This window comes from Thamnophis elegans, chromosome 4, assembly GCF_009769535.1.
Source record: "Thamnophis elegans isolate rThaEle1 chromosome 4, rThaEle1.pri, whole genome shotgun sequence".
Classification (NCBI taxonomy): domain Eukaryota; kingdom Metazoa; phylum Chordata; class Lepidosauria; order Squamata; family Colubridae; genus Thamnophis; species Thamnophis elegans.
Window position 1 is genome coordinate 43,359,750 of NC_045544.1, and position 144,179 is coordinate 43,503,928.

General features: G+C 40.6%; 3 protein-coding genes, 3 non-coding genes and 1 pseudogene across 6 annotated transcripts; 4 read left to right on the forward strand and 3 right to left on the reverse strand.

Annotated features, from left to right (window-relative positions):
* Positions 1-15,436: 15,436 nt before the first annotated feature.
* LOC116507305 (pantetheinase-like) lies at positions 15,437-36,037 on the reverse strand. Its single transcript, XM_032215344.1, is given in 13 exon segments — positions 15,437-15,459; positions 16,912-16,987; positions 18,336-18,453; positions 19,954-20,123; positions 21,901-22,271; positions 23,286-23,577; positions 25,025-25,053; positions 25,056-25,198; positions 26,941-26,958; positions 34,135-34,265; positions 34,353-34,576; positions 35,091-35,142; positions 35,987-36,037. Coding segments are annotated over 13 exon segments (1,698 nt in total).
* Positions 36,038-42,888: 6,851 nt separating this feature from the next.
* LOC116507306 lies at positions 42,889-60,424 on the reverse strand (annotated as a pseudogene).
* Positions 60,425-64,969: 4,545 nt separating this feature from the next.
* LOC116508257 (MFS-type transporter SLC18B1-like) lies at positions 64,970-103,002 on the reverse strand. The gene is made up of 14 exons (XM_032216802.1): positions 102,231-103,002; positions 100,338-100,477; positions 95,978-96,073; positions 93,178-93,251; positions 92,569-92,716; positions 86,366-86,522; positions 84,437-84,573; positions 83,183-83,284; positions 82,059-82,150; positions 78,492-78,587; positions 77,153-77,227; positions 67,715-67,808; positions 67,579-67,628; positions 64,970-65,085 (listed from the first exon to the last, which is right to left on the reverse strand). The coding sequence occupies exons 1-14, from the start codon at positions 102,274-102,276 to the stop codon at positions 65,025-65,027; spliced, it is 1,368 nt and encodes a 455-aa protein (XP_032072693.1). The 5' UTR covers positions 102,277-103,002; the 3' UTR covers positions 64,970-65,024.
* A 3,793-nt stretch (positions 103,003-106,795) lies between these two features.
* On the forward strand, positions 106,796-113,618 carry LOC116508336 (40S ribosomal protein S12). Its single transcript, XM_032216908.1, has 6 exons — positions 106,796-106,857; positions 107,048-107,092; positions 109,195-109,311; positions 111,409-111,511; positions 111,771-111,872; positions 113,527-113,618. The coding sequence occupies exons 2-6, from the start codon at positions 107,079-107,081 to the stop codon at positions 113,587-113,589; spliced, it is 399 nt and encodes a 132-aa protein (XP_032072799.1). The 5' UTR covers positions 106,796-106,857; positions 107,048-107,078; the 3' UTR covers positions 113,590-113,618.
* Positions 110,860-110,931, forward strand: LOC116508553. The gene has a single exon (XR_004255369.1). It is a non-coding gene; the product is annotated as a small nucleolar RNA SNORD101 (small nucleolar RNA).
* LOC116508572 lies at positions 111,611-111,700 on the forward strand. Its single transcript, XR_004255386.1, has one exon. It is a non-coding gene; the product is annotated as a small nucleolar RNA SNORD100 (small nucleolar RNA).
* LOC116508568 lies at positions 113,220-113,346 on the forward strand. The gene has a single exon (XR_004255383.1). It is a non-coding gene; the product is annotated as a small nucleolar RNA SNORA33 (small nucleolar RNA).
* Positions 113,619-144,179: the final 30,561 nt, after the last annotated feature.

Consider the following 144,179-nt stretch of genomic DNA (forward strand, 5'->3'; position numbering starts at 1 on the left):
AGTGCCCCACCATCCTGGAGTCATGAGCCCGTTGAAGAACCACTAGATGAAGAGAGGCAGGGACGTAAAGCTTCGCCCCAATCCATGGCAAATCATCCCTCATGGTGCATTCACTTTGATGCTGCTGGAACCAATCATCATGAGGAAGGGCCTTCTTGAGTTCGGAAAGAAAATCTTGAGGCACGTCTACCTTAGAACGTGCTTGTTGTCTAGTAACCACAGGAGCAGCGAGGCTTGACGTGGGAACAACGAGCTGGACAACGCTGAGCTTAGAGCAGTTGTACTGAAGGAGTCTGGACAAAGCATCAGCCATGAAGTTCTTCCCCCCCCCCCCCCGGGATGTACTTCAGGGTGAAATTAAAACGATTGAAATGTTGAGCCCAGCGCATCTGCTTAGGGGAAAGTCTCCTGGGAGTTCTCAAAGCCTCCAAATTCTTATGGTCAGTCCACACCTCGAACAGGTGCTTAGCGCTCTCTAGGAAATGGCGCCATGTGACCAAAGCCCAACGAACAGCGAATGCTTCTTTTCCCCAGATCGCCCAACACCTTTCTGTGTCAGTGAGTTTGCGAGAGGTGTATGCACAAAGTTGTAATTTACCTTGATTGTTGGTTTGAAGTAATACGGCCCCTATCGCCACGTCGCTGGCATCAGCTTGAACCACGAACGGCTTGTCCATGTCCGGGTGCTTCAGAACCGGCTCCTTGGCAAAAAGTCATTTCAACTTTTCAAAAGCAGCTTGACACTCCATGGTCCAATCCAATGGCTTGCTAGGCTTGGGTTTCGGCCCAGCTTTGGACTTTAACAAGTTAGTGATGGGAAGTGCTATTTTGGCAAAAGAAGGGATGAATTGACGATAGAAATTGGCAAAACCCAAACATTTCTGCAACTGCCTGCGTGTACGAGGTGCCTTCCACTCAGTGACCGCTTTGACTTTAGCGGGGTCCATCTCCACACCTGCGTGGGAGATACGATAGCCAAGGTAGTCTATCTTCTCCTAGTGAAATTCACATTTGGACAATTTGGCATAAAGCTCCGCGGCTCAGAGTTTCTTTAGTACTGTGCAGACCAACTTGACGTGTTTGTCACGTGTTTGCGTGTAAATAAGGATATCATCCAAATATACGATAACGCCCTTATAGAGGTGGTCATGCAAAACCTCATTAATTAACTGCATGAAGACCGCAGGTGCCCCCTGCAGGCCAAAGGGCATTACAAGGAACTGGAAACAACCCAGGGGGCAGTTGAAAGCCGTTTTCCACTCGCCTCCCTCCTTAATCCGGACCCTATAGTATGCCTCCCATAAGTCCAGTTTAGTAAAAATGCAGCCCTTCCCCAGCTGGGCCAGCATATCCTTCATCAGAGGCAATGGGTAGAGATTTTGGGCTGAGATAGAATTAAGATTTTTGAAATGAACACACAGACGGAGAGAGCCATCTTTCTTTTCTCTGAATAGCACAGGGGCAGCCACCTTGGGTCTGGCTGGTTCAATGAAGCCCCTCTCCAAGTGTCAATAAACTTCCTCATCTCTTCCATCTCCCTGGGTGACATAGAATATATCTGGGGTTTTGGAAGCGCCACTCCAGGCAAAATCTCAATGGTTCAATCAGTGGGTCTGTGGGGTGGAAGCTTATCAGAAGATTTTTCACTAAAAACTCCTCTTAGGTCCCAATATTCTTTTGGAATCTTCTCCTCCCCTTCAATTCTCTCTTGGCCCCTGGCGGCCAAAGTGGGGTTGGAGCCAGTAGGCTGTGAGGCTTCGACCTCCCCATCTGGGGCTGCACTGATGCGAATGCGCAGCCACTCCTCCCTCCAGTTAATGCGAGGGTTCCATTTACGAAGCCAGGGGAGTCCCAAAATAAGGGGTCTGTCCATCCCAGGTGCCACAATAAAAGAGATTAACTCTAGATGGGTTCCCATCTTCATTTCTAGAGGTTCAGTGTAAAAATGGGTGCCCCCCCCCACCTGCAATGGAACCATCAATCTGGCAAAAAACAATAGGGGTTTTTAAGGTCCTCAACTTCAAGCCCAGTTTTTCAATCATTGCTAGACTAATCATACATCTGGAGCAGCCGGAGTCCAGGAGAGCTGAAAGCTGCTCCGTCTCACCAGCAGGTGGCACTGTTAACTCAATTGGGATTAACATGGGGCCTTTATTTGAACTCACCCAACGATGCGAGGTGTCGTCATTGGATTCATCAGAAGAACTGGTGGTCATGTCCCCTTCCTCCTCCTCCAGCTGGAAACACTAGGGAACATTCTCAGCAGCGCACAGAGCCTCTCTCTTCTTCCCCGGGGCTTTGCCTGCCTTTCCCTCCCTCTTGGTAGGAGGTGGAGTGGTCTGGGCCAGTTTAACGCGGCAATTCACGGCACGATGGCCTCCTTTCCCACAACAGAAGCAAGTGAAAGGCTTGGTCTTGCCGGCAAAGCTTCCCCTCCCTTCACTTCTGATGCGAACCGGGACATTTTGGGCAGGGGGGGGATCTCTCCGCTTCTCTCTCTTTTGTGTGTTGAAGTCTAGCCAAATCTAACTCAACGTCTGCTGCATTTTTGTACCAAGCAGCAACTCGTCGGGGAAGGCGTCTGTTAACACATTGCTGGTAAATGTCCCTCATTCAATCCCAAGGCAAACTGATCCAAGAGGTCCTCTTCTGATCATCCCCTCATATAAGCTGATAGCTGTTGAAAATCCTGAACATATTCAGCCACTGGTCTATTTCCCTGCTTTAGGGCCATAAATTTCACCTTCCCGCGTTTCTCAATCAGCGGGTCATCAAACCTCCTCTTAAGTGCAGCCATAAAGTCATTAAAATTCCTCAGGAGAGGGGAATTGCATTGGTGTTTTTCTTCCAATGAAAGTAAAACCATCCTCACTTTCATCTCATCTGTTTCTAAATCCAGACCATAAATTTCCATATAATTCCAAATTTGAATGACGAATAACCCCAACCTCTTGGGATCACCGTTATATTTTACTGTTAAGGGAGGGACTTTTGCCATTCGGCGTCTTCTGGAGGGGGGGCTACTCTGGCAGCAGCCCTGGCTGGCGGGGGGAGGCTGGTTCTGGGTTTCCTTGCTCCCAACCTCCCACGGCCTCTTCACCCTCCCTAAATTTATGCAGGGAGTACCTTTGTTCAAATTCTTCCGTTTGCTCCCTTTCCATCGCTCTCCCACGGGTCTTTCGCTCGGACATAGCCTCCTCAAGGAGCCGTTTTGCCTCGGATAATCTGTAATCCTCGACCCCAGCTTCCTCCCATTCAGCTGGTTTCTTTTCAGTCTCCTTCTGGTGACTCCTGCATCCAATTCTTCAGATTCCTCTTTTTGCCCAACACCCAAAGTCCATCGGGGGCGAACCGTAGGCTCTTCTACTCTTAGGCCAGCCAGCCTTTCAGGTAAAGATGGTTCTGCAGTTGCCCCTTCAGTCTCCTCTTCATCACTCGCATGCGACGACATTTTTCTTTGTTCCTTCTTGTGAGTACACCCCCCACGGTAGGTTGAAACTCCTGGTGGGGTGTATTGTGAGACTTCGCTTATTGTCAGCACTTCTTCATTGGATAATCAGGAAAGAAAACCACAAGACTCCATTGATAGAAATCAAGTGTACTTTTACTAATTATAAATGAACAGAAGCGTAGCAAAGCGAAGTCTGGTTATTTAGTCGCGAAAGCGAATGATATATTGTATATCCCATTCCCCACCGCTTGGCATCCCATGCACAGTCCAATCATAATTCTCCCAAGTGTCAGGTGCGAGATAACTTTGAAAGGCATCACCAAGATGGAATGTCAGTGCCGTTGGCCTTGGCGGGAAACCTCCTCTGCATGCGCAGTAAGACGGGCAGTTGAAATTCCAGAATCTTCCTCCAACACAACAATCAGTCCCCTCCCAAATACCATGCCCTCCCCGTTTCAATGGCAGCCGAAGCAGCAGCAAAGCAGAGGCTGACATCACTATTCCATATTTTCTGAGTTTCTATTCACCTTTTCTCCCAGAAATTATTTTATTAGTGAGAATGACAAATGTGTAAACATATATATGTACCACTGTGTTCCCCCCCCCAAAAAAAACCTATCCCGAAAATAAGACAACTTGATTTTTTCATATGTGCACCCAATATAAGCCCTACCCCGAAAATAAGCCCTAGTTAAGACCCCGCCCACTCTGTTGCATGAGATGGGGTGAGGCACCTAGGTAAAAATCAAGCTAGAGTGGGTAGGAAGCCCTTTGATGGCAAAATGGAGCCCGGGGGTGCTGTGCACGTCAATCCAGAGTTTGTTTCTCGGCTGCAGAGGCCTTTTGGGGGCAAAAAGATAAATCAATAGGACAGTGTCTTATTTTTGGGGAAACACGGTATTTGTAGACTAAAAGGTAGCAGGGGATAAAAAAGGCACAATGGCAGTTATGGCACTGTGATCCTATGTTGCAGGCACATAGAAAGGCTTTGGCCACATTACAACAACCACCAAGTTATTTCTTAGACCTCCTCTTGGACACAGCTGAGAAAAAGGAGTAACTGTGCTTTCAGGGTTTGAAGGCCATCTGTCATATCGCTCGGGATCTGACTCAATTGCAACTGCAGGCTGCTCCAAGCAGTCATCCCCCCCACCCCAGCTATTCCTCCTGAGATTTATGCACTTTGCTGAAATGCACAACTCATGAACAATCATCAAGATACTGAAGTCAACAGCAAGGTTTGACCAAAGTTGTGCATACTTAGCAAACAGAGTATTAAGTATTAAGAGTATTAAGTTGTTGTAGGAAAAAAGGGTCCCTTACCTATTGTTCTACTTTCAATCAAGTTATTTATGACCCTAATTTATGACAATTAATCAGTGGAACAGCTTGCCTCCAGAAGTTGTGAATGCCCCAACACTGGAAGTTTTTAAGAAGATGTTGGAGAGACATTTGTCTGGAACAATATAGGGTTTCCTGCCTAGGCAGGGGGTTGGACTAGAAGACCTCCAAGGTCCCTTCCAACTCTGCTATTGTATTGTATTGGTTTGTTGACTCACCATGATCTCATCACTTCCTTGCACTGGCATTGTAATTGTTCCCCTTGATTTTGGACTGCTTTACTTGGAAATTCGCCTTGCTCACCTAAGTCTTATCTAGAATTACAGCAATTGCTGTTTACCTACCACTTTACTATTGGGATTTGTAGAAGAAGCCTTTCTCTTAACACTCCATGTGTTTTAGGAATTATGTCTACCTTACGAAGGAGGGCTAAAAAAAGGCCAGGACACAAAACAATCACTTCAGAAATTGGAATGTGACCACCACACTCATTCCTTTCTTAGCACAGGTAGTTCTCAAATTATATGACCGCAGTTGGGATTGGATTTGTGGGTCATAAATTGTTATGGTTGTAAATTGAGACATTGATATGACCAGAATCAATTTTATGGCATGGTTGCCAAGCACCCAAAATGTGGTCATGTGACCAGAGGGAGCTGACACCACATTTACAATGTTTATGAACTATAAAGCACCCGTGCGGGGCTCATTGTAAATTTTGAACTGTTAAGTATAATCTTTATTGTCATTGTACTTAAATACAACGAAATTGGTTGTTAACAATTGTTAACAAACTGCTCGTTCGTTATTGTCACAACATGGCTTCTACAGGTAGTCCTCAATGTACGACCACAATTGAGCCCATAATTTCTGTTGCTCAGAGAGACATTTGTTAAGTGAGTTTTGCTCCATTTTATGACCTTTCTTGCCACAGTTGTTAAGTGAATCATTGCAGTTGATAATTTAGTAACCCGGTTGTTAAGCGAATCTGGCTTCCCCATTGATTTTGCTCGTCAGAAGGTTGCAAAAGATGATCACATGCCCTTGGGGACACCCAACGGTCATAAGTATGAACCAATTGCCAAGCATCTGAATTTTGATCACATGATCATAAGGATGCTACAAAGTCTGAAAGTATGTATGAAAAATGGTTATAAGTCACTTTTTACAGTGCCACTGCAACTTTGAACAGTCACTAAATGAACTGTTTGAAGTTGAGGTCTACCTGTATACATATAATCTGAGTACGTACTTGTTTCAATTTAACGAGCTGCTATTTAAATTATCCATTTTATAGGGGCATCATCACCCAACTCTGGAGCTTGTTCTTCTTCAAGGAATGTCTCATAGGAGATAGGCTGATACATTGCAAATCTCATCTACAGTTGCATGGCTATGATGGAAGAAATTAGACCTTCTATTCCATATTTTAGAGATGAGAGTGGATGTGTAGGAAGACTAGAGATACTAGTTGTAAGGAAGAGTAGGAATCTGTGAGTTGAGAAGCCCAAAGAGGACGGGCTTTTTCAGTGAACCTTGCTTTTCCGCAGATGGGGAAATCTAGAGAATGTTAGCTTGAGAGCAGCACCAGTTTAGACTTCATTGCTCGCTGATGTCTCTGCTAAAACATATCTTGTTGCTATATTGCTACTTTCCCCTTTTTAAGATTAGCAAGACTTTTCAGCCTCCTTCTAAATATTTACATTAATCCTGAACTTTCCATAGTTTATTTGGTGGTTTGCTGTACTGCCAAAATTCAGAAATGTTTAATTCTAGATATTTTTAAAAGAATTATTTTCTCAGGATTTGGTAAACTAAAGGAGGAATTAATCCCTGTTGTTCTCTATCTAACTTTAGTCTGTGAATGTGTAACCTTTTTTCTCCCTTTTAGCTGGGTGATACAAGAGCTTCAATAGAAGCTTGCACTACTTTGACTGGGTTATAAGTGGTGCACATGGTAGCAAAGAAGGAAACTAGTTTAAACGTTTTTTTAAAAAAAATCTTCTTCATCTATGGTTGGCAATAAATCATAAGGCAAAAGGATAAGGAAAAAAAGTTTCATCCAACTACCCACTTAATAAATTGGCAGGCCACAAGATTAAAGGGGCTTTATAATATCTTTGTCTACAAGTGGCACAGAAGGTGGCAAGGAAGCCAGCCAAATTTAGACAAATCTGTGTGGCCATAACAAACCACAATAACATACTTTCAGCAAGAGCAAATCAGAAAGCTCTTGCCTTCACAAGCAAGTGACGTTGGTGAGTTTACACACCATAGTAAGCCATGCTCAGGCTGCTCAGGCTGGAGACCCTATATCAGCGATTGCGAACTTTTTTGGCTCGCGTACCATAAACTGGGGGGGGGGCGCAGGGGGGGTCGTGCATGGGCATGCCATACCCATAATGCAATGCGCAACACACACCCCCAGCACGCATGCACATATGACAGCCTCCCCCCATTTTTGCATGCTTTTTCACCCTCCCCAGGCTCCAGAGGCTTTATAGGAGCTTGGTGAGGGCGAAAACAGCCGACCACCCCCCCTGCCCAGAGGCCCCCGAGAGGCTTCAGGGAAGCTCCTGAAGCCCCTGGAGTGCAAAAAAATGGCCCTATGGGCAAACCGGAAGTTCAGGAACAGACTTTCTGGTTGGCTTGTGGGGCCGGTTTAAGCCCCCCGGAGCCTTCAGAACCTTCAGGAGCTTCCCTGAAGACTCCAGAGGACTAAAAATGGCCCTACGAGCAAACTGGAAGTCCATTCTTGAACTTCCGGTTTGTCCATAGGGCGGGTTTTTGTACTCAGGAGGCTTCAGGGAAACTCCTGAAGCCTCAGAAGGCTTCAGGGGCGGTGGGGAAGCTGTTTTCGCCCTCCCAGGTTCCTATAAAGCCTCTGGAGCCTGGGGAGGGTGAAAAATGGCTTTAAAAAAGGCTGAACTCAGCTGGCCAGCACAGACATGCGTGCTGGCCAGCTGACAGGGCAACGCCTCGCGTGCCCTGACAAATCGCTCCGCATGCCACCCGGCCCTATATAAATTCAGACAAATGGTTGTCCAATCTCTTCTCAAAAACCTCCAGTGCTGTAACACACATAAATGCAAGTCATTCCACTGATTAATTGTTCTAACTGTCAGGAATATTCTTTATCCATTGCTTCTTGTCTTGCCTTCAATGCTTTGGAGAATAGTTTGACTCCCTTTTTTGTGGCAACCCCTGAGATATTGGAACACTGCTATCATGTCTCCCCTAGTCCTTCTTTTCATTAAACTAGATATACCCACTTCCTGCAACTGTTCTTCATATGTTTTGGCCTCCAGTCCTCTAATCAACTTTGTTGCTCTTCTCTTAACTTTTGGTCCATTGGGGCGAGTCCTTCCTAAATTTGTTTTTCTCACCATTAAGTGGGCTCCTGTCATTCTTGTCTGATTGTTTCCTAGACAGCATCTCTTCTCCCCCCTTCTCCCAAGGTAGTTCATACTTTCCATTACATCTGAAGAGCCTTGTGTGCCAATTGTGTCCAATAAATATAAGGGACATAACTCTTAGATAGTTTTAGAAACAAAATGTTATCTGGTGTCATTTGTCCATTTTACATTTATTTATTTTGTAGAATCTGCCTGCTTTCTAAGCTTCATAGTTTCCTTTGGGTCTCTATATAACAATAGGACAATAGTGTAGAACTTCCAGCTAGCTAGCTAGAAGTATCATCTTCCCACTTTTTGGGTTTAAAGGATGCTCCCTCCTTCCCCCATTACATCCACTGTAGTTCCTTTTTTCTGACCCTGCCTTCCTTCCTTTCACAAGATTTCTTCCAAAGATAAAATAATTCATGTCTTCTCTGCTGCACTGACAGGAAAGGAAAAACACACTTCCGAAGCATAGACACCAGTGATGTACATGCCCATCCATAATGCAATGCACGTGACACCCCTGTGTGCCCCTCCCCCCTGCGTATGCACCAGGGGTGGGTTCCTGCCAGTTCTAACTTCTTCTATAGAAGAGGTTCCACAAATCCACACTGCCATTTAGAACCGGTTCCAGCTTCCTCCTCCCTGCCCATCCGCACATCATCAAGATGAAGAGTAAGAGGAGGAATTCTGGAAGTTGAAGTCCACAAGTCTTAAAACTCCCTTGGGGTTTTTTTTTCTAAAGGGTCTTGTAACTTGACAGCTTTAAGACTTGCATGCTTCAAATGCCAGAGTTTCTGAGCCAACATTTTGGTTGCTAAGCAAGAGCATTGTTAACTGAGTTTCACCACATTTTACAAGTTGGCCACTCCCAACCAGTCACATGGCTGGCAAGCCACTCCCAACCAGTCACATGGCTGGCAAGCCACTCCCACGAAGCAGGCCATACCTACAGAAGAGGTTCTAAAAATATTTGAAACCCACCACTGGTATGCACGCACGTCCCCCCTACTCCCTTTACACATTTGCGCGTGACACCCCCCCCCCCGGCACCCCATTTTGGGCCTAGCAGGCCTTGCTGAAGCCTCCTGGAACCAAAATCAGTGAGTTGGGAGGGGTGCATGCCCACAGAGAGGGCTTTGCGTGCCACCTGTGGCACGCATGTCATAGGTTTACCATCACGGATATACACTATTATACATCATATTTATTTTTAAGGCCTCCAGTAATCAGAACCAAACACATTGATGGTCAACATGACTAGAAAACATTTGGTAACAGGAACTGAGAGTCAGGCAAAATCTTTTCTTGCTACCAGAAAGGCAAATCTTAACTTGTGTTTAATTAAACGTTATAGGTACATTATGAACAAAAGGAGCCACATGTCATCCACCTTGTGCAAGCATTGCAAAGGGAAGAAAATATATTCCTTTTGTGTTTCCTTTCAAAATGGCTGGTGTGTACAGAGAGTGATCCCGAAGGGCTCAGTGTGGCTTACGCTATTGAGTAAACAGGCCAGACCTACAGGATGGATCAGTTAATATGAAATATTAGATGCTTGTTTAACGTGCACGGTGTTTGCACATTACACAAATTATGAAAAGATATTGATAAACACTGTTAATTACTCTCTCTACAGAAATGACAATCTTCCCCTTTTTTAAAAAAAAAAGAATCCTTCAGCTTCTAGGATATGACTGAGGTTTTAAAATAGATCCTGCAAGCTGGATTTTTTTAAATCTTTTCATTTCTAATGTTCACATCAAATTGTATCTGATGGTTAGTCATTTTTGCCCCCAGCAGAATGATATAATCATTTCCTAGCTTTTATTCTCAAATAGCTGTTAAATAAAACCCTCACAATAACAGACACGGTGCATCAGTACTTGTAAGTCACTGTTTTCAGTGCCATCATTAATTCAAACAGTCACTAAACAAATAGTTGTAAGTTGTGCACAATCTGTATGCCTACTTTTCTTATTGGGGTTTTAATAGATTTTGCAATTTTGGAGGCTGCGATGAATTTTAAAAAATTAACTGATTCCCCATGGTGATTTATATACTGTTTTATCATTTGTTTTTATTTTTTAACAAAATGCTCTAATTTCCTGGTACACAGACAAGTTCTTGCTAATCAGGTTTGAAGTACAACAAAGATTGTCAGAATTCCATGTGGAATCAATAGTTTATAAATATTCTAATCAATAAATATATGAACATTGTCTTGAACTATGGGGGATGGACTGTTGAAATGTAACAAAGCAATTGCCTCTCTTATTTATACAGAATAACAGCACTGCAATCTTTAAATGCCGACGCACTGCATATCCATCAAAGTATGCTCATTTATATTAACTTTGGCACAGGAAAGAGATGGGGCTTGTAAAGCTTGTGTGCATTATTGGAAAGCAAAAGGGTGGGGAAGAAAAATAACAATATAAATTTTATAAACATTTCTAATCCTGTAGTTTGAGTTTCATGCAGGGGTGGGTGCCTGCCAGTTCTAACCTCTTCTATAGAAGAGGTTCCACAAAACTACCATGCTGTTTAGAAGTGGTTCTAGCTCCCTCCCCCCGCCCATCCGCACCATACTTGCCCCACCCACCGCTCACTGGTTGGCTGACTCACCAATTGCCTCGCCCGCCTCTAAGAGTCCTATCTAAATCTTAAAGTCTTAAAGCTGTCAAATTTGAACAACCCTGGTTTTTTTTTTCTAAAGAGTTAGGGGTGCAAGGGTCTTGTAACTTGACAGCTTTAAGACTTGCGTGCTTCAATGCCAGAGTTCCTGAGCCAACATGACTGGAGGAGGAATTCTGGTCTTTAAGACTTGCGTGTTTCAAGTGCCAGAGTTTCTGAGCCAACATTTTAGTTGCTAAGCAAGAGCGTTGTTAAGTGAGTTTCACCACATTTTACAAGTTGGCCACTCCCACCCGGTCACATGGCTGGCAAGCCACTGCCACAAAGCAGGCCACACCTACAGAAGAGGTTCTTAAAAAATGAAACCCACCACTGGTTTCATGGTTAGGAAAATCAGTTCCTTCTTTCTCCTTTATGGAAAGAAAGACCAATCCCACAAGAGATGAATAAAATGCAACATTATTTTAAAAAAATAAATGAATGAACCAACAAAAATGCTTAAATAATCACAAATAATTGGAAATGATCTACATATAAATCAGTTAACATTGGAGGGAAATAAAAGGAAAGAGCTGTGTGACAAATATCCCCATAAAAGATAATATGTTGATCTACCCCTCAGTTTAGAGGAGCTGTGCCATTCTACAAAAATGCACAATTTACTGAGCATTTACAAAAAACAAAAACACCAAAGACAAAAACAGTGGACTTAACCACGCAGAACAAGAGAGGTTAAATTGAATGCATAATTCGAAAAGAAATCTACAGTATTAGTGATTGCTTAGGATGGCTGGTTCTGAAGCTAAAGTTCTCCGCTCACACTTTCTTAGAATTTTGTTCCATCTTTCTGTAGGTTTTCTTAATAACTGGAGAACATGACTTCTTTTCTTTCTTTAGCCCCAGTATCCAACTTCTCAGGAATTCAACTAATTTTGAATTCTGAAGAAGGCAAACATTTTATTTACATTATGGGGAGGAGTTGAGATTATTTCCCCATGTCTGTGTGACAACAAAACTGATAAGTGAAAATGCATATTTGGATTCAGGCATTGGATGGCGGCTGGCTGACTGTCACTAAATCTGAGTGTTGGGATTCGCCTATCAATCACAAATACAGTGATTACAGGTTATCTTTAACACTATGGCAAGCAACAATAAGACTTTCTTAGTTTGGGGCTAGTAAGGATATGCGAATTCTAGTGTTATGATTTGTAAACATTATAACTGACTTCAATTTGAGAACTGATAAGAGTTTAGCAAGTTAAAGGGGTGGAATTGGAGAAATAAAAATCTTACCTTATCAAATATGACCTTCCAGAGCTTCAGTTAGTTTCAAGTAAGGAGTTTCATCTTAATAAAATGTAATTTTAAAACAATTGAATGTCCCTTGTATATATGAAAATATTGTACATAAAATAGAGCTCTCTCTTAAGGAATGGAAGCTTTTGAAATATTATCATTTTCATGGCAAATAAACAATAATGTACTTTTTTTTTAAAAAAAAAAGCCAGGGATTGAAAATTTATGTACAATAGTGGATTGCAACAATGTATTTAGCATATTCCCCACCTCCCACAAATATTTTGTGTGCTATCCAACATGACAAATTATATATCTTTATATAAATTATATATCTATACTCATATAAATATTATGTCATTTTAACTTAGCAATAAAAGTTAGAGTAACAATTTCTGATTTAACATTTTAATAAATATTAAAATAATTTATATTCCATCTTTACTCTCACAAATAAAATATTAAAGGCATCAGATTAGAAACCAACAAGAGTGTGAGATCCAGTTCTGCATTAGGCATGAAGACAGTTAGGTGATTTTGACTTAGTCTCTATCACTCTTTGTCTATCAGTCAAGACAAATTCAAACACACATACACACACAAGAATATTATAAATGTTATTATTAAACAGATTGAAAATAGAATATTTATAAATCTTCTCTTAAATTTAAACTCATTTTATTCTGAGCAGACTATAAACCACTTCCTCATGCCAAGAGTTTAATTACACTTTTCAGAGTTTTATAATTGTAGCCTTATTCAAACTTCTTTGGTTACCTTAGACATGTTTTTAATAGGTTTAAAATAAAAAATAATAGCCTATTCAGCTCTGTCACTGTGCTGCCAATAAGCAAACTTTTTTGTTTAACATTTTTGTCCCATCCAAATCCCCAGATAGGAAATAAATCTTACCTCCAGAAATAATTCTCATTAACTAAGACAAGATCTTTCTTGAATGCCAATCCATTCAAAACAGCCCAAAATATCACTTATCAGCCATTCAACCTCAATTAACTGAAGCCGAGTCCAACCAAGTCTGAATTTCATTTGCAGCCTGCAAAGTCTTCACTAACATGATGACGTCAGTATTAAGTATTCAGACAAGATAAGCTGATGATAAATCTTTCCAGGGCAAGCTTGCTTGCAGCGTAGAGAACGTTAATGGGTTTTAAAAATAAAAATAAAAATAAATCAAATGTGTAGCAAAGACCATGAAAATAAATATGCCAAGGATAGGCAGTTATTACCACTAAATTTGCATATCTTATACCTGAAAGCACATTTCTCATGCTGTGTATGAAGTTTAAATATCGAAATCTAATTTAATATTGAAAGTTACTTATTTAATAACTTTCAGACAGTTGATTGTTCCTGATTAAAATGAATCACAATGAAAATGTGCAGAATGATTTATTTAAGTTTGCCACTGGACTGCAAAATTATAGAAGCACTTCAGGCATATTGATGATAATATTACACACTAACATAACTCTTAAATCACTATTGTATATCCACAGAATTTAATCTTTGTCCTTCCATTTATCATTAGGACTTAAAATTCTTAATAGTTACTGTATATTTTGCACTGTAAGACACACTCCTCCCCCAAAAAAGTGGGTGGAAATGTCCCGCATACCCGCCGCCTCCCACTCTTTGGCTGTTTTTGGCCTCCATGTGTCCCGTTTTCAGCTTCCACATGCCCCGATAGGGGGCAGCGCAGCCAATCCCTGCCTGAAATGGGCCAAAAATGGGACTCATGGAGGCCAAAAACAGGGCATGCAGAAGCCAAAAATGGGATATGTGGTGGTGGCAATAGGTGGTGGTGGCAACGGGCGGCAGCTATCCCCACAGCCTGGAATAGCTGATTGGTGGTATCCCTGAAGGCTGATCCAACCACCAATCAGCTGCTCATGCTAAATCAGGCTGCTGAAGCTGACCAGGCTGTTTGCTGTTTGCTGCAAGGATGCTAGCCAGATGAATACCGATGGATGCTGGGAGAAAGAGGCAGATTTTTTTTTTCTTGTTTTCTTCCCCAAAAGCTTGGAGCGTCTTATGGTCTGGAGCATCTTATGAACGGAATAATACAGTAATTAGTATTTCATTGGTAAATCCGGCAATGGTTTTGCTCAACACCTGCACCGATGTTTCCAAAAATAGCCATTTTAAAAACAGCTTGTGGACAGGGATTTACATATAACCAGTTTGTCTCTTTTCATACAGTGCTGTAGAATTGAGTAGTTGTATGATTCAATTCTACAAACACAAGAATGTACCCAGCAATTTCAATCTACCAATAGTATAGTATCAATCAGTAGAACGGATTCCTTTGAATCTGGAGATGAGTGTGGAAGAAAACTATTGTTGTAGAAAGGCAAGTCCCATTGCAATGAGATACCCACTTGTGTAGCAAGCTGTTTAATACAATCATTAATGTGCTACTCAGAAATAAGCTCTCTTACATTTAACAATAGGTGACAAATGCAAGAATACATTGAATCGCAATATCAAAAGCAATCAGTTGCCATTATATTTTATTCTGAATGTGAACACCTTTCCAGGTTAATACAGAGTTAATTACCTTTTGCAATACTAATATTTTTTTTGAATTTGCTTTGATTTGTCAGCTTATCAGTTAAAGGCTATTATGCATGCTTTTGAAAGCATTGCTTTTCTAAGGAACAGAGCCCTGCGGACAGGTGCTTCTTGTTTATCCTGGCAACACCTGAAGGTTGCTATACAGGCATACTGGCAAAAAGAAAAGGATTTCTTTTGGCCAGGAGAGGACTATAGCAAATTATTTTCATGTTTTAAGGCCAGGAACGCTTTCCACCAAGTTTCTTTAAGGAAGCATGCTAAACTGCGATAATATTCATTCTTAACATTGACACTGTAAATTGATTTGTTAGCCTTTTAAGGTTTTGAACAGTGTTCAAGAAATCAGGTTTCCTGCCTCTTCTTCTTGCATAACGTGTGTGTGTGTGTGTGTGTGTGTGTGTGTGTGTGTGTGTGTGTGTGTGTGTTTTCAATCCATTTTAAAACAATGTTGACTGTAACAAAATAGCATTCTTCTGTCAAATTACAAAGGGAATATTTCTTTGGTCCTAGGGAAGGGTGGTTTATAGCAATGCCCAGCAATGACAGCTGGTTAAGGATCACTCAAGGGCAATATTTGAAATACAGGCAGACATGGACAGCAACTTCAATCAGATCAATATCAGACTGGGTTTCAAAGTTCAGCTCCCTCAATCACATCAATGATCTGTCTTAGCATATAAAATGGACACACCATTGATTTCCAAATCTAAGACTGTTACTTATCACCAACACGGCACACTGTAACACAAAAGAAAAGCAACATGTCTAAATTTCCCCATCTGATGGAATTTTTATCTTAGTCAAGAATGACTCCCATTTTCCAACAGGAAGCGTCAATTTACATCGTCTAGATTCTCAAGGGATGCATAGCCTGAGTCTAAAGAACTAAGTCTAAGGCTATAATAACATTTTTGCTTCTTTGCCATATCCTGCCATTTGTTATTACCAAAAAATTCAAATGCTAGAATATTTTCTCCCATTTCATTAGATTCTATGAATTATTTTGCCCATAAGTAAAGTATTTGTTTGCAGAATGCTAACTTATCACTCTCCATTTTTGTTGATCCTTCATTTTCTAAGAATCCCCTTCTCTCTCTTTCCCCCTGCCTCCCTATCTCTCTCACACTTTCTTTCTCTCGCTCTCTCTTGCTCAATCTGAAGTTTACATGATGTCTTAGTTAACATTTATATTCTCTAGGCATATATTCTCTAGGCATACTTTTTCATTCATATTTAGTTTCCTTTTCTGCATAGCCATATTAATTATCATACAACCAAAAGTATTACTCATGTCAACTTAGAAATTCCTAATATCTGAGAACCCAATTGATTGTCTAAATTGAAATTACACATTTTTGACTCTTACAGACATAAAATTTCTCTATTCTCTAGGACATCTTATTTTTAAAATAGCCTGAAATAAAGAGCACCTGACAAGGGGTGGGGTGAAGGCTACAGTCAACTATGTGAGTTTTGACTAGCATGCATGCATTATACTTTTTAATTAAAAGTTGGCATAATTCATATTACAATCTCAGACAGGCTCAATAATTCAACCCAGTTGACTTCCTAGTTGAAAATTAGTGACAAACAGTCTTTATAGAAGTTTGAGTTTTTCCTCATTCTTGATTATAAAAAAACGGAAGTCTGGTTTTCTGGTTCCTTATGAGTAGAGGACTGATTCTTGCTAAATTATCCCCAGAACAAATGGGGAACAGGTTGGGTCATTTCTAGGTGTCTATCTGAAATGAGGAGTTAAGAGATAAGATGGAGTTGGCACAACCTGAATCTGTTGTATTTTAAAGTGGCATCAAATACCTGCTCTAATACATAGTAGGCAGCTCTACCGGAAGATGATTCATATATCAAACTGTTTTTCTTCCAAGAACCTTGTAAAAAGAGCCTAATCAGTAACTATTACCTTGTTGCATCTTTTTTAGGACAACATTCAAGAGATTGTATTCCTTAGGATTTGTCAGCCAACTTTAAACATAGCATCAATATATCCATTGTCAAGACATACGGTAGTTCTTCAGTTGAGTTATCCATTACTGGATGATAAATGACAATGGAAACAGTAAAGGTATAAAGCAACTGATTTATTGAATAATGAATTCAGCCTTATTGGTGCATTGCATTGGTGCTAGGGTTGCATTGTTAATGGGTGTAGATGGAGAATCCTTCTCATACCATCTTCCAAAAGTGTCACAGTTAAAACGGCCTGAGGGAGATCGTTCTGACTGACCAGTTGTCCATCTTTCAAAACCTAGGAATGAATGAAAGAATTTGAGTAATACAATAAGCTAGGTATACATCTCTCCTATCTCCCAAGTTAAGAAATTTTCAAAGTAGTAGATTAAGAGGAGATGTAGTTCTTATAACATAGTATAGAGAAGATCCCAGGGTGACTACCCACATATTTCAATAAGGGTGGGAAAAACTCCCAACTGTGAGAGCCACTGCTAATAAGTGTATATTAGGGTGTCAAACTCAAGGCTCATGGGTCAGATCTGGCCCGTGTGGTGCTTAGATCTGGCCCACAGAGCTGCCCTGGAAACAGCTAAGGACCAGCCCACAGTGCCTCTGCCAGTGAAATTGGAGCTTGGGAGGGCCAGGCACAGCCCTCCCAGGCTCTGTTTTCAACCAGGATGGCCTCCTGCAGCCCTCTGCCAGTGAAAATGGAACTCGGGGTGGGGTGGGGAAGCTTCTGGAACTTCCAGGAGGCTGGTTTCCCCACCCCCACCCCAAGCCTCCGCACAGACCCTGCACTTACTTCGCATCCAAAACGGGCAATGTGGAGACTCTTGATAGGGTTGGGCAGGGTGGGGCCAATCAGGGCTAGGATTTGGAGATTTTCCAAACAGGCCATAATGTTTGCTACAGGTTCTCCCAAACCCAGCTGAACCTGTAGCAGCCCACCCCTGAGTGTAACCCATGTAACAATGTGGTGTGGCCTCCACCCAAACTCATAGATCAAGCAAGGCACTTAAGTAAAAAACAACACAATGAGAAACCTCATTTTTCTCACAATTCAATTTTGGCTTCCAAAAAGTGACCAAAACATCTTCTCCTTCTGAGCCTTATTAAGGGATTTGTTTCTGTGCTTCTCCTATTCAAGCCCAATTTGGTTCCTAACAATATTTGTGTAGTTAAGATGGGAAATACCGGGGTACAATTCATATTTTAAGATTCTTAAAGTGAATATAAAAAAATTAAATCAGGAACTTTTGGGTTTAATGGACAAAATAACTTGAAAAAGATCTGGAAATTTGCTCTTTGACAGCAGCCAGAATGATTTACGCACACACATGGAAAGATACATTAATTCTCACAATGGCAACGAATGGCAGGAAAACTGATGGCACTAGCAGAGGTGGCTAAATTAACTGCTCTAATCAAAGAAAAGTATGCATTCCACTTTCTTTCTACTTGAAAAATGCTTCTGGATGTTGTTTTGAGATGAGAAAAAAAAATGAAAATCTTAAACTTTGGTTTTGTTTGTTGTTATAGAAACATTAAGTATGTAAAGGTAATGGTGCCAAAGGTGCTTTTTCCAAGAGGCAACTGGTTTTTCTTTGAAGATGTTTTGCTTTTCATCCAAGAAGCTTCTTCACTCTGTCTGGATGGTGGGTCAGAGCTGAATAAGCTTTTGGACAAGCTTTCAAAGATGTCTTCAAAGAAAAACCTGAAAGTCCAGTTGCCTGACTATTGTGGTTATGCACAACAGAAGCACTGAAACACACAAATTTTACAGATATAAAGTATAAGATACAAGGATTTAATAAAAGAACAGGGTAAGCGAAAACCAAACAAGAACTAAAAGACCAGGGCATAAATATAGATTGGCTCACATATATACAAATTCAGTCCAGATATAACAGTGATATTAAAATGTATTGAATTTCAGAAGGAGCAACAGGAACTAGACAAGATATTGCAAAGTACGGATAAAAAATTGATTAGGAAAATATATAAATTCTTGCTGAGGTATAAAATGGAAGATGAAGTCATAAAAAAAACAATGTTAAGGTGGGCAAAATGTTTGGTTATAGTATAGATCAGGAAAAATGGGAAAATTTTGGGAAACAAACTTGAAACTAACTATGTTTGCGGCATACAAGGAAAACCAGTACAAGATATTTTACAGATGGCACCTCTCCCCAGAGTGGCTTGCAAAGATGTTCCCAAGATTATCGCCGATCTGCTGGAAGTGCAAAAAATCACATGGGACATATTATCATCTATGGCGGACATGCGAGATGGCAAAAAAATACTGGACCAAAATTAAAAAGTGACTTGAAGAAATACAGGAAATTAAATAAATTGGAAACCGGAACTATTTCTATTGGGTATAATTACAAAAAAGTACAGTAGAGAAATACAATACCTAATCCTTCATATCATAACCGCAGCCAGATAATGGAAAAACAATGTAATACCAAAGGAAGATGAGGTGATAAGAAAAATCTTAGTGTGTGCGGAGATGGACAAGCTGATGAAAGAAATTCAAGAAAAGGAGGAATCGGAATATTATTTAACATGGAATAAATGGTATAAAGGGTTAGAAGACAGAAACAAGAAGTAGGGAAACATAAAATAGTGTTGTAGAAATGTTAGGATATAGTATAAGAAAAGATAAGAGAGAGTTAACATAGGTGAAGCTATAGTAGTTAACAATAGCAAGTATATAAGGTGCAATATCTGTAAAGTGATATTCTGATACAAACAGTTAAATATAAATAAGTATGGAATAGTATACATAAACCATTAAAGAACAAGGGGACCAGGAATGTAAGATATGAATGTATAGGGGGGAAACATCAATTGTAAAGACATACGGATATGGAACTGCTGTAGGATGGAACCTTTTGTTCCTTTGTTGTTTTAATCTATGTTGTGTTCTGTCTATGTGTTTATGTGTTTAAAATAAAAAAAATAAAAAAGGAAAGAAAGTCCAGTTGCCTCTTGAAAAAGCACCTTTGGGACAACCATGGACCTGGATGGATGAGAATCTCCATAGAAATAAATGTAAGAGGTTGAGGCTGTCATATTATTATGTTATTCTGCTATGCTAAACAGTGTCAGAAGTCAATGCTTGTCTTCTTCTTTTTCCCTTATCCCCTACTTTTTCCTTTCCTCCTTTCCCTCCTCCAGTGTCCCAGTACTTTCATTTTCACGTCTTTGTTAGACTTTGACAATTTAATAAAATTAGAATTATTTTTTTAACCTTACCTGAAACATCCAGGGGCCAAAGAAATCCCACTGAGTAAAACCTCCGGGAAGACGTAATTAGTGCCAAATGTGCCACTGAGAGAATAGAAGTCAAAATAGGATTCAGCAGTCTTGGTTGCCTGACCACAGCTCTGAAGGTCCGTACTTCCGCACTTCAGCAATGTGCAGATCTGGAAGGAGGAGAAGACCAAACAATACTTGAAGAAGTACTCACTATAAAGGAGCCAGGTTGCTACCACCAGAAAACAAACTGCAAACCATTGTTTTAATTTCCTCCATAGCAAGGAACTTTTGTGGAACACACTCAAGTGCATATTGGTGGCTAGGGGAGAAGCCCTACTGGTTGTTGACTCAGAACTAGCAGATAAAGACACAATTTCAGCTTGGCATAAGAGGAGTTCCTGGTGTCACGGTGACCAAGGACTTGCAGCTATATAAATCACCATTTTTAAAGGACTTATGACCACAATTGGGCCCAAACTTTCTGTTTCTAAGTGAGACATTTCTTAAGTGAGTTTTGTCCCCGTGTTATAAACCTTTTGTTCTGACCCAGGCTTCCTTAGAAAGCAAGAAGCAAAGTCTTAGTCCCAATAAAACCTCTTTTATTGACATGACTGTGAATTCCTTTCATTCAGTCAGGCTTATCAAACAGTCTTTCAGAAGAATGTTTATCCACATGCACCTTATCTCGTTTGGAGCTCTGCCAGATAACTAGTTTCCAAATGCAGGGGAAGGCAAAACTTGGCACAGTCTCTTATAACCACAAATAGAACTTTCCAGACCGAATGAATGAACTGTTTCCTGCAAAAGCCCATTCCCTATTCGTTCCTCTTTTGTTTCCTATTCACCCTTGCTCGCATCTTGCCATTGATATCGCCATTGCCTTGGAGATGGGATCCCAGATACCGAAAAATAGTAACTACGGTATATAATCCTAAAATGCTATAACCCTAAAACAGCACAAGCAGCAGTAGCAGAGAAGTTAACAATGGTCTAAATAGCAAATGTGTTTCAGATCAGTGTGTTTATTAATTAAAGTAGACAGGGAAATAAATATATCTCTGCCAGTTGCCAAAAAGACAATGTCTCTCACAGCTGTCTGGAGTTCAATAGCATAAAAGGAAGGGGAGGTAAAGTGAGATGAAAGAATAGTCAAAGCTAATTGAGAAAAGCTATCCCAAAGAGAGCTACAATTGGAAAGGCCCATTCCTATATGGTTGCATATTTATTTCATTACAAAATCCCAAATTTGTGGTGGACCTCACAGTCTATCTGTCAGCCCCGTTTTGCTGCAGTGGCTCAGGGCTTCCGGAACTTGACACTACCATCTCAAGCACAACTTCTGATTCCTTACATTTGGTAGGATCCAGGGAGCTATCAGGTGTAATTTACAGGTGGGCCAGCAATCTGTGCAAAACAAATGCTTAGGTCTGCTCTAATAGGATTGGGTGGTTTCTTTGCCCTCTATCCAAATATTCACAGCTTATTGACTCCTTATCAATACTGACCATTATACAAACATATCCTTGCAATGTATTCTTGCATGATTAAGTACCAGTCAGTCACCAAAAGTATCAATGAATATATGGCTCATTAATTAGAATCCAGATAAAGGATGAAACTAAATACTGGTCCTATTCTTATGGCAGTCAGTGTCAGCATCCTACAGGACATGGTAATAAAGTTTCCAGAACTCTGTGTGATGCAACATTTCCCTCCATCCTCCCAGGAGTAAGAAATGTAGGACTTACTTCCTGCTAATAGAGACTCGTTCATCATGTGCATGATGCAGCCACCAAAGTGATTGATATTTAAACTAGACAATTATTCCAAATGAGATAATGAGAATAAAGTGCTGAAGTTATCTAGATAACAACCTGCAAATTTAGAAGGCATCTCATCTTTCATCTTCCGTCTAGTGTTGCCCTCCCATAAATAAAAGAATACCTGTAAGTAATATTGTCCTTCAACCTCATGAAGACCATCGAATGCCCCTAGCACGTAAAGTTCATCTTCTTGTTGTTCCATCATCCTGTAGCTTAAGTGGCAGCAGAGATTGTTCTGGCACACTGTAAGATTGTCAGCTTCTTTTCCAAGGGTACATAAGGTGAAGTTATCATGGAAAATTAATCCAGAGAAAGTAAAGGGCTTAGGAAACCCTTCAACAGTTGTGGCATAAGAGCTCCAATTAACAGTAGGAAGAGGGGTGGGAAAATGAGACGGATGGGAATAGATTTCTGCAACCAAAAGGTGCCCATTCATTGATTCTGCATCATAATGATAAGCTTCCGATCCGGATGGTGTGTAGATACCACTGCCTAAAAATGATGAGAATAAAAGTCATATTTCTTATCATGTCTTTGCAAGACATATAGCATACATTATTTCTTCTACCCTGCCCCCCCAACATACATATTTAAGAAAACACCACCACTCCAAAATCACACATATTTAACTCTAAAAAAAGACCAGAAAATGTATTCATATACACAAGCATTCACCCCATCGGCCTTCTGTTTCCTTTTTTCTACTCTGATGAGCAAGAAGAGAATAGGAAGAATATAACTTATGCTCAAAGAACCAGTAGAGGTCCAGGCTCTTACAAAAAATGATATTTATGATAGCAATGCAAAGAAACAAAGCAAAACTTGGCTATTATGGCAGAATCCTATCTGGGTCCGTCACTGGGATCAGTGGTTTGTCTTCCAAGCTTTGGACTCATACTGAAGCCCAACCTTAGAGAACTTCTCTCTAGTAGAGTGCGTGCTTTGGGTTGTTCTGTGTGTGGTATTTAACAATGTCTGTTGTATGTGGCTTTTTAGATGTTGATTGGGGTGTTGATGACTGGCTATTAAGTTGTTGGCTGTTTGTTTCCACTGCCAAGCCCTCACCTCCTAAAAACTTGTACCATATAAATAACAGAAATAGAACAGCCCAAAGTACACACTGCTAGAGAGAAGTTCCCTGAGGATGGGCTCCAGTATGAATCCAAAAGCTTGGAAGACAAAGCCGTTGGTCCTATTGACCGACCCGATTGGATCCTGCAACATTTATCCTTGGGTCACGTATATTGCCTTCATTACTGTTTACACGTCTAATCAGAGATTATTTGTAGAAGCACAATAAATAAAGACTGTACTCTGTATGCTACACTGATGGCAATGCCTTCCCTACTCTCTGGATTTCTGTCTGCAGGGACCACACCAGCATATCTTAATTTGGCAAGTGTGCATTAAAGGATTTTTCAAAGGATTTCTCAACCAGCTAGATGTTCTCAACTGCCTGGTGAATAGATCCAAATACCAATCAAACCTTTTATCTCAGTACATTACCTGTCATATTAAGGCTAGGATTATGAGTATTAGCTGCTAGAACATTGGCACGCATGCCCATGGCCCAAGCTGAATGGAATTCGATAGCAGTTAAGTGTGGGAGAACATTCATCCAGGCTGTCGGGAAAATGATGGTGTCCACCGAGAGCTGGGTTACGAGGGTTACAGCAGGATCGTGGAAGAGAATATCAAAGCACGTGAAGAGGCCAAATTTTCCAAAGGCAGTATCGAAGGTTGCAAGTTCAGGCTCTTTAGGGAAATCAAATTGTTGCTCCACCGTAAACAGGTTAAACTGTTATAAAGATAACACATTTAAGGAAACAGGTGAGGTGTTTTCAGTGAACGTATGAACAACGTAACGCTGACTTAAAGTCATCTTGCAAGTCATTTTAACTGAAGGGTGAAAGTGTAATGCTTTTTAAAATAAGAGGGGGGAAAATCCCAAAATTTCTTTAAATTCCGATTGACTGGTTTCCCAGAACCTCTGTGCCTATTATAATGTAGTATCAGCACCCATTGCAAGGAGAAGATCTCTTTATGTAACTGAGACACATTTGTAGTGGCCTCCTGCATTTCACACAAATGGCTCCAGTCATGCTGGAAAACCAATCTCTGCTATTATCTATTTTAAATATTTCATTTAGGGTTCATTTCTTTGGTTCACATTGGAATAATCTTGCTTATATATGTTATATCATTTGCTACAACAGATCTAGAGAAACTCTAAACAAATGGGGCTCTCTGGTGGTTTCTGTTCTTTGTGATTGTGGTGACATGCAGACAACAACCCATATGTATAGCTGCCCTTTGTGTCCCAATCAGTGTACACTTAAGGATCTCATGGCAACTCAATTAATATTGCTAGTTTCTGGTAATATCTGTTTAATTTTAAATTTGTGCATATTTTAATCTTGTATTTTACATTTTAAATGTTATGTTGTATAGCATGTCTTATTTTAACTGTGATGCTTCTGACATGAATAAACCAACAAATATCATTGGAGGAAAATGTAATTATTACATATGTACATTGATACTGAATTGTATTCTAAAACTATGGATGTTGATATTATGAAGAACTCTGGCTGTATTAAGACTGGGATTCAGCTAAATAATTAGTGTAGAAAGGTGGGGGGGAAATGCTTCAAATGTCAAAGAACAGATGTCAAAGATGTGTGTTTCTTAGTAGATTTTGGAGTATCTTTATATTTTAAAAATGAGAAGACAGAGCAATATTATTTCCATATTTAATAACAAAAGTTAAGGTAATGGATACTTTTTCCTTTTAAAGTTTATTTTTAACTTTATTGCATTTTTACTTTGTATTATTTTTAATTACATTACATTTCTGTAATAAAAAGGAAACAAAAAAGAGGAAAGAAAGAATTGAAAGAATGAAGCAAAGAAATAAAGAGAGAGAGAGAGAGAGAGAGAGAGAGAGAGAGAAAGAAAGAAAGAAAGAAAAGAAAGAAAGAAAGAAAGAAAGAATCATCTGCCAAATTAGAACTTGGATGCCCAAAATTCTTTTCTACCCTATATATCTGTTATGCTAAATCACATTTGCTACAGGTATTTGTTATCTCTCTGAAATCTCAAAGTTGGAATATGCTCTACTCGACATATTCAGCCTCTGATGTTCAAAATAGAATTAACTTATAAAGTGATGTGCGTATGTTTTATGTAGGGTTCATGGAGAAATAACCAGTTCTTAAAAATAAAGTGTGAAATTGTAACCTTACCTTGTGGTATCGTGCCACCAGCTTCCCTCTGAATCAAAGACAACATTTGTGTTGTATTGATAGCGGCCATCACAGGGGCACTTTGGGTCTATATGATTGCAAGTCTTCTTATCACCCATATTGGCAACCACATAGATCGAATTGTCCCTGGCCAGACAGCTCAGTCTTTTTGGACTGTGCAGGTCCAAATCTAATGTGAAGACCACAGAACTAAAGAATTAATACAATTAAATCTGTTAATTTATCTCCATGATGAAGGGTATAATACAGAAAGAAACACCAAAACAGGCAATAAAGCAGAAGCGAAGTTGTGTCTTTTAAAATACAAAAGAGAAAAAGAAGGAAGAAAGAAAGTGCCATGAAGGTTGGAGTAGGTGAGCTTTAGATGCTGTGAAATCTTTTCCCTTCCACTATATTTCTATTTGAAATTGATTCAGGAATATGTTTTTTTCCACTGAAGAGGAAAAGATACGGTAAGTAATTAGGTGCCCTCAGTGGAACACCAGTTCACTGGGGAAAAGCTGAAATGAATGTTTTTTGCACTGGTTCCCCACTGAGAGATACTTTGAATTAATGATGATATAATTTAGTAGGCTGTTTATTAAATGTACAACATGTAAATTATAAAGTTATTTGTTTGATATTGTGTGAATCCAGTAACTGTAATTTGTAAATCATAGTCTAAGCTTAGTATGCAGCCTTGGCCATCAAATTATAGTTTATTTAATAAAATTCAGTTAAGCAAATTAATAATTATACCAATGTAACCGATTTCTTTCTTCCCCACTCCAAATTGCCTCCATTCCCTGACAAAGCTATTTTCAACAATGAGACTTTAAACACACACAAGGGCAGAGAGTAAACAAAACTAGTTAACTTACTTTACTTTACCATTGAATAGTCTGGATTTCCTAATTTCCTGACACTTAACTGTACCCTCACAGGGTAAATAATGTTACACAAGGAATAGAAAAAAAGTGAGAAATTGTAACTGAACCATTAAAGGCAGGAGATGAAAGAAAAGGGCACACTGTTTATTATGCTTCTGCATAATCTTTTTACAACCTACCAACCATGGATGTGTCGACCACAGGGGTGGTTTCAGCCTGTACGGACCGGTACAGGCATATCGGTTGGTGAATTTAGTGTGCCTTAGCTTACCCGTTCTTCCGGAGGCCCCGACAAGCGTGCGCTGCCCTCTTCTCTTTGATAGCTACCTCGTTTCCAATGAAGGTGGTGGGAAACCATGCAGAGGGAGGAAATCGCATGGATTCCCCATCCCCTTCATTGGAACGAGCCTCCGCTCCCCCACCCGGCAGAGACACAAGAAGGAAGGAAGGAAGGAAGGAAGGAAGGAAGGAAGGAAGGAAGGAAGGAAAGGAAGGAAGGAAGGAAGGAAGGAAGAACTTATGATTACAATTGAGCCCAAAAATTTGGGTTGCTAAGCAAGAGCGTTAAGTGATTTCATCACCACATTTTCCAACTAGCCACGCCCACTCAGTCACATAACCGCTGAGCCACTCCCACAAAACAGGCCACACCTACAGAATAGGTTTCTAAAAAAATTTGAAACCCACCACTGGTCACCACATCACATGCCTTTATATCAATTGATATATATCAATATCAATTCTAGCCAACCTTGACATTTTATCTTCCCCTTCTCTCAACCTAATTACCCTATTTTCAGAGTATAAGACGCACCAGAGTATAAGATGCACCAAGGTTTGAAGATGCAAATAAAAAAAAAATGCATTCTGCAAACCTCCCCAAACCAGCCCATTTTTCACGTTTTTCATTTAAAAAAATGGGCATGGATAGCCTTTAGGAAGCTTATAGAGTGCTCCTGGGGGCTGGCAGGGTAAAACTGAGGCAAAAAATGGGCTGTTTTTTGCTCATTTCTGCCCTACCCAGACCCAGGAGCTCTCTGAAAGCTTTCTACAGCTCTGCAACGGCCATTTTGTGAAGGGGCGGGGTTGGGGAGGCAAAAAATGCTGTATTCGGTGTATATACCCAGATTTTAGCTTCTTTTTGATATACTCTGAAAAATACGGTACTCTTCTTTTGTACTTTCAATGTATCACTGGCATTTCTACATAGTGGTCACTTGTTTGTATTCAGTCCAAATCTATTCAGAGTCCAATACCTTCTTTACAAATGTAGTACACTTCTACCAAAATGTACATGACATAAAATTTCTGCAGTTTTCCCCACTTTCAATAAGCAAGTAAATTAATTGTATTAACTTCTCATCTACTTGCAGTAATCAGGTTTAATAAAAACAACATAGGCCAGAGAAATGCATATTGCAGAACATTTTTTTATACCTGGTCAACAGCATCAGGAGTGTTTTTGTACAATGACCACTCATTTCTTCTATTCCCCCCCTCCCCAGCAGCAAATTTCATTTACAAATATATTTTACCTTGAATGTTTGAATGTTTGAATGTTTATAATTTATAGGCTGCCCAATCCCGGAGGACTCCGGGCAGCTTACAACAATACCAATTAAAATAGAAGTTAAAAAAACACAGAAAAACATAGTAAAAAAGATCACAAGATACACCCAGTCTAATCGGGCTGGAACTCAAACACGAGTTCAACAGCCCGTGGCTTGCCGGAAATAGCCAGATCTAAGAGCCTTACAGAAGGCCATGAGAGTGGGTAGGGTCCGGATCTCTGGGGGGCAGTTTATTCCAGAGGGTCAGAGCGGCAACAGAGAAGGCCCTCCCCCGGTAGTTGCCAGCCGACATTGTCTGGCTGACGGTACCCGAAGCAGGCCTTCTCTTATGCGATCTAATCGGTCATTGGGAAGTATAGTGGCAGAAGATGGTCCCGCAGGTATCCGGTCCTAGGCCATGTAGGGCTTTAAAAGGTGATAACCAGCACCTTGAATTGTGTCCAGAGACCATGGGAAGCCAGTGCAGCTCGCGGAGGATAGGTGGTGATACACCCAATATCGCTCACTCGGCTGCATTCTGGACTAATTGTAGTCTCTGAACACTTTTCAGGGGCAGCCCCATGTAGAGCGCGTCACAGTAGTCAAGCCTCGAGGTAACAAGGCCGTGAGTGACCATGTGAGTGCCTTCCCGATCCAGGTAGGGTCGCAACTGGTGCACCAGGCAAACCTGGGCAAAGGCCCCCCTGTCACAGCCGACAGATGATGCTGCTAATTGTCAGCTGTGGGTCCAGGAGGACTCCCAAGTTTCGGGCCCTCGCTGAGGGGAGTAGAGTCCCCCCCCCCAGGCATAAGGATGGACTGATCGAACTGTCCTTGGGAGGCAACATCCATAGCCACTTGGACTTGTCAGGATTGAGTGCAAGTTTGTTCACCCCATCCAGACCCTAACAGCTTCCAGGCACTGGCACATCACTTCTACCGCTACACTGAGTTGGCACGGGGTGGACAGATACAACTGGGTATCATCCGCATATTGGTGGTATTTGAGTCCCATGCCGGTGAATTATCTCACCCAGTGACTTCATGTAGATGTAAATAGGAGGGGGGACAAGACCGGACCCCCCCCCCCGGGAAAGAATATTAATAGGTCGTTGAAAGTACAAAGTGCCATCTCTCTCCTCCCTCTCTCTCTTTCTTTCTCTCTCTTCAGTAGACCGGAAAAAAGAATACTTGTGTTAACAGAGCACGGTTAGCATTAGGCCAATTGCTTAAATCTAGACTTCCATACCTTTCTTTGATTCTGTCCTCCAGACTTCCTTTTCTGCCAAATTATGTCAGGTGCCAAATGTTGCCTTTTTTTGTGCCAAAATGTGTTTTTGACCAAGGCATTAAAATTCAGCAGGGGTAGGGAAAAAAACGACAATACCTAGTTAATAAATTAGGGACAAAATACTGACAAAAATGCCTGGCTTCTTTAAGGTCTCTGAAAGAGATGAGGATGGGGTAATAAACTAGATGTAGTTGGTCCTGCCAATGTGCTGCTTGCGCTCTTCTTTGGATGAGTTTTGAATGAAAAAAATTATCTGGGAATCATGCTGAGTTTCATGGAAGCAGTTAACTGTCTTAGCTACACTTGAAAAGTTAAGCATTCCTGTATGTGTAGATTGCAGTATGACTCCTCTAGGAATATAAAGAAAAGGGAACAGTGACAATCTTCTTTTCACAACACACACACACACAACACACACACACACACTCCCCATTTCCTGTTCTTTCACTCCTGAGCAACTTAGCAAGCACAGTTAACGATTATACGAACACACTTAAAAATGGGAATGGATTACTGTACCAATTTCATTGTATACATAATGTACAATCAGGGGTGGGTTTCTGTTGGTTCTAACAGGTTCGGTAGAAGAGCTTCCAGAAATCTACCATCCAATTAGAAGAGGTTCATCATGGAGCACCTGCCCTGCCCCCTCGTTCGCATTGCCCCGCCCATTCCATCGCTGCTCACAGGCGGTAGCTTGTGCGGCACGGCTAGCCTCCTAGAACCTCCCTGAACTTGCCTAGGAGGCGTGGCCACCAGCAAAGCATGGGGACATTCCAGGGCATCCCTGCCCCCACTGGTTCCCCGCCTCCCTTCCTGGCAAAGTTTTCCAACGTGTGGTTTTTTTCCCATCCCTTGTGTCCAGCTCCCGCTCTGGTATGGAGGAGAAGAGGCCTTTGGGAAGTGAAGAGGAGGAGGGGGGAGAAGGAGGAGACCGCGCAGGGGCCATGCTGCACAACCGGCAACCCGGCAGAGGCAGGAAGGTTCTCAAAATTTCACGCTCTTCTCTGTCCACTCCTTGTGACTGCAATAGATTTCAGAAGTGGCTTTTGTAGCTAATGGGGTTTGGGCTTCCAGCCCAACAGCCCCGCCGCTTCTGGACATCTATTGCAGTCAGAGGAGCACATGAAGTCCAGTGGAGGCAGGAAGGTTCTCGGCGCTCCCCAGTCGCTTTCATGGCTTCCCAGAGCACCGTGCTCTTCCCCGCGCTCTGGGAAGCCGCGAAAGCGACTGGGGAGCGATTCTGGCTACCTCCGGCCTCCACAACCTGGCAGCTGCGGGATGTCATCAAGACAAAAATTAAGAATTAAAAAGAATAATATTATTATTTGATGATGTTGCCGCAGCTGCCGGGCACAGAAGGACAGAGGGTAACCAGGACCACAACGAGGGCAGCCAGGTGGGCGAGCCAGCGAGTGAGCGATGGAAGTTCAGGCTGCCTGATCCTCGTTCGCTTGCCCACCGGGCTGCCTCGGCGTGGCTCTGGCTACCTCCGTCCTTCTGCGCCCGGCAACTGCGGCAACATCATCAAGACGAAGTCCAGCAGAGACAGAAAGGTTCTTGGCACTCCTGGAGAAGAGCATGAAGCTTTTATGCTTAATTTTATGTTGGGTTATTAGCATTATATAAACTTGTTTGAGATGGGTGGTCATAGAAATTGAAAAATAAATAAATAAACATTAGGTTTATATTCCTTTCTCTGATTGGACTCTTTTGGAGTTTCATGTTTACAATGTCTGCCTTCTTCACAAATGTACTCTAGGTTTCAGGCCAGGTCTGATTTAAAGCAGGGGTGTCTAACTTGGAAACTTTAAGATATATGGACTTCAACTCTCGGGAATGCTGGCTGGGAAATTCTAGGAGTTGAAGTTCATTAGTTTTAAAATGCCAAGGTTGGCACCCCTGGTTTAAAGTGAAAAGGGGGGGGGGTCAGAGCACTGCAGTCCTTTCAAAGACACTTCCCTGTATTATCTGTGCACAATTTGAAGAAAATCTCTTTCCCAAGGAGATTTATAGCCTCCTGAGAAGCTGCTTGAAGTTCACACAGGAGGGGGTAAGCATTTCTCTTGAGAAAGAGCTTTTCCTCACAATGCGGTGGGACAATAATAAATAGAACAGAATTTCCAGTATCTGCCTTGTTCCCCCCCCCCTCCACATTTTAATGGCCAGCTGTTTTTCAACCTTCTCTCTTGTTGTGAAAGGGAAGAAGTCCCCTTGTTTTTAATTTTGGACTGAGACTAAAACTGTATGGATCCTGATTGGAATATAAGTAGAGTCCTTGACTTACAACCATTTGTTTAATGACTGTTTGCTTGCACTGAAAAAAAAGATGGTATATCATTTTTCACAGTTATGACCATTGCAAAATCCTTGTAGTTACCTGATAAAATTCAGACACTTGGCAAGTGGCATGTATTTATGATGGTCATGTTTTCCTGGGGTCATGCAATCACATTTTGCAAGCAAAGTCAATGGGAAAGTCAGATTCACTTAGCAACTTTGGCTAGAAAGGTTGTAAAATGGGGCTAAACCAGGGGTCCTCAAACTATGCCCCACGGGCCAGATGCACCTGCCGAAGCCATTAATCTGCCCCGTCCACATTGCCCCACCTACCCCCCGCCAGCACCCACCCGCCTCTGGAGGTTGAGGAGGCCAAAAACAGGATGCATGGGCCTGTTTTTGGATGGCAGAGTGGAACTGGAGGCCAAAAATGAAACACACAGAGGCCACCGCCGCTTCCTAGCCTGCCAGCCAGGCCACCTTACCTGCTGCCTGGTCACCTGCCTGCTCCTTGCATCCATCGCACAGGAGAGCTGCTGATTCTGCCTGCTGGTAAGTGATCTGGTTTATGTTTTTAATGTGTTTTTTTAATTTTATTTATTGTGTCTAGAATATTTTTTAATTGTTTTATTTGCATGTACTTTGGAGATTTGTGTATTTATGTAATGAATTCACTACAGAACTAAACACAAAATCTCACAAAGCTGCCTTGCACCAACCTGGCCTGCCCATAGAAAGCAGCCACTTTGAGACATATAAAATTTATAACATTTTTTTGCTTTTCTATGGGCAGGCCAGGTTGGTGCACTGCAGCTTGCCAGATTTTCTGTGTTTCTGTGTGATACCTGGTTGTTTAGGTAATTGTGGTTCCTGGTTCTGTAGCTTCCTGGCACTGTCCTTTATAATTTCCCACAATGCCTTGATGGTTTTTATTCCAGTGGCTTTGTCTTTCCTGTCCTTAGGGTTAGGGAAAAAAACTGGTTTCATCTGCAGTCTTTTGGGGGGAAATTGTTATTTTTTGGTGTTTTCCTGGCACTGTCATAGTTTGTGTGTGTGAGTGTGTAATGTCCCGCAGTTATCTACACATTAATAATGATCAAGTACTAATAATATTTCCTTATACATTTTAGTGACCTTTCCTTATATAATTGGTGTTTTCTTTCATGCTTTTAGATTTCTAATTTCTGTTAGTTAGCAATTGCTAAAACAAATCCCACGTGAAAAAGTAAGCCTTCTTGATTTTAATTGTCAATTTATTCATTCCTGCACATTCTAATATTTATTCATTTTCATATCTTTATTTTTCCACTGTTGTGCAAACACAATTCCAGCAGCTGTTAACATGTGTAAAATTAAACATGTATTGTATTCCCTTTGAAATGCCCAACCAAATATTACTGGTTTTAAATCTATATCTTGCTTTACCATTGCTTCTAACCATGACACCTTTAACTCTTGAACTTGGTCTGTCCTAAGTATTGAACATAATTCATATATTCCTGTTTTTTGAACTGAGAAATAAATTTTAGAAAAAGAAATCTGTATTGCTCTGTGAATCTACCTATGACATTCATTCTTGATCTACTTCTTAGATGAAAAACTATATCTTTCCTGTTTGTTGGGAGGCATCTTTCCTGAAAAGACTGTACATTGTTGGGTGAAACAGAGGTCCCTTCTGTTACCTGTAATGTAGTCCTCAGCTTACAACCACAATTGAGTTCAATATTGTTTTATTTATTCTGCAGTTAGTATTATTTAACAGGATGAAAAGGCAACAGAGTATGACCGCTAGGACAGTCATCTTTCCTATGTAAGTAGCTGTTTTATTGCTTTCTGTGTTTGTTTCATCCTTAATATAGTAGTGAAAGCAATTAAAGTCTTCCTTTCTGTATCTCTTTGTGCAGGCCATTCATTGGAGCAAGGTGGTCAGTGGGTGACTTCAACACACAAAAGGACAGTAATCTTCCTTTTCTATTATTTTGTGTGCTTGTTTCATCCTAATGCAGTGCATGCAATGAAAGAGTTCATTTCTGTGTCTCTTCTTTGTGCAAGCTATTCATTGGAGTCAGTGATATTGAAGACTGGCAAGGACAGTCATCTTTCTTCTGTAATTAGCTCTTTTATTGTTTTGTGTACTTATTTTAATCTTATTTAAGTAGTAAGTACACAAAAAATAAATTTTCTTTTTAATATATTTTTGTAGATCATCCATTGGGGTAAAATTCAGTGACATCGTCTTGGCCACTCCCACCCAGTCAAATGACTGCCAAGCCACTCCTATCTGGTTACATGACTGCCAAGCCACTCCCACCTGATCACATGGCCAGCAAGCCATTATCACAAAGTAGGCCACACCTACAGAAGAGGTTCCAAAAAATTTTGAAACCCACCACTGTGTACAATGACAATAAAGGCTATACTATACTATGATGGATGTACTTGGGCATAGCTTGGCATATTGGGTGCTGGCTTAAGTTCAAATTCACATTCTATTGCAAACATTTTGGGAGATCTTGAAGCAGATACTATTTTTCATCCTATTCCTTGAGTGGTTATAAAAACAGAAGCAGAGATTACGGGCACTGCCTGAACACAATGGTGGAAGTTTGCTATAAATATGTACTCAGGTCCTAATTATTGTATTGCTGAGAATTATTTCATCTTAGATTAAATCCATCTCAGTCTATGTAGCTGGTAGAAATTGGCATATTCTCCATTTTTTTGTAATTTGTAATTATTTTATATATGTTTTAAAAATAATATTCTTTTTAATTCTTAATTTTATTGATCAAATTGTATTCTAGAACCCCTCTCTGAGACAAGGGGTGCTAAAAAGTATGATAACAAGCAAACAAGTAAGCAAGCAAGCAATATGGCCTATAGCTCAACGTATCTGGAGGAAATATACAGATGATAACAGTGAGGTCTAATGGATGCCTAAATGGCATGCTACAATGGAAAGATCCTTCCTTCCTTCAAGACACATTGACCATGTCAGGGTGTACATTGTAATACTGAAACACAAACCTAAGAGAAGGCTACCACGTTCAAGTGCCTTTAAACTGAGACCACACAAAAGCAAAGCACAAGATACAGTACCTTTCAGGATCTGTACATGGAATCCAGTTGACCTGTGGGTCTGGAATGTCCTCAAGATAAGGATAAATGGTCTCTCTGGTGAAGAAAAATCCATGTATAGCATCTTCTGGAGTCACAATGATGTGTGCTCCCTGTCAAAAGAAGTGAAGGTAAAGCTCCTTCCCTTGTAGGACAACCACTTTACCAACCAATGCATATTAACAAGTAGTACCCAGTACCTGCTTTGCTGCTTTTTGGATGGCATCTTCTAAGATGTCCATGTTTTGGTTCATCAATTTTAAGGCCTCTTCAGGGGAAACAGGGTCCGATGTTAATTCCGGCAGTATGACTGCATGTTCATATACAGCTGCGGTGTATTTGTTCATGGCTAAAGTCCTGAGGCCCCCCAGGAGTATAAGAATAAAAGCATGCTGTAAAGATGAGAGGAGGCCATTGCCCTGTCCTTATAGACTGGGGAGAGAGAAAACAAGATTAAAAAGGTAGATCAAGTGAAGAGAGTGTTCAGAAAGATCATATATCTAATCAGATGACCCTCGGTAATGTAGTTTCAGCTGTTGAGCTCTGATAGGGTTTCTTGAAATCACTAACTGTCTGATGCACTTTTAATGCTTCCAACAATATTTCTGTGTTTTGATTCCAATTCAAATGACCCAGAGGAAGAAACAAACATTTGAATCTGTATGGTACACATGGTTGCTTAATGGCCACAGTTATGATGGACTCTTCTCAAAAGCTATTTACGGCCCAATGCTGAAGTTATGATAGCCACACTTATCCCCATTAGTGTCAAGTATAGTAAATTCTATTGCCTCTGTTTGCCTCTCTCTTATCTGGGCAAGTGGGAACACTTCTAAAGAAACATTCACAATGGAATACTTTTTAAAGCAATTGTCTCAATTAGAAATAAAACAAAGAACAAAACAAAAAGCCGATAACATTCAACTTGTTCCACTCACCAGCTTTTGCAACTTCTGCTTCTTTTGCAATTTCTGCTTCTACTTCCTCATTCTGGGAGACCAGAGGTTGTCCAAAACAATGCCTGTATGAATGCCTGGAAGCATAGTTACGGGTTTTTATTGGGCTGTCTCTTGGATTTTGCCTGAGTCCAATTAATAGTTAACACATTGCTTTCCCAATATTATTAGGCAATCAGTACAAACAGTTTGAATACTGATTAGACCTCTTAGACTTTTATCTGTTTCTTTTCAGGGAGAAACAAAGTTGCTCATAATTTCAATCTGGCATAGAAAGAGAGAAAATGGGCAACTATATACATAAGTATGTATTGTAGATGAACGTAAGGAAGAGTCAGTTGTTAACTTAGAAAGGAAAAACAAATGATAGATTCCATTTTAAAATTGCCCATCTGGAAACAGATTTCTTAGTAACTGACATTGGGAGAGGTTTTAATTCATTTATTATGGGGGAAAGTGATTAACTTTTGTGAAAGCTATTCAAGAATTGATGTTGGTTTAAGAATTGGCACATAATGCAATAATGACTTACGTATAGCAAATAAAATATTGATATATTCCTGTGATGATGGCTGATGCTATGAATGGAGTCAGGGAGGAGAGTCACACCAGAGCACCTTCTCTGGGATGATGAATTGCTTAAAAAAGAAGAACAGATTTTGACAATGGCAATCTTGGGATCAATGTAATGTATACACTGATATGGTGTCATATATTTTCAAGCATCCTTGAGCCTAACAATCCAAACTCCCAGGTGCTTCAGTTCATTGATTCCTAAACATTTGAGGAATGTTCCTGGGAATAAGCACCAGGAAGGATTTACATATAAATTGCATTTACATATAAAAGCTGCAAGATTTCTCAACATATAACTTTACCAGGTAGCATAAAAAGGAAGTATCACTTTCAATGAGAGGTCTAATCGGCATTCAACTACTTGTACTAGATGCCTAAGGAAGGCAATGTGATAAATGTAAGTTGAACTCACACAAAATCCAATGATAAACAATTTGATGCAATGGTTAAAATCCTTGACTAGAAACCAGAAGACCATGAATTTTAGTCCCACCTTGGATACAAAGTCAGCTAAGTGACATTGGGCCAATCGCTCTCCCTCAACCCCAGAAAGAAGGCAATAACAAGCAACTTCTGAAATTTTACCAAGAAAGCTAAAAGGATTCCAGTTGGGGGGAATTAACAATGACTTCAAGGCATAATAATAATAATAATAATATAATAATAATAATAATAATACCACCACCACTAGAACCAGTTATCACTGAACCAACTGATGAACTAACTCAAAAACAAAAAGAATTGAAAGATAATCATGGAGCATTTTCTGCTTAATGAGGAAAGGCAACGTTTACCCTCACTAAAAACTGTGCCTAAAAAAATTTGGCCCCTATCATGAAAATGGTTAATGCAGTGTTTTCAACAATTGAATCAGGATCCATCTTGGAAACGAACCAGTTAATGTACAGCAGCTGTAATAGTCACTAATGAACTAGGCATTAAAATCAAAGTACCTAGTCACACAACAGAAAAAGCATCAAAGCCAAAGTGGAAAATCCGATTAGAATAAAAGTCAAAAAATTAAGGGCAGATGCTAGTAACTTAAAGAACATGCATGAGCAATGGCTTAAAAACAACAAAATCATAGATCGGCTAATCAGAAGATATAGATTGGATACAAGAAACATCAATGAAGCTGTAGTGATTGTAAAACAGCAGATAACAGCAACAGCTAGAAAAATTGAAAGATATGAGGCACGAATCATCCAATATAAACAAAATCAGCATTTCGATCAGACCAATGGCGTTTTTATCAAAGTCTTAATGTGAATGGTGACACCAAAAGTGAAAAACCAGAAAGCAGGCCACAGTTGAATTCTGGAAAGAATTGTGGGAAAATGCAAAGGACTACAATAAGGAAGCAAAGTGGATACATGACTTTGAGAAAAGCATTGGCAACAAACAAATGCAAGTATTAGAAATAACAATTGAGATGGTCAAAAATCGAGTAAAAAAGGTAAAGAATTGGACATCACCTGGAAAGGACCAATTACATGGTTTCTGGCTCAAATATCTGACCAGTTTACATGCAGTAGTGGCCAGGCAACCGAATGAAGTTTTACAAAAGGGTCAAATTGATGAATGGTTGACAACTGGAAAAACATACTTGATTCAGAAAGATGCAACTAAAGGAACCACACCTGAAAACTACAGACCAATAACATGCTTGCCAACAACCTTCAAATTACTCACAGGCATTATTGCAGATAATATGATGGATTATTTGGAAACAAACAACATCTTACCAGTAGAGCAAAAAGGCAACAAAATAAGGAGCAGGGGCACAAAAGATCAGCTCCTAATTGATAAAATGATATTAGAAAATTGTAAGAACAGAAAAACGAACTTGAATATGGTCTGGATTGATTACAAAAAAGCATTTGATCACTGCCACATAGTTGGATCATAAAATGCTTAGAAACAACTGGCATTAGCAAAAATATTACATCCTTTACTGAAAAGGCGATGAAACAATGGAGAACTGAGTTGGCAGTAGGGAATGAGACCTACGGAATGGTTACTATCAAGCGAGGAATTTTCCAGGGTGATTCACTTTCACCTCGTCTCTTCATCATCGCAATGATCCCAAAAAATGAAATTAGGCTACCAAACAGCCAAAGAAGCTGAAAAAATAGCACTTACTATATATGTATGATTTAAAACTCTGTGGAAAGTCAGAAATAGAAATCCAATCATTGACAAACACAGTCCGAGTATTCAGCACCGATATTTCAATGCAGTTTGGCATGGAAAAATGCGCCACTGTATCCATAAAAAGGGGCAAAATCACTGCATGCGAGGGAATTGAAATGCCCAATGGCCAACTAATTAAATGCAATGAAAATGAAGCCTACAAATACTTAGGCATTCTGCAGTTGGATAACATCAAGCATGGAGAAGTAAAAACTATTGTCAGGCGAGAGTACACCAACAGAGTTAGGAAAATTTTGAAATCTAAATTGAATGGTGGAAGTACAATCAAGGCCATAAATACCTGGGCAATACCAGTTATAATACACAGCTGGTATAGTTAACTGAACACAAGGTGATTTGGACATTTTGGACCGAAAAATCAGGAAACTAATGACAATGCACTACAGTTTACATCCACGTGGTGATACTGATAGATTATACCTGCCCCGAAAATCAGGTGGCAGTGGATTATTACAAGTGAAGCAAACAGTTGAAGAAGAAAAACATGCACTGGCTGATTATTTAAAAGAAAGTCAAGAACATCTATTAATCGAAGTAAAGAACAAAAATCTACTGAAGGCCAAATAGACGAAACAAGAATACAGAAAAGATGTGATAAAATCAAGAATGGAGAGTTGACAGAACAAAGCACTGCATGGCCAATTTCTGGAAAAAGTGGACAGTGAACAAACTTGGTTATGGTTAACAACAGGTACATTAAAGAAAAACAGTCACTAATTCTGGCTGCGCAAGAACAAGCTATCCGCACAAATGCCATTAAGGCCAGAATCAAAAATCTTCTGATGATGCCAAATGCAGACTTTGCAAAGAAGCTGATGAAACTGTTGATCACATTCTCAGCTGCTGTAAAAAAATCGTGCAGACTGATTATAAATTGCGGCCCAATTCAGTAGCACAAATGATCCATTGGAATTTGTGCAAAAATTATAATATTAAAACAGCAACAAACTGGTGGGAACATCAGCTTGAAAAAGTCACCGAAAATCAGATGGTCAAGATCTTGTGGGATTTCCGTATACAAATGGACAAAATACTGGCGCATAATACACCAGACATCACACTGGTTGAGAAAAATAAGGTCACAATCATAGACATCGCAATACCAGGTGATAGCAGGGTCGCCGAGAAGGAACATGAAAAAATCGCAAAATACCAGGACTTAAAAATCGAAATTCAACGACTATGGCACAAACCAGCAGTGGTAATTCCAGTGGTAATCGGCACACTGGGTGCTATTCCAAAAGCACTGGAATTACATTTAAAACAGTTAAAAATTGACAAAATCACCATCAGTCAAATGCAAAAAGCGGCACTGCTTGGATCTACACGCATATTACGAAAATACGTTATGACGTCCTAGGCCCCTGGGTGGGGCCCGACTAATCAATGCCAAATCCGGCGAAACAACTGGCTGCTGTGATACAGTTCTGTTGTTGCATGATGTACGGTTCATTGACATTGTAATACCTGGAGATGCATGAATTGAAGAAAAACAGCAAGAAAAATCACAAAGTATCGTGACTTGCAAATTGAAGTTGAGTGACTGTGGAAAAAGAAATGTATGTTGTCCCAATTGTAATTGGAGCCTTGGAGCAATATCTAAAGGGCTACCTCACTATTTGGAAATTTTAAATTTATCAGACTTGAACATTCTGATTCTACAAAAATCCACCCTACTTGGAAAAGCTTATATCCTCCGATGTTACCTTAACAGTTCCTAGGTCCTTGGTTAGGACTCGATCTGTGAGCTACCAACCAGCCCCAAAGGCTGTGAATCTCACCAAAGATTAACCACATAATAATAATGTCTAAGAATTTTACAAGCTACATCAACAAATTGCAGCTTCCTGCAATAACACCAGCAGAACTGCAAAAAACTGCGCTACTCGGAACATCTATATATGAAGGTACTTGATTGATACCTTGGACGCTGGCAGAAAACCGTATCAACATTAACACCAGTCACTGGTATTTGTAATGCATTTTTTGAATTTTCAGTTGGCTGAGTTTCATGTTTAATGAATAAAATATATAATAATAGCATCAACAATAATAAATAATAATGTTGTTGTTAGTTGCGAAGTCATGTCTGACTCATCACGACCACATGGACAACGATCCTCCAGGCCTTCCTGTCCTCTACCATTTCCCGGAGTCCATTTAAGCTCATGCCTACTGCCTCAGTGACTCCATCCAGCCACCTCATTCTCTGTCGTCCCACTCTGTTTTGCCCTCAATCATTCCTAGTATTATGCTCTTTTCCAGTGAGTCCTTCCTTCTCATTAGATGGCCAAAGTATTTGAGTTTCATTTTCATGAACTGGCCTTCTAAAGAGCAGTCTGGGTTGATCTCCTCTAGGACTGACCGGTTTGATCGCCTTGCAGTTCAAGGGACTCACAGGAGTCTTCTCCAGCACCATAGTTCAAAGGCCTCAATTCTTTGGTGCTCAACCTTCCTTATGGTTCAACTTTCACTCTGTGCCCAGTCTTTCCATAGTACCTCATTTGGAAAATATTTACATGGCAGCTTTCCAAGATAATAAGGTCTGTAGTCATAAATATTCCCTTGAAAGACTATTTGCCACGCATTGCTGAATGTGAATGAGAAGAATTCACACTCGTTTAATAAAAGGGTTTTGTCGGGACAAGGACTCTGCCTCGTGCTTTTGGGGGAGCCTAGATCAGAGCAATAGGATATGCCAATGCTTGTTTAAAAGAGCTAAGAGATAATCTAACATTGTTTAATATTCAATTGTTGTGATCATTCCATTGAAGGAACATGAGGAATTCAAACTTGTTCATTTGGTTTCAAGATGAATAGAGTGTGTTTATGGATTGAAATGAGGATTGGATTGGTCATACCTTCCTCTTCCAGATATGACAATGAAACTAAGGAAAGAGAAAAATTAGCATATAGGGTCATCTCCCAACCAACTTGAAGATGATATTGTGATTATAGGTAATCTTCAATGTACAGTCACAATTGGGATTGGAAATTTGATCATAAATCATTATGGTTGTAAGCCGAGGCACCCATGTGACTCCAAGTGATTTTTACAACATTTTTGCACCAGTCATTAAGCAAATTTGTTGTCATAAGCGTGAATCAATTCATTCAAATGGATTTGAATTGCAAATCATAGTCAAACGACCACAAAATGCCACAAGTTATAAAATTGATTGGTATCCAAACATCCAATTTGCACTCACATGATCAGAGTGAAAATGTGACCATTTATGATGGTAAGGGAGTGATCATTCTGTGGCATAAATGCTAACAGTTGTTAAGCAATAAGTCATAAGTTGAGGATTAACTGTATTGAAAAATACAAGAGTTATTTAAGTTTTTTAATATTATATTTAAGCACAATTGTTCCTGGTTATAAAATATAACCAGATGCCTTCCAGAGCAATCATGCACAAATACAGAAAATTACCAATCAACAGGGATACAATATAAATTTTGCCTTTGAAACCTAGGCACCTGAGTTGGTGTGGGGCTGTAAAGAACCTAGCCTGTGAATTTGAGACAGAAACACTCAATATCTTTGCAAAATGGCTTTTTGCTCCCCTCACCACTGACAATAAGAACCACAAATTCTTTGGGGGATGCGAAAAGCATTTTATTAAAGAGGTTCAAGATTTTGTATAGGGCAGAGAAACAAAGGATGCATGCATTTAATATATATGATGAATCAGAAAGATAAATAAGACATTGGTTAGATAGGACCAAAAACAGATCCCTAAACAGTGGCTTGGCAGATCAGTGGGGATGAAGGAATGGTTCTGTGTCAGCCACAGGCATGTTTGTGAACATGTTTGTACAAGTAGGGATTGCGTACACCCACTGTTCATGCAAATGGAGCTGTACATGCACACTGCTCCCCCCTATTTGTTTGGTCCAGTTCAAATGGGCCGTGGCCCGATAGTGAGCCGCAGACCGCAGACCCCTACCCTAAAATATATTGTAACTTCTCCTTTTCCACTCAGGCTTGTTTCCTTAATATTTGCAATACTCAAGAATTTCAAAATACAGCCTTATTGTTTGATTAATGATCCCCCAAAGGGCTAATTTTTCACATTAAAATAAATGGTTTTGCTTTAAAGGAAAACATGATTTCCTAAACTTAAAAAGGAGTGCAGTCAGAGTCACCAGTCAGAAATTTGAAAGCGTCATGAAATGAAGCAGCAAACAGTAAAATATGTTCTTGCAACAGTGGGTGGCCAGCTATGTGGGTGACACCTAGGAACAGATTTCATCAGCTTTTTATTCCCTCAACCCGAAGCACAAATCCCTCCTCTGCAGCCCACTTTGACAAACACTACTGAGTCACAATCTTCTCAGAATGCCTCTTCCCCTCTTCATGAAAATCTGTGTGTTTAATCTGTCTCCTCTCCTTTTTCCCAGTTTCCTTTTCTTTTCTAGATTACCTTTCCACCTTTTTAAATTGATTTCTTAGCCTACAGTTCCTGTTTCCTTACAATCTTAGCAGCATAAGCATAATAAATTGAGGCAAGCAATTAATTTCTCTACTATTATACGTGCCAGACTGTATGGTTAAAACTGTTGCTAGTCAGCTTGCATAATTGACTCACTTATTGGAGCAGAGTCTTCTTATTTTCCAGTTGTGACCTTTTTATCTTTAATGTCCCAATGTCGTTGAACTTTTAAACACACATCTTTCAGAAGTAGTTTTTGTCAGGGTTCCAAATAACACCCCCAATGAAAGAAGACTCCGAAGCTTGGATTTCCTCAAAGTTCCATTTTATTAGAGATCTCATATTGGCGCATCTGGGAAATCCTGAATCTGAAAGTTTCCAGGTTTTCCCCACCTAAAAGAAAGTTCAAATCCCTGCCCAGCACCCACATGTCCATCACCTGATCCAATCAAGCACCATCCAAAACTGGAGATGCCTCCCAGTCACCTCAAAACAGCTGCAGGACACGGTGGCCTTGACTCTCTGAGAAAGAATGTTATTTTGTTTAGCTACCAGAATTGTTAGAAAATAGACATAATTTCTATGCTAGGGTTAATATTTTCAAACCACAGAATAATATTGATCACATGAAAGTAAAGGCCTGGTTCATGGTGTGGTGGAGGTAGGGTGTGGAGAGTCTTTTTCATACCATCTTCCAAAAAGCTGCCACTAAAAGTGGTTTTGACAGGCCTTTCTCACTTATCATCTGTCCATCAGGCAAAACCTGGAGGTAAAAAAAAAAAGTATACCTTTAAAAACCACATGCGCAAAACCTTTTATTGGAGAAGGAATGTGCTTGAGAATACAGACAGCTTAATCACTGAAAATTAAGCACAGCAACTCCAATCAGGATTTTTTATTTATTTTTTGCCTTATGCAGCTTGCCATCTGAGTTGCAAAACTCAGTTGCAAAACTCAGTTGCAAAACTCAAACTGCAACTGAGTTGCAGTTTCATCAATTTCTACTGTTGCCTGGTCCAAATAAAGATAAAAGCTGGTTACTCATGATCTTGGAGGGGAAATGGCCTGGTTTGTTTGGAGCCCTCTATGATTCTGGCCCCTGGTACTTTTGGGGCCAGAATTACAGATGATGTTTGGCAGAGATGTTTTGTCATAAATTACAGTATAAGCACATAGTGGTCAAGGGTCAGAACTCAGCTCAAATATGAAGATGGATTTGAGGTTCAGGGGTTTAATCTTTGATTCTCAGTATAGGCCTAAACTATAGCATGGACTCTAGATGGCAATTGAAGTGTCCTCTACACATTGGCGGGTTCCGGATCCCTTCTAATCGGTACAGTTGGAACGGGCCTGGTGGCATCCATATGGACGCACACAGCACACACATGTATCTTACCGCCTCCGCAAGCCTCTGTGACGCTCCAGCTGCTCAGCAGAGCATCGTGCAGGCGTTGTACGCATCCCGCGCAGGCGCAGAAGTGCAGAAACCTTGAAAGACAGGTAAGGAGCTCGGGCGGGCGGGTGGGCCCTCCGGAGCACCGTACCGGAACGCTATCCGGTGCTCCGGGCAGACTCCGGTACACCCGCCCATACCGGGCATACCGCCTGCAACCCACCACTGCTCTAGCAGAACCTGGTTAAACCTTCTCTTTATTATAAGCTTAGAAATTAAGAACATAGGGACTCAGTTTGTCTTTCTTGGCTGAATAATTTAGTATACAACCATAGAGAACAGGGACAGGAGGTCAATGGGATGGTTCAGTGATAGTCTAATGTAGCCTGCTTTAGATGAAACCCTCACCCCTTCCAGGAAAAGCTGTTCCTCACCTACCACTGTCACTGTCCCCATTGGATCCCAGTTCAGAGGAGGAGGAGAAGTTGGAACTGGGACTATCTGATGGGGATGGCATTTCTCTGGAATGTTTGGAGAGACCACAGGCTGAGGACGATGCTGTCCCAGGGCCACCCAGGCATTAGGGGAAGTAGGTTAACCGAACAGGAGCTGCCTGCCCTCACAGACATGGGGGAGGATCAGGCAGTGGTGATGAGAGACAGCAAATCCCTCTGATGAGGAACAGCCACCTTCCCCACTTGATCTGATGGAGAGTAGAGTGGAGGCAAACTCAAAAGAGGTTTGCAAGCTGCTCCAGAAAAGGTCTCCCTGCCCCTCCTCTCAAGGAATACCTGGCTAGGGTTGACTTAAGCAGATGCCAGGGGGAGATTGTCTTTGTCGGGAACAATTGTTTGCTTTGGCATGCACTCCCCCAGACTTGGAAAAACTCAACCTTGACTCATGTTTCTGCCAGAGTCTTGCCTTGTTGACTTGACTTGCCCTGTGGACCTTGACTCTGGACCTTGTCCCATGAACTTGCAGCTTATCTTTGGACTTCCTCTTTGCCTTTGTGAATTGGTTTTGTTGTTTGCTGGCTTTTGTTTGTGGCTGCCTTCAGGGAAGTTTGGGGTGGAATTTATAGGGTGGTTTGCTGTGGAATTTAACAAAGCAATAAATGACTCTTTTGAAGTCTGCCACTGCCTAGGCAATCTAGGTCATAACACACTACTGGTTTTCCAGTGGTTACTTGCTGGATATAATGGGTGCAAGTCTTCTTCACTGAGGGAAAATAGTATATTAGATGAATCACATGGCAGATTTGTCAACTAATGATACTAAAACAAAACGGTTGCCAAGAAGCAATGGGTGGAAACTAATCAAGGAGAGAAGCACCTAGAACTAAGAAGAATTTCCTGACGGTTAGAACAATTAATCCATGGAACAACTTGCCTCCGGAAGTTGTGGTGCTGACACTGGAGGTTTTTAAGAAGAGATTGCACAACCATTTGTCTGAACTGGTATAGGGCAGTGATGGCGAACCTTTTAGACACTGAGTAGCCAAAGTGCGCAGATGCACATGCTCAAACTAAAATGTGCAGGTATGTGAACACGTGCATGTGTGGGCATGCATGAATGTGTGCCTGCATGTGCCTGCTTGGACATGCGTGGACATCCATGGACTTGCACTCATGCACAGCAGAGACCCAAAGACCAGCTGGCCAGCGGGAAGCAGGCCATCCCAACACAGGCAGTGCAGCAAGGGGTAAGGTCTTTTTCTTTCATGAACTTCTCTTTTGTCGTTTGCAGGGAAACAGAAGCTCACAAAAGAAACACCACAGAGATCTGACCTGGGGCGATGGCCAGTAGAGAGGGCTCTGCATGCCACCTCTGCCATGTGTGCTATAGTTTCGCCATCACAGGTATAGGGTTTCCTGCCTGAGCAGGGGGTTGGACTAGAAGACCTCCCAACTCTGTTCTGTTCCATAGAGACTAGTGAAATTGCAGCTATGCTTTTAACATAATCACACACCATTCTTGTAACTGTGTATGCAGTAGTGGGATTCAAATAATTTAACAACCGCTTCTCTGCCCTAATGATTTCTTCCAACAAAGCAGTTCACCAAACTGCTCAGAAACTTAACAACTGGTTCTCCCGAAGTGGTGCGAACTGGCTGAATCCCATCATTGTGTGTATGTATTTTTCAAGCAGCTTATTTCTTAACCTAAAAATATCACAAGAAGCCAATATGCTTGCTGAAGTTTGAATCTTACCTTAAATTCTCCAGGAGCCAGTTGGGTCCCGCTGAGTAGCACTTCAGGAAACACATAATTAGTGTTAAATGAGCCACTGAGGGAAAAGAAGTTGAACCTGGTAGCAGCAGTATCAACTCGCTGGCCACATGACTTAGGATCTGTGTTGTTACACTTCAGGAGTGTGCAGATCTACAGTCAGAGGGGGAAAAAGGCTTACATGGAATTGGGTCAATCAAAATGAAGAATAACTGCCCAACAACTGGAACAATCTACATTGCTACTAAGCACTTATGCATTAACATTGTTTTACTTCCATTTCTTCAGTTGAAAAGATTCCCGGGGGATTTAATACAATACAATAGCAGGTTGGAAGGGACTTTGGAGATCTTCAAGTGCAAACCCCTGCCTAGGCAGGAAACCCTATACCATTTATACAACCTCAAGCAATATAGAGTAGTCTATTTTCAGGAGGTTGCTAAAGCTAAAAAGAAAAGAGTAAACGAGCAAATATCATTTGACACCAAGCCCTTCAATATTATTGTGTTTTTATAAGATGCACTGGAGTATACGACGCACCATGATTTTGAAGAGTAAATTAAAGAAAAGTTTTTGCACTCTGCAGGCCTCTCAAACTTTCTGCATGCCTCATTTGGGGGGGGGGGCATGCAGAGCTTTGGGAGGCTTGTAGAGTGCTCCTGGCTAGGTAAAATAAGTAAAAAGGCCCTCCCCATCCCTCAGGAGCACTTTGCAAGCCTCCCAAACTCTCTGCACGTCCATTTTTCCAAAGACGAGGTTTCGTACACTGTATTCAGTGTATAAGACACACCCAGATTTTCACCCTCTTTTTTGAGGGAAAAAGGTGCTCTTATACTCTGAAAAATACAGTATTTTTGTAACCTGTCCTTTAAAGGTTGTACGCCATATTCCTCTAGCAAGTCTTTTCAGGACCCCCTGATTCTTTTAGATAATGAAGCTATTAGGAATAGTTCATTTTTTAATTTCAGTCCTTTTCCTAGAAAATGATTGTTCTGTGAGAACTGTCATACACCATACCACTCTTTTATAATTATCTCATAGAATGGTTATAACTAAAATATGTGTGTTTCCAGAAGAGCACATGTTACACCCTAGCTCTGTGAGCTGCACTGGTTGTCAGTTTGCTTCCAGGCCCAATTCAAGGTGTTGATCTTAAACTTTAAAGCCCACCTTGGCATGGGACCTGGTTATCTGAGGGACCACCTCTTCCCAATTATATCAGCCCGGCTCATCATTTCAGAAAGTCCTTAAGACCTAGTTAATGTCATTAGACCTGAGGCTCCCAGGGAACCAGAGAGTTACTTAAATGGTTCCATTGTTTGAGGCGGTCATTTTTATCCTCGGTTGTCCTAGGGGAATTTTATATTTGTTTTTTTATACTATTATTGTGTGTGTGTGTGTGTGTGTGTGGTGTGTGCGTGCGTGCGTGCGTGCATGTGTGCGTATCAGTGACATGCAGTCACGGGAGGCAGGGAGGCCTCACCACTGTCATCATGAAAAGAAAAAAAATAAAAGGGAAAAGGCTGAAGTATTGCTGCCAGAGTCACAGTGGATGACTCTGCTTAGTGCTTACCTGTTTAAAAAAGCCTCTTAAAAAGTGCTATCTACAGGAGGAGGCGAGAGAACCACGTGCCTCAGTCTATCTTTATGATCACTTGAGCAGAGTTAAGCAAGGGTTAAAAGCCGAAAAATTCCCTATGTAGATGAGGCACTTGGTTCTCCCTCCCTGGCAGCAGCTAATTCAGCCTTACTTCAGCAGCTCTTGCCTTTTCTTTTTACCTTTTTTACACTTTCATCATGGCAGACAAGAGCAGAGTTGAAATCCTCTGTGACACAGCTGGAAAAGGTATGTGGGTCGGAGGGAGAGGGAGGAATTCAAAATTAATGTAATTTGTAAGTAATTGTATTAGTGTAAGTAATGTGTGTTTGTTTGTGGTGTGTTTACCTGCCTCTGCTGATGTGTGTGCTGGCACTTGATTTTTTATGTGGGAAATAGCGGCCGGCAGGGATTTTGGACATAGCGCAGGGCGACTTTTGCCTCTAGCGCCGGGGCAGCAGGGCGGCTTTGGTTCCATCCAGCATTGATTCTTTGAAGCTTTCCATAGGTCCTCTCTGCTTTTAAAATCTTCCATTGGTCTAAGGAAATTTTTCCTCTATGGCGGACACATAAAGCAGGATGGCGGACAAGGCGCCAGGGCTTTAAAGCTCTGCTGCCATGTCCATCATCCCGCTCTATGGTGCACACGGCACTGGGGCTTTAAAGCCCTGCTGCCGTGTCCGCCACAGAGCGGTATGGCGGACATGGCAGCAGGGCTTTAAAGCCCTGGCACCATGTCCGCCATAGACACATCCCGCTCTTTGGAGGACACAGCGCCGGGGCGTCCGAACGCCCTGCTGCTGTGTGCAACATAGGGTGGCTTTTGCCCGCTTGCCTCACCAGCCATAAACCTCACAGCACGTCACTGGTGTATGCGTATATATATCGAACTATCCTAAAGACACAAGTTCCAGGTATAGCTATAAAAAAGAGACAGATATTGCGATCTCCGGAACTTAAAATATTATCCACTAAGCTTTCGTTAGCCGCTGCTAACATCATCAGTGTGTAAAAACTACCATCCAAACTAACATCGGACAGCTCAGCTCATGGAGATGAGCAGTCCAAGCTGTGTGCAATAATGGAGGAAGCAACAGTAGCTAAGCCTCCATCGATTAACATGTCTGAAGTAAAAACGACAGAGCTAATTACAGGTGGGAGGCGGGTGGATGGGCCCATAACACACGCAATGGCCAAATTGATCAATGATACATAAAGGCAAATATCTCTTCAATGTTAATTTTTACACTCTGACTATGTTAGCAGAGGCTAACAAAAGCTAAGTGGATAATATATTTTAAGTTCTGGAGATCGCGATGTCTGCCCTTCTTTGATATATATATCATATATATCAAAGCTGAGAGCTCACACTACTCCTGGAAACACCAAGCCTGAAGTAGTCTGAAGCAGCCTGAAGATGACGAAGACTTCGTCGAAACGTCGCCAAGACATCTCCAATTCTACGCGGGAGAAAACCCGAACAACTAGAGACCTACATACTAACACCCGCGAAAACCTCAGAAAAATATATATATATATATATATGTATGTATGTATGTATGTATGTATGTATGTGTGTGTGTATATATATAATATATATATATATTATATATATATATATATATATTTATATATATATATATATATGATATATATAGGGTGGTGGTGGGGTTCATCTAATTGTTATGCCCACAGCATAGCGTAGTGTAGCGTAACATAACAAACATAACATAACTTGTTATTCTTTTGTTATGCCAAAAGAATCACTTTTGGCAGCTATACAAATCTGGCAAATAAATAAATATGGAGAAAAGATGGAAGAATAGTCTTTCGTGGGGGGGAGTGTTGTTTATGCATATGTAGCCCTGATGGGTTTGTCAAGCTGAAAGGTTTTTGTTCCCTTCAATTCATAGAAAGTACTTTATCACAGAAAGTTTTTTCCCTTCCATTTAGAAGTATTTTATTGAGGTCAGCCATACCCTAAGGCAACGAAGCAGATGTTTCAGGCATGTGATACTGAAGATACTGATGCTGAACGTCAAAGCTATTTATGTGCCATTTGGTTTTTGCTGACTTTCTAAATAGCCTGCTGCCTTCCACTGTGGTAAAGATGCTGGTAAGAAGAACAGTTTAGCTGAAAATCTAACTGTTGGCAACATGCCCTAGTCAGAATAATAACCCGGTCCAGTTCAGATATGGATCCCTGCTCTTCTCTCTTCCATACACGAAAGTCCCACAACCCATCATGCCTCATTGAGTCTCTTACCTGCAAATAATATTCTCCTTCAATCACATGAAGCCCATCAAAAACACCCAAAGCATAAACTTCATCCTCTTGCTTCTCTGCCATACTGTAGTTCAAATAACAGCAGAGGTTTTTCTGACAGACGGTATAGTTTCCTGCCTCCTGCGCTAGTTCTGTAAAGGTGAAATTATCAAAATAGATACTGTTGTGAAATACTAGGCTCTCTGGTGAGAAATGTGGAAGCCCTGATGCATGCAAGCTCCAGTTGAAAGTTGGCGGGTAGGTGGGAGAAAGACGGGGACGTGCCTCAATTTCTGCGAGCAAGAGTTTGCCACTCTGGCTTTCCATATCAAAGTGATACACCTTTGGGCCATTGGGTGTAAAAAGCCGCTCCCTGTAAAGACAAAAGAGATGGACAGATCTGTTCATCTACCGGTAGATCACAACGGTAAAAAAGTTATTTGGAATGCAGCTTGTTAAGTTCTTGTTAGAAACTGGCCTATGAAGATTTTGCTGAACCAGAAACAAACCCAGATACAACCCTTGGGGAGTAAATACCGTGACCCGTCAAAACCGCGGAGGACAAAATCGCGCTCGACGAAAGCGCGCATTTGACGTCATCACAGTGCGACGAAAAAAATTAAAAATTGAAATAAAATTAAAATTAAAGCAAGCCGATTCACATAAAGGTAAGGGTTAGGTTTAGGGTTAGGGTTAGGGTTAGGTTAAGGGTTAGGGTTAGGTTTAGAGCGTTAGGGTTACGTTTAGCGTTAGGTTAAGGGTTAGCGTTAGGTTTAGCGTTAGGTTAAGGGTTACGTTTAGGGTTAGATTTAGGGTTAGGTTAAGGGTTAGGTTTAGGGTTAGGTTTGGGGGGGTTAGGGTAAGGTTTTCGCTTTATTTTTACATTTTTCGATCACAGCGTGATGTTTTTGTCGCGCTGTGATGACGTCAAATGCGCGCTTTCGTCGAGCGCGATTTTGTCCTCCGCGGTTTTGTGGTGGAACCAGTAAATACAAGAGATCTGGATTTTGAACATGGATGAGTCAGAATTCGAATCCTGATCAGTTCAGAAATCTGTCTCTTAAACATCTGTTCAACTTCATCCTGCATCTGAAGCGGCATCTTGGTGTCCCTCATAGAAGGAATAGCAAAAAGAATGCAGGTAGTCCTCACTTACTGACAGATGATGGGGCCAGAAAGTCTGTTGCTAAGGTGATGCAGTCATAAAGTGAAATGTCTCGTGCCTGTGCCAATCTACATTGGTTTATCAGTTCCAGCTGTGATCATTAAACAAATGCTAGGTGGTTGTTAAAAGGGACCCAGTGGCTGAGTGGCTAAGATGCTGACCTTGTCGATCAAAAGGTTGGCAGTTCAGCAGTTCGAATTTCTAGTGCCATGTAATGGAGAGAGAGAGGCCCTTTTACTTGTGCCAGCTTCTGCCAACCCAGTTCAAAAGCACGTAAAAAATGCAAGTAGAAAAAATAGGGATCATCTTTGGTGGGAAAGTAACAGCATTCCGTGCACCTTAAGTGTTTAGCCATGCTGCCCACATGACCACGGAGATACTCTTCGGACAGCATTGGCTCTTTGGCTTTGAAATGGAGATAAGCACCGCCCCCTAGTGTCAGGAATAACTAGCACATATGTGCGACGGGAACCTTTACCTTAAATGGTTGTTAGGTGTGACCTCATGTGATCACTATGTGATCTCCTTCTGGCTTCCCCATTGACTTTGCTTTCAGGAGGGCAGAAGGGAATGGGGTAAATGGTGATCACATGACCACAGTTCTCTGCAACATTGTAATTGGCAGCCAGTTATCAAATATCCAAATTGTGATCATGAAATTGTGGGGATGCTGCAATGGCCACAAATTCGAAGACCAGTTGAATTTTCACTTTTTCCAGCACCATTCAGCATCAACTTCAAACGGTTGTTGAAAGAGTGGTTGGTAAGTGAGGACTAATGTCTTTGAAGAAAGCCACTTGTGAATCTCTCCTGTGTATCCAAATGGATACAGAAAAGTCACAAGAACTTTTGGTCGGGTTGTCGGACCCTAGCTGTCCCAGAGAGACAATGAAAGGTGAGGGGAGATCCAGTGACCTCAGAGACGTTCGCAAAGTCTCTGGGGGGCTTGGAATTAACCCCTCCTGCCAACTCCTTTCTGGATTAGCTGTATGCTAACCGAAACTGCAGGTTGCCCCTAAGAATGGTGAAAGTGGATTCAACTGGTAAGTGATTTTATTACTCAAAGAGACGGTCCGCACTAAAATTTAAGCTAATTGAAACCAAAGAACAGAAGAATATAGCGGCGAATTGGTTTTTTTTTAAAATGGATTTATGGTCGATGGTTACCCTATTTCTTAAACGCTTTAAGGAATTCTTCAACATTCCCCCCTGACTCTTTCTAAGTGGGTTGTAAAACTAACCCTACAAATTGGCCCTTCACGATCCGACACTTTTATTGCTTGGCTGTGTTGGTCTAAGATCAGATAAGATCGCACAGCTCCCAGCGTGTTTTTACTTGCAAATATCTTAGAGTCTCTAACTGCGACACAACATGGCGTCGATCTATATTCCCAAGGGCTCATTTCAAATACTTTTTTCTACATTTCAAAAGCTGTTTGATTCACATCAAAGATTTGAAAAAAAACTGGATTATTTGACATTAAAATATGAAGGAAAGGGTGAGAACGTTGAATGTTTGAATGTTCCTGAAATACAAATGAAAAATGTGAGAAATGACGTCTGGTCTATCTCGGAGGAAGAAAGAAATGCAATGCTGGAAAGGGGGGCAGTACAGAAGATTCATTTTAAGAGACAGAGCGCAGGAGAAATGAGAAGTATTAAAGAATCTACACTTTATGAAACATCATTGGCAGATTTCTTAATTCCACCCTTGAGAATTAAAGTTAATTTGAAAAGTTTAACAAGCCTGGGACAACATTATTATCTCATCAGAGACATCCTGAGCAAAAAGGTGCGAAGATATCCCTGCTTGGACTTGCTTATAAAAACATTTGGTAAATCTATTCAACAAATGGCAATAGGACTGAGAAGGTTTTGTTATTGGAGAGACATAGGCTGACAGATGGAAGAATACAACTTAAAATTAGTTAAATCTAATTACTCTTATTTGTAATAGATATAGCTGAATAATAATTGATATTGATATAATGTATATAATGTGGAGTTGATATGATAATAATAATGGGTATGAGAAAGGAAGGTTGGAAATACTTTTGGACTAATATAAAGGTTATTAATTACAATAATTATCACTATTAAAAATAAAATAAAATATATAGTGAAATGTTAATTAATATGGGGAAAATGTTATGATATACTATAACTACATAAAGAAGGGAGAGATAATAAATTATACTGCATGGAAGATGGAATTTTTGGTATTAAATATTATGGATGTTCAGCTAAAATAGGATATGAGGATTTGATGTTAATAGAGGATTTTACAAACAAGTAAATGAAATAAATGTCAGCATGTGGTTATGGATTAACTCTTTGGCATAGTTAAGGTTGAAGGATGTTTAAATAACTGTAGTTAACTAAAAGTGGAGGTATAATGATGTCAATATGGTAAACATTTAAGATATTTGAATTAATATGAATTAATGGAAGAGATGCACCAAAACATGTTGTAACCAGCTGATATACTTTTTTTAAATATATATACCTGTACTCTTTTTCTCTCTCTCTTTTTTTTGTTTTTTTTTCTTCCCTGCCTTGTTTTTTGTTCTTTTTGTCTTTTTTTTTTTTTTTTTTTTTATTTTTCTTTTCCCACTGGTGTGGGCATGTATTGTTTAGAGTATTATTATTATCAATATTTTAAAATAATAATTAGAGTCAAATTAAAATGGATATATGATGATGGTGATATGTATGAATATCTGAGTTAAAATGCCTGAGTTAACATGAGTTATTTTGTTGACTGTGGAGGAGATGTACGAAAGTTTATTTGTGACCGACTGATACACTTTCTATAGCATGTAAAGAAAGATGTTGTACTTGTTTTAAATTAAAATTAAAAAAAATTTTAAAAAAAAAAAGTAATGTGGTCTGGCATCAAAGGTGGGTTGCTACCGGTTGAAGTGAACCGGTAGTGGAAATTGTGACTAGGTCGCCGAACCGATAGGGACAGCAGGCTGGCCATACCCCCGAACCGGTTCCCTTGTTGCTTTTTAGTCATTTATAATGGTCTGTGCATGCGCAGAACAATTTACAGGCAATTATGCATGCACAAGCAATGTGCGACAGGCGTGCATGTGAACCAAGCAAACCGGCAGTAACGCCACCAGCAACCCACCTCTATCTGTTTTGTCAGCTTTTTGATTCTCCTGGAATAATTTTAAAAGCAGAGTTTTAAAAAGTTTTTTAAAAATCAAATTTTTTTGTCCATCTAATTTTTTGTTTCACAGCTTTAGCCAGTCCCTGAATTTATTTTTGTATAGCTTTTATAGACTCCTCTAATTGAGCCATTGGATTTTATCCATGTGGCTGATAAAAATCAGAAACACAGTTTTTATAGTGGTTCTATATTTTACTATAGGAATGATACATAATGAACCTTAATAATAAACTAATAATAATAAACACCCTACAAAAAGGTCCTAGACTTATCCATGTTTGTATTATCCCTCTTTATATGCAATTGCCCTATCTAAAACAAATAATGAATTAAGAGTTGGAGCCACCAGGAGATTGTTCGTAGATGACTGAATTACTTAAGTTTTGACACCAAAATCATCTTGGCATGTTCATAATTTAGATTTGGCTAGAGTAATTTTCAAATGCAATTATTTAACAATCAGGCAGGCAGGGTTTTTATAAAACAGGAGTGAATTTAAACCCTTTTCTTCCAGTTCCTCCCTCTCTGTGTTCTTCTGACTTTGTTCCTATTGTGCTGACTCACTTCCCTTTTTATTCTTTACATTCGGTCAACATGGTCTCTATCGTATTATGCTGAGTCACTTCCAACTTGCTATTTTCCCATTTCAATGTTTTGCTATATTTTATTTATTTAATTCATTTATATAGCCACCCATCTAATAACCAACTCTGGGCGGCTCCCAATCAAAAGTTAAACAGCATAATAGCCATATTAAAACTATAAAACTAAGCACATTAAACCTGCCACCAAATCAAATATAACCCACTATCTCTCATCATTAAAATAGCAACTGCAATAGCACTTAGACTTATATACCGCTTCATAGTGCTTTACAGCCTTCTCTAAGTGGTTTTACAGAGTCAACCTATTGCCCCCAACAATCTGGGTCCTTATTTTACAGACCTTGGAATGCTCATCAGCAATAATACATTTTGTTTTCCACTGTGTTTGCCTATACATTATATCAGGGTGGGTTCCAACTGCTGCCACTGCTGGTTCATTCAGGGACGTGCTATGCGCACATGTGCAGTACTGGAAAAAAATGCTTCTGCTAAATGCTAAATATGGTTCCAAAGCTTTAAAGCCGAAGGCACACAAGGTGTAAAGACAAACAAACCACCTTATGATTTTCTCTGACGTGTGAACCCAGTCGTTAGTATGTATTCATTTATACACATTACACATATTAAGATCTAATTTTAAACCAAGCATATAAAGATTGTAGTTACCAGTAATGTCCAAACTGGGTTTGTGTATATTAGCCGCAAGGACATTCACACGCATTCCCATTGCCCAGGCTGAGTAATATTGAACAGCAGACAAAAGGGGTAGAGTATTTAACCAAGCAGTCGGAAAAAGGATGGTGTCCACCTTGAATTTTTCCACCAATGAGATGGCAGGCTCACGAAAGTTAAGCATATCAGCGCAAGTGAAAACACCAAACTTCCCAAAGGAGGTGTTGAAGTTGACAAACTGTGGCTCCTTCGCAAAATTGAAGTGGATTTCTGAGGCAAAAAGGTTGTACTGTTTATAAAAAGGGGAGCGGAGAGAGAGAGAAAGACAATTTATATCATTAGAAGAAAATTATTCCCATAAAAACAAGGATGAACACATGTGATGCTGATGTTTTTCTAGTAGATAGTTATTGCTTTCCTTTACAATGTTATAAAAGAATCAATCAGTGAAAACTAAGGTCTTGAGAATACCTGGATTTTATATTCTCAAAATGAAGAAGTTAGCCACTGAATGTTTCATGCTTCAAGTAGCACTTGGAGCAATTCTTGCTCCTTGAAGCTTTTATGGAAATGTCAGGTGAGAGTATATGTTTCTTTTAATTCAAATACAGCAGTTACTTTGAATTTTGTACTGTGTTTACACAGAGGATTGTCTGACTGATAGGGCTACCATGTTTAGATAGCAACTAATGGACATTACAACATTTGAAGCCTATATTAGTCATCCTAATAATAGTTACCTTGTGATAACGGACCAGAAACTTTCCTTCTGAATCATAAACAACATTGGTATTGTACTGATAGCGACCATCACTGGGACACTTAGGATCACTGGAGTTGCACGGTTTTTTGTCGCCCATATTGGCAACCACATAGATGCCATAATTCTTTGCCATGCAACTAAGCCTTTTCTGCACTGGGTTAAATCCAAACCTAAAATGGAAAGGAAGAATTGAATGAGAAAGGCAGTATCCAGGAACTAGAAACCGGGTAGATCGATCCACAGTGCAGACATACTAGCTTGGTAAATGCATTCTTGCCGAGCTGGGATAAGGAAGGAAGGAAGGGAGAAATTTAAATGCTGATTGATTCAGAAGGAGGTGGGAGAAGTCAGCAGGATAAATGATGAAAACAGCACTGTACCATCATGGTGTACATTTGCCCCCTTTGCATCTTAATATTGCATGCCTGGATCAAAGGGTTGGAGCTTATATCATGCAATTGCTGGTTTTCATTTTGATGAAAGCCTCTGATTCTACAAATACTTTTGTTCAGAAGTATTAAAAGCCTTTAAGATTTTTTTTTTGAGTAAGCAGAAATGAATAACATATTTTCAAGGAAACATTAAGCAAAATGATATATGGACGTCTTACTATCAATATATTAGTAGTGGCTAGAAAAGTGACCCCAAAAGAAGAGGCAAATTTATTATCTGTGGCCTGATACATATTTTGTTTGTGTCTTCATAACATATATCAAGATTGAGGCTTGTATATTATTTTACAGTGTATACATTATTCTACATACTACTAAAACTCTCATCATGATCTTTAACTGGGTGAAGCATTGCATTAGCCTGCCAGTAATTCTAGATTGGCAATTCTGAGAATTTCTAGTCTCAGTCATCAGGCCGTCCTGATGGAGGAATTCCTGAGAGTTACAAGACCCATACTTCTGGGTCAGGGGTGAAATGCTCTGAAGTCTGCTATGGTTCGCTTTGCTACCTGTAGTACAAAATGCTACTGGTTCTCCAGTCCGAACCAGTAGCATTTCACTCCTGTTCTGGGTGACACAGCTGACCAGAATTCTAGAGTTAACTAATATCATAACATCCCTGACAGCCCTAAGACAGAACTGGCTGTGACCTTGCTATAAATATTCATCCAAATTGTTGAGCTTCAGTTACTCATCTGACTGAGGGCAACCTTTCCCTTAATATTATCTATAAATATTTCCCTGTAAATGATACAATGGTGACAAGCTGGGTTTTTTTTGAAGGTTGTTGAGTTTCACTGGTGCCATACAGCTTGGATTGTAACAGTGGTGTGCTGAAGCTGTTTTGTATCTGGAATTTTTCTTTTGAGCCAATTTGGCACACAGCCACCATGCCTAGAGTGCCAATCAGCTGTTCCACAGTTAGGGGTTTGGCAGTGGTGATGAAGCCAGTAGAACTGGTTCTTAAACATTCAGCAGCACATCACTGCCTGTAAGTGACTAACCGTGCAAAACAAGTGAGTGTCTGCTGTGTTACTATGACCTTTTATTAATAAAGTGACTCAAATTCACTGAATTCTTGACTGTGCCTGGGTAGGGATTTGTTTTACCCCGTCATGAAGCAGATAGGATGTTCTCTTGTGAGCTCTGGTACCTCTGGCTTGGATACACAGTCCTTTTAGCTTCTTCAGGCTGGGGAGGGAGGAGCAGCTGGGTCTAGGAGGTATCGATACCCCATTAGGAGAGGGGATCATATTACTCATCACCTTGAAGATGGCAGTGGATTGGCCCCTGATGAAAAGAACTTCTCTGGGTTCAGCTATACTGGACAATTACTGTCCCACACTTTTTTCTAGGAAAAACTGCTGGAAACGTGGTAGGACTTGAATTACAGAGTGCCCTAAAGGCAGTGGTGAATTTCAAATTTTTTTTACTACCGATTCTGTGGGCGTGGCTTGGTGGGTGTGGCAGGGGAAGAATGCTACAAAATCACCATTCTGTCCCCACTCCTGGAGGAAGGATATTGCAAAATTTCCATGCCTACCCCACTCTGGGGCCAGCCAGAAGGGGTATTTACCGGTTCTATGAACTACTTAAAATTTCCCCTACCGGTTCTCCAGAACCTGTCAGAACCTGCTGAATTTCACCCCTACCTAAAGGGAATAAATTGTCTGGACTCCTTACACATCTCAGTTCAGACCAGGGCATCAGAGGGAAAAAGGTTCAATTGTTTTGGTGGATGACATTTTTCAAAACGTAGACTGGGAAAATATGCCCTTTCCAAAACAGCTTCTGGTTTGATTCCATTGAACATGGGATCTTTTGATTGGCTGAAAGAGTTCGGAGTATTTCTCTACAATAATTCTGATCTGTTCTAAGTAGGTAACGGCAGTTGGTGGGTGACAGGGAACAGAAGTTTGCTCACTTTAAAATGCTCCATATCACCCATACTTCCATAAAATTCTTGGAAGAGGCTACCCATTGCTTTGGATTGAATCAGTGGTATGGAAAGTAATGAAGATAAACTTGATGAAGCTAGGCAGAAGCTGTTGCTTAGGCAAAAGGGGATTAAATATTTTTCATCAGAATGTCCAGATGATATCTGGAAATTGTATAAGCAGATATCCCCACTGCACTGGAGTGAAAAAAGAGGAAAGTGGTACAGATAAATTAGATTTGCAAGTTTCTATTATTATAGCCAGTATCAATTAAAGCAGTATCAATCCGCATCGTCACAGTGGTGTCACGTGACATATCAGGACTCCACCCCCTTTGCTAAACCAGGGGTGGGCATGGCCAGCATGTGATGCACCCCAGCCCATGGGCACAAGTTTGACACCCCTGAATTAAAGTATCCTAAACTTTCTGGCGGAGTTGATTTGATGGTCTGGTCTACCTAGTGGGGCTAACAACTCTGCTGATAATATCCACATATTTCAACCAGAGTCAATCCAGAAGTCCAGTGGATCCTGATCTGTTGTCTACGGGCTAGATGGGATATCACAGGCAGAAGGTGAATTCCACCAAGAAAGGAATGTTGTTTGTTCAGAAAACATTTTTTAGCTCTGTATATGCTTGGGCCATAATATTCAGACAGGGCAGCACTTCCCCAAAGGAAATTAACTTGATTTTTTACAGAGAATTGTGCTCTCAGATATACAAAAGCTCAATAAACCAAGGAATTTAAATATAACTACATTACATGGGGAAAGCTATTGCTATATTGCCACCTAGTGACAGAATCTGGACAGGCAAGTTTACTTAACAATTCAGTCTGGAACAATATTTTTAGAACTCCATAATTCTCAACATAAACTAATAAAAGAAATCTGCAAAATGTGTATGAACATTTTCTCTCAGGAGACTTGTTTAATCATGGCAATATACTTCCCAAAGAACCAGCTTTAATAAATTAAATTCAGAATGTTTTTTTAATGAAAAATCAAATTTCACCAGGAATCACTGGCAAACTCACATTTAACAGCATTTTCTAATTGCATGTGCAAATTTATTCAAACAAAATCCAAGAAAAGCATAATATAATATTTTATATATGAGGTTGTGTGGCTATTCTTAATTATCCAACCGACAATAATTCCTACCCGTACAGTACAAATACAAATTGGAATCACTGTTGTATGCGTTACAAAAGCATTAGAAAAACCCACTGTTAGTTCACTATAAAGAATGGAGAAGTAACCAAGACTCATTATACTACTTTGTATATCAAGCTCATTTATAAATTTTGCAACAATCACACTAGTCAAAGTGACTCTCTACCTTCAAGGAGATTCTACTTAGATTTGATGAGATTACCTTTCTGGATCATTGCACGGAATCCAGTTTACTTCAGGATCTGGTATATCCTCAAGATAAGGATAAATTGTTTCCCGAGTAAAGACCCACCATAAATGCCATCTTCAGAGGTCACAATGATACGGGCTCCCTACAAAAAGAAAAGAGAAGAATTCCAGTTCATGTTAAGAGACTCCACTGCTTCCAAGAACAAAGAAGGTGGAACTTACTATCCCTGCATCTGTTGTTACCTGTTCAGCAGCTGTCTTGATGGCTTCTTCTAAGATGTCTAGATTTCTGTTCATTAAGTTCAGGGCTTCTTCTGGAGAGACAAGTTTGGGGGTGGGTCCTGTAAGTATAACAGCATGCTCATAGATGGCAGCAAGGAATGTTTCCACAGCAGAGGCCCCAAGAATAGCCCCAGTCAGGAAGACAACCCAAAAGTGAGGCTGGAAGGCAACCATGCTTGCAGAGCCAGCATTCTGGCTCAGACTGATACCAAATGGGAAGTCTGTTTTAGCTTAATAAGAAGGGAGGGATGGGGTTATTTGGTGAGTGACAGTTACCTGTTACATCACAGCTACTCTAGAGGAAGAGTAGATTGCTAAACACAGTGATTACCACATTATATACTTTGTACTCAAACTTCCTGAAAGTAGAAATATCTTTATTAAGAAACATATTAGAAGAGACAAAGGCAGCATTCAGTTCCTGAATGAAGTCAGTTTGAACTACCTGACACTGTAACTGGGAAATTTCCCATTCTTGATAGAAGAAGTCAACCAATACTTTCTATTCCGCAATCTGATCAGAAACATAACCTTTTTCTAAAAAAGTTATCAGAGATAATAAGAATGTATAAGCTGTTAAGCCAGTACATACTAGATTTCAGTAACCTTCCTTTCTCTCCAGAGTCACTTTTGCAGGGTGGGGGGGATTCCCCCTTTTGCTAACAGGCTCCTTTTTGTGGTTTACTGCTCTTTTTTAAAGTGGCTTATTCAGCAAATCATAATTAATAACTTTGACTTAGCATCATACATGTACAAGAAACTCACCAGATAAGAGACAGTAAAACAAATGCAACAAGTGTTTTCATGAACAAAATACAACAATTATCTTAGTGTTCTCAAGAAAAAATAAATAAAAAGAATAAATAAAATAAAAAATCAATCCCCAGCTACGCATAAAGAAATTCTGCTTGAAAGTTTGGCAAGGTCTAAAGAGGCATCTGATAACATAGTTACCAAGTGCTCATGGTTCCAGGATCCAGCAGTTTTCAACATTTGATGACTTTCTGATTGCAGCTTCCTTTCTGGCACACTTTCTGGTAGGCTCGAAAATAAGTTTTGTTTGTCCCCTTAATGTATTTCTATCAATAAAAGTCTTTTTGGTTAAGGTTACAAAGCCTGCTTTACAGATACTTGGTGACATTCTAAGATTCTCATTCTCAAAAATGCACCCACCCGCACACAAAATGCTTCTAAACAGTTTTTCTTCTATAAGTTATATAAAAGTTAGAAATCAAATTCTTTAAAATTACAACATATTCTTCTTCTTTCTATAATCTATCTGTCCTAATAATCAAAGCTATAAATCACAAGTTTTTTTTCATTTTTATGCAAAAAGTCATAAGAAACTTCCGTCATCAATAAATGTAGGTCACATCGCACTCATGTCAAAAGCATTGAATTGCTTCTGGATTGAAAGGATTAGCCAGTGACATCACTGCTTGTCCGGGGAAAGTCCAGGTTGGGGATACCCAGTGTTATGTCCCCACCAGGAGCTGGAGCGAAGGATGGGAGCTCACTCCATCCTTTACAGTATCCTTCCCCCAGGAGTGGGGAGGGAATGGAATTTTGCAGTATCCTTTTCCTACTATACCCACCAAGCCATATCACGCCCACAGAACTGGCAGTAAAAATTTTTTTGAATACCACTACTTGTTATCTTAATAGCTCTTCCCTGGAGTAGTTTGTCAGTATGATTTTGGACTGCAATGTCCAAAATTGGCAGAGCTTTCCAAGTGGGATCCATCTGAACAAGTCAGGATGAAGTGTGGAAGTTACCTCATGCAATCTGGCCTTTATAACTATGTTAATACACTCAAATAGTATTTGTCTTTTTAGCACCCAGGACATCCAGATCTTTTTTATAATTTCTACTAATCCACCCAACCTTTAATCTTTTTTTTCCCCCTGATGTAGACTTGACATTTTTCTCTCTTAACTATCATCTGCTGCTTGTTCTGCCTGGCTGTAGGCTTTTAAACTTTTCTTTTTTAAGCTGTAGCTACTTCTAATTTTATGTCTTGCAAATTTGATAATTAACCCTGAATCCTTTTATCCAGTTTATTAGTAAAAATATTAAATGGCACAAGGTCTTGAAGAGGAGCCCCGAGAGGCTCCCCTCAATATTCTTCAATTTAATATATAGCTTTCATGAGCCTTCATGGCTATGGTCAGTTGGTCAATTATCAATCAATAAAACACTTGTATCATTCTCCACCCAGGGGTTTCCAATCTTGGTAACTTTAAGATGTGTAACTTCAGCTTCCAGAATTTCTCATCCAGCCACGTTTGGGAACCCCTGATTTAGGCCACTTTTTACTATGTTATTAATGAAAAGTTGATTGCAAATATACGTAATATATTTGCAAATACAACAATAAGATGCATCAATATCAAGTTCAGTAGCAGAACAGCGCATACAACAATAACATTTACAAAGTGCAAAATTCGTAGTATTATTAATGAAAGTGATTGCAAATATACGTAGTTTACCTCCTGCAATGCCTCTGTGGCACTCCAGCTGCTCGGCGGAGCATCGCGCAGGCCTGTATGCTCCGTGCGCATGTGTGGAAGTGCTGAAGAGCTCAAATACAGGTAAGGAGGGTGGGCGGGCAGGTGGGCCCTCACAGAATACCGTACTGAAACAGTACCCGGTGCTCCTGCCGCACACTAGTACGCCTGTACCGCCTGCAACCCACCACTGCCGCACAGCATTGAAACCAGTGATATATAGGACGTGACAGTGCCAGGGCAGCTGGGTGGGCCCAGCCACTGGTTGGAACTACGAGTTTGCCTGAACCGGTCCGAACTGGCAGCAGCCCACCAATGGTTGATAGTTTGATTCCTGGATAGATCTGAAAACTAATTTCTAAATCAATTCTAAGGAAGGCTTATCTATATCAGAATATTAATTATAGAGGCTATGAAAGCATGGCTGGGCAAAATATTTGTTCTTAAATTAAAGAAACTACTAACGTCTGAGAGCTTTGTTTTTGCAGAATGGGACAACTTACTGCAGCCAATTCAGACAACTTCCTGTGACCAACACACCATGGGACAACTCGCCATGGGAAATCCACGTGGGTAACTCAATGCAATAAATATTATCCACCACCGTTTCTTCTCATTAATTCAATTGACAAAAAAATCTTTTCCTCTTTTTCCTTCTGTGGTCATCTGGCCAAGCGTGACTATACACCAAAGTGCACGGAACACAGTCACCTTCCTACCAAAGTGGTACTAATTTATTTATTTGCATTTACATGCTTTCGAACTGCTAGGTTTGCAGGAGCTGGGGTAAGTAACAGGAGTTCACCCATTGCATGGGTCTCAAACCTGGGCTGTCAGCTTTCCATCTGACAAGCTCAGCACTTTTAACTGCTAAGCCATGGCGCCCTTTTTTTCAAGTTAGAACCCTTTAAATGAATATCATTTCTTTCCCTTGAACTAAAACTTGCTTGCTCACTTAGGGAAATTAATTTTCCAGTTAAGTGGTGCATGATAAGTACTAAGAGTACCAACAAGATGCCTAGTAGATCTCTCCTCTCTCTCTCTCTCTCCTCTCTCTCTCTCTCTCTCTCTCTCTCTCTCTCTCTCTCTCACACACACACACACACACACACACACACACACACACACACAAATCACAAGCATTTCATTTTAAAACAAAGCTTGCCTTTACTGCTTATCTTCTCAACATCCTTCAGTTAATGGATACTGGAGTAGATTAGTTCAACACTATAATGCGCCTCACCCCCAATCATTGACTGTGAAAGGACATATTTATTTATTTATTTATTTATTTATTTATTTATTTATTTATTTATTTATTATTAATCGATTATAGGCCGCCCAATCCCGGAGGACTCCCGGTGGCTTACAACAAAAGAAAAAGAAATAATAAAAATGAAAATAAAATGATGGAGGAAGGAGCTCAAGCACCTACAGTACTGCACATACATCTGACTAATGGGCATTTGCCCCCCTCTTCAAATGAGCAAAATGTGCTCTATGTTGCTCACACAAAGAAGTAGCAGAAGTTTGCAAGCCAAAGGCTGTGATTTAAGTATGCACTTCATGTCAAACATTTGCTGCACTTTTGGAAGTCTAAGCTTTAATGTACATTGAGTTCTTTGACTATGAGCTTTGGTATGTACGGCCAGAGGTGGATTGCTTCCAGTTTGGCCCAATTCAGCTGAACCAGTAGTGGGGGGCAGGAGGCTCCACCACTCACCCAGACACTTCTGCGCATGCACAGAAGTGTTGCGCACGTGTGAGCACAAGCAAACCGGTTAGCAACCGACACTGATGTACGCTTTCTGTTTCTTCTGTCTTGATATTGACTTTCAGAGAGTGTCTTTAAAAAGGAAAGATACAAATGCATGTACAGAATGCAGTTCCATATCAACACCCAGTGAACTGACCAAGTCAAAATAGGATCATTTGAAATAATACTTTATTGGTTTGCATTCTTTGTGCGTATCCCTATATCAAAGTATAAAAGTCACCTTTTGTGCAAACACTTTTACCCTGTAAATCTCTTGGACAGTCTTTTCCAGTGCAACTTTTTCAGAAGACCACTATAGAAATGAAAAAAAGGCTAAAACTGGAATGGCTTCTCTAATAATAAAATGGCATGTTATTGTCTAATTAGAGAGGCTAATGCTTTTATAATCCAAAGATTGTGATGGGGGATTTTGAAAGAACTACATTCATGACTTTTCCTTGGTCTTTTTGCACATTATGCAAAATGAAGTTAGATTTCACTGGCAATGAGAAAAATATCTCATTCATTCAATAAAAGAGTCCTTTCTTGCTCTGAACCAAGATGGATTCCAGAATGGGACCTACGCAAATGAAAGGAAAAAAATGTTCTCAGCATATTGGCACTACAAAGGCAAAGAGGCAATACATGCACACTTTTCTCATAATGGGAATGTTTATTTTGCGTAAACCAATAAATGAATTGTATTATACTGTGGAAACTGGCTGCAAAAACAATGACATTGCTTTACAGAGTCCACTCACAGGTAGCTACAATTTTTTCTTTTGTCTGATTTATGTGGGAAACCCAGAAAGGAGCACTGCTGTAAAGAAGGTGTTACGTGGCAGCTTCATAGGACTCTGGAAGGAGTGGCTTATCTGGATCCCTTTCAATCAGGATTCAGGCCTGGGTATGGGACTGAAATAGCATCGATCACACTGATAGATGACCTCTGGAGGAAGCAGGATGGGTGTGGGTGCATCTGTTGGAAGACCTCTGGCAGGAGTGGGATAGGGGTGGTGCATCCATCCTTGCTCTTCTTAACGTCTCAGCGGCTTTCGATACCAACAAACGGCATCCTTCTGGACTGGTTCCAGGAGTGAGGGCGGAAGACATGATGTCTTCCTTCCTCTGGGATTGGTTTCAATTAGTGTTGATAGGGGAGAAGGGATCCAGCCCACAGACCCTACTTCGTGGGGTGCGCAGAGCTTAGTACACTCCTGTTTAATATCTATTTGAAGCTGCTGGGTGAGGTCATTTAATAGATTAGGTGAGATATAATTAACATGCTGATGATATTACTCAGTTTTATATTCTGGGTGTCCTGTAGAGGTTCTCTCTGTGTCTGGAAGTTATGGGGCCTACATGGGGCACAGTAGGCTTCAGCACAACCCAAACCAGACTGAGTTGGCTCTGGGTTTTTGGACCTCCTTCTTAGGACCCTTCATATTTGGCTTTGTATGAGGTGGTACCTCAAACAGACCCTGGGCACAATCTGGAGGTCTTCCTGCATTTGCAGCTCTGCTCCAAGAGCAGGTGACAGCTGTGGCTAGGAAAGGCCTTTTGCACAATTTCAGGCTGTGCGTCAATTGCACTGGTTCATGCACTGAGGGACCCTGTTCACAGTCACTCCTGCCTTTGTGACCTCCAGATTGATTATTGCAAATTGTTTTATATGGGCCTGTCCTTGAAGAGTATTTGGAAACTTCAACTGGTGCATAGAGGAGGGACTTGGGCAGTTACTGGTGCCAGTTAATTAGTCCATCTAAGACTATTGCTTCAGGAGCTGCAATGGCTTCTGGTGTGCATTTGGGTACAATTCAAAGTGCTGTCTGACACATTTAAAACCTTTCATGGCTTGGGACTGGATTACTTATGTCTCTCCCCAGTGGTATCTAATCATCTTATCAGATCTGGCAGGAGAGGCATGCTCTGAGTACCATATCCTTAGCAGTGTTAGCTAGCACGGACCAGGACAGTCTTTTTCTGCCATGATCCCCACCCTTTGGAATATCATCACCCCTGAAATTAGATTGACCACCATCCCTGCTTTTTGTAAAGTCCATGCCTAGGTCTCTGGGCATGGAATGGGGACACTTGTGCAGTTAACTCGCCACAGACAACTTGCCACTGCCAATTCTCTCTGGCTAACTCATCACAGCCAACTCACCGTGGGACAACTCGCCAAGGCCAACTCACCATAAGACAACTCGCTGTAGACAATTCAACAAGTATTTAAAGTCATTTTTAAAAATTAACTTTTATTATTTATTTTCATTCTGTCCCTCCTTTGGCATACTTCCTTTAATGATTCTATTCTAAAATTTCTTCGATATTAGTGTAACTCTGTGGAAAGTTGTCGGACAACAAGTTGGCTGTGGCATGTTGGCATGGTGGGTTGGCCATGGCGAGTTATACTAGACCCCTCTGGGCATGGGATATAGCCTTTCTCCTGGCTCCGTGGATGATTGGTTGGATGATGCCTGGCTGCTAGCTCTTTCATTTTTATTTTTTATTTCATGTATTTTGTGCATTTTATTGTTAAATTGCCTAGAATCATGTAACAGTGACCATTATATGAATCAAATAAAATAGATACTGTATATTTGGCCATTTAAGTTCAAATCTGGTTTTAAACTTTTCTGGAATGAGAGACTTAAAATATAATTAAAACAAGCCATTACTTAATAGTTAAATAGCTACATTTTTGCTTGTAGGCACCAGCAGTGAATATGGAACAGCTATTTGCAACTGTGCGACGGGGATTATGATATACAAACATTCTCAAGGTGAATATTTAAACAATGCAGATATTTTTCTGTGATTAGTTTGGTTTAATTTAATGTGTTATTTAAAAGCAAACATTGAAATAAAGGGACCACTTGGCATGTTGTTCACAATGCTATTTGAACGGCTGATATCTGTTAAAAGGAAAAGTCAGCCAATTAATTCAGGAAAAACACAGAAGAGCTAACAAAAATTGGCATTATTTTTTTGTTGTTGTCTAAATAAGAATCAGTAACAAAGTATTCTCCTTTCATCAAATTTTAAGAAAAAGAATGAAACTTCACTGTACCTCTTCCTTTGCATGGCTTCATAGGTATAATAAATTGCAGCTGCTAGTCCCTTCAAAGAAAGCAATTGTTAGTATACTTGTGACATTTCATATTTAAATGTAATAAAAAATGAATAAATCATGTTATTATACATACACTTAACAATGTGAATCCTCCTTGTATAGCTGCAGACCATTCGAAACCCAGTTTCTCATTTAAGAAGCCACCTAAAGTTGGACCTACAAAAGACCTGCAAACAAACAAACAATAAAACCATACATAGCATATTATCATAGATCTAGAAATAGGTAAGATCAGGAAATAAATACGTAGCAGGGAAGAACAGATCGAGGTAATCAACATCCACACAAACTGCCTTTTGGGAATTCCACACTCACAATCATAGGTATGGCTATTCCACAGGTAAACCAAATCCATTTGTCAGGTAGCTAGTCTGCCATTATCTGTCATCTTCAGAACCCTAGACCTTTCAACCTTCCCCAGAAATAAGCTTTTAAATGAATAGTTTCAGTTTTGCTCTTTGAACCAAGATTACCTGAGTAGTTTGAGACTGCAGGTTGCTAAGGACAAACTTCATCCAAATTCCATTAGGTGCAGTGATTAATTTAATTTAATTTAATTTAATTATCAAAATTTATATGCCGCCCAATCCCGAAGGACTCCGGGCGGCTTACAAAAAAAAGAAGAAAAAGAAAGGAGAAAAAAGAAAAAAAAATCACAAAACCACATGCATTCATTCTAATTGGGGCTGGACCTCCACAATGAGGTCAACAGCCCCAGGCCTGCCGGAACAGCCAGGTTTTTACAGCTTTCCTGAAGGCCATGAGAGTGGGTATGGTCCGGATAGAATAGAATAGAATAGAATTTTATTATTTGTATGCCGCCCTTCTCCGGGAGGACTCAGGGCGGCGAACAATTCAAGGGGGAAAAAAGGGGAACATAAAAAACAAAATACAAATAATAAAAGTAAACAACAGTCGCACAATCATACATGTCGAGAGGGGAGGGAACTCATCACCCCCAGGCCTGTCGGCAAAGCCAGGTTTTGACGGCTTTTCGGAAGGCCTGGAGAGAGGTGAGGGTCCAAATCCCTGTGGGGAATTCATTCCAGAGGGCCGGAGCTGCCACAGAGAAGGCCCTCCCCCGGGTAATAGCCAGGTGGCATTGGCTGGTAGATGGCACCCGGAGGAGGCCAACCCTGTGAGATCTAATGGGTCTGTGGGAGATAATTGGCAGTAGGCGGTCTCTCAAGTACCCAGATCCAATACCATGAAGGGCTTTATAAGTTACGACTAGCACCTTGAAGCATATCCAGAGACTGATCGGTAACCAGTGCAGCTCGCTGAGGATAGGTGTAACGTGGGTGTACAGAGGTGCACCCACAATCGCTCGCGCAGCTGCGTTCTGGACGAGTTGAAGTCTCCGAATACTCTTCAAGGGCTGCCCCATGTAGAGGATCTCTGGGGGTAGCTGATTCCAAAAAGTTGGAGCAGCCACAGAGAAGGCTCTCCTCCAGGGGCCCGCCAGCCGACACTGTCTGGCTGACGGCATCTGGAGGAGGCCCAATCTGTGGGATCTTACTGGCCGCTGGGAGGTATGTGGCAGTAGGCGGTCTTGAAGGTACGCTGGCCCTAAGCCATGTAGGGCTTTAAAGTTAATAACCAACACCTTGAATTGCGTCCGGAGACCAATTGGTAGCCAGTGCAGGATAGGTGTAACGTGGGTGTACCTCGGTGCACCCAATATTGCTCTCACGGCCACATTCTGGGCTAGCTGCAGTCTCCGAACGCTTTTCAAGGGTAGCCCCATGTAGAACACGTTGCAATAATCCAGCCTTGAGGTGACAAGGGCGTGAGTAACCGTTTGAAGTGCTTCCCGATCCAAATAGGGCTACAATTGGTGCACCAGGTGAACCTGGGCAAAAGCCCCCCTGGTCACAGCCGACAGATGATCCAGTGTCAGCTGCGAATCCAGGAGGACCCCCAAATTGCGGGACCCTCTCTGAGGGATGTAAATTTTCACCCCCAGGGTTAAGGATGGATTGTCTAGGCTGTCCTTCGGGGGCAGCATTCAAAGCCACTCAGTCTTATCGGGATTGAGCACAAGTTTGTTCACCCCCATCCAGATCCTAACAGCTTCCAGGCATCGGCACATCACGTCCGCCGCTACACTGAGTTGGCACGGGGCAGAAAGATACAGTTGAGTATCATCTGCATATTGGTGGTACTTTACCCCGTGCTGTCGCATGATCTCACCCAGCGGCTTCGTGTAGATGTTAAATAGGAGGGGGGACAAGACCGAACCCTGTGGCACACCACATTTGAGGGGCCTAGGGGTCGACCTTTGCCCCCGACCAACACCGACTGTGACCTGTCAGAGAGGTAAGAGGAGAACCACCGTAAAACCGTGCCTCTCACTCCCACTTCCCCAGGCATCGCAGAATGATACCATGGTCAATGGTATCGAAGGCTGCTGAGAGGTCAAGAAGCACCAGGATAGAGGAATGTCCTCTATCCCTGGCCGCCAGAGATCATCGGTCAGGGCGATCAAAGCGGTTTCCGTGCTGTACCCAGGCCTGAAACCAGACTGAAAGGAGTCTAGATAATCCGTTTCATTCAAGGTCCGTCGGAGTTGAAGTGCCACCACCTTCTCAACAACCTTCCCCAAAAAAGGAAGGTTAGAGACAGGACGATAGTTTTTCAAAATAGCTGGGTCCAGGGAAGGCTTCTTGAGGAGGGGTCTCACCACTGCTTCCTTTAATGGTTGCGGGAAAGATCCCTCCTGCAAAGATGCATTAGCAATCGCCTGGAGCCAGCCTCGTGTCACCTTTCTGCTGGTTGAAACCAGCCAGGAGGGGCACGGGTCCAGTAAACAGGTGGACGCATTCATCGCTCCCATGGCCTTGTCCACTTCTTCAGGGGTGACAAATTCGAACTCATCCCAGGAAATCTGATTAAGACTAACCCTCGGTATCTCGGCTGGTACTGCCTAATGGAATCCAGGTCTGTCCGAATCTGAGTGGTTTTATCTGACAGAAACTGAACGAACTCCTCAGCTCTTTCCTGCAGGGGTTCCCCCGCCTCCTCACCTTTCAGGAGGGAGCAGGTCACCCTAAACAGGGCGGCTGGGTGAGATTCCGCGGATGCAATAAGAGCGGAAAAATGTGTACATTTTGCTGCCCATATCGCCACTAAGTAAGTCCTGATAAAGGCTCTTAATAGTGATCAATCAGATTCAGAGTTATTAGCCCTCCAGCGTCGCTCTAGGCGTCTCTTTTGACGCTTCATCTCCCGGAGTTCCTCGGTAAACCAAGGTGCCCTCCTGGATCCACTGCCACGGAGAGGCCTCAAAGGCGCAATCCGATCCAGTGCCTCAGCCGCTGCAACGTTCCAGGCAGCGACCAAAGACTCGGTCGGATGGCAGACAAAGGAGTCAGGTATCTCTCTAAGCTCCCTCTGAAATCCCTCCGGGTCCATCAGGCGCCTGGAGCGGAACCATTTAATCGGCTCCACCTCCCTGCAATGGGGGAGTAGCGTCCTAAAGTCAAGTCAAGCCTCAGCAAGGAGTGATCTGACTATGAAATGGGCGAGGTCTCTATTCCCCTTAACTCAAGATCACGTCTCCACTGCCCCGAGAGAAATACAAGGTCAAGCGTGTGTCCTGTTCTATGAGTTGGACCCTGAACTACCTGGGTCAAATGCATGGTTGTCATGGAAGCCATGAACTCCTGTGCCCCATCTGAATGTTCACCAAGAGATGGCAGATTAAAGTCCCCCAGTACCATTAGTCTGGGGAACTCCACCGCCAACTCGGCTACTGCCTCTAGCAGCACAGGCAGGGCTGTTGTGACACAGCTGGGAGATAGGTACATCAAGAGCAAGCCCAATTGAACCCCTAGGTCCAACTTCAAGAGGAGAGACTCACACCCCACAATCTCTGGGGCAGGGATCCTGCGACCTTCGGACGATAACTGCTACTCCCCCACCCCTTTATGGTGTCATGGATGGTGGAGCACCTGGAACCCATCTGGGCACATTTCTGAGAGGGGGACTCCTCTCTCTCAGCCCAGCCAGGTTTCGGTTATACATGCCAGGTCTGCCTCCTCGTCTAATATTAAATCCCGGATGAGGGGAGCCTTGTTCACAACAGACCTGGCATTTAGCAACAACAACCTGAAACCAGGGCCCTGATCTCCTCTGCCACCAGGTCCTTGAGTTGAGCCTGAGGGGCCGGAACAAGGAATCGCTGTAATGTAGCGAGTCCTTCTTCCCCGGTAATGGCTAGCCCTACAGCTTCCGTCATATCTGCCCCTCCTAGTTGTAACCGAAATGCTCCAACCTCCCCCCATCCCCGTAGACCCCCCTCCCTCATGGCCCCCATTCTTCCCAGAAGGCCATGTGCACCATTCATTCCAGGATGGGAGGCAAGTCTGGGCCCCCATCCACTTCTGCTTCTGTACTCAGTGGAGGGGGCTCCAGGTCGCACTCCCAGTCCTATCATACTCACCAATCAAACACTCTCCTCAGACACACCCCACAATAGTCATTAAAATACAATAATACAATAATTAAATTAAAAGTGGGCACATTCTCTCTCACATTCATACACACATACACTCAACAAACCAGCTAAAAAAATACAGTTCTTAAATCCGCAGAGAAGGCGCTCAGCATGAGTCTGAGGCGGCTGGAGCCGGTAGTAGTTTGGGAGGGGGGGTTCCTTGTTCTTCTCCCCTGCTGGGCCTGGAAGTAGTGTAGGAAGTCTGAGGCGGCTGGGGCAGCTGGGGGAAGTTAGGGAGGGCAGGCTCCCCGTCCTCCTCATCCTTGTCCTCTCTGCAGGGGCCGTGTATCACAGAGCAGCATGTAAGGCAGTTGGTATGGCAAAGGTTCCCCATGGCCTGGCATGCTTGGTTGGTCCTATATACCCCCTTTCCACACTCAATATAAATACCGTGATACTCCTTGCGCACGTGCAGCTCCAGCCCGGAGGCCTCCCCAAAGGCCCGTTCCCTGAAAGCTGGCCCGCTGCCCTCCCCGAGGTGGCCCAGCAGCAGCGCGGAGCCGAAGCCACAAAGCACTGGCCCTACTTTTCCGCCTTCCGTTTCCTCCCATTGGTCTTATTGCTAGCCATCGCCGCTGCAGCAGCGGCGGGCAAAGAAAGGCCCTCATGGCGGTGTTGTCCGAAGAAGCCAAGGCGGAGAAGAGGAAGGCACCACGTCCAGGGACAGCAGCGGCGGTAGCGGAGGAAGGCGGCGTTGTCCGAGAAGCCACGCCCGGGACAGCAGTGAATGGCAGCGGCGGCGGCGGAGGAAGCTGGCCACACGGTCCTGAGGCGTTGTCCGAAGAATACATTATTATATGCTAAATCATAAGGGGCATGGTGGCTCAGGGGCTAAGATACTGAGCTTGCCGATCAGCAATTCAAATCCCTAGTGCCACACTGTGGAGTCTTGGTGTTCACGTCTGGAACAAGTAACGGGAGCTCACTCCATTATGGGGCGCTAGGGATTCGAACCGCCGAACTACCGATATTACCTAGTCTGGTAATGAAATGTCCATAAGAAAACCACCAAGCTCAGAGAGCACCAAGGACTCCACAGCTCAACCCTGAGCTACAAATATTCTCTTCTATTGATAAGGGAAAGGTTCCCCTTGAACATGTGCTAATTGTTCTTGACTCTAGGGGCTGTGTTCACCTCACCACAGAAATAGATTCCTAATTTTGTTTCCCTTGAGAATTCCATCCCCTGCCTCTTACTTGAGAAAGATAGTAGGTGTGTTTGTAGATTACTTAGGATTCCCAAGAGACCATTCCTGGCCAGGTTCTACTACAAAGTACAAAACAACTACACAAGATGTACCAAACGTCAGGCCCCCACAGACTTTTATTGTACATGTTACATTACAAGTCTGAATTAGTTGCCAGTTATTTCTAAACAATCCTTACTCAATTTATAGTTTGAATGTTTTAAATTACAGTAATATTTTCTTTAAAGAAAAATAACGGAACATATTGTAATTGACTTAGTAGACTGTATATATCAAGCTCAAAATCAAAAATAAGCGCATATAATTGGCGTTAAGAGACACTTCCTGAAGCCAAATTTTACCACCCCGCCCCACCAAAGCAACTGTCATGCCACATGCTGTTATCCTAGAGAAATATATCAAAAGTACTTTCTTCCATATCTATGCATAAAGACTAGGCAACCCATATCTGTTGGACTATCATTTCATAAATATATTTCTTTACTTAACTCACCCCACTCACACATTCACTGCACCTTCTTCATAACTTTACACATACACTTGCATACTCAACCTGTACTCCACCGCTTGTGTCACACCCCACCCCCCTCCACTGGGTGTCTCTTGTGCACCCACTTGCACCCTCATAGAAATAGCACTTAGACTTATATACTGATTCGCAGTAGTTTACCGAGTCAGTCCTATTTCCCCCAACAATCTGCGCCATCATTTACCAGACTTGGAAGGATGGGAAGTTGAGTCAACCTTGAGCTGGTCAGGATCGAACTGCTGGCAGCTGCCACTGAGGCTCATGCTGTCTCCCGACCCTCATGGGGATTCTTCCACACCCACTCACACCCATTACACCCTCCTGACCCATGTGGCCCTCTTGCACATGGTAATGCAATGTCATGCATCATCCCCAGCATGAATGAATGACATGGGTTGGCGAAGGTGTGCAGCGGTTTCATAGAAATGTGCAAGATGTGGAAGAGGTACTGTGCAGGTTACGATAGTATGGGGTACAGCATGGGACTCAGAGAGGGCACATGGGGGTGTGGCATCAATCAGGAAAGGATGCGTGAGATGTGTGACTTCACAGGCGACAGCTTCTTAATAATCTGGATTCCTGACTTACCACTTGTTGCAGTGGAGAATTTTGCCCCATTTCACAAATAAGCAGTTTAGGTGTGCTTGATCCACCTGATCCTACTTGACTTTTCCTATCAGTAGGAATAGCTTCAAGAACTCTTCAGGAAGAAAACTCTTAATTATTATTGATAGACATTACAGGTGTGTTGTTTTCCAATAAAGCAGAAATAGACAACTCCGAACTATGGTTTCAGACTCTGATTTATTGGAAACAACAGACCAAATTTTCCAACTTTATATACATGTAATTCTAAACCAGGGCAGTCAAACTCAAGGCCCAGGGGCCAGATCGGGCCCGTGGGACCACCCTGGAAACAGTGAAGGACTGGTCCGCGGTGTTTCTGCCAGAAAAAACAGAGTTCGGGAGAGACGCAGACCGTAGGTGCCCCCGACATGAGTAATACCGAGTTGGCCATGCCCACTCCAGCTCCCTGAAGTCAAACACAGCCCTGATGCGGCCCTCAATGAAATTGAGTTTAACACCCCTGCTCTAAACCTTTTCCTCTGATTTTCTTTCCCCCCCTGATTCCTGAAGCTTCTCCATGTGGTAGAAAAACAAGTATGTATTTCTCAGCAAATTGTTTCTGATTGATAAACCATGATTCAGTAGCATGTGCTAGTTTTATAAACTGTATATCCAAATGCACCTTTAACATCCTATCTGTGGTTCTCTATTGGCACCCTTCTTCTTTTCTTCCTTCTTATCTTTGGTTCTTTCTCAGTAACCATTGCCGGACATAGATTCTTTAATACACTGATTAGAAATGAATGAAGCATAAAGTACAATATTTACTAGAACTCTTTGAACTTCAGCAACAATTAACCATAATGGGAAATCCTGTAGGACCATGATGGCGAACCTATGGCATGTGTGCCACAGGTGGCAGACAAAGCCATATCTGCCGGCATGCGAGTCGTCAACTACAGCGCACATGCACACGCTGTCCAGCTGATTTTCAGCCTTACGGAGGGCCAGGGGAGGCTATTTTTGCCCTTCCCAGGCTTCAGGAAAATCTGAGGAGGGTGAAAAATGGGTCCAACAAGCCTACTGGAAGTTCGGAAACGATCTGTTTCTGGCTCCCGGGGCGGGGGGGCGTCTCTGGAGGGGGAGGAAAGCCTCCAGAGCCTGAGGAGGGCAAAAAATAGGCCTACCAGAAGTTTTCCTTTCTCACAGTCCAACGCACCTCACAAATAAGATGATGAAAAAGTATTACAGATGTTTGCTGCCTGAGTTACTTATAAAATAATAAAGGTGGAGTAAAAACCAAATAAACAAATAAATCTCAAACTTTCCAGGCAATTAAGAAATACAAGATTTGGGATGTGCTCATGACTGAAAAAAATCAATCTTGATGTCTGTTTCTCGAAGGAATAAAGTTTTGGCAGCTGCAAAATATGTTCAGTACATATGACTTTGTAAACATTTTTTAAAAAGCCTTCTTTATCTATTCACATAATTTAATCCTTGTCTTCTGTTCCCGTTGTGAATCAAAACCACATTCAATTATCTATCTTAATAACTGCAGCTATTAAAGCTGCATAAGTGGAAACAGCTAGTTTTATTTGTTGCATTAGAACAACAAATCCCAAATCAATAATCAGAAAGCTTTCAATTTGTATTGCTTTTCTTCCCATCACATAGAAAATACTGGCTTCCAGTATCGATATCGCTCATATTTACATTGTGGCTATTTCAATTTTCTTTCTTTCCAATTATATACACTCACTATTCTATATATTGTATAATCATATATGTACATAATCGAACATAGAGTTTGATACTGGAACGCTGTTAAGAGTGGAAATGTGGTGTAAAAGTTGAAATATGTTTAATAAAAACTAATTAAAAAAAGAAAATACTAGTTTCCGAAGGAAACACTGTGATTGATATCTGTTCTTCAGCTATGCCTATAACCAGCTTTCAGTGCAAAAAGTAGGGCCTGCTTAGTAATACAATGAGATCCCAAAAACCATAATTGTGATTTATAGATGTGAGACAATCAGCTGCCCCTTAGAACCAGAATTTCTCTGTATAGTGCTTTGATGTCTTTGTGCAGTTCAACCTTCTATACTTCTGGCAGGGTCCTGCATGAGTCACTCAACACTTATAGAGGATATAGATATTGGGAGAGATCATATGTTGTGAAATTGTAAGGTGCAATGTTTCTGAGTCGTCTCTTGTTAATATCTCCGATTGTTATGCCAAAGATTCAATACAATGTGCCTGAGCAAGCATCACAGGCTAGTAGCCAACAAAAGGAGCATCATCACTTGAAGCATTAATAATTTTCTGTGCCATTTTGTAAATCTCGTGTATCATGTTTTAATAGATGAAGGCCGACTACACATTATATTTCTCATGAAGCACCAATATAGCATCCTGTTGATGCAATGATAGTAGCACTATCATGGTGCAGACAGATTATGGGTAGGGCTTGATTTGGGGTGCTACATTTATCAGTGTGAAAATCCCCACCATCACCACTGATGGCTCTCCTCCACAGATGCTACTGTCCTATTTCCTGAAGGGTTATTGGCTTTTATGTATTTCTCCCCAACCCTTAAGAATTTCTTTTGTATTTGATAATGCTGTTAAAAACGTCTACATAATGTTTAGTCAACTGTTGCATTTCTGATCATGAGTTGTATAGGTTTTTTATGAATGGTTACATACCCAAGTGCCCATAATGCACCGAAGAGTCCAGACACCAATCCTAATAAGCTTAATCCTTCCTCAAATCCATTCTCACTGCGGAAGGAAACCCAGAAACCCAGAGTTATTTCCAAGGATGATATTTTATTTTATAACTTCAAAACATTTTAGAGGGCAATCATCACAAAAATAATTATACAGTCCCAAAGCAGAAACATCTGTAACAGAACAGTTTGTCAGTATATGTAGAAAATAAAAATATCAAGGGTTGTCTTTGTCCTCAATACAATATATTCAGCATTTAAAATATTTACAATGATTTGGTTCACCCGTTGAACTCTGCCATTGTTTGCTTAGAATAAAATAACAGAGTTGGAAGGGACCTTGGAGGTCTTCTAGTCCAGCCCCCTGCTCAGGCAGGAAATCCTATAAATTTCAGACAAATGGTTGTCCAATCTCCTCTTAAAAACTTCCAGTGGAGCATTCACAACGTCTGGAGGTAATTTGTACCACTGATTAAATGTTCTAACTGTCAGGAAATTCTAGGCTGCTTCTCTCCCTGATTAGTTTCCACCCATTGCTTTTTGTCCTACCTCAGGTACTTTGGAGAATAGCTTGACTCCCTCTTCATCCATAGTATGCAGACATTTCCATATATTATTGCTGAGCAGAATGATGTTGTCTTCTGCTAGTATCAGTGGTGGGATTCAATTTTTTTTACTATCGGTTCTGTGGATGTGCAAAATCCCCATTTCCTCCCGATCAGCTGGGACTCGGGAGACAGAGAATAGATGGGGATGGGGCCAATCAGAGGTGGTATTTACTGGTTCTCTGAACTACTCAAAATTTCTGCTACCAGTTCTCCAAAACTGGTCAGAACCTGCTGAATACCACCTCTGACTAGTATGTTAAATGGAAGCCATGGATGTATCTTTGATAAGCAAGGCAGGTCAATATCCAGGGCAGGGGGAGAGAGAGAGAGAGAGAGAAGAAAAGGCTTTTCTAAACAGAGGCAGAAGCCAAACCATAATATCTTTGTCTTTAAAACAATCCTAGCAATTTAATGTAGTTGTTAAGGCATCAGCCTCGAAACTGGGAGACTGGGAGTTCTAGTTCCAATCTGAGACACAAAGCCAGCTAGGTGATCTTGGGCTAGTCACTTTCTCTTAGCCTTAGAAAGGAGACAACGGAAAACCACTTTTGAAAAACCCTGCTAAGAAAACCGCGAGGACCAGTCCAAGTGGTCCCCAAGAGCCAGGCATGACTGAATGGAAAGGGAGGAGGGAGGGGAGGAGAGAGGTTAATTATTTAAGTCTTTGAGGATAAAGAATAACATAAATATGAAGAGAAGATCACTTACTATGCACTATTGATTGCTTCAGGGTATATTGGGATACCAGTCATTGCAAGAGCAAAACCATCCAGGACCAACATCAGAATGAAAAGCCAAAGCTGACTGCAAAAACATAAGCACAGTCACAATGCTTCATTTCAGCTGTAATTCATGGTATCTCTCTGCCATCTGTCATTTATATTTAAAAGGCCACCCAACTGACAGTGACTGTAAAGATTTAGAGTCTACCATTTCTTTTTATCTCTTAAGTGTCATTCTCACTGGCTTCAATAACACTACCCATGCTCATTTCTATTAAACCAGACTGCTATGTTAAACCATTCAGCTTTCATGCTGGTGCTACCCAGATTTTAAGCCATTTAAAAATATTCTGTCTAAACTCTGGGTCACTTCGGTCAAGATCTGCCAATTAAAGTTTCAAATAAGATTGCCAGATACAGAACAGAAGCTCTCTATTGAGCAATTCCTTTACGGTTAAAGGTAAAGGTTCCCCTCGCACATATGTGCTAGTTGTTCCTGAGTCTAGGAGGGCAGTGCTCATCTCCGTTACAAAGCCAAAGAACCAGTGATGTCCGAAGATGTTTCCGTGGTCTTGTGGCCAGCGTGACTAAATGCCAAAGGCACACAGAACGCTATTACCTTCCCACCAAAGATGGTTCCTATTTTTCTACTTGCATTTTTAATGTGCTTTCAAACTGTTAGGTTGGCAGAAACTGGGACAAGTAATGGGAGTTCACTTTGTCACGCGGTGCTAGGGATTCAAACCACCAAACTGCCGACCTTTCTGATGGACAAGCTCAGCGTCTTAGCCACTGAGCCACCATATCTCTTATCCCTTACTTTTGGGCCCTCCCAATGTTTCATGCCTGGAAAATAATTGACAATTGTATATACTCCTAAACATATATTTAACTAAAGTTAAGCTAAATCTATACATACAGCATTAAAGTATCAAAATACACATGCATGGAGATAGAACAACCAACTTTAAAAAATAATAATAATCCTTTCTTGCATTTTTTTTCCAGATTTGGGTCCATAATGTCTGATTATGGTACTGATACATATAGTCTCTCAATGGCATAGGTCTGGCTGACATGCAGAAATTCAACGATTCAAAACTTAGAGCAGGCATTTTCTTTTCAATTATTTTTTCTTTTTCTGAGATACATTTCTTAATCTTGACCTTTTTTTGAAAAAATCACTGGTGCATCCTTTCATTATTTTTCATGTCATCTGAGATGAGTTTTTTACTCCACTTCCCAAAATAGCAGAACAGAAGGGGGAGGGAAGGGAAAGGACAACTCACTGCAGCTAACTTGCCATGTGATAACTCATCATGGTCAGCTCGCCATGGTACAACTTGCTTCAGGCAATTCAATAATTCAATTTAATTATTTACCATAAAACATTATTTTAACAGTTGCCATTTTGTCCTTCCTTTGGCATCCTTTCTTTAAGATTCAATTCCACTGTTTCTTTGATATTAGTGTAACTCTTGTCCCAAGGTGAGTTGTCCCATGATGAGTTGGCCATGATGAGTTGGCCACAGTGAGTTGGCTGCACCAAATTGGCCATGGTGAGTTGTTATAAACCAGGGAAAGGAAGGGAAAGGATTTTGCTATGTTTTAAGCCAGTGCTCGTCTGTATGTCAGAGAAATGTCCTAACCAATATGCAACTGGAACATCAGCAATAACAGTAGCCAGAACAGAGATTTCTTGCAAGAACAAGAAATCAGATAGCAATACTTGAGTTGGCACGAGTGGAAAACAGCCCTTTATGCATAGAGCAAGCAATAACAAGCACAGTTTGCATTATAGGCTGAGGATGGATAGAGGAGGACATTGTTTGATCCTGCTCTCCAGAAACAGGGCTCATACAATGGAGCCACCTGCCCTTAGATTGGCATCTCCATTTCCAAACTAATCATCATAATTGTTAATATATTCCTATGCTATTAAAGCTCAAAGCTGCCTAATTTCTGATTTCCTCAAAGATATCTACTGAGCTTCCATTCATAACCATTATTTAATTTTGAACAATGGAATTAACATTTTGCTAATGAGTAACAAGAAACATGTTTCTCACTGCACAGGAATAAGGATGAGAACAGTGGTGGGACTTGAATAACTTAACAACTAATTCTGTGGTTCGGTAGGTGTGGCCGGTTGGTTATGTGACTGGATGGGTGACATCACTCATCACGCCCATCTCCATGCCCTGGCCACTCATCTCAAAGGCAGAGGAAGGATTCAGCCGATTGGGGCTAATCCCACCACTGGCTGGCCTTGGCCCTACCCATTTTTAGCTAGGTTTTTTGCCATTTTCAGGCCTTTTGGGGGGCCTTTTTCAGGCTATGTTTGGGCCATTATCAGACTCTTTTTGGGGATGTTTTCAGGCAATTTTGGGGCTGTTTTTAGGCCATTGTGGCCCCCAAAATGACCAAAAATGGTCTGAAAAACAGCCCAAAAAGTTATCGGGGCCATTTTTTGGCCCTTTGTTGACCACTCTCATGCCATTTTTGGACCATTTTCACACCATATTTTGGGCCATTTTCAGGGCAAAAATGGCCTCAAAACTCCCAATATAACAGCCCAGAAAATGGCCCTGAAAACAGGCTGAAAAATGAGCAGGGCAGGGCCAGCCAGTGGTGGGAGTTGCTGGTTGCCAAACTGTGGAGAATCTAACCTACCGGTTCACCCAAAACAGTCCGAACCAGCAGCAGCCCCACGCTGGATGAGAAGCAGGAAATGGGACTTTGAGCCTCAGAAAACTACATAACTTTGTGGGAAGGGCTACAGTTTAGTGACAAGCACATAGGTTAATCCCTGAATCTCTAACCATCTATTAGAGCCCTGATACGTCCTGGCTTAAATGAAAAGCATGCAATTTTCTAATTTCTTTCATATAAGGTGATTCTCAATTTATGATCACAATCGAATGCAAAATTTATGCTGCTAAGTGGAACATTTGCCCCATTTTACGATCTTTCTTGCCACAGTTGTTAAGTTAGTAACATCGTTGTTAAGTAAATCTGCCTTCCCCATTGACTTTGCTTGTCAAAAGGTCACAAAAGGTGATCACACGACCCTGGGACATTGTGACCTGGGACATTTGATCAAGTAACCATGGAGATGCTAAAACAGTCATAGGTGTGAAAAATGGCTGTAAGTCACTTTTATCAGTGCCATTGTAACTTTGAATTGTCACTAAATGAACTGTTGTAAGTCAAAGACTACCTGTATTCCCCAGGAATTCCCAGGAATACCATTATTTTCTTTCCAAATAAAAACTGAAATAAAATGAGGTGATAGCGGAATTCCTGATCTGGAACATCTCTAAGTCTTCCCATTCACAGGTAAGGAAAAAGAAAATTGTATAGCTGTTTTTCCATCCACAGACTGAAGAAACATTAAAAAGAATACTAATGCTAAGCAGCAGAGTTCATTTATTGGGGTTCAAAAATTTGATATTACTAGTTAATACACAGTCCCTTCCTTACTGACTTGATAAACAGGAAAACTTCAGACCAGGAAAATTGTCAGTTTAGACATTAGTGAAGTATATCTTACGTTTCAATGTGCAAGATGGGAACTGGCCCTAAGAAAAAATAGCATAATGAGGCCAGAAAAGCTCCAACGATTAGCAGCCATTTCCTTAAACTCTGTAAGAGACAGACAAAGAACTTGATTCTCATCAAAATATCATATTTGAATAAATCGAATGCATTAATTCAATCCATAGGGAATAAAGTGAACTAACTGAGAAAACTCACATTAGATCATTTCATGTATTCAGTTCAACCAGAACCTAACATTCATCTTCATGTTCTTTTTAGAAGATGTAACCAATCCTCTGAAAGAGGTTACTTTTTCAAGAGGAAAGGGAAAACAGTTTTTCTCTTTCTCCCAATGAAAGTGTCTCACAAGCAAACTGGTTCTTCCAAAATTTAGGATTCAACGTGTCTGTTTTCAAATAGGAGTCCCTCCTCCCTGTTAAAACGTAAAATGTAAACTATGAACCAAAGGTGGGTTGCTGCGGGCATTACTGCTGGTTCAGTGGGCAGTTTTTTTTAAGCGCACCTAAAAAGGTGTGTGCATGCGCACAACATTAGAAAAGGAAAAACAATTACATTTTTGCAATGAGGGTTGTTCTGCGCATGAGCAGAACCAAAAATCAAGATGCCTCCGCCGCCACCGATAGAACCAGGTGGGCGAGTTACTACCTACTTGGCCGAACCATTCTGAACCAGTAGGAACCCACCTCTGCTATGAACACAGGTCCATGTGCTATCATTGGCAATGGCTTTCCAAATTACAGAGAGCCGTGGTATTGGTGATCTTTTTGCTATGAACATTTTGCATGCAAAACATATGTTTCATCACATCTATCACATCAGAGATGGTACTCTTTGATTGGATGGCTTTGACAAGCCAGCTCTACAGTCCTTCCACACATTATGAATATATTGTATTGCTATTTCTTACCATTTCTTGGCTGAGGAAACGCATTGGGCAGAAACACGTCTTCACAGCTGATCTATGGGATTTGGTAAGATCCAATGTCAACACAAGGATTTCTATTATTTGGCTTCTGAAGCATGTCAAACCTAAACACCAATACTGGATAATCACAACTGGCAAATCTAAAGAAGTTTAAAAATTGAAATAAGGATGGGGTAAGATCTTGTACTCACCGGCTTTTTATCACTTAGAAAACCAAGAAGTGGTGAAGATAAGGAATAAGGGAGTGCTAAGGCCAGAAAGACCAATCCTACGTATCCTACTGGCAATTTAAACTATAGAAAGAAAACCAACATTCTTGTTACGGCATAAAAACAGAATATAATATTAATTCAATACAGATAGCCCTCAATTGACAATAGTTCATTTAGTGATCGTTCAAAGTTACAACGGTATTGACAAAAGTGACTTGTGACACTTTTTCACACTTATGACAATTGCAATATTCCCATGATCACGTGATCAAAATTCAGATGCTTGGCAACTGTTTCATATTTATGACGGCTGCAGTGATCCTGGGTCACCTGACCGCTTTTGTTTCCTTCTCACAAGCAAAGTCAATGGAGAAACCAGATTCACTAAACAATCATATTACTAACTTAACAGCTGCCGTGATTCACTTAACAACCATACCAAGAAATGTCGTAAAATTAGGCTTCAGTCACTTAACAACTGCCTTGCTTAGCAATGGAAATTCTGGTCTCAATTGTGGTCGTAAGTCAAGGATTACCTGCATCGACCACGTGGCTGAAGATGAATCACATCAGATGTATTTCATGTTAGTAATGGTCTTAGGTTATTTTAAAGCAGGGGTGTCAAACTCGATTTCATTGAGGGCCGCATCAAGATTGTTTTTGATCTCAGGGGACTGGAGTGGGCGTGGCCAGGGTGGGCATGGCCAGCTCAACATCACTCGTGTCGGAGTGCCTGTGGTGACCAGAGTGCTCTGCCAGTGAAAACAGGCTTCCGAGCTCTGTTTTCAGCCACAATGGCCTCCTGCAGCCCTCTGCCAGTGAAAACAGAGCTTGTAGGGGTGCGGGGACGTGTGGCTGGCAGAGGCACTGCGGGCCAGTCCTGCGCTGTTTCCAGGGTGGCACTGCGGGTCAGATCTAAGCACCCCACGGGCCAGATCAACCTGCGGGCCTTGAGTTTGACACTCCTGTTTTAAAGGTTATAATTTCTGAGGCATGAACTTATTTATGTTTTGGAGGCCATATGGCCCTTTGGCCCTGGTAATTAGAATTACAATGTAGGAAGAAACACCTAGAAATGTAACAACCATTTGAAAGGTTAAAACACGCTCCTAATATTTGTTATATACCCATGATTTATAAATCTTTTATCAAATCTATTAAGCTTAATGAGTTATTTTAGAATGGATAGGATGTATCCAAAATATTTTTTTTTTCTTCCAAAAATGCACCTACTTTTTCCAAGACAAATAATGACATTGTGGGATCCAGAAAGGCTATACTTGAACTTAGTCCAAATATATTTAGACAAAGGATTGCAACTTTTGGTATAAGAATAAGCTTCAAGAATGAATCTTTCTTAGGAACTGAATCTGTAATTAGAAAAACATAGAATATAAAATTAATTAGAAAAACATAGAATATAAAATTAATTATTATAGAAACTAATCTGTACAAATATTTTACACATTAAAAGATACTAGTCCTTGCCCGAGTCTACAGTCCTGAATTCAGATAAAGAAGAGAAAATAGCTTTTTCCTGTTAATATCTAACCAGGTTGACACACAAATTGTATTTATCATGCATTTTCCTTATAAACAAGAACACAAATCATTTAAAATATCAGTTATGAGCCAGATTAATATATTGGGACATCAGGTAGCATCCTGTATATACCATGTATAAAAAAGCAGGAGAATGTCTAGCATACAAATGAATATGAATACAGTTAGAAGTGATCATGCCCAAATCCAGTTCTTGCCCTGATATCACCTTCAGCCCATCCCATTTCTATGCATTTCAAATGCTAAAAGAACCTGCCGAACTTGTTTATCAGAAAGGCTAACAGCTTCCATTAGCATTAATGCCGCTACAATTAATTTTCAACACTATAGAAAATTATATTTACTATACTGCAGAACACACTCATGTAAAATATTACACACACACACTGCTATCATCTCTCTTGCTTTTCATTGCTTTCTAAGCTTTCCCAGAGGCATATGGGAACAGATTGCCATTTAAGAGAAAAAATATTTTAGCAAATACATAAATCCATTGTAGCATCCTCTGGCATGCTTCAGAGCAGGAGTGTCAAACTCAATTTCATTGAGGGCCACATCAAGGTTGTGTTTGACCTTGGGGGCCCGGGGTAGGCATGGCCAACTCCAGGTCACTTATGTTGGGGACACCACACTCTGCCAGCGAAAACGGCCTTCCAAGTTCCATTTCGGCTGCTGCAACCCTCTGCCAGTGAAAAAGGAGCTCAGGAGGGCTGCACACAGCGCTCACAAGTTCCTTTTTTTGCTGGCAGAAGCACTTTGGGCACTGTTTCCAGGACATCCGCGTGGGCCAGATCTGGCCCCCGGGCCTTGAGCTTGACACCCCTGCTTCAGAATGTGCACAAAGGTAGCTCATGTGGCAGTTCTTTAAAACAATCCTGTCTTCTCCTGAGATCATATGAAAGCAGGCAGTCCTAAGAGAAGATGGAGCTGCTTTCAAGATTTACTGAATGACCACATGATTCATTTAACAACTGCAGCAGTTCGCTTACCAAATGTGGCAAAAGGTCATAAAGTGAGGCAAAACTCACTTAACAACTGTCTCGCTTAGTAACAAAATTTTTGAGCTCAATTGTGGTAGTAAGTTGAGGACTTCAAGTAGTCTTCAACTTACAACAGTTCACTTAGTGACCATTCAAAGTCACAACAGCACTGAAAAAAGTGACTTACAACCGTTTTTCACACTTATGACCGTTGCAGCATCCCATGGTCATCTGGAGGCTTGGCAATTGGTTATGAAGGTTGTAGTGTCCCAGGACCATGTAACCCCATTTTGTGATCATGTGAAAAGCAAAGTCAATGGGGAAAGCAGAGTCATTTAACAACCATGTCATTAATTTAATAACTGCAGTGACTTAAGAAATGGGAAATTGGAAAGAAAAGTTGTAAATTGGGGCAAAACTCCCCTAACAAATTTCTCGCTTAACAACATACATTTTGGCCTCAATTGTGGTCAAACGTTGAGGACTATCTGTACTCAAAAATCAACAATCCCCCACTCAAGGAAAGAAAGGCATCATTAATTGAGTTAAACAGCACAAACCTTATGTTCCCTTTCCTTTCCCCAGTGGTAATAAGAAAGGCAATAAAACCTCCACCTACTATAATTTGGTAAGATGAACATATTCAGAGGCACCATGAGCAGCATTACACTTCCAAGGGCAATGAAAGGAACTTCATAGCCAAAACTCTGGTACAAAAAGCCACCAATTGGAGGACCCAACACTAATCCCAATCCGGTAAAGACTTCAAGAATGCCCTAAAAAGAAAGAAGAAACAGCAGTGCAGTTATTAAGGATGGAGTTTTGGCACCAGAAGAAACCTACAGGCTTGGTGAATAACTGTCATTTATTAACAAGAGTGCTATAAGAATGGACTGCAGATGGCTTCTTGCATGTAACAGGTGCACAGAACCCCAATACAAACAATTGCTGACACATTTTAAAAGAGCTGATCATTATTGTGACTGATTAAAATTCTGCAAAACAAAATGGCATCCTGCTTCACTGACTTGCAGTGCCATTTTAAAAGGGCTTCACTGACCTTCTGTGTGTCTTTTCAGGACACATCACTGAAAACCTTCCCAGTGAAGTAAAGTGAGCTGCCTTATGTTTTAGTTAGGGTTAGAATCAGTGGTGGATTGCAATTTATTTTACTACTGGTTTGCTTGTGCACGTGATTGCACGACGCTTCTGCACACAGAGCCTCCTGCCACAACTACTACTGGTTCTCCTGATCCGGAGTAAACCAGCAGCAACCCACCTCTAGTTAGGGTTATGCCACACCTTAATTAAGCCTGGGATATGCCAGTTTGGTCTAGTGATTAAGGCACCAAGCTAGAAACCATAAGACTGTAATTTTTTGTCCCACTTTAAGCACAAAGCCAACTGGATGATTTTGGGCCAGTCACACTCTCTCAGCCCCAGGAAGGAGTCAATAGCAAATCATTCTGAAACCTTGCCAAGAAAACTGCAGAAACTAATCCAGGCATTCAATTAATGCTGACTTGAAGGTACAAGGGGAAAAAGAAGATTATGAAAAGAATTATAGTCCAGTTAACTTTTCTGGCCTCCTAGAGTACCTACAGAGATTATTCTGAATTGTTACCTATTAAAGTCATCCAAGAGGCTGGCAAAAGTACAGGATCATTTATTTTAGAGAAATATACAGTACATATAATTTAGGTGGAAGGTTTTTTTGTCATTTTCAAATAGTGCCTTCATTAACAAATCCCTATTTAATTAATAATGAGCTGAATTTTTTTCCGCCTCTGCTTGTTGCTTTATATTATGTTACCCATTTTATTCTGAGTGGCTTTTTATTGTCATTTTAAACTCTAAAATGTTTCTGTTTGTTTAATGCTTAAGTGCAAGTGTTTGATGTTTTAAAACCTTCTTTTTAGGATCCTTAAAGAGTACTTTTCCGAAGCGTGGAATAAAAACAGAATAAAATAGAAATAACCAGCAAGCAAAGGATCCTTGTGTTACTATTAATATTATTAGTGGTATTATTAAAATTCATTATAGCTGCCCACTCTCATAGACTCTGGACTGCTAAAAATACAAAAACATTGCAAGCATTTAAAAACATACAGCACCACAGGCAGCCTAGACCAAAATAATCATAATGATAACATCCTAGACCAGGATTGTCACAAACACTTTAACCCCAGTCCTGACAGCAAGAAGGAAGGAGAGAAGGTGCTGTTTTATCTCTGAGGGGAAATTGTTCCAGAGCACTGAGGTCGCCACAGAGAAGACACACTACCTCAAATCCATAAGATATCACTGTTTAATAAAAGGGATCTGGAATATACATTCATATTAGGTGGGGAGAAACAGTTGGCAGTCCCACAGGTATCCAGGCTTGATGCCAGAAAGGTCTTTATAGATAACAACCAGCATCTTGAATTGCTCCTGGAAACTGTCTAGCAGCCTATGCAGCTCAGTGACATATTGGCATACTAAAAAATGATAATACTGCTTTATACTGCACTAATGAACAGTGGTGGGTTACGACCAGTATGCCCCCGTACAGGCGTACCGGTGCCTGCCGGGAGCACCGGGTACCGTTCTGTTCCAGTGCTCCGGAGGGTCTACCCACCCGCCCGCATTCCTTACCTGTATTTGAGCTCTTCTGCGCTTCCGTGCACACGCACGGAGCATACACCGCCTGCGCAATGCTCCACCGAGCAGCTGGAGCGTCGCGGAGGCATTGCAGAGCATCACAGAGGTGTCACGGAGGCATTGCAGAGCGTAGCAGGAGGTAAGGACACATGCGTGCACTGTGCGCATGTGCTGCGTGTGTTCATGTGGTGGACGCTGGGCCCCATTGCACCATTCCGGTTGCATTGGGATCCGGAACCCACCATTGCTAGTGAAGCCCTACTTGGAATACTGTATACAGTTCTGGTCACCACAATAAAAAAAGATGCTAAGGTCCTAAAAAGTGTACAACAAGGTTGAGAAATGATATGAAGACTAAATTGTATGGTGAATGGTTGGGGAAACTAGGGAAGTCTAGCCTACCAAAGTGAAGGACTGAGAGGGACATAATAACTGTCTTCCAATATTTGGAGGGATTGTCACAGAGAAGAGGGGATTGACTCATTCTCTGAAGCACAAGAGAGCAGGACAAAAAGTAATGGGTGGCACCTTGTCAAATCCAACCTAGAAGTAAGAAAAAAAACTCTGACACTGAAAACAATCAATGGAATATCTTGGCTCCTAGAATTGTGGATGCTACATCACTCAAGGTTTTCAAAAATGAACTGAACAACCATTTCACCAGTATGGTATAGAACTCCTGCCTTGAGCAGGGGTTGAATTGCCAAGATCCCTTCCTGCCCTATGATTCTATATTCCAAATGCCCATTACTACTTAGATTGCTGCATTTTGTATTAGCTGTAGGCTCTGGATGATAGGGTTCATTAAAACCATGAAAGCAGAAAGGATTCCACCAGAAGTTAGCAAAAATCTATAAAATGAAACAACTACTTGTCATTAAGCAGAAGTGAGAATAAGTAAATTTACTGAGGAGTCATCTTTTTTAACTAACAGATTGTATTAAAAGGCACAAGCTTTTGTGAGCTTATCAGTTGTCCAGAGTGGTTTAATTCTAGTGGGAGTTTAATTCTTCAGTCTCTTCACCAGCTCCTTGTATCTTGCAATACTCCTATTACTCTTCCTCTCTGTTATTTTGGTAATCAATTTCCCAAACCCTATTGGCTGCTGAATTTCTTGTTATTCCAAAAGTAATGCATTATCTTAAACAAAAACATATTTTTCTTGACATAAGTAGTGCTCAAAAAGAATGCATATAATTTTAATTCCTTTTGTTGTGATTGAATTTCATCAGCACTCAATTTAAAAGCTAGCTTATACAAGAACAGAGCTGCCCTTTGGTTTAATTAGGTTATCCATAGAAAATCAAAAATGCATGGGCTCATCAATTCATTTTTTCTGGATAAACTTTTTCTCAAGGGAATTCAGTGTATTATAGCCTTCCTATGAATGCCTCAAGAAGTGTCAAATCACAGTTAGATGTCTTTCAGTCTTTCTCCCTCAATTTGAGCTTTTATGGCACAGGGAGGCATCTGATTTTTGGCAACCGATGTAGAAAGATAAAATTCTTTACTGTTGAACTACAAAGCCTAATTTTCCCTCTTTCTTAGATGTTTTATGGACAACAATTTCTTTTCAGAAAAGACCTCATATTTTAGATACGTGAAGGAGGAGAGAATCAATATTTTGCATCTAGTTATATTAGGTCAATGGGAGGCGATGGCTCAGAGGCTAAGATGCTCAGCTGGTCAATCAGAAAGGTCAGCAGTTCGGTGGTTTGAATCCTTAGCGCTATGTTACGGAGTGAGCTCCCATTACCTGTCCCAGCTTCAACCAACCTAGCAGTTCAAAAGCATGTAAAAATGGAATTAGAAAAATAGGAACCACATTTGATGGGAAGGTAACAACGTTCCGTGCACCTTCGGTATTTAGTCATGCCGGCCACATGACCACAGAGCTGTCTCTGGACAGCGCTGGCTCTTTGGCTTTGAAACAGAGATGAACACCGTCCCTAGAGTCAGGAACACCGTCCCTAGAGATGAACACCATCCCTAGAGTCAGGAACGACTAGCACATATGTACGAGGGGAATTTTTACCTTATATTAGGTCAATAGCCTATTATGACTGCAAGTAATAGGCAAGGAAAGACAGAGTCAATTATTTCAAAATATATATGTAGATATGGAAGATACTGTATTTTTTTTTTCTCTCATTCTACTGGTTAAAGTATGTTACAAAGTTAGAATTAAGCATCCTCTATTTTTGATTGAGGTGAAATTACAAAATAGAGGTCTGACTGAAGAGTAAATTAAAGCACAGGATAAGGAGAAGCAAAAAGATGAAAGAATCAGGGTAGTTTTCAAGAAAATGACTGTGTTCTTTTGTTGTATATTAGGATGGAAAATACTATATTCACCAGAGTATGGAGCAGGGCTGTTAAACTCATGGCCCATGGGCTGGATGCATCACACACTGACCATACCCACACCTAGTTCAGCAAAAGGGGGGAAAGTCACGATACCGCTGTGACAACACAAATTTGACACCTTTGGTGTGGAGCTTTTAGATTTTTTTTTTTTAGAAAAGAGATGCTCATTCTTATAACAGTCATAGAACCAACCAACCAATTAATCAATCAATCAGATTAGAGCTGGAAGGGAACTTGGAGGGAACTAGTCCAACCCCTTGCTCAAGCAGGAGACCCTACACGATTTCTGATAGGTGGCTATCTAGTCTTTTCTTAAAACCTCTAGTGATGAAACACCTACAACTTCTGAAGACAAGCATTCCACTGGTTAATTGTCTTCATTGTTATGAAGTTTCTCCTTAATTCCAGATTGCTTCTGTCCTTGATTAGTTTCCATCTATTCCCTCTGGTGCTTTGGGAAATAAATTGACCCCCTCTTCTTTTGGGCACCCACTCAAATACTGGAATACTGCTATCATGTCATTCCTAGTTGTTCTTTTCTCTAGACTGGCCATACCCAATTCCTACAACCATAGTTCCTATGTTTTTGTCTCAAGGCCCTTAATCATCTTAGTTGCTCTTCTTTGTCAAAGTATACAACCAAAGTATACATTATATTATAAATGTTATTAGATATACACAACATGGGCATTATTCTTAAATAGCCATTCATCTGGCTTTGTTTCCTAGCAGTGACGTGTGGTGAGGTTTATGGCTGGTGAGGCACTTACACAGGGGTTTCAAATTTTTTTAGACTTGTGGACTTCAACTCCCAGAATTCCACAGCCAGGCATGCTCAATTCCGATTTAAAGCGACAGCATTTGTTTTTCTCCTTTGCAAAATAAGTTTTACTTCATTATTTTTCTTCTCCTTTCCCTCCTTCCTCCCTCTCTGCCTCCCTCCCTCCTCTCTCAAACAGACACACGGACACAGAGAAGTTGGATCCCTTTTTCATTCACTCTCTCTCAAGCAAACACAAACACAGAAGTTGGATTGGATATATTTTCCAATGGCTTGAAAGCAGCTCCTTTGCCATACCTCCCCCCATTCCCCTGCTGCCTTCCGATCCGAGCCTTTGATTGCAGGTGGAGCCACGTTGCCTTTTCAAAGTTGTAATCAGTGAAGCTGGGCTTATATACTTTTATCCAGCTGTGTGTGTCTGTGTGTGTGTGTGTGTTTGTTTGTTTGTTTGAAAAGGCAACGTGGCTCTGCATGCAATCAAACTTTTTGAATTCCTCCCCCCTGCCCACACACGTACTTTTTCCAGCTGTTTCAGAGAGGATTTCAACTCTGCTCTTGCCTGCCATCATGAAAAGAAAAAAATGTAAAAGGAAAAAGGCAAGAGCTCTGAGGTCAGACTGAGCTAGCTGCTCCCAGAGCCTCCAAAAAGCCTCTAAAAAACGCCCTCTACAGGAGGCAGGAGGACCACGTGCCTCATCTACATAAGGAATTTTTCAGATTTTAACCCTTGCTTAGCTCTGCTTGAGTGATCATAAAGTCAGACTAAATGAGGCACCTCGTTCTTCTGCCACCTCCTGTAGAGGGCACTTTTTAAGAGGCTTTTTTACACAGTTAAGCACTAAGCAGTGTCATCCACTGTGACTCTGGCAGCAACTAACTCAGCCTTTTTCCTTTTATTTTATTTTTCTTTTCATGATGATAGTGGTGAGGCCCTGCCTCCCCTGCCTCCACGTCCCTGTTTCCTAGCATAGCTAGGATGATTTCCCAAAAATCATCCTATATTACATGATTTTGATTGGCTTCATACATACCATAACTGTAGCTACATTTTTTGGGAAAGCATTTATGAGAATAGAAAATGAGGCTGTCGCTGCAGCAGCAAAACCAATTGCATCCATTGCTCGGACCAAAAAACACAGCCCTATGAATATTGGCCCATCAGGTGCTCTGTCCAAAAATCTAAAGAGAAAGATATAATGAATCACTCTATCTCTTAAAGCAGATAATCCTGCTTTAATAACAGATGTTATTTAGACAGATGTTAAAGTTGTAGTATATTGACTGGTTTAGCAGTGTTCTACTGCAGAATAAAATAAAAGTAATTTGTATTTTCAGCAATGTTCCAAATCATAGAAGCACTAACAAACATTTCATCCTGATAAATTTATCAGGGTCAAGATAATTGCCTGGGACTTACAGCCTAATATTAAAAGGAATGGGGAAAAAAAGGTTACTTCTATTTTTCAAAAGAATGAAAACAATGAACTCCAGAGATAACCCATCCTTTCAATCACAGAATTAATAAAAGAAGTTAATAAAAGAAAAAAGAAAGTAGATACATATGCTAAAATAAAATAGCCACCGCAACACAGTAAAGCTTTTATGAAAAGATGCTGCATAAAACAGATATCTATACTCACCCAAAGAGAACCGTGACACATCCCGAGATGAACATGCCAGCAATAAACATAAATTTTGCTCCAATCTGTACAAGCTGTAAATTATATTTTTTTTAAAATGTTGCTTTGGAAACTTTCTTAAGTTTCAAAAACAAATGATATATTGACATAACCACATTTGTAACATAGAATTCAACCTAGTTTTACACATTGAAGTAAACTAGTGCAATTAACTGTTCTTTACTATTACTAACAGTTCATACATTAATGACATGATGATACTTTATGAACTACTGTAGTAGCAGTATTGTAATAATGCTTATAATCACCAAAGCTTATTGAAAAGATCTAGAAAAAGTGACTGACCCATAAAATAGTTTTTAAAAATGTAAAATGCATACCATGAATCTAATTCTAAATTCACCGCAGAATAAATTGATCCTGATATTGCTGAAGCACCATGGGAAAATTTTGAAATTTCATAGAAAATGCAAGATACAGTAATAAACTATCAGGCAAAATTTTTGAGCTGGTGGACAATTTGAATACTTTTATGTTGAAGATGTGCTCATTAAATGACTACAAAAGAGGTTGTGCCTATTCACAAAATGGCTGCCATTCTGCAAGGCATAACAACTGAAACACAGGCCATTTTCTATCACTATAGCTTTGTTGTTTAATTAAAGGTTCCAAGGATTTTTTTTTTAAAACTAACTTAAAAAGTTTGAAAAGCCATAGTTTAAACCAGGAGTGTTAAACTCACAGCCTACGGGCTGGATGCATCACGTGCTGGCCACTCCACCCCGTTTTAGCGAAGGTGGAAAAGTCATATGTCACTTGATAACGTAACAACACAAATTTGACAGTCCTGCTTTAGATGATCAGGACACTGAAAAAAATATGTTATGTAGAAAATATAATAAAGGTTTTCAATTTAGCAAAATGGCTAAAAGCAGAACAGATTTAACAGATTAACAGAATTGGAAGGGACCTTGTAGGTCATCTAGTCCGACCCAAGCAGGAGACCCAACACCATTTCTGACAGATAGCAGTCCAGTCTCTTCTTGAAAACTTCCAGTGATGAAGGCCCCACAACTTCTGAAGCCAAGATGTTCCATTGGTTGATTGTTCTCACTGAAATTTATCCTTATTACCAGGTTGAATCCCTACTTGTTCAGTTTCCATCCATTATTCCTTGCCTGGCCTTCAGGTGCTTTGGAAAATAGCTTGACCTTCTCCTCTTTGTGTCAGCCCTCAAATATTGGAGCACTGCTATCATGTGTCACCTAGTCCTTCTCTTTACTAGACGAGCCATTCCAACTACTTGCAATGGTTCATTGTATCTTTTAGCCTCCAGTCCTTCTCTTATCATTTCAGTTGCTGTTCTCCGCACTCTTTCTAGAGCAGGTGTCAGCAACCTGCGGCTCCAGAGCTGCATGCGGCTCTTTCACCCCTCTGCTGTGGCTTCCTGTCTCCCAATCTGATGAGATTTGAACTGACAAATTTCAGGCAGGAGTCAGTGAACAGAAGGAACCTGCACTACTACACTCTAACCACTGCACCACCACAGCTCATATAAGATCTAATAGATCGGAATCACTAAGTGATTCCAATTAGAATTTTCATCTTAAAGTACGTGTTCAGTCACTACCTCTGTCTGGAATAATATTTCCTCTGATGTGAGATCAATCTCTTCCTTCCAGGGTTTTTTTTAAAGTGTATACTTGGCTACGCTAAGCCTAATGAATGGGGGCTAGGCTGTTGTGACTGCCCTTCAAATTGATGGATTGGTCTTTATTCTTACCATAAATGTTTTAGTCATAACTCCTGATTGTATAAGAATATAAAATATTGTTTTCAATTTAAATTTTTTGTTGTAATTTGTAATATATATTGTGGAGCTATATTCTACACAAAGATGGTAGATTTGGAGTGTTCTAGAAACTAGATAAGAGAGAGAGAGAAAAAAAAGAGAGAGAGAATGAGAGAGAGAGAGAGAGAGAGAGAGAGAGAGAATTGAAAATTTTTCTTGCTACAGATTTGCATTTGTTTATGTGCTAGAAGAGATTGAACAGTATGCCATTGATATTACTGTATTTGTATATTACTGTATTTGTATTTGTACTATATAAGACGCACCAGAGTATAAGCCGCACCAAGATTTTGAAAAGGGAAATTAAAAAAAAGGTTTTGCCCTCTGCAGACCTCCCAAAAATGACCTGTTTTTCATGAAAACCACCCGATTTTGGCAAAAATGGGCCCGTTTTTTTGTCAAAAAAAGGGCATGCATAGCCTTTAGCAGGCTTATAGAGTGCTCCTGGAGGCTAGGAGTGGGGAAAACAGCCTGTTTTTCGCTCATTTTTGCTCTCCCCAGCCCCCAGGAGCACTCTGGAAGCCTCCTAAAAGCTATGCATGGCCATTTTTTAAAAGGGGGCAAAAAAACCAGATTTTCAGCCTCTTTTTTGAGGGAAAAAAAGTTGCATCTTATACTCTGAAAAATACGGCAATTCTTTCTGTTGCTCCTGGGCCATGAATTAAGATTCTCATATAGTCCTAAATTCTTTGATTACTTTATAACTTGAATGGTTTTGGATTTCAGAGACCTGTTGAGAGAGTCAATTTTTGCAGAAATCTAAGGGCACATGTTCAACTGACAATGTTTTTAGTTAATATGCACTACCATTTGGAAAGCTAACTTTTCCCAGGCACTTTGTTTACAGAAGATTAGAACATTATGATCTATTTCACTGGTGCAATGAACTTTTTATCAGGCTATATGATATTTTTGCGTAGTCAAAATGGTATTTTTGAAGATACTTACATATTTTCCCATTATCAATGATGTCAGGAAGTTGAATAACGCAAAGCATCCAAAAATAAATCCAACAATTGTACTACTAACTCCTTTCTTTTCTGCCTTAAAAAATCAAATACAAAAACTTTTTTAAAAAAATCAGTAGAATGCACAAAATAATTACATAGCTCAAATTTTACAAAATGGCCTAATGAAAATTGGCTTACCACAATGCCATAGGAAAAGAACTTCTGACTATGATAAAATATACATGTCTTTTACCTGATTTGTTTTCTATAATTTGCATTTTTGTGATATGGTTACATTTATACACTCCCTTTTAGCTGTAAGTCTTACAGTATTGTGAAAAATGATTGCAAGTATAAAAGTATAAAATAAGAACAGGAAAAAGTGGTATGTTGGCCTAGTGATAAAGCTGCTCACCTTCTACTCAGAAGGTTAAGAGTTCAATCCTAGATAGCGGCAGATGTTTTTCTCTTAGAGTGCAAAGAAAAAATATCTGCTGCAGGTTTAATTGCTGGTTTTACTATTTCATCACTAGGGACTACCTGGGTGTCGATAATTACATCGTTGGTTCTAATTTATTTCACCCCATGTGTTCTATAAACTTAGCACTAGTGCTACAGTGAACCTTAGTTGTGCCTTTCTCCCAAAATCTAAACGATCTATGGTTGACCTCGTAACCTACAAAAAATAACTGTCGAGGTCTATGTTGCCCTTTCAGTCTTACTTGTGAGGGAATATGCCCCCACGCTGGGGCTCCGAATGTATGTAGGTAACTTAAATCTGGTTTTTTGCCATGCCACCTAGTGAATGGTAATTCACCGGTTGTTGTATTCACATTATTTAAAACATGGTTACTACACATCATAGTTTCACCCCACTGTGTTTCCGGCAAACCTGAACCAGCTATTATAGTTCGAGCCATGGCCTGCAATGTTTGACCCCTTCGTTCTACAAACGAATTATGTTGTGGCCTATAAGGAGCAGAACGTTTGTGCTCGATTCCAGCTGTTCTCAACATAGTTTGGAATTTATAATTGGTAAACTCCCTCCCATTATCAGTAACTACAGTGATAACCTTGGCTTTCATCTTTCTTTCCACAAACCTCAGCCAATTAAAGAAATGCTGAAATGTTTCTGTTTTGTTTTTCATTAAATAACAGAAACCATATCGGGAATAATGATCCATGATACTCAAAACATAACAGGCACCTCCCAAACGGGTTTTAAAGGTCCTATTATATCAGCAAAAACAACCTCCAGAGGTTACTTTGTTTTAAAACCATTCAGTCTGTTTGCAGGAGTAACTTTGCTCTTCTCCTGATTGCAAACATTGCACTTTAAATATTTACTGCATGGTTTTAGTTTTACTCCCTCAGCCAACTTAACAGTTTGTTGCTGCATCTTGAAATTAATGTGGCCCATGCGTCTATGTAGTAAATGTATACATTTTCATGTGGTTTCCCATTATCATAAACTGTGTTAGCCATCTGGCCATGAGATATAACATATAAACCATTTGTTAATTTGGCAGTAACCCTATTACCTTCTTTTTCAATTATACAGTTATGTCCCCTAAAGGTTACTACATAGCCAATATTAACTAGAGCCCTTACTGATAATAAATTAAATTTCAGTTTAGGTACATATAACATTGGTAACTTCTCCTTTAGGAATGAACAACATGCATTACCTTCACCAGCCGCCTTCACCTTCCATCCATTTGCCAAACATACATGTTCCTTGCTCGTGGTCATTTTTACAAACCTTTTTCTATCACTAGCAGTGAACTGTGATGCTCCACTATCAACAACCCACAAATCATGGTTTACTGGTGCATTGCTAGACATAGCCAAAGTAGACATAGCTAAGTTGACATTAGCGTTTTTTCTAGCTCTTCCGGCATTCTGCTGTTTTGCCTTTTTACAGAACCTAGCTATATGTCCCTTAGCCCCACAAGAATAACATTTTCGAACAGTATAGGCAGTAGAAGGTGACTCCTCATGTTGTGGTGGTTTCTCTCTCAGTTGTTCCCTTTCCATCCTTCTTCTTGACTCTTCCAACAGTCATGCAGTAATGTCAGCCAATGTTAGTTCATTTCAGGTTAGGATTTCAAGAGACAACACAAAAACATCATAACTCTAATCCAGTGAGGAGAGTTTGATATAAACTTGATGTAGCTCAGAAAAAAATAATTCTTTTTCATGTAGCTCCTGAAAAACCACTTTCATGAATGTTAAATGAGCTAACATATCTCCACCTTTCAGAAGACGTGCCCTAAACAGTTTGTAAGATGTATGTGTGCACCTACAGTGTCATGCACATAAATTCTCTCCAAATTCTCCCAACATCTTGCAGCAGAATCTTCTCCATGAATGTGTACTAATTGTTGGTCATTCAGTGTTAGACCAATAATACACAACGCTTGTTCATTGCTTCACTGAAAATCTGCTATCTTCTTTGCATCATCATCGTTATCTGGATTCCAAGCAGTTACATCCGGTGGATTCTGTACAGCATCCCATAAACCTTCCCTACGCAGAAGTAGACTGCATTAGACCAGGAAACATAGTTTGCTCCATCCAACCAGGTTATTATTGATAGACGTTGATGGGTTGCTCACCATCTTCTCCAGGATAGTAAAATCACTAAATGAACAGCTGTCTGTATGCGGTATCGCGTATCAACACCAACTCTCCTTTAGCTACGTCTGGTACACTCTGGGCCCATAACCAGTGTTATGTAAGCTCCCCGTTGGGAGAGCGAGTATGTTCAGCGAAGCGTTGTGAGAGTCGTGTTGGAGAACACACAAACCAGCATACCAAGACACTGCAGTTTAAATAGGCTTTTACTTTCGTTGAAATAGAGATATCAGAGTCCATCAAACAGTCCAAGTCATACACGGATAATTCAGTCAGTCATCAATGTCTTTCAGTTAAGGGATAATCCAAATAACATAGTCCAGTAACATATAATCAGTCCAGTAATCAAGGTTTGCTAACAGTTGCAAAACTTACAATAACTCACAGCACTCACATCAGATCAGCCTAGCATCTAACAAACAGAGAGAGAGCTAACAGACATTCTGGCTCCCTCTTATGGCCAATTGAGGAAAACAGCAACCAATCACATTTTACAGTATGATTTAAAGAAACAAGTATAACATTGTTACATGGTTTATGTATTGCCAACCCAACAGTTAGAATTATATTCCTAACACTCCACATGGCATCAGGAAAAGCATCTGGCCTGTAATTTCTATTTCTATTCTATTTCTATTTATTGAATTTATAGGCCGCCCAATCCCGGAGGACTCCGGGCGGCTTACAAAAATAAATGCTCAGTTCCACTCAGTCGGCCCAGCTCTACCCTGAATTAAGGGACTATAGCAGGCATGTCAAACTTGCAGCCTGCTGGCTGGATGCATCAAACACTCGCCATGCCCACCCCTGTTTTAGCAAAGGGGGGAAAGTTGCAATATGTCACATGACAACATGTAATTGCAACTTTGATACCACTGGACTACAGGGTTTTAAAAAGCAAAAAAAAAAAAAAAAGCAACAAGAGGAAAAATAAATTTAAATGCATGAACGCCTGTGGCATTGGAATGGTGGCAAATATTGAAAAGTAGTATGAATTTTTTGCTGCTTTTGGTACCCCATCTCTCTGAGTTCAGTCATTTGTATAATTATTTTTTGTCAGCTTAGGTGAATGTTTAGCAAGTGGTAACAATTTGAGAAAAATTGCACATATATTCAAATGTCTGAGTGATTGTAAATCATACACCAAAAAGAACACTGTTACAACAAATGGAGGTGATGTAATCATTTGTAATACATATCCATGATTATGCAAGCCGTTTCTGTATGAATGCGAAGTGAATGTTCTGAATTCCCTTTTAAAAACCAAGCAGCACAATAGTGCTCAGTCCTCAAAGAATGCAAGTATACAACTTTGTAGAAACTGCTTTAAAAAGGCTGCTTAAACTCAGTGGAAATCTAATCCAACCAAGAGGAAAAATGTTGGAAGAATTGCACATGTTTATTTCGTTTTTTAAAATAGTAAATAGACAAAGAAAAAAGCTACCTAATGATATAATTATTTAAACTAATTCAAAACTACACAAACTTTTAAAAATGTTGTAACTATTATGTTGCTTCTACATATGTACTAGATTTGAGGAGGGAGACAAAACACTTTTTGTAGCAAATAAAAGTTTACAAAATGTGAGTTTTTATATTTTGTGAACTAAAAACTGATAAAAGAGCAAATAAGTCTTTGTTATATGAATTGCTGTATCACAGAGGCCATCATTAAAGAATCTTATTGCAGACTTTTGTTTTAAACATATACATCCATTTACCTCTCTTGGAAAAAATGGTCCCAGAATCGAGTAGCAAACCATTGAACCAAAGTTGAGGGATGCTGTTGATATCATGATAAACATCTGCTGTCTGCTCAGCCGTTTTGGTTCCTCATTGGCAATCTGCGATCTGTCATTATCTTAGGAGCAAAAATCTCTCTTAGAATAGAAAAATAAACTCAGCCTTCAAAACTAATAGAAACAAACAAGTTTCTGACACCCATCAGCTAGCCAAAAAAATAAATAAATACAGAACCTTGTATTTCAATAGGAGCATGCTTGTTTTATAACTTGTCTCAAATCTATTCATGACTACAGTTCTGTTATAAAGCTGTAGTTAAAACAAGAACAGATTTCTAAAACACACTCACTAGATAGTGCATTCTTGAGCAAGTTTTAGAAATACAGAGATTAATATTCAAAATCTGTCTTTCAGTAGGATTAGGAATATGAGAATTCATCTGTACTTTAGCCTCCCCTAATCCAGAGCTTCCAAATAAATTGGGTTGCAGCTTCTAGAAGTCATATGCTAGCTGGAAACTTGAGAAGATTCAGTCCAAACAATTGAAGAAAGACTGATCGAGAAAGACTGATTTTGTTGGTATCAGATTTTTGAAACTAAAATTTTTATGTCTTGAAATGCTCCAGACTAAATACTAGGTATGAACTAAGCAATGAGAGAAGAAAAATATCACCAAGGTAATGTTTATCTTTAATTTAACATTCTAAGTTATTATTTTACATATTTACAATGCAACTCAGTGCTTCTTTATTCAGACCAAGTTATAATGTAATATTGATCTTAGGTGTCTTCATGTCCCTCTTGACTGCTAGTGAATTAATGGACAGGTCCCTGCAGGTTTCTCTACAACACTTTTCAGAAGTGATTTGTATTTGCCTATTTCCTAACACTGAAAGAAAATGACTAATCCAAAGTAATTTAACTGGTTTCAGCCTAAGGCAGGACTAATCACTTAATGGTTTCATTATGATATTTTCATACTCATCTTTCTTTACTTTCTCTGTATTTATTTATATATACATACATATTTAATCTACATGTAATCTAACCTATATGTAATCTAATGAGAGAGAGTGGGGAGAGGGGGAAGGAGAGGGATCTATCTAAATTCCTTCATGGAAGTGTCCCAGATTCTAACCCAATTCCTTTAACCTCTGGACCAAGCTGTGGTTATATACATTATTGTTTTTAATGTCTTCAAGTTAGTCTCAACACCTGGCAACTGCCTGGACTATTATAGTGTCTGTAGGTTTGTTTGGTTTTTTTTTTTAGCATTTGGAAGAAATCTTTGGAAGCAATTAGCCCTTGCTTTCTTCCTAAGATTTTGTGTCTCAGGCAGGACCCCAAGGAACAATCTCCCAGTTTGTTAAAATAAACAAAAAAAAAACCCTCAAGCACTCTAGGTAGTAGATATGACCTTCAAAAATTCAGTTTACAAGGCTAATTTTTGTAAGTATGCCGGTTTGATGTAGTGGTTAAGGCACTAACTTAGAAAACCAGGACACAGTGAATACTAGCCCTGCCTTCTGCACAAAGCCAGCTGGTTGACCTTGGTCCAGTCGCTTTGTCACTCCTGGGAAGGAGGCAATGAAACCTTGTCCTGCCACGAAAACTAGTAAGCCTTGCCAAGGAAAGTAGAGGACTTGGCAAGAAAACCTAGGCACTCACCAGAAATCAATACCATTGCATAACCTCTTTCTAAGGATAGAGGGGTTAAAATCCACTAGCCTTACATATGATCAAACATGTGGAGAGCACAGGGGCTATTTGTAATTCCGGACTGACATTCCTCCGATGAGAGCGCTGCGGGGAGGGGAGAAAACTACCCCAGGAATGCCGACAATAAGCTCTGCTCCCCCCCCCCACCTCACCTGGACTCTCGTCATCCGGGGGACCCATCGCTTGGTAGCTTTCCATAGCCGCGGAGCTCCTGTTGTAAAGCGGCTTGGAAAGGAGCGGAGGCTGAACCCCCCTGCCTGTCTCTTCGAGGTCCACCGTCACAGAGTCGATAAAGTTCAGCCGCCGCGGTCAGGAACTTCCTAAGCGTCCGGAGAAAGCGATTCCGATTCAGCCGGAAGCAGAAATCTACCCAAGGCTGGGATCCCTCCTTTTAAGTTAGCCGCTGAGATCGGAAATTATCTCATATTTACTCACCTGTCAGCAAGCCAGATTTATTACTATGACGACGTCTCAGGCACGCTTCAGCGCCCTTTGGAAATTAAGGATAAAAGGTCGAGTTATGCTCTTCTCTGCCGTCTTATTTATAACAGCCGGTATTGCTTTCTTCCGGATTTTAATCCCCCCCTCCTCTTCTTTTTTTTCTTTACTTCCCAGTTTGCCTTAAAAATCCCTTGGTCCTGCTTTGCTTTTTGATATCAACCAAAAGTTTAAGTAAATGAGAAAGAAACATGGAATATCCGAACCTTAATTGTACTCTAGGGGTCGTTTGGAAATGCACTTAGTTTTATATATTTACACTATACTGTAATATGGTTTACATTAATGTATTGAACTCAAGCCACGGTGGTCAGTAAGCCATAATTTATGGCATATTAAAGTTATCTAAATCTTTATCTAAAGAGAAGGAGAGAAATGAGGAGTGGAAAGGGGAGAGAATAGTAGGAGAGAGGAAGGGGAAGTAGAGAAGGGAAGGAGAACAGAGAGAAGAAAGGAGGTAGGGAGGACGATGAGAGAGGGAGAAGAAAGTGAATGCACAAATATAGTGTATGGAGAGCAGAAGAGCCAATAACTGGGTTTTTTTTCCTTTTTCTTTTGGGGAGTTGATGGTAAGATGAATTGATATAAACGTTTAATAATATAATATGATGTTGGCTATGTAATAGTATACATACGATTATATGTTATGAAAATGAAAAATAAAAAACTTTGTAAAAAAAGTTATCTAAATTCTTCCAAATGCTTTTTAGAGTAAATTATGATTGCTCAAGGTGTTTTGGTGGGGGCTTTGCATTTTAATGGGCATTTTCTGCCATTCATTTTAATAGATGGATTCATGTATGTGAATTTATGGCTTATTTACCTAAATGTAGTTAATAAATTACAACTGATTAAAGTCACAAAGCCTGTTTTACTAGCCTCAACATGCTCATTTAATATTTTAAATATTCTAAACTAGCCACTTTCAGCTCAATGTACCAGCCCAAATGTTGGCTATGTTTGCCAGACAGGCTTATGCATGGTTAACAATTATGACTTATTGAAAATAACCAATCTTCTTGGTTCCTATAGTAAACCGCACCATATTAACTGATCACATGGGTTTGAGTTTGCATAATAGATTAAATGTGATTTGCTAGTTTGTGTTTCAGAGAATCATATAAATCCAGCAAATATGTTGATTTATTAGATTCAAATCCTGATTTTCCTGCAGGAGCACAAGATGTCCTAGATCAAGGGTGTCAAACTCCAGACGTCATAGCAGCTTCATGTGATGTATTGTGACTTTTTCCCCTCTTCACTAAGCCGGGCATGGGTGTGGCCAGCATGTGATGCATCCAGCCTGCGAGTTTGACAGCCCTCTCATAGATAGTGTTGCTACCTCCATTTTTCCCAGAATGATCCTGTAAGATAGATAAGATGTGAGAGAATCCTCCAGCATCAGTTCTGTATTTAAACTAATGTACCATATTTGGGACATTTCATGTTATCTCTATATGGTGTAGCAAGTTAGCACCAACCCCTCTCCTAGAAAAATGAATTAGTCTAGGAAATATAAAAAGGCAGAATATTATATTTCCCTGGATGAGAAATGGAGAAACATGTTTTTTTTTAGGCAGGAAGCAGACTCACTCTTAATAGCCCCCACCCTCTCAATAGCCCAACAGCAGATGTCCACACTTAAGAGATAAAGAGATAGCTAGGTCTATTCATAGGCAAACTGCCTCACCCAAGATCCAACAAAGGTAGGATTAGCCCTCTACCCATCTAGCAACACAACTCACCACATGGCACCTGGGAAGATTACATCACCCAGCAAGGCTCAACCAAACTTGGGACACTGACAAACCTGCAAAGTTACCCCTGCATGGCCCCATGGGAGACTAACAACCAATCAGAATACAATCAAATTCAAAAGCCCAGAGAAGGCATAAAACCTAGGCACTTTCAGAATCTCTTCCCTTTTTGCCCAGGACCTCAAACCATGTGATCCTGTCCACCATTAAACCATCTTTCCAAGCAGTCCCCATGTTTCCAGTGTCTTTCTTCCCACTTGGAACTGAACCCAGATGGACATTTCTTCCAACAATGGAAAACAAGATGCCTAGAATAATCATAAGTCTCACAAATCATAAACCTGAGGAGTCTAAATATGTTTTAAACAAAATTTGCTCTGTGGAAATATGTATATATTTCTATCTTCAAATCATTTCCATTACCCTATGTTCAACAATAAATAATCGTCTATCAGTCACTAACCTTCCCAGTACTTGGTAGATCACAGCAGGTTGACAAGAAGCAAAGAAAAAATAAAAACTTCTTACCAAAGCTGCTAACTTCCAGACAAAGCCAAAGATATTACTGCTACTTCTTTATTTCCTATTTCACTACTTCCGATGTTGAGGAGAAATTCTGATTCTTTCTAGCCAAAGGTTACACCCAACCAAAATCTTTCTCCATGTGGTATCCAACCCACCTTTGTCTACTTTCACTGCACTCTGCAAAACTGAAGCTAAAGTTGGTCAAAACTTACTAAAATATTTAGAATGATTGTATCTTTAACTTGTGAATATTTATCTCTCTGCTGTTAAAGTCTGTCAGTCTTCTGTAAACGAGCACCCTCTGGATGAAGAAATGTATGTGTTATTTTGAAATTCAGGCAATCAACGTTAGTAAAAAATGCCCTCAGCTTCAGAAGTGATGTTAAAATTTTGACTCCTTTACTTTTTAAAATGTTACTCATTTGAGCTTTTTCCAAAACTGCATTGCAGGTTTCCTGCATTAATGTTGTGTGATCTTATGTGTGATGCTCAGAAATAAACAAATGCATTTTTCTTAGCCAATATTTTATACAAATTCCACTAAATGCAATGAATAATCCACAATCACTATAAATTTTACCCAAGTGGATTTGCACAGGAATAGCCTTAGAAAATAACACTTTTTTTTTGCTTTGGTAGGGCAACTTTTGAAATAGGATGCATAGGGCTCTACTACTTCTATTACCATATTAAACTGAAGCCATCACGTTCTACTGAGATGAGTTCTCCATTGAGTTCCAAATTATTACTTCCTCATAAACTTTTTATTGGAACCTTACATGTTTATGTTTACATATTCAGTCGTGCCTCCTAGCAAAAGTTGAAACGTAACAACGTCACATAAAGTTTCACAATTTGCAGCAACTGCTTTGCAGCCTTTTTGCATGATAGCAACCTTTGTAGGTTGCTACCATGCAAAGAAGAGCTCCACCTAGTGTTAGGTATCAAAAAGCATTGTCTTCCACTTGAGAAGTACTGTATTTTCCTGGGAAAAATCAGAATGAAAAACCTAAGATTTTAAATCCAGGACATTGTATGGAGTTCCAGCAACATTCTGTGAACGAGGAACATACCAAACACTTCGCTTAGTTTAATTTCGTCTAAAAATTTTCTTAGAAGAGTGCGTTCGCACTCAGCAGTAACTCAAGGAGTACAGCAGCATTTACTAATTTTAAAAACTGGTTTAGAATTAGGAATGGTAGGGCAACAAAATTATCTATTACCGAGTAACGTGATTTTTTTTAAAAAAAAATCAAATGTATTTTTAAAAATAGAACCATAAGAATATTAAAATAAAATTTGACAGCTGTTAGATGTTGACCTGCGTGACGACTTGGTTTTATTTACCTCCAAGCACCATGCACCTATTGGCTAGTCTCCATAGTAGGTGAGAGGGGTGAAAGAGAAACATATCAGAAAGACAATTCAGTTGCACGTGTTTTTTTACGGCGATCTTTAATAAGGCAAGGCAAGGCAAACAAAAAGTTCATTTTCCAAAAAAAAAAAAACCAACTCCGATCCAAAGTAACAGAAATGTACTTTGTCCTTGATAATTTACACATTAACCAAGTAACCATTAATTTATACATTAAGCAAGAACCATTCCCTTTACACTCAGCAACTGCTTCTATCGTCCAATCAAAACTCCCGAAAAGAAGCCTCACTCGCGCCTTTCTGGTGCGGTGCTAGTCCGAGGATATACTTCCGGCACTTAGCATAGACACCTAACTGGCAAAGCTCTCAGGGATTCAGAGATTCCCGCTGCCCGAATAGGCGACCTTCCACTTCGATGTAGGATGGCGTCTAGTAGTTCTGTGTAACCTTTGAAATTCCTACAAGTTCCCACCCCTTCAACCCTTGCCCGGTCGTGTGCCACAAAACAGGCAATAGAACCAGACACCTATTTTCAGAAGCGGGGCTTGGGTCTTTGCGGGGGTTTAAATAGGAGCTCGGAGGCTCCACCTCTTCCTTTTCATCGGCGACTCGTGGAATTTGTAAGGTGAGCGCGCGCCTTGCTAGGCCTGTAGTATAGTTTAGTTTAGTTTAGTTTTTTAAAGATTATTCGTTTCTTTTCCCTCTTCGGGGCGGGGGGGAGCGGGGAGAGAGCCGAGGAGGAAAAGGCGGGAGGAGAAGCCACAGGGGAGTGCGTGGTTCCGAAGGTTTAACGGGGATTTTTGTCTTGTTCTCAGGAACTCCGGGAGGGAGCATTTACCACCAGCCATGACCGAGGAAGGGTAAGTGTGCGCGAGGCGGAGATGCTTAGAACGGTGTCCACGAGGCCACTGGAGGGCCGGCGCGTGCTTCCTTGTCCTAGGCATATGCACAGAGCGCTGGATAATATCCGCTTCCTTGATTGCTTTGCTCCACGTGGTGGGGCCTAGTGCTTCCCCCCAAGAGTTCTTAAAATAATATTCTCTTTTTCTGATTTTTGCTCGCCGGCGAGTTCTGTAATCGCAGAATATGTATATGTATGTGTGTGTGTGTATGTATGTATGTATATGTATATGTATATATGTATGTATGTGTGTGTGTATATATATATATATATATATATATATATATATATATATATATATATATATATATACACACACACATATACACGTACATACACATATATACACATATACATATTCTGCGATTACAGAACTCGAAAGTGCACCCCCACCACCACAATACAACTCACAGTGAAGACAAAAATATCCCTAACCCAATAATCGTATTAACAAACACCCACTCCCATTATACCAGTGTGATGTTACGTGGCCATGCAAGTCCATTATACTACTAAGTTATGTGATTTTGCATTCAGGAGTCAGACTATGCACACCAACTTGATTGTAAAAAATATGATTTCTGTAATTGAGTTGTCAAAGTCTGGAGTCCCCTGCCTGATCCAGTTATCTCAGCTACAAAGTTTCACCGTTTCAGTCACAAATTGACTTCATACTTTGGTCACTACAACTCCTATTTTGCTAAATAGGAGTTAGTGCACTTATGGAATTTGCTAAACTCCTAACATGCCTATTCTCCCTGTCATTGTATTTTTATTCTTTTATTCTCGTTTTTGTTTGACAAGTTCCAATAAATAAATAAATAAATAAATATTCAGGCATTTCATGTTATATGTGCCCGTGTGTTCACAGGAGAGAGTGATAATGAAGTTATTTTTATTATAAAGGTTATAATAAAGGTTATCTCTACATTTATATTTATCTAGATGGTACAAACATGTTTATAAATTTATCATGTAAATATATTTAGAATATATTTATGTGATCTATCTATGCAATGTTCCTGTAACTATTATTAATTGTGGCAGAATTAATTTTATTTGCTGTGAGGTTAAAAACTGGATGTGAGATTTTATCGCTAGTGAGCAAAATAAAATAATACAGTGGCTTCAGATGGTTTTTATCCATGGGACAGAGATGTGGTGCGTTATTTGAATTCTCCCTTGAACATCTAAAATCTTGAAGCATTGATGGAAAGGTTTTCATTACTTTTCTGTAGAGTTGGGCAGGAGGGGTTCTGTATCATTAAGGTGAAATAAACACTAGGAAAGATTTTCAGTAACTGCATCCAAACTCAGAGCAGCATTGAGGAAAAAATAGCACAGTTTCAAGTAATTATAATCAGTTTCTTCTACTTTGCTTTGAAATGCCAGTCTGTTTGGGTTTTTTAGAGTTTTATCCTACCCTTTTTTAACATATACAGTTCAGAGTGATGAACATACCAATGCTCTATTTTCCCCACAACAACCTATGAGGTGAGATGGGCTAAGTACAGTTGTTGTGGGCCAAGTCACCTAGCTGGTTGTTCATGACCAAGGCAGAACTGCAACAGTCTTCTGTTTCTAGGCTTGTACCTTAGCAGGTGCACCAAACTGGCTCTCAAAAATAAAAGGACAGAATAGATTTTTTTTTTTAACTTTTGTGCCTTTTACTTCAGCACCCTCTATGTCAGATGATGGGGTTTTTTTAACATATATTCACTAGCTACCTGCTTGTTGGAATGCATATTTTACAGGATTAGTTTTGTGTTCTGATGACTAGAAGTGGCATAGACCTGTGTTTTGTGTCCAGATGCTTGTCTAAATCATTAATGTTTCTCTAAAGTATGAAATTATTTTTCCTCTAATTTCTAACTTGTTAAAGGACTCTTAATTTTCCTCTGTACTCATAATTCATATCTGTTTTGAACTTGTACATCCTTTTCATTGTTTAGACCTTTTGCATCCTTGTGCTTCAGGTTATCATTAGAATTGCAATCAAAATTTTAAGGAATTTCCAAGTTACATGTGTTAGCTTGCTTATTTTTATATTTTGTTACATAGCATAACTGCTGGAGGCATAATGGATGTCAACACCGCCCTTCAAGAAGTGCTCAAAACAGCACTTATCCATGATGGATTAGCTCGTGGAATTCGTGAAGCTGCCAAAGCCTTGGACAAGTAAGTGATTAGGCTGTCTCCAAATGAAGGTGGGATTGTACAGCCTATTGCTTTGATTTTGTGTGAGATTCATGTTTGGATACTACTTTTGGAAGAATCCTAAGATATTTAAAGACATACATATTCTAAATGTTAAAGTCTATTGTGCCAATAGTTCTGTTATCAGTGTGCGGTGAAATTAAATGTGGGACTTAAATTGCAAATTTCCTTCCTTACACTGCAAGGTAAATGCTGACATGATTGACCCAAATGTGTTGTTAGTGATTAGTGTAAAGTATGTTATGATACATCAATTCCAAGCTTAATTCAGTTTCAGTTGGGTTCAGTCTTGCGTTCCTGGTATGGGACAAATTGGTGAAGGTCTTACCTTCCTTTTCTTTGCTGTGTTTTCATTTCATTTCATTTCTTTCAAAATATCCTGAAAGATGCCCCAGAATGAAATTTAGAGATCTTTGGCAGTTATATTGGAAAGGGGAACAAAACATGCTGCTGTTACTGCTTCCTTCAGCAGTACAGATAGTTCTCAGCTTATGACCACAATTGAGCCCAACATTTCTGCCAAGTGAAAAATTTGTTAAGTGAGTTTTGTCCCAATTTATAACATTTCTTGCTGCAGTTAAATGAATCAATGATGTTAAGTTAGTAACATGGCTGTTAAGTGAATCTCACTTCCACATTAATTTTGCTTGTCAGCCGGTCACAGAAGGTGGTCACATGACCCCAGAACACTGCAAGCATCATAAGTATGAATCAGATTCCAAACATCTAAATTGTGATCACATGATCATGGGGATGCTGCAATGGTCATACGTGTGGGGAATGGTCATGTCACTTTTTTCAATCCCATTGTAAATGAATGGTAACTAAGTGAACTGTTGTAAGTCGGACTACCTGTATTCTTCTGTACATACCAGATCCTAAAAACGTCTAATTGTTTGACCCCAGTTTGGTGCTTGAAGAGGGTGTGTAATGTAGAGAAGCTATATCTTCCAGGCTTTCTACTTACTCCTCCGAAAAATACTGTGTTCAGTAACAAGTTGCAATAATAACACCCCATCAACATCTTCCCTAACATGAAATGCATTTTTCTGGGACCATGTAACTATATTTTAAGGATCTGCAGGCCATTATATGTATAAATTGGTCACTTTGAGTAGTCTTCGTATGGATTAAAGCACACATGCTTTATATGTGCACTAAACTAGAGCATATGGTTGGTCTCTGGACAGAGACGGCATATGACTTGATCCAGAGAGGGATAAAGGGGAAAGGAGAGCCAGTAGTATGTGATGAGGTAAAGTAGGTTCATTGGATGGCTACATGGAAGTGATGATAGAAAGATAAAACTGGCCATCAGATAAATTAATTAAATGTAGTTGGGAAGATGGGAAAATAGCCGGTAGGCTGAGCTGGTATAGTTTAATAGTGGGATGCATTTCAGATTTCAGCCAGAGGGCAAAGATGGATGTACTGTCATACTAACTAATTTTAGAAAGTGGCCAGGTGAGCAGCAAATTGTATATTAGATTCAAAGATAAGAACTACAGTGTTTGAATGATGACTTCATGAAAGTCGGATACCCCTTCACTCTTTATGAGTGACAATGATAGTCTGACAAACCTGTATATAAGAGTTTATTTGGTGAGTAAACAAGCTAGAAACAGCATAAACCTAAAGGTCATTCTTTGAATGACTAAGTGGTTATGCTAGATTTACCCACTTCTGTGGTAAACAAATGGATTTTGTTAAAAAATGACTTAAAATGGAATTGGTGAATGATAACTGGTTTTATCATTGATTAAGATATTTTCATAAACATATTACATTTAGTCAGTTACTTAGTATTACAAATTTCTCTGTGAATTAAACATAAAACTTCACAGAAACATTTTAGCTCTTTTTCATCTTTCTATACCACCTTCCCAAAATCTATTTCTGTAACACAATTAGGAAATGATTGAAAATTATGACTTGGACTTTGTGGTTGTAATCCCCTCAGACTTCATATTTTACACCTTACAAATAATTTGATCCAAACAGCTATGTTAAGGAAACAGGTTATTTTACCAATTTTATTTGATAATTTTTCCATTTTAGACGTCAAGCCCATCTTTGCGTTCTTGCATCCAATTGTGATGAACCTATGTATGTGAAGCTGGTTGAAGCTCTTTGTGCTGAACATCAAATCAATCTGATAAAGGTAACAGGTCTTTTACTTAGAATTGGTAATGTGCGACAAGTAGTTTATAGTAAAATTATGCAACTGTTTGGGATTTCTTGGTTAAAACAAGTTAGTAATGCTGTACGGTGATGATAACTTGGCTCCCTCTACTGAGAATTGTGAGGAAAACAACCACAAATTGTTACCCTTTTGATCTGAGTGTACAGCTGCTGTTGATTCTGTCTTTATTACACTGTATTGTTAGCACTTCTAACAAAATGCAAATCTCTCTTGATAGGTTGATGATAACAAGAAGCTTGGTGAGTGGGTAGGCCTCTGCAAGATCGACAGAGAAGGAAAACCTCGTAAAGTTGTGGGCTGCAGTTGTGTGGTTGTTAAAGTAAGATAACATGTTCTTTTTATTTTAGATTATTTGTGTTTATTCAATTGTATAATTGTACAGGCTCCTTAAAACTGCAAGTACTACATATCCTTTTGAGTACTACATTTAAAGTACAGGTAGTTCTTAATGACTGGTCATTTAGTGACTGTTCAAAGATATGGACCTTCTCAAAGCTATTTAGGACTCAGTTCCAGAGTTCTGGCAACCAATTATAACCCATCAGTCATGTGATTGAATTTTGGGCATGTGACAGCTCACATTTAAAGCTTTTGTAGCAGTCAAACAGCCTTAATAGGACCGTCATAGGACTGTAATTGGGTATTTTTTGCCAGTTTATGACAAAAAAGCACCCACTGAATAAGTTCATTTTAACGGTCGTGACCCAAAAGTGTAAAATCAGGCACAGTCAAATTAATGAGTGCTAGTTCCTAAAACTAATTCCTAACTCAATTGTCATAAGTTGAAAACTACTTTTATTTCTGCCATATAGAAGTTGCTTTGTTGCTCATAAATACTGTATATACTCGAGTATAAGCCTAGTTTTTCAGCCCACTTTTTGGGCTGAAAAAAGCCGCCTCGGCTTATACTCGAGTCAGTGAAAAATTTGCCCGAAATGGAGGAGAAAAAGGGGCGGGGCCATGCCGCTGGGTGACACTCGTGAATGGCCCAGTGCCCCTGTGAGTTTCCCCTCCCTCTGTGTCAGTTTGCCGCGCAGCGCGCACCGCACCATCCCCCCTCCTCACGTTCTAATGTAATGCAGGGCTGTCTTACGATTCCCCTTCCTCCCCTCCTGCCGCTCTGCAACGATGTCCCACCTCCTCCTTGTTATGGCAAGCAGCCACATAGCGATGTCCCACCTCCTCTGGTACAGTGATCCAATGATAGGAATCACTGTGCCGTGTGTCATAGGAGGCGGGACATCGCTCCCGCGGCTACACGGGACATCATCATCACAGCGGGACATCAGCATCATGAGGTGAGTGAAGTATTTCATTGAATACACCGCTAGTTTACTGTTTTTCTTTGAAATAAATATTCAAAAACATTATTGGTATCTATTTTTATTTTTGAAATTTACCGGTAGCTGCTGCATTTCCCACCCTAGGCTTATACTCGAGTCAATAACTTTTCCAGTTTTTTGTGGTAAAATTAGGTGCCTCGGCTTATATTCGGGTCGGCCTATACTCGAGTATATACGGTAGTAGAAAAAAGTGGAAAAGCGCTTTTTGGGAGATGTTAGTCTGTATAACAAGACAACAAGTGTGGCAGATAAATAATGTTTTCTAATGTTCTATTGCCTTTGCATTCTTCTAAATTACCACAGTTGTTTAGTATACCAAGGAGCTGCCAGTAAGACAAAATCTGCTTAACTTACAAATGTTCTGCAGAAGATCATTGCTGGCAATAATAATGCCAGAGCACGAGCCTTGAAGACTTTGTAGTCATTGAGGTCCCAGTAACGGCCACATTGATATCTTATAGAAGGATTTTTCTTTTACCCTAAAGGATATGATTAACAACTGCTAACCTAAATTGCCTTTTTTCTTGATTCTGCAATTATAATAGATCACTAAATACTTACTACTATGGTCACTATGTAATTGTTTAAATCAATAATTTACTGGAATACTAATATACTGTTTTGTTGTAGGACTATGGCAAAGAATCTCAGGCCAAAGATGTCATCGAAGAATACTTCAAATGCAAGAAATGAACAAATAAAATACATTTGAGCTGACAGTATATTTGTATTTTGCTGGTTTATGATGAGTTTCAATTATTTATATAAGTTTATGAGCGATGAACAATGAAGAAAAAACATATGTACAATAAAGTATAAAATTGAATCAGTGATACAACGATATAGTCACATGGTGATCTACAATTGCCTTACAAATCAAAAGTTTTTTGAAATAACAGGTAGACCTTGCTTACTAACCACTTGTAGTGACTGAAGCTGCAACAGCATGAACTAATAATGTTTAGAAGGCAGGTCCTTGAACTTCTGACCATTGCAGTGTCGTGGTCACATGATTTGTGCTCCAAGCTCTTGGCAACTGGGTTGCAGAATGGTACTGTCACATGATCACCATTTGTAACCTTCCTGTTGGCTTCCCACAAGCAAATTCAGATTTCAGAAAATGAATATGGCTGCCCAATTCGCTCTGGGTGACCCCAGGCGCTTTATTCCTGAAGAGCTGTTTACATGCTGAGCTGACCTGAAGTTTTATTTTTACAAAACAGTTGTAGCCTGCTATGGTTAAGCAAACTAAATTTTCCAGGGGTCACAATTGAATACAATAGTTAAGAATATTTCAAATTGACTGAGCTACAGAGAAGTCCCATGATAATCACTGATGAGTGATTCTCAATTGCTCAGCCAAAGTAGCAATTTTTGTGCTGAATTGGAGTAACTTGAATTTGAACTCCATATTTTGTTAATATTTTATTTAAAATTACAAATTTGGGAGTGGTGCAAACCACAATGAACTATAGAACTAGGGTTTATGTTTGTGTTTTTACATCATTCCTATATTTCTTGGCATGAATTCTGTATAGAAGATTCCATTCCATAAAAAGAATCCTTTTGATTAAAGAGATTTTTGTACAGAAACTAGGTTTGAAAAACATTTTTAGCCCTAGAGAGTAGGCACTCAATATCTGAAATACTATGAATGGAAATTCATAGTATTCATTAATTTGTAAATGAAATAAGGGTGATGTCCAAGAATTTTGAAGAGGTAAATAGTATTCAGTTGGGAAACTAAAATGAAATGGGTCGTTTGTATAAAACCAAGTTTGTGATATGTGCCATAACAAATGATTACATAAAGAAGGATAACACGAAATTGGAGCTACTCAAAACATTCAAAATGTATTGTGAATGAAACACCGCCATTTCCCCTATTCTATTTAGGATAGTTGCTTCAGGGATTCCCCATTCTCATGCATGCACAATATTTATAAATTTAATATTAAATTTATCTAGACTTACATTATAGACAGACAAATCCTAGTTTTGTGAATTTCCCGGGCAATCCTTTCCACAGCCTTAAAAATTACAAGCTGTTGATTAATAGCAATATTTGCATTAACCATAAGAACTTGCATTTTATTTTGAAACATTTAAATTGTTCAGAAACTACATGGTGGTGTGATGGTGCAATTAGATTTTTTTTAATTGGTAATAAATCAGGAAACAATTACGGAGATTCATAACCTCCACAACTTTCTGAACTATAAGGAGAAAGGACTATAAACTTCAAACCATCACAGGAAATAGTATAATTCAATAGCAGCTCTGGACTGTTCTCTTTGGACTTACCTAAGGGTTGGTTCACTGACGTATCCTATTTGACCAAGTTGTTTTAAGATTAAGCTTGATGCAGGACATAACAGTCACTTGTTTGATTCAAGCTTTTACAATATGTTTTTAAACTCTTACAATGTATTCTTCAATTTTAAACAGGTTGAAAAAAATTGTTAATTCACTAAGCATGTTTACAATTTAGCGAAGTGAACAAGAACTTGTTCAGCAGAATAGCTGGCAAGTTGACAAAAGATTGCTTGATACTGAAGAAAATAGAGTTCCCTCTGTATTGTGGTTTTATGGTTGCCTTGAAAATGGGCTGATTCTGGCAATGAGATATTGCAATAGCATGTTACTACACTAGCATACTATTACCTCCGGGCTAAATTTATGAGTCTTTAAAATTGATTTGTAGGAATTAAATGGGCTAGATTGTGAAGAATTTGAAAAAGAAATTAGAGGCACTTCAGACATAACAGATAAGAAAGATTAGTAACTTCATGAGCGGCATTATAGTCTGAGCTGGAAAAAGTTTAGAATTGAAACCATAGAGAATCTACCTTCAGAAACTAATAAAAGGGGTGGTGGAGGTGTGTATTAACGTTTTCCAGGATTCTTTAGCTTACCTAATATTTGCATTAAAACTTAGTGAAATTTCTAATCATTAATCGTCGTATGGGGCTTGACATCAGTGACATCGATTTTTTTGGCTTCGTTCCCCCTCTGCTGTTAAAATTTTACATTGTTCCAGAGTACCAAGGAAATGTTGGATTAAAACTAACCAGCATAGTGGTTGATACATGTGGTTGCAAGAGAAACCTAAACCATACAGTGTAAAACAGTTCAATGCTTTTTCTTTAGACTTCCCTACAGCAATACAATAATGTTGAATCATTAGTAATATTCTTAAAATGAATATGCTTCAATAAGTTGTTGATTACAGTTGCAAAACATTCTATCTGACCATGAAATACATGCATGAGCAAAACCTGCCAATTATATCAGATTGTCCCTTTAGATCTGATAGAGAAGGTAGTTACCATTTGCCAGGGACTTAAATTTGGGGGAGGTGGACCTTCTTAGCTGTGGCACTTACTTTGTGGGACATTCTCCTGCTGCCCCCCTCCCTGGGTTAGGCTGGTTCCACCCCTATTGATGTTCAGTAAGTCCCTCAAGACGTGGTTATGTGTCACCAGGACTAGGGAATCTATAATACAGATTGCATCTATTTTGTGATTGTTATAATATTTTAACTTTTAACAGTGACTTCATGTAGTTATACGACTAAGGTGACCAGATTTTCAGATTGGTAAAGAGGGACACCATTGATATGGGGGGGGGGGGGGCTTGATTAAAAAATTTATATTTTGTCAAAAGGTCACACAAGGCAATTATATGACCCCAGGACACTGAAAGCATCATAAATATGAATCTGTTGCCAAACGTCAAAATTTTGATCACGTGACCATGAGGATGCTTCAACGGTCGCTAAGTGTGAAAAATGGTAATCAGTCACTTTTTTCAATGCCGTTGTAACTTTGGTCACTAAATGAACTGTTTGAAAGCTAAAGCTAGCTTGCATTATGCTAGCTTACATTTGCAAGAGAGAGAAGCTAAACTCCTTATTAGAATTGAAATAGAAATGAGTAGAGTAGAGAAGAGTAGAATAGTTTATTAGCCAAGTGTGATTGGACACACAAGGAATTTGTCTTCAGTGTACATAAAAAAAAAATACAATACATTCATCAAGAATCATAAGCTACAACACAGTGATAGTCTCTCTCTCACACACACATACACACACACACAAACACAAATACTTAGAGCAAGAAAGAGTTGGAGAGATCCGTGCTCTTTGCGAGCTTGGAAAGCGGGGGATTACGCCGTCATGGCCAGCCGATCCACCCACCCACCCACCCCAGCGACCACCTCCATCCCTGCGCCTCAAACCCTCTTCCTCCCCTCCCCTCCAAAACTCCTCGGGGCAGGCGGCGAAGGAGCAGTGGAGGTAGAGGCGTTCAGTTAAAAAAAAAAGACGGGGGAAAAAAAGAATTGAATTGAAAACAGTAACGAGAGAGATGAAAATCAGAGTATCCAAAAAAAAACCAACCCAACACTTTTTGTGTTGTTTTCCGTGCTTCGCTCCAGGATCCAGATGAGGAAGGCTACGGCCATTCCCAAAACTTTTTTCCTCTCCCTCTTTCTCTCTCTTTTCCCCCCACAAAAAGCAGGACGTAACAGAGCTGTTTCGAGTCCCGATCAGTCAGGATCCATTCAGAATCCTCTTGCCGCCAAACTCTTAAAGCTTTATCAACTCTACAACAAACCCCTTTTTCTCCCCTCTCCTCCCCTCCTTCACTCGGTCACTCCCCCAAAGTTGAAAACTGAGCGGGGCAGCGATTCCCCTACGTGCTTCAGACACATTGGAGAGAAGTGGGGTTCACCTCTTGCTTTCTCCCCGCAACTTTAAAGGAGCGCGCGCGCGGGCCGTGGGGAAAACGCCTCCAAGCGGTCCCACAGAAACAACCGTGGGAGAGAAAAAGACCTTTTCTTTTTTCTTTTTTTTTTCCTTTCTTTCCTTTCCTTTCTTTTCTTTCTCCTGCAGACACACGCCCCAAATTTTTGCCAATTCTTAACCGCCATTGGGGGGAGTGGAGAAAGTGGAAAAGGCAATATTCTATCCTATCTGGAATAACACGGGGGATTCTCAGTCATCCTGAAGTCTTCCCGCCCGGACGCCCAAAGCCTTCCAACCCACCCGGGGCGAGTCAGCTGCGGTGCAGCCAGTGGTGGGCAGGAAGGTTTTCAGACAGCTCCTGAGTGGCGGGTGTCCGGGCGGGAAAAGCCGGTGGGGGTGGCGGTGGCATCTTTGCTGCGGACCTTCCCTCTTTTCTCCCTCCCTTCTTTTTCTTCCTTTCTTCTTCCATCTTCCTCCTTCTCCTTCCATTCTTTCTCATTCCTTCCATCTTTTCTCCTTCCATCTTCTCCCTCCTCCCTTCTTCTTTTCCTTCCCCCCTCCCTCCTTCCTTCCTCTCCTTCCCACTCCTTGCAACTGCAATCGGAACCGCAGACAGGGAAGAAGAAGAGGAAGCAGTGGCCAAGCCAAATCCTTTTGAGAGGGGACGGGCGCGACCTGGGAAGCGTCGGCACGGCCTCCGCCGTTGCTAATCGCGCCTGTCCCCTCTCAAAAGGATTCAGCTCGGCCACCGCTTACTCCTCTTCTTCTTCCTCCACCTCCTCCTCCTCCCCGTCCATGGTGGCAGTCACAGGATGGGGTGGCGGCGAGAGAGAGAGAGAGAGAGAGAGAGGGAGAGGGTTCCGTCCTGTGAGAGTGGAAGTTCTCTGCGCGAGGAGCAACACCCTGGAGCGATCACACCTCGCGGACTCGCAACGGCGGGCTCGGGCTCTGGAAGAGGCGGAGGGAAAGAAGGCGGTGGCGGCAGCGGCGGGGGGACCCGCAGCTTGGTGGGTGTCTCCTCGTGGGATGGAACCCTCTCTCTCTCGCTCTCTCTCGCCGCTGCCCCATCCTGTGACTGCCACCATGGACGGGGAGGAGGAGGAGGTGGAGGAAGAAGAGGAGGAAGCGGTGGCCGAGCCGAATCCTTTTGAGAGGGGATGGGCGTGACCTGGGAGACACAAGGAAACAGTTACTCACCAGTTAAGCTGCAGCAAGCAAAAGACGAAATAAGCGGACTCCAGCCAATCAGTGAGCTGGCTGGTGGAAAACTTTAAGCACAGGCACGCCGCATGCTTAAAGTTTTCCATCCCAGCCAGCTCACTGATTGGCTGGAGTCCAGGCCAATCAGTGAGTGGCAGGCTGGGCTGGCTTAGATTTTTAGTGTAGATAGATAGAACGGAATGAGCGAGCGAGCTAGCAGCTGATGGGCAGGGGAGCGAGCGAGCTGCGAGCGCCAAAATAAAGAGGGTTTTTTTTAGAACGGCCCGGGACGCGGGAAAAATTATTGAAAGGCGTGCCTGTCCCGCCAGATGTGGGACGTCTGGTCACCTTATATATGACTGTTTTTGTATATGCACTTTTTTGTTGGATTTTTTTTTAATTGGACTGCCCAGGATCACCTTCAATGCTATGGGCGGCCATATAAATTGGATTTAAGAAAAATCAATACAATTTTGTTATTTTGAGCTGTTTGTGGAACCGATAGTTTTAATTTAAATAAAGGCTACACACTTTCTGCAAAGGGGGACAGTGGCTCAGTGGCTAAGATACTGAGCTTGTCGATCAGAAAGGTTGGCAGTTTGGCGGTTCAAATCCACAGTGCTGCATAATGGAGTGAGATCTCGTAAATTCAAAAGCATGTAAAAATGCAAGTAGAAAAATAGGAACCATCTTTGCTGGGAAGGTAACTGTTCCGTGTGCCTTCAGCGTTTAGTCATGCTGGCCACATGACCACAGAGACGTCTTCAGACAACACTGGCTCTTCAGCTTTGAAACGGAGATGAGCACTGCCCCCTAGAGTCAGGAATGACTAGCACATGTGCAAGGGGAACCTTTACCTTTTTACACACTCTCTATTGGATAAAATAACTACTCCTGTCTAAACAGGATGTTGAACTATTTTGAGGACTTCCTTCGGTTCCATAGCTTCCTGTTGTGTTATCAGACATACTTCCAGGTATGCTTGGAATGCAATACAGAAACGATATGAGATATGATGTGCCTAAAGCACATAGGTTTGTGTTGTTGAGAGGATAGGGATGTTAGATACAACCAAGTCTAATAGGTTGCATGATAAAACTATACACAAGGGGACTTTGTAGACTTTTCAGATGTCACTCTATTTTACAATTTTTGTATACCATGAACAGAAATAGCATTGCTTGGGGAACTACTTTTTCCAGTAAATGTCCAGTCAGCCTTTTTAATGCATTCTGTTTTATTTACATACTTCTATAATAGATGCCATAAAAAGAAATCACCAAGGCACTTGAGAAAGGAAGATTTGGGGGGGAGATGAAAAAGTGAAACAGCAGGTGGCAGCATTGATATAGGTCTGCAGCAGTTAATGTTTATGCAGGGTAGAGGAGACTAAATGGATAGTCTTGAATAGGAGCCCAGCAGGTACTCCAGTGTTCCTTTCAACTGTCTTCTTAGAAAATAAATTAGAATATTTTTTTAATTGAAAATTTTTTTAAAAAGAATTTACAAATATTTACCTCCCTCCCCCACCCTCCCCACCTGAGCCCTCCCCCCTCCCCCCCCGACTTCCCAGAGCAAATACAGGGTATAAATCTTTAACAATTATATTCTAAAATAAACTAAAAATAACTTGGCTTCATCTTTCATTTATGCTTTAACTCCTCTTTTGTTCTAACTATAAACAAATTAAATCATTCTTTGCTTTTTCAATCATAAGCTATCTGGAATTTTTTAGTCCCGTATTTATTTTGAATATAGTCAATCCATCTTCTCCACTCCAGTTTATATTTCTCATCTGAATGATTCTTAAGATATGCTGATATTTTAGCCATCTCTGCTAAGTTTGTTACTTTTAATGTCCATTCTTGAATAGTAGGCAAATCTTCCTTCTTCCAGTATTGCACCACCAACAATTCGCTGCCATTTTTAGGTTCAAAATCAGATTAGTCTCTATAACAGTACAATCAGTAGTTATACCTAATAAAAATAACTGAGGGGTAAACTTTATCCTCTTTTTAAAAATATTTTGCATAATCCACCATATTTTTATCCAAAATGCTTTAACCTTTTTGCAAGTCCACCATATATGGTAATATGTAGCATCAGTACAATCACATATCCAGCATTTAGGTTGTAAATTCGGATACATGCAAGCCAATTTTTTAGGATCTAAGTGCCATCTATAAAACATCTTATAAAAGTTCTCTCTCAGGTTTTGGGCTTGTGTAAATTTTACATTTCTTACCCATATCTTTTCCCAAGTGTCCAACATTATTGGTTCTTCAAAGTTTTGTGCCCACTTTATCATACAGTCTTCAACTAATTCTGTTTCAGAATCCATTTCTATTAGAACATTATATAACCTTTTTATGTGCATTTGACTTTGATCCCTGATTTGTTTTAGTAGATTGTCCTCATTTTGCATGATACCAATTTTCTGATCTTTTTTCCATCTAGCCTGCAACTGTCCATATGAAACCATGTTTGAATTACCTTTTCCTCTTTTAATACATTCAAGGGTTTTAACTGAAACACACCTCTTTCTATAGTAAGAAGCTGTCTATATGTAGTTACATCATGTTTTTGTACTATACTTGCATTCTCTATTGCATGTCTGGGAATTGCCCAGATAGGTATCTTATCATTTAATTTATATAGATATATTTTCCAGACACGCAATAAAGCATTCCTTAATATATGACTTTTGAATGTCTTATTCACCTTCTTGTCATATATCAAATAAGCATGCCAACCGTATATCAAGTCATGCCCCTCGATATTCAATAATCTATCCTCTGTTGAGTTAATCCAGTCATTAATTATTGATAAAACTACTGCTTCGTAGTATAGTTTTAAATTTGGCATTTTCAAGCCTCCTCTCTCACATACATCTTGCATTATTTTAAGTTTTATTCTCGGTTTTGCCCAAACAAATTTGTTAATACCCTTCTGCCATTCAAGCAAATTTGCATCTTTTTAAAGTATTGGTATCATTTGAAAAAGAAATAGGAACTTAGGCAAGACATTCATTTTCACTGCTGCTATTCTTCCCAACAAAGATAATTGTAATTTTTCCCAGTTTTTCATCTCTGCCTGTATACTATGCCATAGTGGCTCATAATTATACTTATATAGTTTCCTGTTTGAGGTTGAGATGTAAACTCCTAGATATTTAACCATTTAAACTATTTCACACCCCGTATTTTATTCAGCAATAATTCCAGGGTTATAATAAACAATAATGGTGATAGGGGGCAACGCTGTCTTGTACCTTTCTCGATTTTAAATGGTTCTGTTAAACTTCCATTGACTAAAGTTTGTGCTGTTTGTTCCTGATATGTTGCTTTGATTGATTGTAGAAAATACTCTCCAATTTGCATCTTTTGCATTGTTTTCATTAAAAATTGCCAATTCACTCAATCAAAGGCTTTCTCGGCGTCTAGAAATATAAGCGCTGCGGGGATTTCGTTATTCTTTCCCAAATATTCAGTATATTAACAATTTTTCTTACATTACTTCTCATTTGTCTCCTTTGTATAAAACCAGTTTGATCATTATGAATCAGTTGCAGAGTAACCAACATTAACCTATTCGCTAATATTTTAGTAAAAATTTTATAATCTATATTGAGTAGTGATGTAGGTCTATAATTTTTTGGTTGACTAAGATCTTGATCTTCTTTAGGTATCAAGGATATGAAAGCTGTCCTCCAAGATGGAGATACCTTTCCTTCCACTTGGATTTTATTAAATAATTCCTAAGGGGTTCTACCATTTCTAATTGTAAATTTTTATAATAAACTGCTGTCAAACCATCTGTGCCCGGTGCTTTCCCAGCCTTTAACTGTTTAATTACCTGGAGGATTTCCCCCAAGGTTATTGGTTGATTCAATCTCTCCCTTTGTTCCTCCTTAAATATAGGTGTTTTTTTTTGTCCAAGTATCTATCTATATCTAAGCCATGTATTTTATCACCTGTGTACAATCCTGTAAAAAATTCAAAGAAGGCCTTTTGGATCATATCGTGTTGATAAACTTCTTTTCCATTATAATATATTTTTGGTATATTACGAGATTTTTGTTTCTTCCTGGTCAAATAGGCTAACCATCTGCCTGGTTTATTTGCATGCAGAATGTATTATGTTTTGCATATAATAAATTAGTAGCCACCTGATCTGACATCAGCATATTAAATTGCGCTCATAATAGGGTAATTGCTTCTTTAATCTTCTTATCTCCTGGGTTTAATATTAACTCCTGTTCTTTCTTCCTAATCTCTTCCTCTAGTTCCTTTCTTTTTTCCCCCCTTTCTACGTCTATGTAACTTATAGCTTACACCTCCCGCAAGCTCACAGACACTGAAAGGCGTTGGGCAATCTGGGAGAAAGAGGCATTTGCAGTACGCTGGGCCTTGGCCACGTGGCGCCACTTTCTAGAGGGTGCTAAACACCCTTTTGAGGTGTGGACTGACCACAAAAATTTAGAGGCTTTGAGGACTCCACGCTGCCTATCCCCTAAGCAGATGCGCTGGGCTCAGCATTTCAACTGCTTCAATTTTACACTCAAGTACATCCCGGGAGGGAAGAATTTCATGGCTGATGCTTTGTCCAGACTCCCTCAATGCAACTGCTCTAAACTGAGTATTGTTCAGCCTGTCGTTCCCGCATCCCGCCTTGCAGCTCTGGTGGTCACTCGACAGCAGGCACGCTTGAAAGTGGAGGTGCCTCAGGATTTCCTTTCTGACCTCAAACGGGCCCTTCCAGGATGACTGGTTCCAGCAGCATCAGGATGAGTGCACAATGAGGGACGATTTACCGTGGATCGGAGCTAAGCTTTACGTCCCAGCCTGTCTTCGTCTCGTCATCCTCCAACGAGCTCACGATTCTAAGTTGGCGGGTCACTTTGGGTTTGTAAAGACATTGCATCTGGTGAAGAGGCAGTTTTGGTGGCCCTCTTTGAAAAAGGACATTGAACTTTATGTTGCCAGTTGTCCGGTCAGTGCAGCCGCTAAACGGCCACCTGGAAAGCCGCAAGGCCTACTTCAATCCGTAGCCCGCCCTGTCGCCCCTTGGAAGGAAATTTTTATGGACTTCATTGTCGAACTTCCCGAGAGCCAGGGGCACACCGTCATTTGGGTGGTTACAGACTTATTTTCCAAACAAGTTCATTTTATTCCGTGCCACAAGATTCCTTCTGCGAATGCACTGGCTAAACTCTTCATTTCTCACATTTACCATTTGCATGGGGTGCCTGATCGCATCATTTCCGATAGAGGTGTCCAGTTCACTTCTGTTTTCTGGAAGGAATTTCTTAAATGCATTGGCTCCGCCCAGGGACTAAGCTCCGCCCACCACCCTCAGACTAATGGGGCTTGCGAGAGGATTAATTCTGTTCTGGAACAATATTTACGTTGTTTCATCAATTATCAGCAAGATGATTGGGTGGACTTGCTGCCGCACGCTGAAGTGGCCTATAATAATTCTGTCCATAGCAGCACTGGTTTCACTCCTTTTCGTGTTGTTTTTGGTCAGGATTTTGTTCCTATTCCTGAACTTCCCCGTGAGCAGCCACAAGTTTCTTCCATCACTGATTGGAGTGAACATTTGAGCCATGTTTGGCCTTTGGCTCTTAGTACTTTGGATGCTGCGCATTGTGCTCATAAGAAACAGGCTGATAAGAAGCGTGCACAACCTTACCAGTACAGGGAGGGTGACCTAGTTTATTTGTCCACGAAATTCCTCCAAACTACACAAAAGTCGAAGAAATTGGGACCTAAGTACGTGGGCCCGTTTCCCATCATCAAGATCATCAATCCTGTTTCAGTTCGTTTGCAGCTGCCCAAGCATCTCAACCGTGTTTATCCTGTATTCCATGTTAACCTCATTAAGCCTGTTCGTGTTTCTACTTTACGTCCACCTGTGGATCCTCCGCCTGCCCCCCTGTTGGTTGATGGTGAACATCATTTTGAAGTTCGTGAGATATTGGACTCTCGGCGGCGGCGAAATTGGATACAGTACCTGGTGGCTTGGAAGCATTTTCCTCCATCTCATACCGAATGGGTGGACAAGTCCCATGTCCATGCCCCGCAACTGCTTCGACAATTTTATTCTGCTTATCCTGACAAGCCTTGACTTTTTTTTTTAGTATTTTTTTTTCTTTTAGTATTTTATTAGGATTTATAGGCCGCCCTTTTCCCTGAGGGGACTCAGGGCGGCTTACAATCATTAGGGAGGGGATGCAGTTCAAAATAAACAATATGTGAGCAAAATAAAATAATAAAAACACAACTTGCATTCAACATTCAACACTCGGGTGGGGCAAATTAGAGGCTTATCCCCAGGCCTGTTGGGATAGCCAGGTCTTGAGGGCTGCGCAGAAGGCCTGGACGGTGGTGAGGGTGCGTATCTCGACGGGGAGATCGTTCCACAGGGTCGGAGCTGCAACAGAAAAGGCTCTCCTCCGTGTAGTCGCCAGTCGACATTGACTGGCGGATGGAATTCGGAGGAGGCCCAGTCTGTGCGATCTTATCGGTCGGAGGGAGGTAATCGGCAGAAGGCAGTCTCTCAAGTACTCAGATCCACTACCATGAAGGGCTTTAAAGATGGTCAACAGCACCCTGAAGCGCACCCGGAGATCAACAGGTAGCCAGTGCAGCTCGCGGAGGATGGGTGTTATGTGGGCGAACCGAGGTGCGCCCACTATCACTCGCGCGGCCGCATTCTGAACTAACTGCAGTCGCCGGATGCACTTCAGGGGCAGCCCCATGTAGAGCACATTGCAGTATTCCAGCCTAGAGATCACAAGGGCTCGAGTGACTGTTGTGAGAGCCTCCCGATTCAGGTAGGGTCGTAACTGGTGCACCAGGCGAACCTGGGCAAATGCCCCCCTGGTCACAGCCGACAGATGATGGTCGAAGGTCAGCTGTGGATCCAGGAGGACTCCTAAGTTACGAATCCTATCTGAGGGGTATAAAATTTGACCCCTCAGCCTGATAGATGGAACATTAGCCAAATTGTTGGGAGGGAAACACAACAGCCACTCGGTCTTGTCCGGGTTGAGTACCAGTTTGTTAGCGCTCATCCAGTTCTTAACGGCCTCAAGACCCTGGTTCATCACGTCCACCGCTTCATTGAGTTGGCACTGGGCGGACAGATACAATTGCGTATCGTCCGCATATTGATGGTATTTTATCCCGTGCCTCCGAATGATCTTGCCCAGAGAGACTTTTTCTCCCCCCCCCCTCTTTTTCTTTTCTGTTTTTTGTTGTTTGTTTGTTTGTGTTTTCTCGTTTTCCAGGCCTGACTGCCTTTTTCCGGGGGACGGCCGGATGTCAGTCTCTGCTTTGCTGTTGCTTCGGCTGCCATGAAACGGGGAGGGAGGGCATGGTATTTGGGAGGGGTTACTCAGTGTGCTAGAGGAAGGTTCTGGAGTTCAGCTGCTGGTCGGACTACGCATGCGTGGGAGATTCCCGCCAGGACTAACGGCACCGACATTCCATCTTCGTGATGCCTTTTGAAGTTATCTCACACCTGACACTTGAGAGAATTATGATTGGACTGTAACTGTGATGCCAAGGGGTGGGGAAAGGGCTATTCTATATATCAATCGCTTTCGCGCCTAAATAATCAGATTTCGCTTCGCTATGCCTTTAATCATTTATAATTAGTAAAAGTACACTTGATTTCTACACATGGAGTCTCGTGGTCTTCTTTCCTAATTATCTAATGGAGAGGTGCTGACACTTATTTAAATTTATTAGGACTCCTCGCATGTAAGCTTTACTTGCATCCCAAACCATTTCCATAGATGTACCCTTATTCATGTTAAAAACAAAGTATTCTCTCAACAGGTTTTTACATTCATTAACATTTTTCTCATATCTAAATACATTTTCATTTAACCTCCAACACCTTCTAGATTTCTTCCCAAATTCCAGGGTTGTGATCTGTTAAGGCTCTGGAACATATCTTCGTCTTCTTTACCTTGGAAAGCAAATCATTTGTTGTTAATATAAAATCAATCCTGGAAAAAGGTTGATATCTATCAGAAAAGAATGTAAAGTCCTGCTCTTTTGCATTTCTTTCTCGCCAGATATCTCTTAGCTCCATATCATCCATCATATTGAAAAAAGACTTAGGTAGTTTTGCTCATGTTTGGATGTTTTGCAGGAGACCCTTCTTGTCTTTCTTAGTATCCAAAACTCCGTTCCAGTCACCATTAATATGCAAGATTTATAGTCCCTTTCTATTAACCTAGTATGGAGCATTTTGTAAAATTTGTCTTGTTGTTGATTGGGAGCATATATTCCCATTAAGAGTATCTTTTTCCCTTCTAATACAAGTTCTATTGCAATATATCTTCCTTGGGAATCTGCTTCAATTAGTTCAGCTTTCATGTCCTTTCTTGGGTATATAACTATACCATTTTTCTTCTCTGAGGCGGAGGCTACAAAGTGTTGTCCAAGTCTTGCGTTCATCAAATATTTCTGGTCAGTTGTTCTAATATATGTTTCTTGCAGGCAAATTATATCATTCTTAAATTGTTTCAAATAATGGTTTATTTTCTTCCTTTTCTGCGGTGAATTTAAGACATTGACGTTCCAAGTTAAGAATTTAGTTGTCATCTTTAGCTCCCTGAAGCTTTTTAAGAACCATCTGGAAATCCTGTATTTTGACTTTCGGCCTGGCTCCTCCCACCGCTTCTGAGCTAGAAACTGTGGCTTCTTTAGCCATTGCGTGAGTTTGTTGCAGAGCTTTTTGCTTCTTTAACTCTTGTTCCATATGCCTAGTGACCACACGGGTTTACCTTTGCTCCTTCACTCCTTCTAGTTCCAGCAGAGGTGTCTGGACTTGGTCCACCAGCAATGATCCTTGGGTATCTTGCTGTCTGTTCTGTCCTTGCTCTCTTTCTCTGGGTCCTGGAGGGGGGGATGTCCAGCCTTCAGTATATTGATGTAAAAATCTTTAGCCTTACAAACTGAGTTAAGATGATATCTTTGTCCCAGGTAATTGACCACTAATCTGGCTGGAGCTTTCCATCTGAACTGTAGCTGATGGTTTTTGAGTTCATCCACTAAGAAGGCATAGTCTTTTCTAGATCTCAACATTTTGGGTGGTATTTCCTTCAGAACTATCACCTCCTGGCCCCCAATTTGCAACTTGGTTTTGTAAGACTCTTGTAGAATCAAATTCCTCATGTCCCTTGTGGCAAAATACACTACAATGTCCCTTGGAAGTTGTTTCTGTCTGGCAAGCCATGAATTAACACGATATATCTTGTCAATTTGCCAGTCAAAGTCCCCTCCTGGGCTGCCCATCAATTGATCAAAGGCTTCTGAAAAAATCTCCTTCAGGTTTTCTTGGTTTTTCTCTTTAAGGCCTCTTATTCGTAAAGCAAATTCCATCTGTCTGTACTGCAACATTGTAATTTCATTTTCTGCATCATCAACCTTGCCTTGAACCACATCCATTTTAGTTACCAGATTAATATTGGAATCACTAACATCTTCCACTTTATCCTCCAATGCTGATACATAGCCAGATAAGCATTTAAAAGCATCTAAAATATCTTCTCTAATTTCTTGATTACGAATCTGGACCAATCCCAACACTTCCAAAATCTCCTTGAAAGCAATAGAAATCTTTTCCTGTATTTTAATTTCCATCGCGTCTGCATGGTCTTTTAAAGCATCATTTAATACTGTTTGCAATATTTCTTGAGTCAGAGGCTCTCCAGCAGGAGGGGGAGGGGGTTGGGGGGGCAACAATGACTGCAATTTAGTTGACGGAGCAGGTGAACTCCCTGTGCTTTTAGAAGTGATAGTTGCTTTAGCTTGCTTTGAAACCATTTCCTCAGTTAATCTTATCTTGCACCAAATTAATAAATCCAGGCAGACCGCTTGTTCCAGTTATTACTCTGTAGCTTGCTAATAAATCACTGCTGATTTAATGATCTTTAAATGATCTTAAGCTCTGTAATAGTTTGTAACATCATAGCACAACCCCGCCTACAAAACTCTTCGACGCCATCTTTATCTTTCTGCCACATAGTTTATTAGAAGGAATTTTTAGAAAAATGGAGTTAAAGTCTGTTAATACATACAATTGGAAGTTCTCCAGTATTTTTCTGCCTGTCTTGAAATCAGGTAAAAACCAATCATTGAGCAAAGGGTGGATGTGTGTCTTCGTTTCTGCAAAAAGGCAGAATGAGCCCCGGGCGCGGAGTTTGCTGGGTTGCAGGGAGGCTCACACCTTTCACCCCCCAGATTTATCTCCTGGGGGAGGTTAGTGGAGCACTTCCCAAGCTCAGCTTCTCACCCCTCCTTCTTTGCCCGAAGGAGAGGTAATCAATCTGTCAAACAGCTGATGAATGCTGTTTAGACAGTTTAATGCAATCTCGGGGCTGGAGCTGCTAAAAAAACCCAGCTCCTTCAGACAATGTGTCCAAACTGGAAAATAAATTAGAATATTGAAGAATTATGTCATGCATTTCCCTAATACATGGACCATAAGCTTGTATTATGTGCTTTATATGAGCATTTTTAAAAAATGACATTTTACAAATATACCTTTGAAACTTAAAGTTACAGTTTTGCTTTTCCTGCTATCCTGCTTCCTGCTGCATCTTCTCCACAACTATAAGGATATGATGCTACTAAAGAGGAAGAAAAGCCCTGTAGCTTTGTCTATATCTACAGAAAGACCCTATTTCTAATCTGGTCATGTTCTAAGAGATACTTCTTATCTTTTTGGATCGTCCGAAGAAGAAAAAAAATTTGGACAAAGAACACTAATCAGTCTTTCAGTCTTCCTTCAGAGCGCTTAGCCTTAAACTGAACTGGCAGAATTTGATTTGATTTGAAAATTTATTTATAGGCCGCCCTTTTCCCTGGGGGGACTCAGGGCAGCTTATAACTCAAAGGGAGGGGGATACAGACAATAACACATAAGGACAATACATAATTAAAAATAGAACACAACATTCATATCATTCGGGTGGGGGTGAGTTACATTCTTTAACCCCAGGCCTGACGGGATAGCCAGATTTTAAGGGCTGTGCGGAAGGTCTGGAGGGTGGTGAGGGTACGAATCTCCACGGGGAGATCGTTCCAAAGGGTCGGAGCTACTATCGAGAAGGCTCTCCTCCGCATAGTTGCCAGTCGACACTGACTGGCAGATGGAACTCGGAGGAGGCCTAATCTATGTGATCTAATGGGTCGCGAGGAGGTGATTGGCAGAAGGAGGTCTCTCAAGTATCCAGATCCACTACCATGAAGGGCTTTATGGGTGGTAAGTAGCACCTTGAAGCGCACCCGGAGATCAACAGGTAGCCAGCGCAGCTCGCGGAGGATAGGTGTTATGTGGGTGTACCGAGGTGCACCCACGATCGCTCGCGCGGCTGCATTCTGGACTAGCTGAAGTCGCCGGATGCTCTTCAAGGGCAGCCCCATGTAGAGCACGTTGCAGTATTCCAGCCTAGAGGTCACAAGGGCACGAGTGACTGTTGTGAGAGCCTCCCGGTTCAGGTAGGGTCGCAACTGGTGCACCAGGTGAACCTGTGCAAATGCCCCCCTGGTCACAGCTGATAAATGATGGTCGAAGGTCAGCTGTGGGTCCAGGAGGACTCCCAGGTTGCGAACCCTGTCTGAGGGGTATAATGTTTGACCCCCCAGCCTGAGAGATGGAACACTAACCAAGTTAGTGGGAGGGAAACACAACAGCCACTCGGTCTTATCCGGGTTGAGCACAAGCTTGTTAGCCCTCATCCAGTCCCTAACAGCTTCAAGGCCCCGGTTCATCACGTCCACCGCTTCATTGAGTTGGCACGGGGTGGACAGATACAGCTGGGTATCATCCGCATATTGATGGTATCTTATCCTGTGCCACCGAATGATCTCGCCCAGTGGTTTCATGTAGATGTTGAAAAGTAGGGGGGATAAGACCGAACCCTGCGGCACCCCATATGTTAGGGGCCTAGGGGTCGATCTCTGCCCCCCAACCAACACCGACTGCGACCTGTCCGAGAGGTAGGAGGAGAACCACTGCAAAACAGTGCCTCCCACCCCCACCTCCCGCAGTCGTCGCAGAAGGATACCATGGTCGATGGTATCGAAAGCCGCTGAGAGGTCAAGGAGAACCAGGATGGAGGCATGGCCTCCATCTCTGGCTCTCCAGAGATCATCGGTCAATGCGACCAAAGCAGTTTCTGTGCTGTAACCAGGCCTGAAGCCGGACTGGAAGGGGTCAAGATAGTTAGCTTCCTCCAAGGACCGCTGGAGCTGGTAGGCCACCACCTTCTCAACAACCTTCCCCACAGAATAATATTGATGGTGGCCACCTGAAAAATGAATAGCTTATCTGGCAACAACTGTGGCATGCAGAAGATGATGGCTTGGGATGTAAAAGGAGCAAATGACAAAGAGCATGTTTAATCTTTTATAAGGGTCATCCACTCTTGTATTCCGTCCACATTCATCACACAGTTTTTTGTGATATCTCTTTTCTAGACATTCTGCTCACATTGAAAACTTGTGGTTGCTGCTACTGTTCGGAAGAGTGTTGGCTGAGAATTTACTAGCAAGACTGCCATTTTAGCAAAAGTGGATCCTCATCTCCCTTTGTCGCAAACTTTCCAGATATTACTGATTACATAGCCTTCCACTGCTACAGGATGTTGCTTCCATGTGCCCTTTCCATTCAGGTGAAGTTTTCACTTTCCAGCTGTCACTGAATAATGGCTCCTGTAATACCTTTATTTAGCCACCTGATTACCGTAAAGCCAGTGGCTTCTCTAGCCACGGAATGCTAGAAATTGGGAGATTTTCATAATTGCTTCAGGTGACTTCACAAAGAGGAATTCCAGGATGAAGAGAACTGGGCTAGCCTTCGGAAGATGCTCACCAAGAAGACTTGAGAACCAACGTGAGCTGAGACAAAGTTCCACTTCTGCAAGCCAAGTAGCCCATTTAACATAAATTTCCAACATCTCATAGACTGATGCTTCTGCTTCACTGAGCAATTGGGATGTAGAAATTTGTTGAATTGCCATATCCTGAAAGAGATGGTGATGCAGGAAGAGCAATCGCTGTCTGCTTCTCTCACAGATGAAGGTGTGCTTCACATTGTGCTTAAGGTAATCTGTGATACTCCTGTCCAAAATCCATGATGCAATCTTTTTTATCTGCTGAAGGGGATCCCGTGCAATGCCTTTTCGGGGGTTGGGGGACATAAACATGCAAATCCTGCCCCTCTTTCCATACTATCATTGGTATTCTAAGTTGCAGGCTCAGCAGAGGAAGGTCTGCCTCATCTTAGCCAGTCAGAAATGTCAGTTTGAAGGACGACTTGATTAAACTGCCTTTAAATCAAATCAAACTTGGAATCTTCACACAGTCATTATAAAGAGATCTTCCCATATTAACCTGCCTGGATGCATCATGTCGGTTCAATAAAATCGCAGCACACTCGCAGAGTGCCATGTAGTTGACATTCCTATACTAAATGCTTGTGGTTAAGCCCATAATATACTGCTCGCTGGAGTTTTGCTATATGTAATACAATCTCTACATGCGCATAGGGCATGAAGTATTTTATTTTTTTTGCTTAAGCCATAGAATGTGAAATTAAATTTATCAGTTGAGGAATTTGCACAAGAACTCATAAATAGTCCTCGACTTGCTTCTTGTGCCACATGGAGAAGGGGAGGAAAAGGAGGCTAAGAATTTATGAGGGAGAAGGATTTTTTAAATAAAACTTAGTTTTTATGTTCTTCTACAAATTGACCTTGAAGCAAGTAAAAAGAGGCAGATTTTTACAATTCTTTAGGCAAAAAGTAAAATAAAGCTTTTAAGCAGCCAGTACTTATTTCTTTGAAGAAAGCCTTCTAATTCCTTTCTCTGCTTGTATCCCCCTGTCAAGCCAACTTGCCTTCATAGCTTTCTAGAACGGCAGATACACCACAAGCAAAATGCAGCAATTCTGAATCATTCAGGACAAAATCCTGGCAGCTCAGATATAGTCAGTTCCCAACATCCCTTGCCTTTCTGATGAGAGAAAAAGCAATTTTAAAACCAGATTGAAAATCCAGAAGTTGCTAGTTGAAATGCTGGAGATCAACAGACTTTAGCATCTCCCCTTAGCCTCAGATTTAACATGGAATTTGCAGGAAACAGGATTTCAGAGTAACTGAATGAGGCACTAAAGTAATGTCTTCTCTAAGGCTTGTCCATTCTTCAGAGGAATTTCTTTTTCTACTAGGATTTCAAATATCTTTCTTTTATGAAGGATTTGTAGAATGGAGTGTATTTATGGACTTGTCTCTAGCTGTGTGCTTATGTGCTTTCTCATAGTTCATGTTCAGTTAACCATGTTTACTATTTTATGCAGTTTGGAATCTCTTTACAACAATGGCCCTCTAAATTAGGGATAAGCAATTTTAAAAGCTATAACTTCTCCCTACCCAGAACCTTTAAATATGGTGTGATCCAAAATGTAATAGCAAGGATGATAGCAAAAGCAATAGCATGTAGATTTACTGCCTCTCTAAGTGGTTTACAGAGTCAGAACATTGCCCCCCCCCAACAACCTGGGTCCTCATTTTACCGACCTCAGAGGGATGGAAGGCTGAGTTGAGTCAACCTTGAGCCCGTGACAATCAAACTGCCAAACTACAGGCAGCTGGCAGTCAGCAGAAATACCCTGCAGTACTGCATTCTAACCATGACTCATAAACATAAACTTATATACTACTTCATAGTGCTTTCTCTAAGAGGTTTACAGACTCAGCATATTGCCGCCAACAATCTGGATCCTCATTTAACTGATCTCTAAAGGATAGAAGGCTGTCAACTTTGAGCCGGTGAGACTTGAACTGTTGGCAGTTGGCAGAATTAGCCTGCAATACTGCATTCTAGCCACTGTGCCACGATGGCTTATTGTAACTAGTGTGCTTTGACGCCTTCAACACTACACCAAACCATCTGTCTACTATATATAACCACTGTCATACTTAAGGAGTTGAAGTAGCACAAGTCAAACTCTTTCTTCCACCAGGTGAATTACTTTAGGACAATAATTCTATTTTATTCCCACCTATTTCATAAGGCTGATATTGAAACAACCGAAGGAAAAAGTGCTATGTATGCTGCCTTAGACCCCAAAAGATTAAGTAGAATATAAATGTAACATATTATATATATGGAAAGAGTTGTAATCAGTACTAAGGTTTATTAAAATACAGTTTCTGATGTTTCATAGTTACTTAGGTTTAGGTTTAGGTTTATTCAACTTGTATGCCGCCCTATTCCTGAGGGACTCAGGGCGGCTAACAAACCAAAGGGAAGGGGAATACAAACAGAACACAAGACAAACAAAATTAAAAACAAAACAACAGTCACAACAGTTTAAGTGGGGGCGAGAACTCGTCAGCCCCAGGCCTGCTGGAACAGCCAGGTCTTAGTGGCTTTGCGGAAAGCCAGAAGGGAGGTGAGGGTCCGGATCTCCACGGGGAGATTGTTCCAGAGGGCTGGAGCAGCCACAGAGAAGGCCCTCCCTGAGGGGTCGACAGTCAACATTGGCTAGCATTGGATGGTATTCAGAGGAGGCCTAATCTGTGGGATCTAATTGGTCATAGGGAGGTGATTGGCAGGAGGCTGTCTCTCAAGTACCCAGGTCCAATACCATGTAGGGCTTTAAAAGTAACGACTAGCACCTTGAAGCGTATCCGGAGACTGACAGGTAGCCAGTGCAGCTCGCGGAGGATAGGTGTGACATGGGTGTACCGGGGTGCACCCATAATCGCTCGCGCGGCTGCATTCTGGACAAGCTGAAGTCTCCGAATGCTCTTCAGGGGCTACCCCATGTAGAGCGTGTTACAGTAGTCCAGTCTTGAGGTCACAAGGGCATGAGTGACTGTTCTAAGGGCCTCTCGGTTCAGGTAGGGTCGCAATTGGTGTACTAGGCGAACCTGGGCAAATGTCCTCCTGGTCACAGCCGACAAATGGTGTTCTAAAGTCAGCTGTGGGTCCAGGAGGACTCCCAAATTGCGAACCCTGTCTGAGGGGCGTATAATTTCACCCCCCAGCCTGAGAGATGGAGTACAAGGCCAATTTTTGGGAGGGAACAGCAATAGCCACTCGGTCTTGTCGGGATTGAGAGCAAGACTTGGATCCTGTCTTTTGCATGTTACATCTCAAAATACTATTTTCCCCACTTCTACATTGGCAGTTACGAGCTTTTCTCTCTTTCATGCATCTTTTAGCAGGGTGGAAAGATACAGTTTTAAAAAAAAGACAAATCCATGTTGAGACAAATTGGTCAGAAATCCTAATAAAATTCCATGTAATGCCTGTCAAATGCACAATAAAATCCTCATCTTTTATCACTGAAGGGGAAAAAAGCCATATTTAGTTTGGAATATATTTCTCCTATGTATAATTTGCATTTGGAAGCCCTTCAGCACAGCACAATACTGTATATACATTCAGTCCAGCACATGTAGAAAAGCTGGAACAAGAAAAGAAACTCCTCATCAATATTTCATACTATATTTCAACACAAACTAAATAGCTACATCAGGTGGATAATTAAATTGCAGTCTGCCAAGAAACCTGAATTTAAAACAATAGTCTAGTTGAGTGGAAAGTTTAGACTTTGAAGCAGACACTTAGTCTATATTAATGAATGTGAATAAATGGGAAAGAACAGCTGGAAGCTATGGAACATAATGTGTGTGGGTTTTTTTCCTGCCAGTATTCACCTTATAAGAGTGAAGTAAAATATGACAAGAGTCATGGCTTTCTTTCTACACCTCTGAACATGTGTGGCCTAAATAACTTATTAAGCAATTTCTTTATTTAAAATCTTATTCGACCCAAAACTAAAATCTGAGAAGTAATACTTTGGAAGTAAGATTAATATTGGGTATGTTATATAGCTCAGTAACTACCTGCAGTATTCTTTTCCTGGATATTTGGGAACACCATGGACTGTAGTGCAAAACATTTCAATACCTTGAATGTGTCTGACCTCAAAGGAACTATCTCAAGTATTCTGAACTCAAAGCAATTCATGGATCAATAAAGCTTTGGAATAATGTTGTTTCAGCTATTTCAACTGCAGCAATTGGGCTGTTGTTTTGTAGCTTGTGTGATTGGGCTGCTTTTTTTTTAAGCATAAGAGGAGCCAGGTTAGTTGAGGCCAAAGTCCATCTTGACCTAGTTGTTAGTTTCTTACAAAGATCAACCACATTCCTCTGGAGTGCTGAGGTCAGAAGATGGAGACCTATCCTTTTCCTTTCATTGTTCCTGTGCAGCTGGCATTGGAAGGTGTCCCCCAGGCTCCTAATAGACCTCCATGCATTTATCTAACCTCTTTTAAATACATCCAAGCCACTCCATCTTGTGCTAATGAATTTCATAGGCTCCTTTTGTCGTCATTAAATTGCCTACTCCTAGTATTTTGAGAAAGGTGGAAAATCTTCTTCTTGATAAATTTTCTCCAGACCATGCTCGATCATATCCCAGTTCAGTTGCCTCTTGTCTAAGCTAGAGTTCTTGAATTTCTCCTAAAACAGGCTTTGACTTCCAATCACTTTGTTTGCGCATTTCTTCCCTTCATGCCAGCTCAACTACATTCATTTTTGAAAGTGGTGATTGGAACTGTACCCAGTATTCCAGATGCCAATGTCCAACAGATTTGTATAAAAGCATTATAATATTGGCAGTTTTAATTTCATTCCTTTCCTACAGAACCCTTATATGGAATGTGCCTTTTTCACAGCTACCACTCAGTGTGTCAACACTTTTTTTTTTAGTTATCTACCCTGAACCCAAATCTTTTCTCTGGCTAATTGTAGGCAATTCCAGACCCCATCACTATATATGTAAAATACTGTGCTACATTTTGCTGCCCAGCTCAGATACCAGCAATCATTTATCACTGCCTTCAATGTTTATTTAAAGCAAGATTGCTTCACCCTGTTGCATGGCTGAAGTAGCTGGGTATATTCTGACCTTGTATTTGAATGTCCAGCATGCAAAGTCTCATACTCTTAAATCATCTTCGTTGTACTGAAAGAATTAAATACATATAGTACTCACTTCTCTCCCCTACTTAAAACAGGTAAGATCTCAGAGTTTTAATTTCAGATGGATTGTGTCTTATGAAAATACATCTGACTTGTATATTTTTATTGTCAAAGCTAAAAGAAAAGTGTATTAAAATTGCATGCATAGTGAAAGAATATAAGCCATAGTTTAAACTCTTAAAATATTGGCTCGAATTATGTTACAAAACTCAATTCAGTGCCCAAAACCACATGAGGTACCAGGCTTGTATATAACCAAATGCAGACTGAAATCTAAAATTTTCTGAGCACCACTTTAATGATGCTTTGAATGGCTTGAGAAACCTGAGTGGGTTATCAATGTCAACAAACCCCCAGATGGAGTTACAGTTCTTAATGCATTGTTTGGTTATACCTTATTTGCTATAATACACAACAAAGATAATGTTCTATTAAAAATATACAGAAGAAAGCATTTGTTAACCAGAATAGTTTAAAATGTAGATTGGATTTGACAATGAATTGTAAAGTGCAGACTCAGCTTTATGGATGAAGGTTGATGGATGGAAGCATTGAAAAAAAAAGGAACAGCACTTTTTAAAAAATCTAGCTTTGGAATCTTAGTGTGCATTGAAGCTAGTGAGAGTACAGTTGAATTATAATGAACCATTGCTTACAACCCGCAATGTTTCATATTGTAGGAATAAAAGGTGGCCATTGAGCTTACAATATTTATGTAGCTAACACACACTGGAATAAGGTGGATCTGAAGGGGCAAACATAATTTGGAAAATAATTAAAGCTCAGCTGATACACAATCCTAGGAAAACATGCCTTGAATTTAAGGTGTTTCTGATGAGGAAAGAATTTGGACCCACCCTTTCTCCAAATTCTTATTTCCTGTCCTGGATATGTATGTACTCATCCTGACAGAAATCATTGCTGATGTTGCAAGATGGAAAAGATCTGCAATAATATCCTCCTAGCAGAAACCGAAGTCCTGAAAAGTCCATTAAAATGTTTATAACTTATTAGTTGAAATGCACACTTGCTAGGGAAATGTAAGATGCAGAAGAATTTAGCTTCTATTCAACTGCTTCTAACACCGTCCGTCCAAAAGAGTTAATGTCAAAACTGATTGGAGTAAGCAGGTGTTTTGGGAGGCATGTATGCTCTACGTTTGCATGAAATTATGCATATATCTTATACTCTTTCCCTTCATTGTGTGTATATTTTGCCCATTTCTATCTATTATTGATTTTGGAGGGTCCAAATAGGACAAAATAAATTTCATAATGCAAGTTTAAATTTCAAATGCAAGTTTAAAATGTACTGATCATTGTTTGGCCAATTAAAACTTCAAATTATTATTTCTAACTAACAGTTTTACTCCACAAGGAGTTATTTCATCTACTAATTCTAATCATGCAGTTATGATTAATACAAGTTTATCACACTTCTGTTGTTTCCATTTTATCTTGCTTTCATTGCACTTCTAGGGCACTGCTTCCATAGGGGCTCTGAACTGTAGGGGGAAAGATTAAAAGGTTTTCTGATCGATCATTATCTGTATACTATTAAAACTCTCCTGTGTGTCTGCTTGTAACCTTCAGTTAGTTTAAATGTTTCATGATAGTGCAAAGATTTGAGTTGAAGTACCTCAAATGGGGGGCTGCCACAAGGAAGAAGGGGGGGGGTCAACCTATTCTCCAGAGCACCTGAGAGCAGGACAAGAAGCAATGGATAGAAACTAAGGAGGAGAGATCCAACTTAGAACTAAGGAGAAATTTCCTGACAGTTAGAACAATTAATCAGTGGAATCACTTGCCTCCAAAAATTGTGGGTGATCCAACACTGGAGATTTTCAAGAAGAGATTGGAAAATCATTTGTCTAAAATGGTATAGGGCATGATGGATAACCTTTTCCGGACCGAGTGCCCAAAGTGTACCCAAACCTCCCAAATGCAATGCATGTGTGGCCCCCATGCATGCGCCCTGTCCTCATGCATGTGCCCCTGTGCATGTGTCCCTCCTGCACATGCACCCCCTGCATGCCCCTCCCTCACATGCATGGCAAGACCAGCTGGCCAGTGGGATGCACACATCCATGCACAGTGAAGCTGAGTTGGGGTGACAGCTCGTGTGCCCACAGAGAGAGTGCTGCGTGCCACCTCTGGCATGCATGCCATAGGTTTTCCATCCTGGGTATAGGATTTCTTGCCTGAATAGGGAATAGGGAAAGGTCCCTTCCAACTCTATTATTCTGTGAAATCTTTTAACTTAAAGAATGCATACAAAATCCAGGACCCATTACTCTCATGTAATTAAAATTTCAGTGATCTTCACACAAACTGCATTTGCAAAGTTATGTCCAGTGCAGCATCACTACTTTTAGCCACAATCACATGTTCATCATTCCTGATGCTCCAGGCCAGCTTCCAACAAGTCAAGTCAGTGGGGAAGCTAGCAGGAAGTCGGACGTTACTCCCACTGCTTTTCTTTTGCCCACCCATGGTCATTCCGTTTCTCTGTTTAGGTAAGGAAATGTCTCTGAAAGCATGACCCAGTGGGTCACGGGTTGCCTAATTGCATCTTAAAATTCTGGGAATATTTAAGCTCCTGGATGATTGATTTAATTGTCAAGGCTTTTTTTTTTTAGCTTCCACCGCCAACTGCTTTTAATAGCAGAACAAGTTCCAACTGATCACAAGGCTCATTCTTAATATTTCATTGTAACTGCTAGCAAAATATAATTTCACTCTAACATGCTGAAGTGGTAACAAAGTACCCTTTTTCCTCCAGCAGGAATAAGAATGTGGACCAAAATGTGCCCGGATGGTTCCAATTAGTTGGAGGAATGCTTAATGTAAAGCTTCACTTGATGAATATAACTAAAGTCCCTGACAAGCTAATAAAGTGGAGTTAAGAATACAGTTAGGTTTGCATTATGCAGACAGAGAAGTAGTACCGAGCTTGAGCCATCAATTTTAGTCATGCTTTCCTGCTCTTTTATATTAAAATAATAATGGACCAGTAATGTGATTTTCTTCCATCTGTAAACATCGAATGAGACTCAGAAGGTATCACATTCAGTTGAAATGAAATAGCCTGGTTACCAGTATTTTAGTTGCCAACCAGAATTTGAAATCCATGTAAAGGTTCCCCTCGAGTATATGTGCTAGTCATTCCCGACTCTAGGAGGCAATGTTTCAAAGCCGAAGAGCCAGCGCTGTCCGAAGATGTCTGCATGATCATGTGGCTGGCATGACTAAATGCCGAAGGTGCACGGAGAGCTGTTACCTTCCCACCAAAGGTGGTTCCTATTTTTCTACTTGCATTTTTACATGCTTTCGAACTGCTAGGTTGGGAGAAGCTGGGACAAGTAATGGGAGATCACTCCATTTTGCGGCATTAGGGATTCAAACCACCGAACTGCCAACCTTTCAGATCGACAAGCTCAGTGTCTTAGCCATTGAGCTACCGCATCCCTTAGAGTTGGAAATAATCTTAAACTAAAAAGCAGAGAGCTTTAAAGCATACAAAATCAGAAATCAGTAAAGGGATACCGATTGTTAATACATTAATCAATGTTTTGTTTACTACAGCAGTAACCACAATATAGTGTATTATAAATTCAGGGCTCATACTACAGGTAGAAGATGATCTTGGGAGACATATGATTGGATTATGTTTGCCCTCATTTGGCAAATTTCTAACTGTAGGAAGTGAGTACCTATTGGTGTTGCATTTTTTTTTACCACTGTGTATATAATTTAACAGCCAGTTTGATGTAGTGGTTAATGCACCAGGCTAGAAACTGGGAGACTGTGTCCCACCTTAGGCAGGATCCAAGCTGGATGACATTGGGCTAGTAATTCAACCCTAGGAAGAAGGCAAGGACAAGCCATTCTGAAAATATCACCAAGAAACTTGGCAGTTTCCAGGAATTAATGACTTGAAGGCACCTATACATCAATGGAAAACATGAGATGAAAGCCAAAAAAGGCAACAAAACCAAAAACTAACCCAAATCCACAGAACCCTAATAATGAAAAATCACATTAGATTAAAAGAATTTTGGTGTTTTGTATTTTAATCTTTCTCGAATAAATTAAAACTTTTGAAGAAAAAAAAAATCAGATTTATGGTCTTAACCAGATTCCAGATTCCATGCCTGAGGGAACATCCAACATTCTTAACATTAACATTTTTATTGAGTTATGAAGGATTGTAAATACAAAATTCAGAGTAAATAGGAAAGCAATGGGGAGGAAAAGGGGAAGGAGAGGTGAGGAAAGGTAAGAAAAGAAAGAAAGAAAAAGAAGCATTGACTTCTGACTCTTTCTGTTATGGTAAAATAAGGAATTAACATCAAATCACTGCTTTTTCTTCCCCATTGCTTTCCTATTTACTTTGTATTTTGTATTTTACATTACTTTATAACAAAATAAAAATGTTAAGCTAAAAAGGAACATCCAACATTATTCAATGACTTATAAAATGTCAGCATGACTGAGGCCAAATAAATCTCAGATACTATGATCTGACAGAGAAGACACTATAAATCTTCGTAATGTTTTTCCCTTTCATGGAGCTGGGGTGTACATGACCTGCATGTGACACAGCCAGCCCACCGCTGCCAGTTTGACACCTCTGCTCTAGATAGATACAATTATTGCAGTACTGTAGTACTTAAAGAGTAATTTTGAAATAATGGAAACAAACCATGCCTGACATTTTCTGATTGGGAATTGCCCTGAGTAGGTTGAAAGAGGAAAGTCTATATTATAAACAAACAAACAATGAATGAATGATTGCTTAAAGATTCAAACTGAGGAAAAGAGTGAATACTCCCTACAGTTGTTCTACTTGTACTCATGTTTCCTTCTTAACTGCCTTCTTGCAACCCAAGGGGAAAGTTAATTTAAATGGGAAAAATGACCATAATAGGCATAGAAAGATTGCTTACCACCGTTTTTATGAATTAAGATGTTATTATTGCCTGATGGCATTTTAACTGTTACTGGGCTTTATTTCAATACGAACGTGCATGCAGAATGTTTTAGCTGTTGTTTAATACCCTTAACTCTTTGGATCAGAACATAGAGGGTTACAAGGCAGCCTACATAAATTCCCCACCTGCAATATTAGCAATTCCAGTTGTGATGCTTGGGGATCTAAACTTATTCAGTACTAGATGATGTTGCTTGAGATATTTGTTAGCTTCTGGATAACAGCAAAAGCAAGGACAGTAGATTAAATATATATGCTGCTCACCTCTCAACAAGTCTAGGTGGTTTAATGGCCTTTAAGTGCAAAATTGTCTTATTCCATCTCTCTTCATTAGATTATCTCTCAGCAACAGCTTAAACATAATTTCTTCTAAGCTGCGTGCATGCGTGCAAGCTACGTGTGTGAACAAAGCACATGCGCAGGAAGCATGAAGTGAGCGTGCATGTACTCGCAGTTCCGGTGCGCAGCGAACTGATGGAAAAATTATGTGAAACCCACCTCTGACTAATACCCTGTTCAAATAAGTGATTTTAGACAATTCTTTCCTTCTTCCGTCACCCAGGGCTCTGATAAACTGAAGGTCTGAATCTGAAAATACTGAAATCTATCAAGACTCTTTCTGATTCCTCTCGGCAGAATTTTGTCAAGAGCATTTTGTGTCACATTCCAATCATGTCTGCTACATTTGATGTACTTGGCTTTCTCTACCAACATGCTAGGCCAGTGCAGCAGCAGGGTGCTGATGTTGGAAAGGAAATCAGACTGGCATTCTCTCCTTCCTGCCTTTTCTCATCCAGCTTGTGCAATTCTTCAATCCACCATTTTACTTTTCTGCCTGATGTTTCCCCTCTCATGCTGAAACTTTCCTCTTTGCTTTTTGCACTTTGTAGCAGCAGACTAGCTCATTCTTTTAAAGGGCTTAAACTCTCTTTTCTTTGTAACCTTTATTTTAGTTTATATCTTGCTGCCAGAAACTATCTATAAGCCTTCAACTCTGGGAAAGATATTGATGAAATTCTGTTTAGAACCCCCAATTCAAGAAGTAGTGGGACAGAGACAGAAAGAGGTGGTATTCAGCTGATTCAGACCAGTTTGGATGAATCAGTAGCGGAGATCATGGGTGGGTCTGCCCCCCACCCCCCATCTATGCCGTCCTATTTAGCCACTTTTGGGGGGGCCAAGCGCATGCGGAGAAGGTGCCCGCGTGAGCAAAGTACATGCACGGAAGGTTGGGTGCATGCACAGAAGGTGTACTCACGTGGGGTGAACCCAGTGATGGGATTCAAATAATTTAACAACCAGTTCTCTGCCCTAATGACCAGCTGGGTGGGTGGGTCTCAGTGGTCATGTGATTGAGTGGGTGTAGCCAACTCAACGTCACTCACATTGCTGGGCGCTTTGCCTTAGCTGTTCCAATGTAATAAGAGTTAACCGGAGACGCAGTTTCTGTAAGCAGGGCAATAAAGATAAGGCTAGAAACAACACCAGAATGTTTCTTTCCTGCTTTCCTTACAGGATTAGCCCTGTAGAGTGGGAAAAAACAAAAAGATTTCTTCCAAATCCCAGTTCTCCGAACTGCTTAGAAAGTTAACAACCGGTTCTCCTGAATAGGTGCGAACTGGCTGAATCCCACCATTGGGTGAACCGGTGGTAAAAATAATTGAAACCCACCGTTGCAGTGGGAACAGAAATGTGAAAAAAGCCCAGGCCCATTAAATGCATACAGATTGTCCTCAATTTACAACTATTCACTTAGTAATTCTTTGAAGTTACAAAGCACTCTTATGACCTAGTTTTGAAGTTCCAACATTGCCCCTCCGCAGTCATGTGACTTCATTTTGGGTGCTTGGCAACTGGCCTGTTTACAACACCCAAGGTCACATGACTTCAATTTATGACATTTTTTTCCATTTTCATTTCCCTATTTTATATTGTTGTAGCTGCCTATAGAAGCCCCATGGTGAGATAGGCAGCAAATACATGTAATAAATAATAAATATATTCACTCCTGAAATCTGAGAAAAGAAACTAGTTCTATCCACCCCCTGGCATATCCAAACTGCTTGCCATATTCTGACTCATGTGATTACTATCAAGGAAAATCAGGAGATTCAGATAGTTCAAATGTGTATAAAGATTTATTGTAAGCTAGTGCTTTCTATAAGAATCTGAACTACTAGCGGCCACATTTAGCGGGAGACAAGAGTAGAAGGAATTCAAGGTAGGCTGGATCTGGATATCTTGTGGGCCCGAATGGCCTCA

What these genes read in the sequence shown, in the direction of transcription:
- LOC116508257 (XM_032216802.1), bottom strand. Translation starts at nt 102,276, where the DNA reads ATGGAAAGCTACCAAGCGATGGGTCCCCCGGATGACGAGAGTCCAG. An exon ending in TTCTAAGTGATAAAAAGCCG is followed by an intron (nt 82,151 to 83,182) that starts GTGAGTACAAGA and finishes TGTCTCTTACAG; the next exon opens with AGTTTAAGGAAATGGCTGCT. An exon ending in GAAGCAATCAATAGTGCATA is followed by an intron (nt 77,228 to 78,491) that starts GTAAGTGATCTT and finishes TTCCTTCCGCAG; the next exon opens with TGAGAATGGATTTGAGGAAG.
- LOC116508336 (XM_032216908.1), top strand. An exon ending in GCTGCCAAAGCCTTGGACAA is followed by an intron (nt 109,312 to 111,408) that starts GTAAGTGATTAG and finishes TTTCCATTTTAG; the next exon opens with ACGTCAAGCCCATCTTTGCG. An exon ending in ATCAAATCAATCTGATAAAG is followed by an intron (nt 111,512 to 111,770) that starts GTAACAGGTCTT and finishes CTCTCTTGATAG; the next exon opens with GTTGATGATAACAAGAAGCT.